Here is a 144,179-nt window from a genome sequence, read left to right as displayed (position 1 = left end):
AAACGATTCAAAGCCTTGCTTGCCACCACAAAACTCTCTTAACACTTTGTGTAATACTAGCTTGCAGAAGTTTTAATGGTGTGCTTCAAGACTATAACAATTTTTCCTTCATTTGGTTTTGCTTTTGCACTGGCAGAAAACTGCAGACCCAGAGGTTAATGGTAGCCAACATGCTTACAGCGGACCTGCACTTATCAAAGAAAAGCTTTCTTACCACCTTTTTAAACCTCAGAGCCATTTTGAAGACTGACACACCCTCCGGTCCATATTTCCTCCCTCTTGCAAGGCAAGTTCTTTATAAGACCCTGACATAGTGTATGGATTCTGTTTGTAAGCAATTAACTGTGAGTTGCATCTCAAGCAGAAGATTGTTGTGCATGGAGAGAGAGTGACAGGTTGCTGGAAAGGGGGTTTTAAATAAAAGGAAAGTGACAGAGGTGGTGATTAAAGAGTAAAAAATAAGAACAAGATGCTTCTCTGCATGAATAGAAAGATTTGCAACCTGTCATACTAACCGACGGACAGGTTATACGTTTACAAAGTAGCAAAAGGATTAAGTGGGACAGAGCATACACGGGAATGAAGACCAATCATAAATGGTCATTCATTAAGGGGACATGTCCTATTTCAGATGGTCTGTGTTTTGACAGCAAGTTGTCACCAGCATTTCCTGCCTCTGTACCCAAATAACACATTTTAATTGTGCATGGACTGACACGTGCAAACGCACAATATAACACATACTCTTCATAGCCTGCCAGAAACATCAATGTCAGGAAGCTCCCTTATCAAGTTAATAATGTAAAGAGAAAAACTTCAGAGTCCTACCACAGTGTTTAAAGCTGTTTGAGGATCATGTGCTGGACTAGATAAAAATGAACTGCATGGTCAAACACAAAAGAAAAACCTAACGGTGCTCTTTAAACATACAGTGAAAGTTAAGTAGGACACTAAGATTTTGCATAACTGTAAATTATTAAATAATGGTTTTACTTTTGGGGCACACTATCCCTTTAATACATGCAATTTTCACTTTAAAAATAAAGAAGGTTTTTCGTTTAACTACATAATGTAAGCAAGATATGTAAGTGTGTGCTATGCACGAGGATAAAGCAAGACAGAGGAAAGAATGGGTGGGTGGGTGTTGGTTTATTTAAAAAAAGACTTGCTGTGATGGTAAAGATCTAATACATATTTCATGCCTGTGTTTGGAAGCTTCCACTCGCTACTGTAAGTCTATTGCACCTCCACTACACACAACGCCACAGGTTTCTAATTATCTCCTTGCTCTCTATTAAAACAGTCACTGTTTTACCTCCCTGTTAATCCCCCCTCTGCTCCACTCCCTTTTAAAGAGACACTAATGACAATGTGAGCATAGGCCAATTAGAGAATAAGCATTAGGACAAGTGCCGGAAGACTCAACGCTCTGCGGCAGTAAACACACAGCCACTTTTGTCGATACCATGTTTGCTCTGGGATCCAGAAGAAACCAGAAGACAACTTCTCTCAGTCTCGGGGATGTAGCTGTAAGATTACACCGGCTAAAGAGATGCTAAGCAAAGATAATTAGTGTCTCTTGGTTTCGAGATGAACATTAGGAGGATTCACCATGACATATGGTTGCAAACTCCTGAATTCTGTGTGGGAAAACACATTAGCTCTTTTGTTTCCAAAGAAAAAGGTGTAAGCAGAGTTCTGTTTTCTGAGGTGCATGTATTTTCTGTTAAGCATATGTTGCCTTTAGAAATAGACATTATAAAATATGGAAATTAATCATGGGGCAGAAGTTGGGGGAGGATGCTCTTGCTTAATTCATTCTCTGTGTTACAAAGAATGTTGCCATTAAATATAAATGGACATCATTTGTTCCCTTTGATGAGCATATTGACCTCTGCATCTATTAAAGGGGAAATGTAATTTTCTTCTTAATAAACAGTACCAGTCAAAGTTTGGACATACCTAGCAGAATTTATGATCATATAGGGGCGGGGACAGTGATTAGACTAGTCCTAGACTAAAAGAAAGAGCTGTCCAAACTGAAAACCACTTCCAATGACAAATCTTAAAATAGGCATTTTTAAGGCATTTTGGTTAAAACTAGTTATATATCCTAATTAAACTAAGGCCTATTCCTGGTTTAAGCTAATCTCTGTCCGGGAAACCACTCCATAATGTTTGATCTAAAGGCTTGTGCTTATAGATATTTTTAGGGAAATGTAAAGTGCCTGAGGTTTTTACAAATGTAGGTAAAAATGTAAGTAGAACTGGCAAGACATGTCCAGTATTCAATACAGTTTTAAGAGCATTGCAAGTGTGTAGGGGGTGGAATCTATCCCAACATCTTGGACCAAAGGCAAAGTACAGCCTGGATAGATACATTTGAAAGTAAATCTATAATAAGCATGGGTGAAAATGAAAATAAGCATAACTTAAATAAATTGATACAATTGGCCCAAAATGTTTGGCCGCACCGCTCTCTGTCTCTATGGAACCGGGGATTTCCCCTGGAGTTCTTAGTCGAGCCTTATCAGCCAATCAAAAAAAAGAAAAGAAAAAAGAAAGCAACTACACAATAGCCAATCAGAAAAGAGTATTGTATCGGGATAAGATTTAACGCACAACCAATGAAAAAAGCATATCCTGGAATTGCTTACCATCATCCTCGTTTACTCTCACACAGAGGAAACCACTGGAGCTCCGAGCATCACTTTAAGCATAGAGTAAGTCATGATCTCCTGTTTTAATGTTACAACAAATTCACAACTTATTTTGATAAACACTTGACTACTGTTAGAGAATGTTTTCAAGATAATCAGCATCAGTTTTTCCATGAGTGTCTATAACTTAGCCAACAGTTTTACAGCCTGTTCACTGACACACCTGCTCAGAACAGTTATTTTTTAGTTATCACACGATGACTGACATTTTGTCACATTAAACATCTCTCTCAAAATAGCTTAATCATTTTATTAGCACTAAATAAATACATTAAAGTTTATTACATCGTCAATGTTATTGGTCACTTTTAAAATCATGTATTTTATATCCTGGCCATGGATGCATTAATCATTTCATTTTTATTGCCCTGTCATCATCAAATGTGCATCAAACACAATGCAAAACACCAGTCATAAGCTAAAATGTGGAGCCTACTATTTCTCTGTTACACAATTAACATACAAACCCAGAAGCTGTTCTGCAATGTATGTGTACAGTATTACCCAGGTAAAAATTACATTTCCATAATGTAGGTAGCCTACTTAAAGTGCTCTATTTTTATATACTAGTAATATACTAAACATTATTCTTAGTAATCTTAACATAATCTTAAAAACATCTATTTATCAGTGCATTTTAAAGGGTTCACCTTTTACTCACTCTCATGTTGTTACAAACCTTTATAAATTTGGTTTGTTCTGATAAACAAACAAACAAAAATTAAAAAACAAAAATAAACAAAAATTTTGGGTCCAGATTTTAATTTACTTTGATACATTTGAATTTTTATAAAACGATATAAAAAAAAAAAAAAAAAAAACATAAAACAATGTATTTTTATTTAGATATTATGTCTTTTACCAGATTTGGCAATTGTTATCATTTCTGTTTTTGCTGGTCAATTATAAACAGGTCAAATTAAACTGCTAGCAAAAGTTGAGAGAATTGGGTAGGTCAGAGGGGCAGCTGCTGAAAATACCCATTCCCAACATATGCAATCTCATTTCAAACTTTTGGAAAAACTTGAGAGCCCTGCATGAGTAGCAAAAGGCTATTAAATATGTCATTGTATGTTAGGATTAAAGTACATTTTGTCTTATTATATTCATTTTTAAGGAGATTCTTTTTCACTGAATAAAATGTCAATCCAAAATTGATATGAGTTCCTAAAGAACACAATAACAAAGTTACTTTATTCCTACAGAACCACTGAAAAAGTAGCGAGATCTGTAAACATACTTTAAATATTCTTATTTTAATTATTTGTATACTTTTATAATTTTTTTGTCAATGTGCCATGTGTAACATTTCACATCAAAGTATCGGTGTACTTTCGAGGCTCTCGCGATACTGTGATGTCATACATTGATTGCTCTGCGCAGCACTCCATGAACACTGTAGGACCAGTGCGCACACAGCCAATCGTCTATCACGACGTCAATGTTAGTCGTCTAGCTTTAACTGGTTTCGTCATACATGCGCGTCGAGGAAAATATTTGAACAAAAATAAAGCATTTGTATGTAGCGAAAAACAGTCGGTTTATAGAAGGTTCATAGCAACGAACGTATTCTTTTGTTTTACGTAACTCGACCGGCAGTTTGTTTAATAACAGCGAAAGTATAACGGCTGTTTGATGCATTTAGGCGAGGGATAACAGTTTGCTCCTGTGTATCTGCCGCTGTAGTCAGTGTGTAACAGTGTGTGTCTGCTGCTGTAACTTAGTCTGGTTGGCAGCATGAGTTATGGCCATGGGTATGGTAACAGACGCGGGCGAAGAGGAGGAGGCCGGCGTTTCGGAGATGGTTCCAGGTGGAATAGAGAATCTGGAGGAGGATGCCAGAGAAACTCTGAATGGGACTCAAACGAGGAGCAGGGGCATGGAGGAGGACGAAGAGTCGGCAAACACCCACCCCATCTGACGGGTCGCGAAATTGGATTGTGGTATTCCAAAAACGGAGGCATTAACAGAGCCGAGGCAGAGAGGAAATCGGTGAGTAGGTTTTGTCTTGCTAAGTATGTAAGTTAGGCAGTTGCACAAATTCCAGGTAGATTTTTTTATTAAATGTAAGTTACTTTTAATGATTAATGACAGCTTGGTGTGTAGTTGTTGCAGTTATAACAAGCAGAGTGAAAGTTTATTTATGAAATGCATAGTAATAATACAGTTGACAAAGTTAAAAATAAACACAATAGGGAATTGAATAAGACCAAATAATATAATATAGATTAATGCTCTGTATCACAGACAAGGTTTAGATTAAGCAAGAATAAATCCTTAGCTAATTTAGGACATTTAAGTAGCTTTTATAAATATGAAAAAAAAACATTACTGGTGTGTATTTTGAAGCAAAACAATGACACTGACGTCACTGTTATGAAGGCCCTATCCAGTAGTGTGTGTGTATATAAAAGTATCACAGTCTACAGCCAGTACAACAGTGTAATAAAATGTGACCATTAAATAGAAGCTGTAATATGCACAACAATACAGCATTATAAAGCAGAGATTGACTTTGTGTCATGTTTAGAGAGCTGTTGTTAAGATGGATGCATCGCGAGAGCAGCGCATCACTCAGTTGCTGAACTCAGTACAAAGAGATGCAGGCAGAGAGTCTCTACCCTCCATGTCTCAAAGCTGGAGGGTGAAAGAGGAGCCCAACAGCCGAAGAAGTAGAGACACAGAATCTCTTCCCTCCACGTCTCAAAGCTGGAGAGTAAAGGAAGAACCCAACAGCCCTAGAGATGCAGACAGAGAACCCCATCCCTCCACGTCTCACAACTGGAGGGTCAAAGAGGAGCCAGTCAGCCACAGGTGGGAAAACATTATTAAGTTCTTGGAAATCTTGAAAATGTACAGGAATTAAATTAATAAAAAAAATTATAATTTATATTTTATCTTAAAGGATTAGTCCACATAATTTTCTCACCACCATGTCAACCAAAATGTTGATATCTTTCTTTGTTCAGTCGAGAAGAAATTATGTTTTTTGAGGAAAACATTCCAGGATTTTTCTCATTTTAATGGACTTTAATAGACCCCAACACTTAACACTTAACTCAACACTTAACAGTTTTTTTCAATGGAGTTTCAAAGGACTCTAAACGATCCCAAACGAGGCATAAGGGTCTTATGTGGCGAAATTATTGTCATTTTAAATAAAAAATATTCACTTTCAAACCACAACTTCTCGTCTTTCTCCGGTCATGTGACGCGCCAGTGCGACCTCACGTAATTGCGTAGTAACGTAGAAAGGTCACGTGTTACGTAAGGAATAATTGACGACGGGCCATTGAATTATAAGAAAATAATGCACACCAAGGTGGTAATGCGCGGAGTGCCGTTACACCGCAGGTGTGCATTATTTTCAAATAATTCAAAGGACCGGAGTCAATTATTCCGCTTATACCACGGTTACCACAAACATTGCTCTGGTGCCTATTTTTAAGACATTTGAAAAATTAGGTGTGCGGTTTACAGAAAAATAATCAACACCCATAGAACATTTCTCAGCCAATCAGAATGCAGAATTCAACAGACCCGTGGTATAAATATATGAAACGCACATTTGCGGACCATTTTAAACAATAAATTTACACAAAGACATTAATTAGTATTATTTGACATACAACAACGTCGTAACCGTCCTCTTTCTCCACTATTGTAAACACTGGGGCGTAGTTTCGCCTACATCATCTGTGACTTCTTGATGTGATGACGTTTTGCGTGAAATCGCGCTGGCGCATCACAGGACCGGAGATAGACGAGAAGAAGTGGTTTAAAACTTAAGTGCATATTTTTTATTTTTCTTGTCAAAAATGAAAATCGTTTTGTTAGATAAGACCCTTATGCCTCGTTTGGGATTATTTAGAGTCCTTTGAAACTCCGTTGAAAAAAACAGTTAAGTGTTGAGTTAAGTGTTAAGTGTTGGGGTTAGGGATGCTCAAATCAGTTAATTTTCCTGACCGACAACCGTAGCTTCTAAACCGAACATTAACCATTAACTTATAAGATTTTAATATGAAATTGTCATTGAGTAAAAATACAGTTGACGGTTGTCTGTGAACTAGTAATAACAAAAGATTTAATTTGAATGTGCAAACAGCAGTGACAGATCAACAACAGAACCAGGATTCATACATTATTAGATATTCACGCAACATTACCTTATTAAAAAGCACGCAATCAGTCCAGAGGATTAATATCCAAAAAGGGCAGATTGTCTCCGTTTCATCTACCACAGTGGTCATTTCTAAAGCAGGATGCTTTTCAGAAAGTTTTGCTTTTGCGTCGTCTTTCTTTGTTTGTGCAAAAAGAGAGATGTTTATGGACAGGGTCAGAGGCCATCAGCGAACGTCTGTCCGGATGTGCGCGAGACGGACCGCGTCATCTTGCGCGGACACGCGCGCGTCTCCGTTCAGCTTCCAAACACGCATACAAAAAATGATTTCTCATACAAATGATTACTTTATCAGACCGTCAGGGCAGCAATAATTTGTGTCATTTACAGGACATTTACAAATTAAAGATAGAAAAAGTGGCGAAATGTCTGTCGGCTCATGACGACACGCACCATGTATTATCAAATATTTTTTTATTTTAACTGATAATGTTAATCGGTCATAAATTCTTATTTTCGGTTAACTGTTAAACGGTCAATGTGAGCATCCCTAGTTGGGGTCCATTAAAGTCCTTTAAAATTAGAAAAATTCTGGAATGTTTTCCCCAAAAACACAATTTCTTTTTGACTGAACAAAGAAAGACATCAACATTTTGGATGACAAGGTGGTGAGTAAATGATCTGGATTTTTTTAAGAAAATGGACTAATCCTTTAAATATTTAATCTTGCATTCAGTATCTTTACTAAACTATTTAAGTAATTTTACTATTATAAGACCTTATGCTCCTAATCGTCAATTTAAGATGCTTAACAGCAAGGTCTCTATTCTTCAGTTACTTTGATGGAGACGATCCTCCAGATGTTCCTGAAATCGTTCTGAAAGTTCCAAAAATTGAGCCCAAAGAGGAGAGGCGAGAGGATGAGTCTGGGGCGAGTGTAAGAGAAGACCTCACTGACACTGAACTGGACTACTTATTTCAGTATGTTGTTCAAAAACCCTCTCTGGATGAGGAGCTTAAGGAAGATCTGCAGAAGAAAAGAGATAACCATAGATACAAAGATATGCTGGTGAGATGTGCAGAGAAAACTTTTGCTAAAACTTTTTGTATGGAAAAGAAATAAATAACAAAAAACCTATGCTTTAATGTGGTGGTTTCCCGTTTCAGAAATTCAGAGAAAAGCTTCCATCATATGGAATGAGAGAGGTAAATGTCGATACTTTTCGATATAGACTATATGTACAGTATACATGTGTTTACTTGTCTTTTAGTTTTAACTTATGCAAATGTAAAAATACAATCAAGCGTGCAACCTTCTCTTTTGCTTTGTAGGAGCTGGTTAGGCTAATTGGTGCTAACCAGGTGCTAGTGATCAGTGGAGAGACAGGATGTGGGAAGACTACACAGGTTACTCAGTTCATCCTTGATGATTATATTCAGAAGGGCATGGGCTCTCTCTGCAGGGTGGTATGCACCCAGCCACGGCGCATCAGTGCCATATCAGTAAGTACAAATACATTTTCATGATTTGAAGGGAATCTGCGCTCCCTTTTAAGATAAAACATGTAATTTTGCCCCAAACAGGGTTTATAAAACTGCCTGCAAGCAGGTTTTCAAACTCCATGGTACATCATACATCAAAGGTGTACAGTATGTTATGTGCTTGTGTTTAGGTAGCTGAGAGAGTAGCTGCAGAGCGGGCAGAGGCGGTGGGAGATGGGAAGTCTTGTGGGTATCAGATTCGTTTGCAGAGGTGAGTGATTCAATGCTGCAATCACTATGCAGACACTGTAAGGAAAGTAAAAAAAAGGATTAAACCTCTCTCTGGACTTGCCAACTGTCCAAGAAACCGTAACTAATGAATATTCTTATGAGATCCATATTGAGGTTAGCTTTTAAAGTTTTGCCACTAATAATACAGTATTAAAGTAAGTTACACTTGGAGGTGGAATAAAGGTTGCTAGATTTATTTGATTTTAATTTAAATACTGTTATTGTCATATTCTGTTTTTTTAATAGGGACATATGGTAAACTTAATATATAACATACTTTATAAAAGATTTTTATCACCTCTTAAAATGCTTAAAGCACTTGCTGTTGGTTTACTGTGGGATCAACATTTTGTATATATATATATATATATACACACAGTGGCAAGACAAAGTATGTGAACCTCTAGGAATGAACTGGTTTTCTACAGTGATTTGCCATAAAATGTTATCTGATCCTCATCTAGGTCACAACAATAAACAAACACGATATGCATAAGCTCACAAGACATAAATAATTCCGGTTTCTTGTGTCTTTTTTGGAAAAACCCATTGAGCATTCGAAGTGCTGGAGGAAAATGTAAGTGAGCCCATGGACTAATTACTTTATTGAAAGCTTTTTTGTCAGAAGCTGGCAAACTGGAGTCCAATTAATAAAATGAGTTTAAATGTGTGGTTTAGTGCAACTTTGATTGATATTAAGACACTCACACATTTTAAGATTGCTGTCCTTAAGAAGCATCAGCTCTTCTGAACCATGCTGTTATAAAGATATCTGATCAAGAGATGATGCACTCCATAAGGCGTAAAAGGGATACAAAACAATCTCAAAATGTTTAGACCTCCATCAGTCTACACTTAGACATTTGTCTATAAATGGAGACAGTTAAATACTGTAACTACCCTTCCTAGAAGTGGGCGCACAGCCAAGATGACTCCTAAGGCACCATGCAGAATACTCAATGAGGTAAAGAAGAACCCACGAGTAACAGCTAAAGGCTTGAAGACATCATTGGAACGGGCACACAGCTCTGTTCCTGAGTCTACCATACGCAAGTCTTTGGACAGGCACGGTGTCTATGACAGTACACCACGGAGGAAGCCGCTGCTCTCCCGAAAAACATTGCTGTGAGCCTGAAGTTTGCAAAAGAGCACCTTGGCAAACCCCAGTGCTACTGGGAAAATATTTTATGGATTGATGAAACAAAAGTTGCATTTTTTTGGGAAAAATGTAATGGGCGCAAAATGGGCACAGCTTACCAACATCAAAACATCATCCCAACAGTGAAGTATGGTGGAGGGAACATCATGATTTTGGCTTGCTTTGCTGCTTCATGGCCTGGACCATATGCCATCATCGAGGGTAAAATGAATTATTAAGTAAAAAAAATCCTATAGGATAATGTCAGGGTGGCTGTCTACCAGTTGAAGCTCAGTAGAAGTTAGTTGATGCAACAGGACAATGACCTTAAGCATTGTAGTAAATCCACTACAGACTGGCTTAAGAAAAACAAAATGCGCCATTTGGAGTGGCCTAGTCAAAGCCCAGACCTTAACCTGTGGAATGACCTCAAGAGAGCGGTTCACAACAGACATCCTACATATGTGTCTGAGTTAAAGCCGTTTCGTAAAGGGGAATGAGCAAAAATTGCTTCTGAACGATGCGCAGGTCTGATTCAGAACTACTGAAAGCGCTTGCTTGAAGTATTTGCTGCCAAATGAGGCTCAACAAGCTGTTAAATCCATGGGTTCACTTACATTTTCCTCCAGCACTATGAATGTTTAATGGGGGTTCTCAAAAAAAACAAAAGAAACTAGAATTATTTGTGTGTTGTCACCTTGTGCGCATTGGGTTTGTCTATTGTTGTGACCTAGATGAGGATCAGATCACATTGTATGGCAAATCACAGTAGAAAACCAGTTTATTCCTAGGGGTTCACATACTTTTTCTTGCCACTGTGTATATTTATTTATTTATTTATTTATTTATTTATTTATTTATTTATTTATTTATTTATTTATTTATTTATTTATTTATTTATTTATTTATTTATTTATTTATTGCATACATTTGATTATTTTTTTACTGCTATGAAAGTGTTCTGAAATGTGTATGTTTACATAAAACGTAACACAATGTTTTATTATAATAATGTAACTGTTTAAGTTATTTTATTTTTGTGTGGAAAGCCGAGATGCTGGGAAGGTCTGTCTGTATATATTTAGTCTAGTGGTTTTATCTTAAGAGTGTTCGAGCGAGAGAAAAGTGGATTAAGGAGTGAGGTCACTGGAACATGTTGTGTCCGAGTGCAGATAATTGCCTCTCTTCTGTGATAGAAGAGAGAGAACTGATTAGAGCTGTACTGCCAAATATCTTACAACTCTTCCCCATCGCCCTTTGTTTCATCTTGTCTTATTATTAGTGGTGTTTGGTGAAGTCAACATCACCATTACTATTCCTTTCACACACTCTTGGTCAAACAGAAAGAATACTTCATTTTGTTGAGTAAAGTTGTGCTGCTACTTTTTAAAGCGGTCAGATACAACTTTTGCACCTGCTTAATAATGCACACAAATGTACATTATTTTAGGACCATTCATAATTTTAGCATTGTAACATGATTTTCGGTTAAGTGAAGTGAAAGTGATGTTAAAATGCATTTAACATATTTGGGTTTCTTGGACATGGTTTATATTAATCCAGGACTAAGCTATGCCTTTGTTTTGCTTTAAAATGCACACAAGTAATTTTTTAGTAAGGCATGTTTGTTAAAACTAGTTATATTACCTAATTAATAAGGGTGTCACGATTTCGATCGAAATAAAGTCATAACTTCGAATTAAAAAATTGAATTGTCGATGCTGCCACGCCCCCATGTCACTTCCGGTCGGCTTGCCGCTTTTAGGTATCGTCAGTGTTTAGTGTGACCTCTCTTGGCACTAAACACATATTGAGCGTTTTTAAGCAGAATGAAGTAAAATGACTAATTTCTTTAAAATAAGGACTTGAGATCCTGCAGTTTCCTGCTATTGTTCAAGTGGAAGGGGAGTTTACCCTTAAAACTTGACGCATCAGTTTACATTTTTATACATTTTTTAATACTATATACACATATCCTGTATTTTCTGGATGTATTCTATTAAAGAGACCATTGCAAAAACAACAAAACTAATTCTGGCATGGCGGCTTAAGACTTTTGCACAGTACTGTATATCTGGGATGAGGGTGGAATTTTACAGTTTTTAATCTCCTTCATTGTATTGTCAGATATAGGGTTCAAAACTACCAATCATTCAAAACCAAATGTGAAAAAAAATTAAATAACCAAATATTTCACCAAATACCTTAATACTTCACCAAAATAACTGGTAAGTGATTTATTAGTTTGATTGGCTGCCTCTTGCTGATATAAACTGATGCACACTGTCTACTACTAGTGACTCAAATATCTTGTGACTTTTACCAAAGTGGAAGCTTTAGCACCAGATATATATTTATTATGCCCGAAGACATTATATGGTGAAATAAATGTGGATATTTTTGCAAAACTATTAAGTCCCGAAAACAAATAGGAAATTTGGGAATGAAAAATCTGGAATAAATATATAGCTCTGCATCTTGTGAACGTTGCAGTTTCACAAACAGACAAAGACCTGCTTGCCTAAAACCCAAAACTAATGCAAAACCCAGTTTCTTGCTTCTAAAAAAGCCTTACGGTCAGACAGTTTTCACTGTTTGCCCGTCGAGTCATTTATTATACGACTATAAACCTGTTATGGAAGTAGTCGGACAGCACCTGCTGCAGATACTGCAGAGTTGGAGAGGGAACAGAAAGCTTCAACTCATCAGATGTTTAATTCTTCACACAGGTCACACACTTGACATCTCTCAAGAAGAGAGACGTCAGGGGGAAGTGGGGTATGGAGGGGTGAATCAGAGTCAAGAGAGATGGAGTGATAATGTGAAAAAGTGCAGAAGGGGTATGAGACGGGGTGAGGCGAAATGGGCTGTTAATCTTGTCTTGCTGTGATGGTGTGGAAGTGTAGAGTAGGAAATAATCAAGGAAAGGGAGGAAATGTAGGAGGAGGACAGAGGTGAAGAGACAGTAGGATGCAAATGATCTCTTTAGGCCAAAAGAGGTTAATATGTGCAGGACCTCTCACATTCTGCCCGTTAATCTTTTTTCCTCTGTTACACATCGGTTACACAAGCCTGTGGCAATCCCTACATTTTCCTATTGCTCTCATGTGATCGGCTATGTAAGTGTGGGGGAGTAGATGAAGATGTTAGCCTGGACACATTGTAAAATTGAATCGCAGATAAAATAGGAGGTTTATTTGAAATACTGACACAGTACTAAGTTATGGGAAACATCAAATTGTTGAAATTACACAGATTTAACATGCACAGTGTATCTTCTTTATGTGGTGGCCTCACGGGGTGATACAGTTTTGAATTTGACCAGTGACATGTACTATAATCTCCTTTTTTCCCTAACAGTTTTGTTTCTCTCCTTTACTTTATTAACTTTATAAGTCTAAACACTTGTATGTTTTATGTTAAATGTTTTAAATACATTTACATATAAAAATATTGTTACAATTTTAGCTTTCAAATTGAAATGAAATAAATTTTTACACTGACTTCTCTTTTATTTCTCCTCCCACTCTCTTGCTCTGCTTTTCAGCCGGTTACCACGGAAACAAGGCTCAGTGTTGTATTGTACGACAGGCATTATTCTTCAATGGCTCCGCTCGGATCCGTAAGTGCTCTGCATCTCTTTCCCTTCACACCCCTTCGCTCTTTTATTACGCCTTTCCATCCTCTATCTGTGCGCTGTGCCTTTTCTTTACCCAGTAAGAGGTGTCGTTGTTTAATCAGTCCGCAGCAGGTGTACGGCACACACTCACATACACTTATGCATACTCAAAGCACTGACAAACATATAATTGCAAATACATCCAATATCACTGACATTAAATCTGTTTCAGAGGCTGCTCTGGGGGGTTGCCTATTGCCTGCCATGCTTCTTAGTTTGACTCATCCACTCAGACAGCTTTCAGTCCAACCCACATAGAGAAAACATTATGCACTGTTGCTGTTGTTTTTTCTCTGATCTCTTCTGTTTTGCTGCTGAAATATTTAAACACACAGAATTTCTGACAGAAACCCTGTAAGGGACCTGAATAGTGTTATTTAGGATACATTCACACTGCATTTGGGACTAGGGTTGCAAAGTTGGGGAATTTTGGAAAATTCCAAGTTATAAACTTTAAAAGAAATTATTTGTAAATGTTGTTTATTTTATATACTGTAATACATACAATTTCTCAACATCCGACTCAAATTTATCCGTTGGCCACAATTCTCATATATTCCCATGTAATATTTAAAGAAAGTTTCAAAAATTCCTAGAATTTTGCAATCCTATTTGAGACTGACAACCATATTCACCAACATATGCGACTCTGGAATCATTCTGTTGTAGACAGTTTTAGCAGCAACAACATGCACCAATGGCTTTTGTGAACTAAAGCAATTCCCTGTAGACTTCCACATAAAATCAATAACAGTCATTTTACAGTAGTTTATGTTTCATAACAAGGCAAATAAATGAAAATTAACTTTGTTCAGATATCATATCTAATGCGTATCAACTATTACATTGAGCTAACGTTACTTTGTAAAATGAATGTATGTCAGTCCTTGAATTCTTGCCTGGCTGCCAAACCTACAGAGCAAAAAGTCTCACAGAGTTGATTTCAACACTTTTCAGAGTTTATATAGCTCCACACTTATCAGAGTTAAATGAACACTTTCAAGATAGTTAAATGTTTAACACTAGGCCAGAGTTTCTTTGACTCACAAAAGTGTTAAAGGGGTCATATTATGAAATTTTTTTAAGGTAAAAAATAAGTCTTTAGTGTCCCCAAAGCGCATATGTGAAGTTTTCGCTCAAAATACCCCACAGATAATTTATTATAGCATGTTAAAATTGTCACTTTGTAGGTGCAAGCAAAAATGTGTTGTTTTAGGTGTGTCCTTTATAATGCAAATAAGCTAATGAAATGCAAATACTGATCGCAGTGATGGTGACTTTAAATGAAACAGCCAACACACTTTACAAGTAAGATGGTAAAATGCAAATGTAGTAACGGAAGACTAAAAAGTGTGGGCGGAGTGCAATTATATCTCTTAAGCTGCGTTTACACCAGCCGCAAATTGAGCATTGCCGTGGCAAACGCACGAGTTGAAAAACGGGAACTTTGGCGGAAAAACGCGCCGCGTTAACCAATCAGGAGCTTGCTTTAGTAGTGACGTGATTACATAAAGCAATCAAATTTCCGCATGAATGTCTTGATGACTAGAATTTCATGCGTGAATGAAGCGAGTACACTCAAACTGTTCAAGTGGCAAACTAGGCACGGTAGATGCGATTTTGACGCCTCAAACACGGCTGGTGTAAACCCACGGTAAGGAGTTGGGTAAACACTGGCATGATTACCTCTGTTAATTAACTTCAACTCTTAACACCAATTTACTCTAAATATGTTAAATTTACTCTTTAGGTGTTGAATTTAACTGAGAAATGTTTAACACTGACATTTTAACTGTCCAATTTTTGCTGTGTATCTGCACAGTTGTAATCCATGCTCGTCGTCTTTCCTCGTCTAGCAAACCAAAACATTTTATTTTTTACCTGGTATTTGTTTCAGACATCTGTTTAGTCATTAGCTAGACTGAAAAATAAATACATAACGGAAGTTCACTTCGGTTCAGGCACGCAACTGCGACAACGTGTGTGTCCGGTGAAACCCTCTATATAACAGCTCATTTCCTGGGCTATTTGCTTGAACGGATATTTAGGTCAACCCTCTTATTACTCTTCTGATATCCATGAACAACACCTGAAATCATAGTGACAGTGACTTAAAGGCGGAGTCCATGATGTTTGAAAGCCAATGTTGATATTTAAAATCCCCTGAACAAACACGCCCCTACCCCAATAGAATCTGGACCTTCTGTTGATAGACCCGCCCCACACATACGCAACCCGGCATTTGATTTGATTTGATTGGCTATAAGTGTGTTTTGGTAGTCGGCCCGTCTCCTTTTCCAACGCGTTTTTCAAAGATCGTGGACTCCGCCTTTAAGGAAATATCAAAGATAGCAACTTTCATAACATTATAAAGTTTTATGACCATGGCCTTGTGAGCAGGGCTTTAGGAATCTTCTTCTTTCTTACCTTCTGCTTTAGGTCAATGTTTTGTGCTGTTGACAAGTTTTGAATTATACAAGTCTGTTCTTTGGTCAAGTGCTCTGTATGTTTGCTCAGGTATCTCTGCAGCATAAGTCATCTGGTCCTAGATGAGATTCACGAGAGGAGTCTTCAGTCGGATGTTCTACTCACCATCGTGAAGGACTTGTTGCGCACTCGAGATGACCTCAAAGTAGTGCTCATGAGTGCCACGCTTAACGCTGAAAAATTTAGCAGATATTTCAATAAGAGAATTCAATTAACTTTTACAGATAGTTAGTGTGCTTGTGCTTTTAATAAACTTGGTTTATACAGTCCTTAATTTAATTGGGGATGTATGTGTGTGAGATCTTTCGTGGACATGTAATATAAATAGTTTAATAAAGCTCTTTGTACTTCTCAAAAGAACAGAATACAACAGGGCTTAGTATAGCACTAACAACCGGAATAATAGCTTTAGCTTTCAAAAGCAAACGAGACGAATCATGAACAGTGGGAATCCATGCATGCAATAGGTTACAAGCTTGGCAGGAATCTTCAACTACTCTTCTTCGAGAGCCAGATTTTAAAAATCTAAATATGATACGGACCAAACTTTTACCCCTATTTTTACGTTTTATAAATTTTTTACTTATACCTATATTATATTATTATTGCTATTATTTTATAACTTATGTTGTTTTTGTTATAGGTCATAAATTAAACATGCATTTTCCAAAAAGATGCACACATCTTGTATCCATTATTTTGCCTTTGAATTACTAAAAACTTTTCCTTTTTAATATTTAAAAAAATTTGCAAGAGCTAAATAGTAATAGTTTAATTATAACTGTAATGCAGAGCTCTTAAAATTATTTTGTTTATAGCTGTTTAACTTTCATAAATTGCTACGTTTTAAAGATATATATATAGGGTAAACTGCCTTTCCATTGTACATTACAATAGTAATATAATTTCAGTTTAATCATAAACCTGTGACAACATGGGGGAGAAGCTCATTCCTTTAATCTACAAATATATTTATACTTAATAATTTACTTATCACTATTTAAATGTTTAAAAGGATTCCAGTGTAACTGATAAACATGTTAAACAAAAAAAGGATTTACAATTTTCACCTAGCACACAGTGTTTTGTTTGGAACACTGAAATAAATCACTTCCGGTCTGCTTGTCACATGCGGTGTAATTGCACAAGTTTATTTTTTTTTTAGTGCTTTCAAAGCTCAAATCAGATCCGAAAGTTACGCACCTGCAGATGGTTGGCACCCCACACAGCCCTTTTATGACTCTCCTTCCGGTTTATCAGCCATCACTTGTCATGTATAGTGGAAAGGCAGCTTTAAAGTAACCACGCTGATCTTACATCAAACAGAGTTGACCGGTGGGCCGAATAAAGATGTTTGGAGGGCCGCATTTGGCCTGCGGGCAGCCAGTTGACTAGCCTTGAACTATGGGAATCACTTGAGATTGCCAAGCCTCTTTCTTTCCTCTCAAACTGATCTTTTCTCTTACAGATAACTGCCCCATGGTCCATATTCCCGGATACACATTTCCTGTGAAAGAGTATTTACTGGAGGATGTAGTGGAAATGCTGAGGTGAACTCATTACAGAGTTTGGAAAATGTTTTTAAAGTTCCATCTGAAACTATCATAATGTGATAGCTCTTCGATGCTTCCTTCCTGGGTTATCCAGGTGGTCTTCCAGTTGATGGAGCTTACTTTGATCTTTAGATCTTGGTCAGTGCTGGAAACTTGGCTAAACTTGTGAGGGACTCAATGAGGCGTTCAGCTTGGGCAGCTTGACCACTTTAAGCTAGAGTTTCTTTTTAAACCTTGTTTTAACACAATGGCCAAAGCGGATCCATTGCAACAGATTGAGTCAATTCTGGGTGTCTTATTTTGACTTTGGTCTGTAGATTCAAGCCACAACACCAACCGAAGCAACAGCGATCTCGCTGCAGGAGAGGTTTTATGCGCGGCCAGAACATGTTGCCAGAGAAGGAGAAGAAAGAGGCTGAGTACAGGGAGAGTTGGCCAACCTACGCCCGCACGCTCAGAGATCGGTCAGTATTTATTAACCTTCAGACAGTGTTCTGTACAGTCTGTACTTTATCATTACCTGCACTAAGTCTTTCATTCCACAAACTCTACTCTTCGAAATGTATGCGGGAGTCATTAAAGGTAAATGGTCTATTTGATGAATTGCATTACTGTGATGCATTTTATTAAAACCTGTGTGTGTCTTAGCCACTATGTCAAAGATATATAGTGCAGTTGAAAATTAGTTTTTAGTGATAAGTTGTTAGACTGGGTTGACGTTTATCTTTCAGGTATCAGTCAGAGTGACTTTGCCCACAATAGTGAGATCTTCATGAGTAGCTGTGCTTGTATTGAGTCATCGTTGTAAGAAGTCATCACCTACTTTCTCTGCGTTTTGATTGGCAGGTACTCAGACAGCACCATTGACGCATTGGAGTTGATGGATGATGATGACAAGATTAATCTGGAGCTTATCGTGGCATTGATCCGTCACATCGTGATGAATGAGAATGTGAGTTCCTTCTCATTACGGCTGGGTGTTGCTGTGTGTGTGTGTGTGTGTGTGTGTGTGTGTGTGTGTGTGTGTGTGTGTGTGTGTGTGTAACTTTGGCCAAAGCAGGAACAGATGGTGGAGCTCCAGTAAAGCAAAAACGCGTTGGCATGAAATGTGTGCTAATGGTTCTGCTTATCAGACAATCTCCTTTTCTCTCCATTTCTGTCCTCTTCTCTATACTCCTTTTTCTTTCCTCTCTTTTCCTCACTTTCCTTTTTTCTCATTTATGTTTCTCTCCTCTCTTCTCCTGAACTGCTGTGAACTCCATTTCCCATGCTTCTCTTTATACCTCTGGGATTTTTTTTCTCCCTGCGGCTCTTTTATGTGGAAAAATGTTGCCATCTGTGTCACATGAGTGCAGGGATGTGTCAGAGAGGGTTAGATAAAACGCATCAATCATTCTGTCTGGTTATCTCTCCCTTTCACTGCAACATTCATTCCCTGTTCATACAGTACCACTACATGTTCAAGCTTAATCTGCATGTCTTGCTTATATCTCAAATGCCTAATCTATATTGCTTAAATGTGAGCAACTGGAAGTTTAAACCTTTTTTTTTATATTCTTCATAAATTCATCAAGTTTTTTGTCTTGATGTGAGTTTTTTGCACCACAACTGTCATTACATTTTTTTTATTCTTATAAATGAATGCACCATTTTTGTTGCTGTCCCTTTAAGGCTCCCTTTCAAATGCCGTCATCTGTCCTTGTGGTTTTTCCCTGAGCACACACTGTGATGACGTAAGCAACAAAGACCCGTGGGACTCTAGTCAGCAAGTCCTTGAGGGTGTATAGAGGGTATACTTGTATTAAAGCATACAGTTGGTACATGTAATTCTCTTATGCATTGGTAAATTGTTACTAGAAAACATCATTCACAGTTTGCTTATTTTCAATTATTAAATATTAATTGTGCTTCTGGAAAGCTCAGTGATAGAGTATTGCCTAAGCAGCATAAAAGGTCATGGGTTCGATCCAAGATAACACACATACTGATAAAAGTGTATACCTTATAATGCACCGTAAGTCGCTTTGGATAAGAGCATCTGCTAAATGCATAAATCTAAATGTAAATTGGATATTAAATTCAAAGTTGTCACTAAATATGTATTGATCTGGCTTGCATCAGGTTGAAAAAATCAGACTTTTGTTTATACTATAAACAACACTTGTTTCATTTTAGACAGGGTTTAGATCATTGCAGTCTTACATGCGAAATGAACAATAACTTTGGCATTGAGTGTTCGAGTTTTGCCAGCATTATTTCCTGCCCTTTGGTTACTGTCCTGTCTGTAAAAAGGGCACGATTACCTTAAAGTCGCAATGAAATTGAAATGAAAAACTATATATATTTTTTATATTGTGGTATGAGGGTTCCAGACTGCAACCAAATGGTGGCATTTTGCCACCAACATTTGAGAGTGTGCCACTGAATTTTACATCCAGTCGCACATGTGCGACCAGTAAATTTGACCACTTTTTTGTGATGTGACACTGAATTTGAAACAGCACACTACTTTCTGCATCTATCATTAAAGTATTTATTAGTAATGCAGTGAAAATTAGTAGAAATGTGAATATTTGGTTAGCATGTTGATTTACAGTGTGTGCCCCTAAATTTTCTGGATGCACCCCTAAATTTTCATTTGGGGGCCACTTTGCTCCTAGTTAAAAAAGTTAGTCTGGAGCCCTGGGTATTATTAACAAATTACTTATCTGTGAGCTTCATTATTTGTAAAAAATTAGTGTGTGCTCATAATCTTTAATCAAAAATGTAAATCTCCTCCCCTCCTCAAAACGATCTCTCTTCACTTCCGGTCATAAGTATGGCAGGTGGGTGGGGTCCGGGAGAAGATCATAGCGATTAGCAATTAGCAACACGACCCAACTTCAAACGATCCTATCAGTTCTCGATGGACAAATTCAAATCCAGCCCTGCCCTATTTCATCTCAAAAGCCGTTTCATTCAAATATACGTCACCACGGGGAAAATAAGGCAATCGCTACTTCCGTTTCATGGTGACTTTAAGAGAAAAGAGACCTCAAACGTTAATGGAGTTGAGAAGTCAAAACACTTGGCAAGATCAAATAACAGTTTGACATATGAAAGAAAGTCCACTGATCGTACATGTTCTAGAAATATGAAAGACGTTATAGAAGAGTTATTGCGCGTATCGATCTGTCAGATATAGCGGTATATGTTGTCTTTCAAAACTAAGGCAAGCATTGTGATTGGCTAATTAAGAAGCTAAGCCATGAAATTATACTTAGAGGATTAAAAGTAAATAATTTTAATGCATGTGTTCTCTATGTGCCCTCCATGACTTAACTTAGTCTTATGATTGGTCTTTGCTAACCTTGAAGTCCCACTTATAGACCATAAGGTCTTCTTTTAATGAAACGTAACTGTGCTAATGTGGCATGTAATATATATTTCTGTGTGGAAAAGTCTCAGCTCACCTGCTTCAATGTTTTCTTTGTTTGGGGAAGTTGAAGAGATTATCATAAGAATGAGTGCTTGCATCATCGGTGTTACAGTCTAGGACGTCACAGTGGAGTAGTGAGATTTATTTTAGTATTAATTAACCATAAAATTTAGGAATCCTGGGCGTTTGAATGTCAAGGTTTGTTGTGCATCACACAGAGGAATCTGGGTCACAGGATGCTCTGAAACTTCTTAACACATACACAGATGCCTGTCGGCAATGCTCGCGCGCATGCACACATCGCAGAAGTAAGTAGACTGTTTAATTTGTCATGTACCCTTGATGTGATGTTGCAGGGTTGTTAAATATAGAACTAGGGCTGTCTGGGGAGATTTCATATTTTATCTCCCTCCTCCTCTCCGTCTACGCACACTGCATTTTTATGAGGTTAAAATCCTCAGATTGCTTTTCCAAACGTAATAGATTTAATTCACTTTTATCTGGCTTTCGTGGGTGACTCATCTTTTAGGACATAAATTTGCCCCTGAGATCACAGCATGTCAATGCAGTTTGTGATTTCGAATCTGTCAAAAATATTCGAACAACTTGCCAGGTGGCACATAGAGAAAACATTTCATTTTGACTGCATCAGATCACGCTGGTTTATTCGTGTGCGAGTATATTTGCGTTGGAAGGTGCATCTTGGCAGTTACTACACTTGGTTCAGCACATCAAATCGTGGTGCTCGTGTGGGCGATTTATTTGTATTCTTTGTATGTTACCTCTGTGTTGAAAGGGTGATACCTATGGAAAAGTCATGTCACGAAACTGTCTTACTGTGCCAAATCCAAGCCATCCATTTCCAAAGTTTGTAATATTTACTTGAACGTAAATTTCTTTTCTCCTTCCACAAGACCTTTTTTCACCCGCCAGGTAAAATCATACATCTGATTTCTTAGGTTTTCCTTTCCTCAACAAGCTGCACAGTCGGTAGTAAGCGTACATCTACAAATCAAACATAAAGACAAGTTAACCAACAAGCATTTGTTTGTTCAGGTCTAAGCAGTAGTGATAGCAATTTTTACCCTAGCAAGCCCCAGTAATTTAAACGTGTGTGGGAATATGAATGTGCAATTGAAGACACCTTAATGCTGTTGTTTCTTTCAGGATGGAGCTATTCTAGTGTTTCTGCCTGGTTGGGACAACATCAGCAATCTGAATGATCTGCTTATGGCAGATAAGATGTTTAGATCAGGTAGATGTCTAAAAATACACTTGATGAGAGTAAACATTTTCTTGCAATTGTAACATAGACTGTTAATATTGAAATGATGGATGATTCTCTCACAGGTTATTTTATTTGTTGATTTTATTATTTTATTTAAATGTTATTTGTGCATGAAGCTGCAATATTCATGATATTATGCTGCAAAAAAAGATAAAAAAAAATTAGGAACAGAATCGTAATGGTTCTTGACTGTTTGTGAGAGGTGACATTTCACTTGCTGCATTTCCATTGCAGATTTGCGCAAAACGTTAGCGTTATTTCTAAATGTCGTCAAAAGGCGTTTCCATTAATCAATTATATGTAACTGAAACATAGTTTCTCATGTCGCGATAAGTAATTACAAACATCATATCATGTCGACTGATGTTGAGTAAGAGTATTATCAGGGTCCCATTGGTCCTTGAAATCCTTGAAAGTTTGTGAATCTGGATTCAAGGCTGTGGGAAGTTTTTGAAAATATACATACATAGAAACAGATGATTGAAAGTGCTTGAATCTATTTAATGCAAGAAGTTTTCTGGAAAAAATCCATATTGTTCCCTGTGTAAGATTATATCATAAAAATGTTAAACTTTAAGCACACGCGCATAACTGTTCGCTTTAAATGCTTATATCTTCTGTATGTGAATGTTGATTCATACCAAAATGCTTTTTGGCATAGTTGTGTTTGACACATAAAAACGTCTCGAGTTACGTATGTAACTGTTGTCCCCTGAGAAGGGAATGAGACGCTGCGTCTTCCTTGCCATACTTCCTGCGTTACTGTAACGCCGTCTTCGGCAATATTTCAGATATACTTCCTGGCTTCCGCGTCACCTGGTCTTTGTCGTTAAGCCTCACCATTGGTTGAATTTGATATACACATTCAGACGCACTTAACAATGGAGGCGTCCCCAAAGTGTCACCGCAGTGACGCAGCGCGACTTCCCTCGAAAGGGAACTGTAACAATTTATCTTAAAAGGTAATGTAACCTTGCTCTCATCTAAATTGTGTTCCCACATTTAGTCCTTTAATTTGAGGGTATTGTACCTGGAATGTCCTTTAAAGATCCTTGAATTTGAGGTAAACTAAGGTGTGGGAAACCCTGTATTATCCAAACATTAATGCCAAGGAAAGCCCCTTATGCTTGGGAGCGGCAACGTTTATGTGTTTCTTGAACGTAATAGTACATTATTTTAAATCAAAAGATATGTAGGAGTGTTAACCAAGCATTAACAGAATTTTATAAGTTACTTCCATTGGTTTACCTAAAGATGTGAACAAACTGTTTCCACTGCAGCTTTGTGAAATACACCTTTTTCGAATTGCCTGAAAAACCACTTCATGCTAGTAAAATTGCGATATATGGGGGAGTTTTTGCAAAATTGACGTGTTTCCATTGACCGTATTTTCAATTTGCAATGTCAATTTGCGCAATTTATAGGGTATTGGAAACGCAGCTATTGTTAGACAGCTAAATATACATGACAAATATGCAGAAAAAATGCCTAAAAGATCTTTGCAACAAAATCATACTAAATAATACTAAATTCACTTTCAAAGAAATGCATATGAGTAGCCATGTTTATGTGACAGAGTAATGTCTCAATTTACCTGCATTGACAGAAGTGTCAAATTCAATTTAAATGTATTTCAGTAGCACTTTTTTATGTTGCATTGTTTTAAAGGAAGCTTGAAAAAGCAAACACAGAAAACAGGAAAATTATGAAATGATGTGTACTTAAGCATTACATACTGAAAAGTGGAATATAAAAGTGGATAGTACATTTAGAAATCCAGAGTGTCAAAAGTTTAAATTGGTCTCTGTACACATCTAAATTAATCTTATTGCAGAATAACAGTAAATGCATGTAGACTAGTAGCAACGGCCTACGATCTGACTTTCTTGTTTCTCGTCTCTTTCAGACAGATTTATAATCATCCCCCTCCACTCTTTGATGCCCACGGTCTCTCAGACTCAGGTGAGTGTAGACAGCTGTGATGAGCTCTCTGCCTCCTACCGCAGCTTTCAAATGTGATATTGCCCTCCCATCTGCCTGCACTGAATTCAATCTCTAAGCTCTGTTTCTAACCATCAGTAGCACTGTTATGTTCATGAATGACACTTTGCGTCTCTCTCTTTTTTCTCTCTGACTTCAGGTGTTCAAAAAGCCACCGGCGGGAGTGCGCAAGATTGTGATTGCTACCAACATCGCTGAAACCAGGTGCGCTTGTGTGTACTTAAACGTGGTATGAATACTTATGATGTACAAGGCTTGTTTTGCAGTTTACTGTCCCTGTTACTTTATGATTTGATCTGAGTCAGGAAGCGTTTGTGTGAATATTAACAGTATTCACACTGCTAATGAAGCCAGTGTCATCAATATGCAAAAGTCAAACTCGTGGCTTGGCCAAGTGGCAACAGAGCCAGCTAATTAAAACTCAACGCGCTAACACGGGCACAGCTGTTATACAGACTTCCAGTCTCGTCTGTACAAACAAACTCAATAAAGACTCCAAAGCCGACAGAATTTGATGAGATGTACAGGCATACATTCATTTTTAGATCTCTTGTTGAATATGTTCAGTATGATTAGTAGTCAGGATACATAGTCTTGTGATGTTAAACTTGTATCTATTATTAAAGAATTTTAATATACAAACAGTTGTGTCCACAACGTCAGCAACTTTGCTGTGTCACATGTCTCTTTCAAGAAAGGTTGTGCGGAGGAAATGAGACTTTGTGCCATTACATGTATACCTTTTTTCATAAAAAAACATTGTTTACAGAAACTCTATAACCAGTAACATACTTCTTATTAACTCTTTCCCCGCCAGTGGCCATTTTTTATGATTTTCACAAAAGTTTAATGCCTTCCAGAAAATGTTCTTTAACTATTTAAACATACAATAAATCAAATAAAAGAACACACTCTCTACTTAAAAAAAAGTTTCATCCTTCCTTTATTTATTCTTTTTTATCACCTCTCAAATATGGGTAGGTTTCTTCAAAAATACCACATTTTGAGCAAATAGCTGAGATACTTTTGATAGAGAACAGATTCAGAGCGATCCTCAAAACATACACGGCGACTAAACTGTTTGCCCTAAGGGAATACTTCCTGGTTTTATAAGTTAGGTAAGACCGCCACCTGGTGGATAATAGCGGAAATACGAATTGCCGGAAAAACTCGTAATTGACAGGGAAGTGTTTTCTCTTAATTGATGAGATAACTTATTAATGGCGGTGAAAAAGTTACTATGGGGCCATTTTCAATTTTGTGGTTTCTGCAGCGTTGTCACCAGTACACTATATTTGTCTCATTTTCTTCCAATCATTCTTTGTCTTTCAGTATCACAATAGATGATGTGGTTTACGTGATTGACGGGGGGAAGATTAAAGAAACTCATTTTGACACACAAAACAACATCAGCACCATGACTCCGGAGTGGGTGAGCTTAGCCAACGCCAAACAGAGGAAGGGCCGTGCTGGCAGGTATAGATCACTCTCTGTCTCCTCGCTCTCTATCTATTCTCCTTTATCTCTTATGCCTTTATATCTGCAGCTCTTCCTCAATCCATTCACAAATATCAAATCCAATCTCAGTCAGAGGAACTGCAGCCCTCAGTATAATATCAAACCTCTCAGAGTATGCAGTATATGCTTTTCCCACGGGATCTAAGGAATGCAGTGGGATAAAACTATTCAATTTCATTCAATTTTTATTCCCTAGATGCCACTAGCTTTGCATTGCATTTCATTTTTGCAGTCAAATACAAGAGTTTTATTGTCACATACAGCCACTAAAAAAATTAAGAGACCACTTCCAGATTATTTTTAGTTTTTCTATGTGGCAGTTTCCTGGACAGGGCCTAGTATACTCCCAGACTAAAATGCTTATTTGAGATGTCTTAACTTTAAACAGCTTGCACTTACATACCCTAAAATATATCAGTGCCATTGTTTTGTCTCAAGATTCACACCAGTAATGTTTTTTTTAAGGTATGTTTGTAAAAACTCCTAAATTGTCTTTATATAACTAAGGGGCGGTTTCTCGGACAGGGATTAGACTAGTCCTAGACTAAAAAAATTTTAAGAGCTATCCAAACTGAAAACAACTTAACTGACATATCTTAAACAGAACCCTTGGTTTTGCCTTAAAATGCACACATGTAATGTTTTAGTAAGGCATGCTTGTTAGAACTGGTTATATTTCCTAATTAAACTAGGGCCTAGTCCTGTTTTAAACTAATCCCTGTCCGGGAAACCACCCCTAAGGCCTAGTCCTGAATTAATCTAAACCCTTTCTGGGAAATTGCCCACATATCTACTATTTATATATTTATATCTACAACTTATGTGTGAAATGACAATTTTTGTTTCATTCTGTCAAGTAATGACAAACATTTTTGCCATAAATTCCAGTTATGTTTTATTAAAATTGAAATCGGGAAAATTGGTCAAAAAGAACAAAAAAAGATTTGTTCAGATCAGTGTTTTCAGATCCTGATTTCTACAAAGATAACAAGTTAAAATTAATTTTCAACAATATTAATGTTTCTGCATGCATTTCATAAAAAAAAAACTAATTTTTAATAACGTCTATCATGTGTCTTGCCATGCTCTTTGTTTTTCACGTTGCGGTTGGGTGACATTATTTCACTTCTAATCGTTGCTTTTGTTGGAATTCAACAGACATTGGACTGAAATGGTCACAATACATTTAGAAATGATAATGAAAGGCAAATCCGGTGTGACCTCTTACCTTTTTTTTTTCCACAGCTTTATATGTTGAAGCAAATTCTGTAGATACTTTAGCAGCTAGAAAAAGAAAATAGCACAATATAAAACAATACATATTAATAAAAAGTAAACATAAAAACAGATATAAAGATCTGCAAATATGTGCAAGTGAAATTCAATTATAACAACATTGTAGCAGAATATACATATCTCTACTGTATAGTATTTGCATTTACAAGTACTATAAATAGCTACGGCTATAAATGGACACGTCTATTTTGTTTTCGTAGAAAAACCTAAACACAATTAACCCTTACCCTGACATGTTTTTAAATTATCTCTATCTGGGTGCTTTTCTCAATGAAGATCCTTTCATCTTTTATAAATAAATGGAACAGATTAACAGTGTGCAAAGTTCCCTTGTGTATCTTTAATCTTGTTTCACCCTTCATTCGCATATGCTAATTATTAATTTGATGAATCACTATATCGCTAATGAATTATAATACAGTTTTGAATGGAACTTACAGTATGAAATGATTGCCATATGTCCCTGAGCCTTCCTCAAATCTTCTCTCAGGCTTTCTTTCCATGCATTCATGACTAGTAGAAGAGTATACATGAAGGTCACCAGCCTTCCACCTGCAAGCTTCTTCAGTGCCTCGCTCACAGTTTCACTACCTTTAATCTAAAGTCCACAGAGAGAAAACGTGGCCTTCGGTTCATTGTTATCTCAGTCATTTAAAAAGGAAAAGTTCTCCCTGAGCGCTTCAGTTCTGTCATCGAAACTCGTCTCTCGTTTTCTTATTTAAACCAAATGTGTTTTCTGTAAACAGATGATACATTAGTGTCAGTAACATATGGTTATGATGATGTTTGATTGGTATTTGGATGGCAGACATACATATTCAGGTGTGTGTAAAGCAGCTCCAATTTGTGTCTGGTGTGTACGTGTTTGTGGTTGAGTTGGCATGTGACTCATGCTTTTAGACAGTGAGTGAATGAGATAAGAGGTGTGTGTGTGTCTGTGTGTGAGATATACACCTTTAAATGAATCTGCCCTTGCTCTGACACCATTTCAATTTCACACTTGTTCACATAAACATCAAAACGTACACCCTCTCTCTTATTGTGCCCGACACCGTCAAGCACATGCACCGCCCAGTTGCCATGGTAACGCCATAGCTCTGCATTATTCATGGGAAAGCAAATTGACTTTCACATCAGCAAGCTTTGTCTGTTCTTGCGTTGCTAGACTTTTGACCAGCAAAGTAAAGTGTGCACCTGTCACCTACTGTAGACAGGAAAAGAGGGTCAGGTTGAGTTTTTGTTTTTTGTGGCATTTAGGAGTGGTTTACTGTATAGAGGACGCAAAACATTTGGTTCATTCATAGATAAATGCTGCATACAGATTAACTATTACTGTAAAAGAAGCTGCATTGTATGCAAAACTAATCTTCAAATTAGATGTAATAAACACTTGGGTCATTCTACAGAAAAGGTGGAATTCGGGTGATGGAAATCTGCTTCAATGAACTTCTTTCAAAACACCCAAAACTTCTATAATAGCATTAATTAACTTGTCTTATGTATGAATCCGCAAAACGGGCAGCTTAATCTATGTTTAATTTTTAATACATTTTAATAAAGAACCCATGACGTTGTATCTTCAATACCTGACAAAATGAGAATATAATAATAGATAATGAATATGAATATGATAAAACTTTTTCCATCTTGTTTTGTTTGTATGCTTTTATGTTGGTCAGTTAAAGGAATAGTGCTTAGGAAGTACTCATTAGAGAAGACGTCTTATATCAAAATTCTTAGATATATCATGATATTTTAGACAAATAAGGTAAGACTCACAGATAATCTCACAGACCTTTTGCCTTCCTCCACTGCACTTCTTCCACTGACCTCTTGCCCCAAGAAAAACTTCATAGACCTTTATTAAAATGCATTGTTTCAAAATAAAGGTGCTTTGGGTAGGGTAACACCAATGACATAAAATTGGGGGACAAATATTTATTTGATATTATTCATATTAATAGTGTATTTTTTACCATTTCAGTGTTGTAGTAAATTCATACAGGGTTAAAGGTAAATGTAAATTAGATTTGTTTAATAAAAAACATGGTTTTAAATAATAAGTACACAGTTCAACTTCCATGTATGATCAAAGGGACAGGGCAATTTTCAGGACCAGACATTTAAAAAAAAAGTTTAAAAAGGAAACAAAAGAAAATTGCATAAATAAACTCTCTCATCATGTTAAGGACAGTCTATATTTATTAAATATATATCATATCATTATGGGATTATTGGGTCAAATTAAATGATTCAGGGGTCTGCAAAAGCAAGGGACAAGCATTTTCATCTTTTTTGTAGAATGACCCACATACTGTGTAATATTAATCTCTGATCATTTAAACATCATTTATTACCAGTTCGCCTTTCTGTGTGCATATAGCATCTTTGTTCCTCTTTCATTATTCCATGCGTGCCTAAGTCACTTCGGATACAAGTGTCCTGTAAATCAATGTTATTGTGTTTATGTGTGAATGATATATTGTTTCACACAGATGACTGAACTCACAATTGCTTTTTTAACAGCAGTAATTTACATTCATCACACGGAGTCTCCAACTGCAAGCAGAATGATATTGTATTTTCAGCATCTCATTTGCTTTGTGTGTAAATTTGCATGTGTGTGTGTGCACGTTTGCAGAGTGTCTCCGGGGAAATGCTACCACCTGTATAACGGATTAAGGGCCAGCCTCCTCGAAAGCTACCAGCTACCCGAGATCCAACGCACCCCACTGGAAGAGCTTTGCTTGCAAATTAAGGTATCTAATCAAATGCTCAATTGTGTGCCTTCTGTATTTCACCAAAATGCATACCTGAATTTCCCAGCAGTGATTGATGAAGCGTAGATCTAGCAATCTGTGAATCACACAGGGCTTCTGGACTGGTCTGTTTTGTTTGTATTGGCTGGTGCAGGTAGTGGGCGTGTATGCTGTTAAAATGCATAAGAATTAGGGGTTTTTGGCAACCCCTATAGAGAGAAAGCCTCTCACAGATGTGGTAGTGGGAGATTGGACTGAACATTTCTACCAGTGACTCATTCAGGTTATCAAGCACAGTCACACACACTGTATCTGTGTGGCTTTAATGGGGCCTAAAGGCAGAGGTTTCACAAATAGTCTCCGGTGACTGTAACAGCCGAGCACACAAACAAACTAATGGATTAAAAGGGACATTAATCACTGTCATTGTATCTGAGAGGCAGTGTAATCGTCTAACAAGGCATTTTAGCTGTGTCAATTACTGCTCATTTTCACCTCCACATGGATGCTCGCTCCCAGTTGTTTTAGCCCTGTGGCCAGGCCATGATCTACCAGGCTCTAACACGTAGTTGCGTGCAGGAAACAGAGCCTTGTATTACTTTATCACTGTGTCCTGCTTTTTTTAGTTAGGCCTATGTGCAGGGTCCAAAATTTCTTTTTTGCCAATGTTACTTTTGTGATCTGTATTTCTGTTTCTTTTAGATCCTGAAATTGGGCTCCATTGCGGCATTTCTGCATAAATGTCTGGACCCTCCATCAGACACAGCAATAGATCTTGCCATCACACACTTGATAGAGCTGGTAAGAGGAATCAGGGGTTAAAAGAAGTGGAAAACATAGTTGGAATAATCCAGTTGATTTGAATTCAAATTACCATGGAGTAATATGTGTGAAAGATTGAGAGAGCGAGAGATGCCGATTTTTAGGAAATGGGTTGCCTGCATGGGACATTAGTCGATTATATTATTTAACTCTTAATTGTATCTAAAGTAGTGTGCTGTGTTTGACCAATTAGAGTAAAGTAATGGAGAGAACAGTGTACTTAAAGGGATAGTTCACCCAAAATGGTCCAATAGTAACCAGAAAACCCAAAACAACATTTAAAAAAACCCTGCATTCCGGTTCTAAAGAACAGTTGGGAATTAAACGGCATGAAGGTGAGAAAATACTGATAAAGTTTTTATTTTTGGGTGAACTATCCCTTTAACAACAGCTTGTTCAATGCAATACAGGTAGAGGGCCGCAGGGATGATGTATTTTTTATGCCAATCCGGAAGTTAGTGGGACACTGATTCCCTCGCAAAAAAGCCTATATTCCCGCCATTGATTTGGATAAAAACATTTGGATAAAAAAGAGGTTTTATGCTAATCTCTAATACCGTAATTATCCACTAGATGGCACACTTACCCAGTTTATAAAAAACTGAAGCAAAAATATTACAAATTTTAAACTGTGTGTATGTTTTGATAATCGTTCTGAGTCTGATCTCTAACATAATTCCTTCATAAAAATGCAATTATTTCAGCTTTTTGCTAAAAAAATTATTTTTAAAGAAAAATACCCATATTTAAGAGTTTATAAGCAGAGAAAAAAATATAGATCGGATGAAACATTTTCCCCCCCGTTTTGTTTGTTTATTGTTTGTTTGAAAGCAGAGGATCTATTCTTTCATTTGATATATTTCTATGTTTATATATTTTTTGAAGAAAATGTTCATGGAAGGCATTTTGTGAAACTCTTGTGAAAATCACAAAAAAATGCTGGCAGGCAATTTTTCAAAAAATGGCTGGTGGGGAATGAGTTAATTTTTCCCATAGACTTTCGGATTATCACAAAAAATAAGATATGTGTTTAACAAAAGTTAAAGACACTTACACGTTTTGTACTACAAGATATTCTTCACAGATGAACACAATTGTCATACATTTTGAATACTAGATGCATAAAATAAAAATATAACTCTAGGCTACAAGTGCACTTCACCACAGTCTCTCAACATCAACGTCATTACCACCAACTTTGACTTCGGGAGTTTCAATGCCAAGTTCAATGCCAAGCGATATATTTTCTTTAACAGATTTCCCCTTTCAAAGCCTACAACGAATGGCTGGTTTGGACTACAGCCCTCTACTTCCCGGTTGAATGACTTCAAAATAAGAGTTTCTGACTAAACTCCGCCCAGATGAATAATTCAAACGGCTTTGCTAAGCTAAGCTGCTATCGAATCACAACGCACTAAACAAGCTACACAATCAGAACTCGTTACGTATTTCTGAAGGAGGGACTTCATAGAACAAAGAAGACATCAGCACGTTTTTAGAACAGTGAAAACAGCGGTATAGAGATAAGTAAATTGTGTGAAAAATAATGTGTTTTTTTACACACAAAACATGAATACATGTTATATTGCGCACTGTAAACACAATCATAGCTTCACACAGGAAAAACAGGACCTTTAAAAACGGAAGTGCTAAAATGCTAGCTCGCTTCCAGGTTTTGCCTACAAAAATACGTCATCCCTGCAGCACTCTTTAATCTATTTAAAACGAAAGAACGCCTGTCATTTGTCTCATATATTTGTATGTTGTATGTATCATAGAATGCTCTGGATCACAATGAAGAGTTGACCCCATTAGGATACCATCTCGCCCGTGTGCCGGTAGAGCCTCACATTGGAAAAATGATTATATTTGGGGCTCTTCTGAGCTGTCTGGACCCTGTGCTAACCATCGCAACCAGCCTTAGCTTCAAAGACCCCTTCATTATACCACTGGTACTTACAAACACAACCTAATTCACAAACACGTTCACACATACGTCAACAGATGTTCAATTCCCGAGACAGCAGGATCTCTAATACAGAGCTTTAAAAGCAATCCCAGTGTGTGTGCTTTAATGAGGAATTGTGGACTGATCGATCTGTTTATCTCAGGGGAAAGAGAAGATTGCAGACAACAGGAGAAAAATCCTCTCCAGAAACACCAGGAGTGATCATCTCACTGTTGTCAATGCTTTTTGGGTAGGTCCTTGATGAAATTACAAACAAATCTTTAGATGAACGCCCTAGGAATCTGATTGATTTTCCTCAGTGCAATAGTCCTTAAGTGCTGTAGTTTGTCTCTGAGCTCATATTTGAATGTCTAGTTTGTGTTGCTGATGATGCTGTGCGTGTGTTTGAATGTATTATCAGGGCTGGGAGGAGGCTAAGAGAGAGGGTGGTAGGTTTGAGCGAGAGTACTGCTGGGAAAACTTCCTATCTGCCAACACACTACAGGTTAGTCTGGACTCTAGATTTTGGCCATTAAAATGATCAGAAGCATTGAGAGTGTTCAAGATATACAATATATACTCCTATCAAAAATGTGACCTTTTTTTTTAAATCAGGTCTCAAAGTCTCATAATCTAATTTTGAGATTTGGAGATTTCAGTTATTGTTTTCACTATGATTTTAACCAGTCAATATTAAAGATATCAAGGTTATATATTACTTTATATAGGATGAATTTATGTAGAAAACAGTAAATCACAAAAACAATGTCTTTAGCTGGGTTTTCACCAATTCATTTTCTATTTTGTTATGGAAAGTATACATTGGTTTAGTTTCATTTTGTATCTAATGATATCTATTTTTTTAGTTAACATTATTTCATTTATCTGTGTTTATAGTACCGTATTTTCCGTATTTTCAAAAATGCGTCATAAAGAAGAAAAACATATATAAGTCGCAATGGACTATGCGTCACATTTATTTAGAAAATGATTTCACAAAATCCAAGCCGAAGAACGGACATTTAATCTGGAAAGGCAAGTTATTCAACTAAACAATAGCACACAGAACAGCAGAATCTGAATAGATGACTGTATGTTAACGTAACATTATCAGTTATTTACACGATACACATTAGCATATTAAACATACCTGGATGGCTGAATAGGCTTAATGAACAGAACAAGCCAACGCGCATCAAATCCGCAGACTCTTCATTCCGCATCACTGAATCTATTGAATTACATAAATACAGGAGCAGCATATAGCGGACTCTCGCGGCTGTAGACGGTAATGTTGTCTCTTGGTTCATATTATGTCAAAATTTATTCAGGCTGATTTACAAGTTGCGCCTAACTAGAAGTCGCAGGACCAGCCAAACTATGAAAAAAAGTGTGATTTATAGTCTGAAAAATATGGTTATGATAAAATCACATCTGTTGTCCCTCCACTTCAGTTGAACACTGCATTAGATGAAACTTTCTCTTTCCTAACAGATGCTTCAGAACATGAAAGGTCAGTTTGCAGAGCATCTTTTGGCAACTGGGTTTGTGAATAGCAAGGACCCGAAAGATCCCACCTCTAACATAAACTCAGATATCTCTCTTTCCATTCAGTACCCACCTGTAATATTTAACTTTGGCTTTTATTATTGTTGTTTGTGCCAAATTAACCTTTTAATCTAACTATCCCTTTTCTATGTGGCGTAGATAATGAGAAGCTGATAAAGGCGGTGATCGTAGCAGGCCTGTATCCTAAGGTTGCCAAGGTCCGCCCCAGTAAAATGTAAGTAACCTTTAACAAGAGACCAGTGTAAGTGGGATATTTCTCTCTAGTCCCGCCTCCGAGTAAAAAGAGCCAGTCGCCACCATGAATCCTCTAGTGCAGTGGTTTTCAAACTGGGGGCATTAATTTATCATGAATTCTGTGTAATTAAACCTAAAAAATAATTACAAACTAACCAACAGCACTACTAGGTATAATTTTATATGTTTAGTTTAATTAAAATATTACATTTTAAAACTGTTTTTGTCATAAATTTTCTTTCGGGGGGGCCGCGAAAAAATGCACTGTACACAATGGGGGCCGCACGCTGAAAAAGTTTGGGAACCACTGCTCTAGTGGTGCTTTTCCATTTCATAGTACCCCACGGTTTGGTTTGGGTCAGGTCAGCTCACCTCACTTTGGCTTGGTTAGCTTTTCCATTGAATTTAGTAACACTTCGAAGTGGGAGGGATTATAGGCGCGTCGTTATATTTGCGCTGCCTACTGCTGTGACATTATACAAGTGAGAGCATCGTTGGACATTCCCACACATTAATTTATTTCTCAGTCCACCACAAAATTAAAATTGACCACCACAAATAGATGTTTGCACATTGCGTTTACCACTACCTTTGTCTCACATGACACCCGTGGTGTCAGTCGAAGTGCTCCGCTGAACCTCATTTAAGTTGCATTTAAGCATATATGCGGACGTGGGCGTCGCAAATGTGCCGCCACAAAATGCAAGTCTGGAAAAAACTGTTATGGTGTTCATGATTCACAACCTGTGGATGGTTTTCATCGACAACAGATAACAACAGGTTTACTCGAGACAGCGCAAGCTAGCATCAAGGTAAAGCTAATCTTTTAAATTATAGCGATGATGCTGGTAGTGACGATTCTCTCAGACCAATCAGTGATCTACAGGGTTTTCACATCACGTTTTAGTATCAGCTCGGGTCGCTTGGAACCCCGACCGAGGTGGTACTTAAAAATTAATCGGGTGCTACGTACTGCACCCAGTGGAAAAGCTCCCAAAAGTAAGCTGACCCGACCCAAACCAAACTGTGGGGTACTACTTGTCTTGTTCTTACCAGACCTGAAGGCATTGCAAATATGGTGGCGGAGTGATACGTTTGCCTTAAAAGGGACAACAGTAGTTGTTTTATATTAAAATATAACTGTTAGGATCGTCCCAATTTAGAAATCTTTACAGACTTTGTTCCATTCTAATAGATAAAGGAAAGATAAAAGACAGAAAGTAATATTATACATGACTTGAAAGATTGGTGTCTAACGTCAAAAGAGTAGGATTGATGTCCTTAAAGAAATCAAACTGCAAAGCATAATTTTTTCTCTTAATTTTTAACTCGTGTCTATTGAACTTGGTTTTCGTCTGGCTCTATTATTAGCCATGTCACGCTGGCAGTTTAAAGATATCGTCGCCATGACGCTGAAGAGGCAGAGCTCAGCGGTGACGATTGATTTCAGCTTTTACGCACACAATGAGCATCATCTGCACACCTCATTCACGCCACTGTACATTCAATGACTCTGTTATTCACACTCCTTATATTCATTATGCACAAGGTTCTGCATTCAGTCCCGTTCTGCCTGTAATTCAAAACTTGCTTCATTTGTTGCTGCTTTACATTCAGGCAGTAATACATCACACAGCTTCATATGAATTACTAAAAACTGCAGAAGCAGAACACATCTTATTGAGTTTGTACAGAAAGGCTGCCGTTGTTTTTTTATGTGTGAGAAAAGTTTTAGAGAAGCTTTTGTCTGCTTTTTCTAGTGCTGGATTGAAATATTCATTTTGTATGAATGTCTTGTCAGCCAGACTTTCGGCAAATCTTTGTGAAGCCTGATGCATATTGTAGCTTGTTCTCGTCTAGCCTCATAGATTGGCACAGTCGGTTTATAGACTGTCAAAAATACAAATCCAGTCAAACTGACTGAACAAATTTGCATTTTTATCCAAAGTAATATAAGGTATACATTTTATCAGGCTGGGAATCAAACTGGTGATATTACTATCACCATCTGAGCGACAGGAACACAATATGCAACTCACTGGTTTATACACAAAGCAAACAACCAATCACATTGCTTTTAATATCATGTTTTGTGATGGGCAAATTCAAACAATTTAGCAGTACATGCTCAGTTTTTTTTTACATTGCGTTTTACAGACCGAAGGTGTACACTAAGACTGAGGGGAGAGTGTATATCCACCCTAAATCTGTTAATGCGGAGGAGGCTAACTTCAACTACTCATGGCTCATCTATCACCTGAAGATGAGAACCACAAGTGTACGTACCTTTAACACATGCTTACATCAGTGTTATAGATTTCGGATTCAATGTAAATTTAGATTAATTTACTTGCCAGACTAAATTAGACTAATTTTTGCATTTTAAAAATTCTAATAACTTAATTTACTGCATGCATACATTTTTGCTTTGAGGACACCACTCACCCCCAAGGGGATGCTTTGTCTGAATTTATTAACTAATTTTGTGTAACTAAGTGAACCTACACCCACATTAAAGGCCCAGGCTGTTTACCCACTCACTCATGTGGAAAGGAAAGGACTTCAGTAATTGTATGTCACTCTGCTGAAGAGCACGATTTAGTTGTGTGGTGAGAGGACATGTGTTTGTAGTTTAAAGCAGGCTCCATTTTAAGACGGTCCATCTTTTATTCAGTTTCTGTCTGCCTTTCTACTGATGTCCTCTCAAAAGAGATCAAAGCTTCTTACCATATCAAGGAGTACAAATTCAGGTCTCTCTCTCTCTTTCTCTCTCTCTCTCTCTCTCTCTCGCTCACATAGGCTTCAAGCTGTTTTTGTTAGATACAAACAATATTAACTTTTTTTTACTTTTAGTGACGTTAACAGAGAAAGAAACCCACCCAGATATATAAATAGCGTCCGTCTGTCTGTCTGTCCGTCTAATTGTCTATTTCTCAATACATCGATTTGTCTGTCCGTCCACCCACCTCTCCATCAGTTTATCTATCTCTCCTTTCATCTATTTGGCTGTCTGTCTATCTGTCAAGCGATCGCTCTATCTCTTCCATCTGATGTCTATCCGTCCATCCGACATTAAATTTTCTGCAGAAAGCAGCGGTCAGAATCAGAATATGTTTCCTGAGAAGCATGTTATGATATCTGCATGTGTCCATCCATCCATCTACCCTGTTCACTAGTGCCTGTATGCTTTTGAGATTCATATTTTCACATTAAGGACAATGAGGAGACTCATATGCAATAAATACAAACATTCAGTGATGCTCAAGAAGTCAATACCATAGATTTAAAAGTCAACTGTATGTAAACTTTTGGATGGGGCAACCAGTATAAATAGGCATTATTTTATTTTAATATCTTATTTTTTCATTTAGTGATGTTCTTCAGAAGCTATAAATACATACATGTTTCCCAGAAGACAAAATAATTTATTCCAATTATCATTTTTTGAGGTTTACACCCATCTGACTTTTCATGAATCGTGCTGACTTCTTATCTATGGAAGGTATTTTTGGTCTTTTTAAAATTAATTAATTGAATGATAAAATAAAAATTAGATTTGCAAAAAATGTCCCAAATTTGAAAGTTAAATGCTAAAATAAAAATAAAAACAATTAAATTAGCCTATCCGTACAGACGTGAAGCTAAGATTCATCCAAACAGTTGCTAGGTTTGTCTAAATAGGTCTAAAAGTCGCTAGATGTAGCAATAAAGTTTGGCAACATCATTTCAGCCAATCCCCTTTTTTTTGAGCAAGTAAACCCCACCCACTGATTAACATTGAATTTGCATACAAGTTGAAGTTGAAAATGAAAACGAAAAAGAAAACCGATAAATAAAAGAGAACATAAAATTAAAACTGAATTTACATTTTAATTTTTTCCCTATTATTGCTTGGACATGAATAAAAAGCCTTTTAAAAATGTATTTACAGATTCCTTTTCAAGTTTGCCTTTTTATTGTAATATTGGCAGTCTTGCCTTAAAATTATATCGAAAATTTACTGTCAAATCATCAAACTAATTTTATTTTTCAATTTGGCCAGAATGATGCTTCATCATTTTAATTTTTATTTTAGCATTTAATTTTCAAATTTGGGACATATTTTGCGATTTAATTTTTTTATTTGATCATTTAATTAATTAATTAAAAAAAGACCAAAAATACCTTCCATACTTATCCTTTACTCAGTGTTTTTATCTATTGTAACAGTTGCATATCAGTCTCAATGTGAAAAGATTAATTTTATCATCGTATAGTCACTGGTAAACAGGGTTCAAATATGCAGAAGAAGAATTCTGCAGGATCTGGAAGATTTTTCTGAAGATCATTGAACAGTTTAATGGTTCAGCACAAACAAGAAACCCATAAACAACTATCACAAAACATAAAAACTGTTATCGATTGTCCAGGTAACATTGTGCAGTATTAAGAATCAGGTGGATGTAAACCGCGCTTTTGCTGTCATCGGTCCGAAGTTATGGGTCTCCCGGCCCACATAAAAACTGCCCAAACTCTTATATTTTTAAATCTGCCCTGAAAGCTTACTTTTTCTCATTGGCCTTTAATGTCATTTGATTCTTACTCTGTTATTTTTATTTCATATTTTTATTTTAAATTGTTTTATCTATTTTGTTTCTCGTCTTTTACCATTGTAAAGCACTTTGGTCAATTTCTAATTGTTTTTAAATGTGCTATACAAATAAACTTGTGTTGCATTGTATTTAACACTGGGCTTTTTTATTTTTTGAAATTCTGTAAACATTTTTCATATGAAAAAAAGTTTAGGACGGGTCTAAATAAAAACAAAAACTTTATTTTTGCTTTTTTCCAAAATATTAAGCATTTTCCCAAATTTAGCAAGATGTATGCAAACTTTTGATGAAGGGATTTATGACTGCTGCACTGCAAAAAAAAAATGTAAGAATTTTTTTTTAGTATTTTTGTCTTGTTTTCATTTAAAACAAGCAAAAAATCTGCCAGTGGGGTAAGCTATTTTTTCTTGAATTTTTCTTGAATTTAGAAAATGATTTTTTTTTTTTTGCTTGTTTCAATCAAAATCACCTAAATTTGATATTTTTGGTCTAAAAACTAGACTTATTTTCTTGGGTCATTTTGCTCATCAAGAAAGAGCATCTTAATTTAAGAATTGTTAGATATTTTAACTGAAAACAAACAAAATCATTTTTTGCAGTGTGCTTTCTGCAGAAAAGTTATATGATTGATAAACTCTTATGATTGACCGTTGTTCCAGGTTACCAATACATCGCAAACCTAATAAAGTTCTCGTATCACTCAATGGTATCTTCTGGCATAGTAATTTCAACCGGGATCAATATTTCATGTTTATTTAATGAAGAAGCTCTGTAGTAAGTATTACCCTGGGCTTTGCATCAACCCTGTGGGATTGATTTAATGGCCAACTGATGGTATATTATTCCTGTGCCGGTCTTTGTTTCCTGCATGGCTATTCATGATCGCTGCTGTGAGACACTGACAGAATGTAGAGAAAATGTGATTTTTAAGAGACTGACAAGGTGGCTGCCTGCCTGGAGAAAAGTGCTGGATAGTGAGATTGAAAGGGAAAGTACCGTGAACAAAAGTTAAATAAACCAGTCAACGGAGAGATTAGAGAAAAGACAGTTGCGTTGAAGGAGAGATGGAGAAAACTGAATAAGACTTTCGAATGACAGACACAGACCGATGCAGGCAGACTGAACGCTCGAAAAAAGGGTATTTGTGAAGATTGAGAGAGATTGATTTGAGGGAGTGAATTGAGGTGGACTGAATTTTAATGTCCTTTCCTCTATTCGGAATGTATGTTATTTCCTCTTTCTTTCTGGCTCTCTAAGGACTCTATGTCTGGTCAGAACTAACACACAGCCCACAGCGCTGACCTGCTGGTTAAACCTTCACCTCCATTGGGCCCTTGGGAGCCTGATTAATACTCAATACTGTGTACCAGCAAGCCATATTGAACCAAGACAGCTACTTCCTTTTCTCTAGCTTAGTTTATTTCTCCTTTTTCTAGATTATTTTCACATTTCACACGTTGTGTGCATGTGTGTGTAGAAAAACACAGCTCTGCCACAGGGCAAAGTGACATTTTCACTCGTAGACAAACATTTTAGCTCCCAGCATCACACTATGTAATGAAACACATTACATTGAAGGTCAGAGGCAGTTGAAGGGAAGTGTGTCTTTGCATGAATATTGTATGTGTGCCTCGGCATGCATCGATGAAGTATGTCTGTGATGCTAAATTTGCTAACATAATAGAGCCATCAAGTCGTAATTGCAGCTTAATTGAGTTAGTTTTATAAAACTACAAACATGTGTTGTCACAGTTTGTGAAGTAAGGTTAATTATTACGTCTCTTCTCAGATCTTCCTGTATGACTGCACAGAGGTCTCCCCATTTTCTCTGCTATTTTTTGGAGGGGATATTACCATACAGAAGGACGAGTACCAAGAGACCATTGCTGTTGACGAATGGATCGTCTTCCAGTCCCCGGCACGGATTGCTCACCTTGTTAAGGTTAGTGTCGATTTTTATTAACTCGACATGTTTATTTATTGTGGTGCTTGCTTATATGCCACTGGGGATTTTAAGGGTGGGTTGTTATGCATTGGATTCTGGGTTGCAGTTGTGCCTCAAATTTGATGTATTAATTAGGACCTGAGGAAGGAGCTGGATGTGTTGCTGGAGGAAAAGATAAGGAGACCACGACCTGTGGACTGGAATAACCGCCAGTCTAAAGACTGTGCTGTCATCTCGGCCATCATTGACCTCATCACCACACAAGAAACCCCTGCTGGAGATGCCAGGAGAGACGCCAGGAGAGACAGCCAATGAGCATCAACCATTACCAGCTTATTTATTTAAGTGACATTGTTCAGAATCTGTTTTGTTATTAATGTTTTATTTTAGCATTGGCTGAGTCATTTTGTTTTTACACCTTTAAGTGGTAGATTTTCTTTACAGTAATTCATTGCATTGATTATAATACAATCCATATGTCAATGGAGGTCTCTGATGTATATTTACAAACACATACTTATATTGGTCATATGTTATATGTTGGTTGGTGAAACACACCATGAATGCCTTCAAGGAATGAAACTTTACAGTTTAAATGCACATTAAAGCATCTGGTATAGAGTTTGCTTGTGTGCTGTTTAGGTTGCAAGTTTACAGATTCAGGTTATCAGATACATATTTACATTTTGAGTTCACATAGTGTTAAGTTATAGATGTTTGCAACTTTTTTACAGTTTAAATGAAACTTATTTACAGTTTAAATGCACATTAAAGCATCTGGTATATAGTTTGCTTCTATGCTGTTTACGTTGCAAGTTTACAGATTCAGGTTATCAGACACATATTTACATTTGAAGTTCACACACGTTATAGATGCTTGAAGGGGTATTTGAAACAATAAAGTCTCAGGCAAAACAAAGAAACAGTGGTGCGGTGCAAAAATAAGACGTTTATTTATAGTACAGTGATTGGTGTACAAGGTGCATACTATTTAAATATTTACAATATGAAAAGTAACAAACAAACTCCAGGGAAGGCATAGAACCATAAAAATCGAACTTATTTAAATTTCTAAAATGCCCAAAACAAAGGATCTTTTGCATCCAAGACAAAAAAAATATGCTAGGGGGAAATTACAATTAAATATTAATGTACAGATTTTTAAAGGTTTTAGGTTTTTTAGCTTTAAAGAAAATCTTATTGAATCAATATAAAGTTTAAATTCTTTTTTAAATGAGATAAAATACGTTTTTTCCAGAAAATTTACATTTGTGATTATGAAATTAATAGAAGAATGTATTTATTATGAAGATGTATTACGTAAATACTAGTGGTAGTCTCTTTGAATCTATAAATCACCAAAAGTATATGTTTTCAAAATAAACCAAATCACTATTAATATTCTTAACAGTAAAATCACAAGCATTTTCCCAAAAGGGTTTTACAAGTGGGCAGTGCCAGTATAAATGAACCAGCTTCTAAAATGTTATTACAAAAAGTACAATTCGTCTCTATCACTTTTAAATTTCACAAGGAAATGTTTTGCTGGGTAGAACCTATAAATAAGTACTTCCTTAATTTTATTTGTGATTAAATATTGATTTGGAATTAGCAAAACCTTTTTCCAAACAATATCATCTTTAAACCTGTTCCCAAGTGAATGAACACAAGGCAAAGATGCAATATTTCTTTAAAATAAAGTTCTTATACATTTATTATGAAACTTAAAGGACAGACACATCCTACCTTAATAAGTATTTGCAATGTAGGGACCAAAGTATTAATTCTTGTTAGATATCTATATAAAGTACACATTTTAGGAGATACGGCATCAAAAACTTTGACATAATCCTTTTTATAAAAAGTCAAAAATTCACCAAAAGTGAAAACTATTTGAATTAAACAACTGATCTATCAGAATGATGCCATTCTTAAACCAATACTCAAGAAAATGAGATTTACACTTATACACAATATCCCTATTAGTCCACATACACTCTAAAAACAAACGGTGCTATATAGCACCAAAAGTGGTTCTTTGCTCGTAATCATAGAAGAACCGTTTTTAGTGCCATATAGCACCGGTGAAGCACCTGTGTAGAACCATATAGTGCTGTGTAGAACCAAATGTGGTGCTATAGTGGTGCTATATGGCCCCTATATGGTTCTACACAGGTGCTTCACCGGTCCTATATGGCACTAAAAACGGTTCTTCTATGGTTACGATTCAAATCAACAGTTTTGGTGCTATATAGCACAGTTTGTTTTTTTAGAGTGTATAATACTTATGCAGTGAGAAATTGTGCTTGTAAATTCAAGACCATGAGAGAAAGGCCTGGCATTGAAACTCAGCTAGTTTTACTAGTATTTTGCCAATATCGTAATTGCAATTAACTAAGAAAAAACTCAATACCACCCAAGCTAGAAAATATGGGAGGGAATGAAATATGTGCACAATGCGCTATTCTCATCGCAAATGAGGTCATATGTTCCTTTTCATTTGATTTAACAATAATTTTAACAACAATGTATTTTGTGTTTGAATAGCTAAATGACCAGCATCCTGATACACAGCCTCGGTTCGGAATCAACATAGTGGCATATGAGAAAACAAAAATTAAAAAAGAGAGAGAGACGGAGGTTTAAACACAAACAGATGGCAAACGGAGGTAACACATAGCATGCAGAGATGCTTTGAGTTAAAATATTAGTGTTTGAATAAGTAAAAAAATCACAATTTAGCAGAAAACCTGATCCCATTTGATCCTCTTGTTTAAAATGAGCTCAGTCGATAGTAATTTAGATTTACATAAAAGCTGTTTAAATATTATTCCACATGGTGTGATACAGTAATTGTGTTTGCATGCAATTGAAGCAGTTTTTTTGTTGTGTAGTGGGTTAGTCCACTCCACACAGTAAAAAAAAATCGTAGAAATTACAGTGCTACTTGCAGCTGGTTGCCGGTAACTTACCGTAGATTTAAATGTTATTTACTGCCAACACTTTGTTCAAAGTTAAATGAACATTAAACATTTACAAATCATTGTCTTTCCAGAGTAAAACTAAAATAACAGTCTTCAGATTTTCATTTTAAATAAGGGGACTGCTAAAACTTTTTGGGAAGGGGTCCTCGAGTCACCTTACAGCCCCGTTCCCCAAGCTGCAGACGCTGCCCTTCATACCAGCCTGAAACCACAGCCAAATTTCAATTCACACACACAAAAAACAACGGGCCTCATGTTGTTCCCAAAGAATATTGTGACTCTAATTTAGGTGAAAAATGGAAGGAGACTGGAGCAGTCAAGCTCTAGAATAACAAAAATAATAGCCTACTGTATATGACTCATATTTGTTGGTCATTCTAGCGTCTGACACCCATTTTACTTTCATTGCAACTGAAAAATGTAGCTTACTTTATGGTTCACAAAACTGTCATACAGGTTTGAAACAAAATGATTTATATAAGTAAACAGTTTCCTTAACATGCACACCAATTGCTCATAAAACTTTTCAAATAAACACATGGGTGTTACATTTAAAATTGTAAAATCGTTCTGCTCTAATTTTATAATTATTTTGAAAAGATTTTAAAAAAAAATCTCTCTTTACAGATGGATAAAATGTCCAAAAATAAAACAGGCTGCTTTCAACTGTCTGTTGTATATTTAATGCCCATTAAAAGATTAAAATGCCCTTTGAAGCCCTATCCCGTAAGCCCTGCCCTTTCATCATGAAAGCCAGTCATCGAGCTCCAGCTTGAGCGAGACCCCTGCTTGACCCGCTGACCATCGGCAGCAAAACTGAGACCAACATGAAAACACCTCCATGTGGTTGCAGGATGATTGAAAAAATCATGACAAATCCGATAACTATAAACTAACACATTCAGCGTTACTCAAAATTGCTTCTAAAAACTGAAAACAGAATCTGAGATTGAGAGAAGGAAACATGAGGTGGATGATCTCACCGTCCACTGTCTGAGACACCAGCACAACATCAGCCATCTGCAGAGAGAGCTCGTCTGGCTGTCTGGCCGTGTACGTCCTTGTCACCTCCACCTGCATGGCGTCTTACAGAGAATGACATCACACTTAACATCACAGTCCCACAGTGAAAGCATTACATCTTTTAATAATGTAATCCAAACTAATTATTTCTGTTTATGAAAACAATTGAAAATGCTTTTCTATAGCTCGGTGGTTCCCAATCTGGGGTTCGACGCCGGAGTTAATTGGTGGGGGGGTGGTTGATGTGATAATTATTTCAATCGAAAGGAAAAATTGATATAGAGGTATGGGTGTAATAAGATTGTTGTATCTGAAGCGAATGTTTTTGCTTCTAACCACCCCACTACCTGCCCGTTAGATCCCATACCCCTTTAGGCCATTTTTCCTTCGGTTAAGAGCAGCCTCCAAATCATCTGTACTGATGCTACTTGATCTTTCTGCCGCTTTTGACACTGTCAATCACCACATTCTCTTGTCGACCCTCAAGGCTATGGGTGACTCTGGAATGGCGCTACTATTGTTTAAGTCTTTCCTCTCAGAAATGTCATTTAGAGTATCCTGGACAGGTGACGTCTCTGAACCCCCAACGTCTCAATACCAGAGTACCTCAAGGCTCAGTGCTTGGACCACTGCTCTTTTCTATATACATGACATCCCTAGGTTCTGTAATTCGGAAACATGGCTTTTCCTACCACTGTTATGCAGATGACACAACTCCTTGTCATTCCAGCTTGATGAATACATGGTTTCTGCCCACATCGCAGCATACCTGAGTGACATCTCATTCTGGATGAAGGATCATCATCTTTGCAAATACAGTACCTTGCAAATACAGAACTGCTTGTCATATCATCTAACACTATGATTCATCACAGTCTTTCCATTCAACTAGGTTCTTCAACCATTATGGCTTTAAGGTCAGCCAGAAACCTGGAAGGAATTGATGATCAGCTTAGCTTCATGAAGCGTGTTGCCAGCCCCACCTACTCTTGTTGATTCATCCTCTAGTCTAAAACATTGGGAAAATTAGACCTTTCCTATCTGGGCATGCTACACAAGTCCTAATCCAGGCTCTTGTCCTATCCAGACTGGACTATTAAAATACGTTACTGGCCAGACTCTCAACCTGCACAACCAAACCCCTCCAGATGATCCAGAATGCAGCAGCAAGAGTGGTCTTCAATGAGCAAATTGGGCGCACGTCACTCCTCTCTTCGTCAAGTTACACTGGCTTTCTTTAGCAGCTCGCATTAAATTCAAAGCTCTGCTCCTGGCCTTTAAAACCACCACTGGGTCAGCACCCCCTTACCTTAACTTGCTTATACAGCCTTATGTACTCTCTAGATTCCTGCACTCTGCCACCGAGCAACGGCTTGTGGTGTCATCCCAAAAAAGGGAAAATATCACTATTGCGTACCTTCTCTGAATCCGTTCCATATCTGTGAAATGATCTGCCGGTTGCGATGAGATCTGCTGATTCTGTAGCCATCTATAAAAAGGGGCAAGGAAAATGGCAGGGAACCACTGAAAAGTGAACCGCTGAAAAGTGTAACTGTAATATACGGATTGACCAGAGGGTGGTGCTGTTGTCCAAGTGTGATTTTACTCACTTTATCTGTCTGCATTCTTTTCACTGGCTGCGTCCAAATACCCACTTGCGGCCTTGGCCACTTGAGAGCATGTGCATGCGACAGGAAGTAAGTGCACAAGACTGTCCCAGGGCTGCATTCCACTCCAGTTTTAGACACGCACTCGTGAACTTCCCTAAACACTTCCACTCGGGGGAATCCCTGTTGCCATTTTGAAGTGCATTCCACTTCATCAAGAGGACGAGGGAAGTTTATATGGACAGACCCTCGTTCCTTTGATTTTGACAGAGGAAGCGAGTCTACTTCATATGTACACTTCAGGAAGCTCCATATACCACAATGCAACACGATTTTGACGTCACTTCAGCAGCTCGTGCTTTGCACAATTCATATGATGGAGGGGGCGGTCTCCACTTTCCATGTGATCAAGGGCTTAGGGCGATCCATTTGAACCTTCAAGTGTTCCAGCAGTAGTGGACACTCGTACAACGTAAGCAATGACGTATCTAAGTGAACGAGACTGAGGGAAGTTAGCAAGGGAAGGTCATAAAAACGAACTGGAACGCAGGGCAGGTCTTCAAACTGGCAAAGTGCAGTGCCCTTAACGCACACTAAACCTACACTTTCACGAGTTCGCACTTACAAATAATTCAGAACAGAGTTATTGATAAGCGTATTTGTCGTGCTGTCCGAGGTGAGGGCTCCGAGCTCGTTAATGTCCTGAGCCCAGATCGCTTCCTGGCGGGGATAGGGTTCCGGGCTCAGCCTTAGGCCCGAACCCAGAACAATCTAGGGATGGCTGACGCGAAACAGTCGTTCCGAAGCTTTGCGAGATCCCGAAGCGCAGATGTGTCAAAACACTGATCCGAAGCGTGATTCAAAACACCCATGTCACGTGACTATGACCAAACGAAGCCTCGAAGTGTTTCACTAAGTGTTTCATCAGGTTTGGTCTGCCGAATCAGCGTTTGATTGGCACGGTCGGGAACAGACAACACAATCGCACATCTGAATAAAAGTGAAATAAACGCATACTGACCTTGTGGGTTTTGTGAGAGGAGTTTTTCAAAGGCTGGAGAAATTATCTGTAAAAAAAGAAGTAGGCTAAGTCCTTCCACACACAGCAGATATTTATATGTGACATGGTGGCTTGATATTGTCACCAGGGGACGATCTGTGAGAGCGGAACCAAAATTGTGGAAGATGGGTTCCGCCCGGCGATGGTTCCGCCCAGACAACTAACCCTGAACACCGGAATTCCCGGGGTTTCCCCGAACACAAAATCAAGCCGAATTACGTGCAGGTGAGGGCGATTGACACAGCGATTCCTGATAGGTCCATCAGGGGAATAAGCAGAGTACAAAAAGGCCTTTGAAGAGATCAGAAGGAGCTTGTTGGTGTACTTTGTACACGCTGCGTTTGCTGCTGTGTGAAGCTGCCGTATTGATCTACGTCGATCCCTTGGGGAGAAAAAGAGGCAAAAGGTGACTAGGTGAAGAGGTTTGGACACGGATGTATTTGTGAATGTGATGATTCAGAAACCAACGAGTGCAGTTGAACCCCAGATTGTGAGTACAAACAACGAGTGAATAACCACTGGTGTCTGTGCATGCAGTATTGACCAAAGGCTGCCATTGTGTATTCTGAGTGTGTTAAAGGTACTGGGCCCCACTGTGGAAGAAAGCGTGGGTGAGCCGCGTAACAACCGGAAGTATAAACAGGTTGAGAGATTCAACAACGAGTGAGTAACCGCTGGTGTATGTGTATGCTGTATTGACCAAAGGCTGCCATTGTGTATTCTGAGTGTGTTAAAGGTACTGGGCCCCACTGTGAAGGGAAGCGTGGGTGAGCCGCGTAACAACCGGAAGTACAAACAGGTTGTGAGATTCAACAACGAGTGAGTAACCGCTGGTGTATGTGTATGCTGTATTGATAGAAGGCTGCCATTGTGTATTTTGAGTGTGTTAAAGGTACCTGGCCCCACTGTGAAGGGAAGCGTGGGAGAGCCGTGGGATAACCGGAAGTGCGAACAGGAAGACGACGTGGGAGCTGTTGCTGTAGGTCATCTGGCCCTGCGGATACAAGAAGCGTGGGTGAGCCAAACGGGTAGCAAATAGCAAACAGGGCTAGTGCTGATTTCTTCCATTATATCACCATACTGTTTCTCCTGCGGTGGGAGCGAAGCTCAACGGGCCTCACTGACCGGTCAAGGCCAGGTGGTCCAGCCTAGAAATTCACGTGAGAGTGTGCGGAGTGCTGTGGGGTGAGTGAACTTATCATTTGGTGTTTACACAAAGCTTGCTGTGTGTGCAGTGTCTGTAGTGACTAGAACCGCCCCCGCCTCGGACGGCTCGTGAGGAAAGAACAACACGTTGTGGCTCGCGCCCCGTGTGAAGAGGAGCCTAGACCTATCGGCCCCCTGTGTGTTAGTATTAACTACTTTATTTTCGGAGCAGACAGTGGGGAAGCCCAGTGCTACGTGCGAGTAGCAAATTAAGTGTACTGTACGGAGTTCAGGTCACAGCATTCTCTTTGGGATTTATTCCACAGAAGCCTTTGGTGTGTGCGGAGCCTCATCGAGAGTTCGCCCCAATTCGTGGCCCCAAGTGTCCGAGCAAGGAGGGAGAGCCAGGGAAGCGTTCGGCTCCGCAACACTTGACCCATCAGTCCCCACGACACCCCGAAGGCATAAGCAGACGGGTGGAGGTATACGGTGCATGAACGCTGCCGCGATGGCCCACTGTCTGCAGTACACGAGACGCCCATACCTCGTGAGTAACCTATTTGTGTGATGTATTAACCTACCTGTACTTACAGCAACGCCCCAGTCGGAAACCGAACAGCGAAGAGAGAGAGAAATACCTACCTTTGTCCTAGTGCCCTGCCTCGAAGCGAATGGGACAGCCAAGCTCCGTGAGTAACCTACCTGTGTGACGCAATAATTCTGTCTGTGCTTAAAGCCACGTCCTGCGGAGGAAAAGGACTGAGAAGAAAGAGAGGAATACCTACCTTCGTCCTAGTGCACCGCCTCGAGGGGAACGAGACGGCCAAGCCCCGTGAGTAACCTACCTGTGTGACGCAATAATTCTGTCTGTGCTTAAAGCCACATCCTGCGGAGGAAGAGGACTGAGAAGAAAGAGAGGAATACCTACCTTCGTCCTAGTGCACCACCTCGAGGGGAACGAGACGGACAAGCCCCGTGAGTAATTTGCCTGTGTGACGTGTCTAACCGTCTGTGTTTACAGCAACACCTGGGGGAAGAAACGAACTGTGGAGAGAGAGTGAAATACTTACCTTTGCCCTTGTACACCGTCCCGAGGAGAGCGAGGGGCCCCAACTGGAAAAACCTAAGGGTGTAGGAGATACGGGTGAAAAAGCCGGCTAGTTGAAGTCCCGTGTGGAATACTTAGTGCACTAACAGTGTTTTACTTGTTTGCCTCCAGGAAGAAGCGGAGGGCGCCACGGATTGCAGGACCAAGCCAGAAAGGAGCCCCTGTCCCCATTCCCTGGTCCAAACCGCCCTGGAGACAAGAAGAGAGTTTTATTAGTTTTAACTGCCCTTTCCCCTTCCCCTTTTCTCTTTTTAATTATTTAAATAAAGTGATACTTTTAAACGTAGTATACTTGTCTGTCTGGTCATTGGAGTGGTCTTGGGAACCTCCTCGAGGTGGAAGTTAGAGAGGGGCGTGGCCTTTTCGTTACCTTGGGTCCGCCCCCGGCCGTGACAATATATTTTAATAATTTCTTATTGTTTATGTGGTATTTATCTCTATTCAATTTATTTATTAAATAGACCAGCTTATAGTTATTGACAATGATGAGCCTAAAAGCTCATGTTTGTCAAACAGATGTTAAAACAACAACAAAAAATATGTAACTTCATTGTGACGACGGTAATAGTAATGCGTTTCCCGGGGTTCGATCCAAAGGGTTGTTGTATGAGAGTCGACAACACTATCCACTCTCACACCCGATCACTTGTGCCAATCAATCAACATGTGGGATACAATTTGTCAGCGATCGTCTAAAACCTTGTCAAGGCTGCGCTATGGCTATATGTGCAAATGACCACTAGGTGTCACTGTGGAGGCGGTTTCGAACTATGTTTCGAAGCCTCGACACAATTGATTCAACTGTTTCAGTGTTTCACGAAGCCTCGCTCTGCCCATCACTAGAACAATCCCCCCCTGTTCTGGTTAGTAAGGTGACTAGGCAATCGTGCGGAGAAGGGGAGGTGGAGGGATGCTGAAACTATCAAGGAATGAGGTAGTGATGTTACATTTGAAGCGAGGCTTCGGAGCTTGTGTCGAGCAAAAGTGGGCGTGCCAGATGAAGCTTTGATTCGAAGCTTGTGTTGTTAACGTTGAAATCACGTGACCAATGACAAACGAAGCTTCACTTTCTAGGTGTGTTCGACATCGGCTGTGGCTGGATGTAACCGATCGGCGAGATTAGCCGCGTGCAGGCGGGGAGGAGCTGAAAACGGAGACGTGAAGTCGGACGCGCTGTGGTTCCCGTAGCTTGCTGCATTTACGTCAGGCATGGCTGATCACGTGGCGTTTGCTTGCTTAATCGCATTAAACATGATTTGTAAGATATAAACTACATAAAAAGTGAATTATACTCTTTTGAATGTCCGTGTATGAGCATGAGTGGAACTGAAGAGGCTTACAGCAGTGTTTTACAAGAATAAAGAGTTCAACATAAGCATATATTATTTAAATATCAATGTAGTGGGGTCTACGTTTTTTATCCATTTTATTTTGATGAAGATGACAAGATATAACATCGCGACTACATGAAAATAGCTTTAACTGTTATAAAAATAAAGATTTGTGAGCATTTGTGGAACTGAGGGCGTGAAAATAAACACGAAATACACGTGATTGTTGTCATGTGGTGAATCCGACCAATCGTGAAACAGCTGTGTCGTCATTACAGCCCGTGCAGCTCCTCTTCGGGAACTGCGCTGGCTTACTCAGGCGGCTGATCTCGAACCGCTCTCGCGGTACTTAAAAACCATATGACACAATCACGTGCCTGCAGCGCCAGCTGAAGTCGGACAAAAATACTAACCGGAATGCACTGCTTCAAGTCAGCCACCGATCGGTCTGCGCAGCGCCGCATGAAGTCGAACACACCTTCTGATTAGTCACGTGCGTGCTTCGCTTTGCGTGTCAGAAGGTTCGAACCCCAGAGGTTTTTTATGAGTTATTTGCCTTATTCACATTTTGGTCCCACATAATACTGTATATATAATATTGTATTTATTTATACTTGTGTGCGCGTCTGTTATTATATGCATGTGAACATAATTCTGTACAATACAGAATTGAATCATATGAATATTAACTCATACTGGAATTTATTGCCACCCTTTAATGAGTAAATACATTTATTATATTGACCATTCACACACATGTTGTCTAAGCTTTATTTGAACACATAATATTAATATTCATCTGAATTTCATCAGCTTGTTGCTTCATTGACGGAGCTTTTTCCAGAAGCAACTGCTATATGTTTTATTAACCAAAAGATGGCGCTGTTTTCGACACCCTCGTTGAGGCTTCGAATCATGGTTCGAAACAGTAAGAGAAGTATCGGTGCTTCATTCGAAGCTTCATTTCCCCATCACTAGAATGAGGGTGAGTTGATTTCCAGTCTATATAGGTTTCTGTTGATGCCGATCAGGTGGACACATGATTGCTGATTGTCGACAGCGGTGGTAGTTGAGATGATTAGGTTGATTATTTGAACGTGTTCCTCCCGAACTTTGTTAATAAAACATCATATCTCGAATACCGCTTCAGAGTGGTATTCAAGGCTAAAGGGGTTCGCACACCGGACACGCAGCTTCATTTTATTTTAAGAAAAACTTAAAATATATATATTTTAAGTAGCCTAAATAAAAAAATTAATACGTTTTGGTGCAAATTGATGGCACTATCTGGATTGACATTTTTACACTTGCTAAATGTGTCCTACCGGGTAATCCTATAAGCATCTAATGACCAAAAATATCTGATCATCTATGCTATTCCTGAAATTTTTAACTGAAATATTTAACAGCAGCTACAGCAAAGACAAGTGGTTTCTTTTTATATTGCTTTATTCATTTCACAGACCCACACCTCCAGACCCCAGGTAATGTTACAAGAAAAAATGAACCTTGCCGGTAGCACTCACAGTACAAGAAACTTTTACTTTGTCTTCTAAGCTCTTTCCTGTTTATTCAGTTTTACCGATAGCACACTGCAGCTTTCAAAAAAGAAAGAAAGAGAATGAAAAATAACTAGAAAATGCATTTCGGGACGAACTGCAAAAGTGTGCTTGCTCTGGTGCCGCCGATTTAGTTTGTGCATCCTCACATTGGAGTCCCAAGTTCATGTACAAAGTTTGGTTTCAATACGTGAAAGCGTTCCTGAGATAAACTACTTCCTGTTTTGGCGGCGTCGACGCACATTTAGTTTTTGCGGTTAACTTATTTACTCACTTAAGTACACATAACCAAAAGTTTATAATATGGAATATAACATTGTTTTATGCAGTTTTTTGTCAATGCTAATTATTTCACGACCTCTATTTAAACTATAACCGCCATTTTAATAGCTGGCAAACATTAGGCTAGCTTCTAATAAGAGAAATTATACTTTTAGATTTCGTCAGGGCAGTAAAATCAGGTGTATGTTTGTCAGCGCGATACGCATGCAGTGATGCAGGTGCTGGGCTGTGAGCGATGGGCGATTAACTTACTATCTGTCTGATTATTTAGGCTTCAACGTGGCAAACTCAGCCTAGATTCATGAAGATTTTAACAGAGGTGGAAAGAGTAGCCAAAAACTTTACTGAAGTTAAAGTAACTAAATAAATAATTACTCAAGTAGAAGTAAAAAGTATGCAATGAAAATAATACTCAAGTAGCGAGTTAGTAGTTACTCATGAAAAAATAAATCTAGATATATGCACACACACGCACACACACACACACACACACGCACACACACACACACACACACACACACACACACGCAGTGCCCTCCATAAGTATCAGAACAATAAAGACAAGATTTTTCTGTTTGATGTGGAGACCAGAAATTGGTAAGATAAATATCAGTATACCAGAAGTTTAGAATGTCACATTTTATTAACCTTTGTTTATGTTTCAACACATACATGCTTTAACAACAAAGAACAACAGCATTAAATGCTGACTTATGTGTATTGTACACAAATGCACATAAGTGAATCAAACTGATCCTACATATTTTATGCTTTTCATGTGTAAACAATCAGGACACAGCTCAGTGCCCATTAAAAAAAATAATGCGACAGATTCTGTACTTTTGTCTCATGTTCATCTTTTAATGTTTAGACATTTCTTGACTCCACAGCAAACAGAAGAATACTTATGAAGGGCATTTCTACAGTATGTGTAAAACTGCAACATACACCAACAGTATACAGAAAAATGTAGCTTGTAGCTGAAATATCAGACAAGTAAACTGACAACAGTTTTGTATATGTATAAAGTTGGAATCTCCTAAGATGGTCTGAGGACATTGACAGTTTACACTTAGACAAAACTCATGTTTTCTTACGTTGTCATGTCACGTGTGTTTTGTGAGAATCACTTACATCATACAGTACATTAAACAGCGAATCAGACGTCAATCATCGATGGATTTTCTTCAATCTGTGCTACAGTGTTTCTGGAGGTTGCACGCGTTTAACTGTGTCTGACGACGAACAGGTCGGCGGTCGCGCGTATGTAATGGCGGGTACATGTGTGAAGTTTTGCTTTTAGTTAAAAGATTGGTAAATTCATTTCCACGTCACCCAACACTGGTTATATTCTGCGTGTTTCTACATAGGTTACGAGTAAAACAGCTTCGGACGATTCCGTGTTTGAAGCGATCTGAACAATTCATTCAAACTGATTCGCGAACCACTTTAAAACATTTGGCCCATTCGCTTTGTAAAGAGTCGACTCAAAAGACTCATTTATTTGCAACACTTTGTAATGAAAACGACTCAAATGAGTCATTAATCCGCGAATGCGCCAGAAACACAAGATAGCAATTTAAAAATAAAACACAAATTTCGTAATTAATTAAAATACCGATGCCAAACGATCACTGCTACCCGAGGACGCGAAACTGACGTCTTTACAAACTAATACGTTTACAATGTATTACATTGATGAAAAAGGGAATTAAACTTGTTGTGCCATATATCACTGAAATAAAAGAAAGGGATTAAAATATGTCTGAATCATATAATTCCTACCTGTATGTGAAAATGCACGTTCTCCAGAGAGCTTGCGTTGATTCAAGCACTCAGAATATAAAATCCATTTGCAGTTTTGCGTCCGAAAACGCATACTGTATAGTGAATAAGATGAAGTTTACGATTCTAAAAATAAGTATACAGGAATCTGTCCATATACGATACGAAGCTTGAGTGGCAGCCGAGGTTACTGAGTCCTCCACGGGCTCGCAGCAGAGTCTGAGGCTGTCCCTCTTCTCCGGGCTTCTCTGCTTTCTCTTCCTCAGCTCTTCGCTGTATTGTGGCTCTTAAAGGAACACACGATTCTCTCAACAGCTCTTTTAAATTCCATTTTGCCATTTTAACATTAAAACTACATCCCGCCACTGTTATTCAAACTTTTCCACGGAGCAATAGCCTGTTAGCTTAGCTTCTAAAGATGGCTGCCGCTATCTTTACATTCTGTCTAAAAAACACGTTTGAACGTAAAGGCTGCCCTCTACTGGTAAAGGCTAATGACATTTTTTAATTTTACACAGGTTTTAATTGGACATTTTAAAGTGAAAATAACATAATATAGACATGTTTCTGCAATGTTTTTTTTATCTTGGGCATCTTCACATTGGAGTAAAGAGTTCATATAAACATTTTGGTTAATAAATGTTACAGACATATTGAGATTTGAACTACTTCCTGTTTTGGCGGCGTTGACGCACATTTAGTTTGGGCTGTGGCGCGCAAACGCTTCCGAAAATCAAAAATCCTTCTAGTAACTTTTGTGAGGCTCGGTCCAAGGATCGCGTACGTGGAATTTCATGAAGTTTGGACAAAATTTGTGACCTGTGAAACTTTTTTAAGGTTTTGTGTTCTATCCAATATGGTGGCCGAACGACATGGATCTGTGACTTCATCTTCTCAAGCAACTTACACCGGTACTGCCCGAACATTTTAAAGTTTGAACGGTGTCTCTGCGTCAAACGGTCTGGTCGCTAGAGCTGGCCAAAAAAATCTACCCGGGAAAAATAATAATAACTAGAAAATGCATTTCGGGACGAACTGCAAAAGTGTGCTTGCTCTGGTGCCGCCGATTTAGTTTGTGCATCCTCACATTGGAGTCCCAAGTTCATGTACAAAGTTTGGTTTCAATACGTGAAAGCGTTCCTGAGATAAACTACTTCCTGTTTTGGCGGCGTCGACGCACATTTAGTTTTTGCGGTTAACTTATTTACTCACTTAAGTACACATAACCAAAAGTTTATAATATGGAATATAACATTGTTTTATGCAGTTTTTTGTCAATGCTAATTATTTCACGACCTCTATTTAAACTACAACCGCCATTTTAATAGCTGGCAAACATTAGGCTAGCTTCTAATAAGAGAAATTATACTTTTAGATTTCGTCAGGGCAGTAAAATCAGGTGTATGTTTGTCAGCGCGATACGCATGCAGTGGTGCAGGTGCTGGGCTGTGAGCGATGGGCGATTAACTTACTATCTGTCTGATTATTTAGGCTTCAACGTGGCAAACTCAGCCTAGATTCATGAAGATTTTAACAGAGGTGGAAAGAGTAGCCAAAAACTTTACTGAAGTTAAAGTAAAAGTAACTAAATAAATAATTACTCAAGTAGAAGTAAAAAGTATGCAATGAAAATAATACTCAAGTAGCGAGTTACTAGTTACTCATGAAAAAATAAATCTAGATATATGCACACACACGCACACACACACGCACACACACACACACACACACACACACACACACGCGCACACACACACACGCAGTGCCCTCCATAAGTATCAGAACAATAAAGACAAGCTTTTTCTGTTTGATGTGGAGACCAGAAATTGGTAAGATAAATATCAGTATGCCAGAAGTTTAGAATGTCACATTTTATTAACCTTTGTTTATGTTTCAACACATACATGCTTTAACAACAAAGAACAACAGCATTAAATGCTGACTTATGTGTATTGTACACAAATGCACATAAGTGAACCAAACTGATCCTACATATTTTATGCTTTTCATGTGTAAACAGTCAGGACACAGCTCAGTGCCCATTAAAAAAAATAATGTGACAGATTCTGTACTTTTGTCTCATGTTCATCTTTTAATGTTTAGACATTTCTTGACTCCACAACAAACAGAACAATACTTATGAAAGGCACTTCTACTACAGTATGTGTAAAACTGCAACATACACCAACAGTACAGAAAAAGAATACAAGCACAGAATAGACAAGCATTTCAAATTAACAAATTAACTTTAGTCTCAATGTTGATGTAGCTTGTAGCTGAAATATCAGACAAGTAAACTGACAACAGTTTTGTATATGTATAAAGTTGGAATCTCCTAAGATGGTCTGAGGACATTGACAGTTTACACTATAACAAAACTCATGTTTTCTTACGTTGTCATGTCACGTGTGTTTTGTGAGAATCACTTACATCATACAGTACATTAAACAGCGAATCAGACGTCAATCATCGAATTCATGGATCATGGATTTTCTTCAATCTGTGCTACAGTGTTTCTGGAGGTTGCACGCGTTTAACTGTGTCTGACGACGAACAGGTCGGCGGTCGCGCGTATGTAATGGCGGGTACATGTGTGAAGTTTTGCTTTTAGTTAAAAGATTGGTAAATTCATTTCCACGTCACCCAACACTGGTTATATTCTGCGTGTTTCTACATAGGTTACGAGTAAAACAGCTTCGGACGATTCCGTGTTTGAAGCGATCTGAACAATTCATTCAAACTGATTCGCGAACCACTTTAAAACATTTGGCCCATTCGCTTTGTAAAGAGTCGACTCAAAAGACTCATTTATTTGCAACACTTTGTAATGAAAACGACTCAAATGAGTCATTAATCCGCGAATGCGCCAGAAACACAAGATAGCAATTTAAAAATAAAATACAAATTTCGTAATTAATTAAAATACCGATGCCAAACGATCACTGCTACGCGAGGACGCGAAACTGACGTCTTTACAAACTAATACGTTTACAATGTATTACATTGATGAAAAAGGGAATTAAACTTGTCGTGCCATATATCACTGAAATAAAACAAAGGGATTAAAATATGTCTGAATCATATCATTCCTCCCTGTATGTGAAACTGCACGTTCTCCAGAGAGCTCGCGTTGATTCAAGCGTTCAGAATATAAAATCCATTTGCAGTTTTGCGTCCGAAACCGCATATTGTATAGTGAATAAGATGAAGTTTACGATTCTAAAAATATGTATCCAGGAATCTGTCCATATACGATACGAAGATTGGGTGGCAGCCGAGGTTACTGATTCCTCCACGGGCTCGCAGCAGAGTCTGAGGGTGTCGCCTCTTCTCCGGGCTTCTCTGCTTTCTCTTCCTCAGCTCTTCGCTGTATTGTGGCTCTTAAAGGAACACCGATTCTCTGAAAAGCTCTTTTAAATTCCATTTTGCCATTTTAACATTAAAACTACATCCCGCCATTGTTATTCAAACTTTTCCACGGAGCAATAGCCTGTTAGCTTAGCTTCTAAAGATGGCTGCCGCTATCTTTACATTCTGTCTAAAAAACACGTTTGAACGTAAAGGCTGCCCTCTACTGGTAAAGGCTAATGACATTTTTTATTTTTTACACAGGTTTTAATTGGACATTTTAAAGTGAAAATAACATAATATAGACATGTTACTGCAATGTTTTTTTATCTTGGGCATCTTCACATTGGAGTAAAGAGTTCATATAAAATTTTTGGTTAATAAATGTTACAGACATATTGAGATTTGAACTACTTCCTGTTTTGGCGGCGTTGACGCACATTTAGTTTGGGCTGTGGCGCGCAAACGCTTCCGAAAATCAAAAATCCTTCTAGTAACTTTTGTGAGGCTCGGTCCAAGGATCGCGTACGTGGAATTTCATAAAGTTTGGACAAAATTTGTGACCTGTGAAACTTTTTTAAGGTTTTGTGTTCTCTCCAATATGGCGGCCGAACGACATGGATCTGTGACTTCATCTTCTCAAGCAACTTACACCGGTACTGCCCGAACATTTTAAAGTTTGAACGGTGTCTCTGCGTCAAACGGTCTGGTCGCTAGAGCTGACACAAAAAATCTACCCGGGAATAATAATAATAAGAATAATAAAACTTAAGAAGAACAATAAGTGTGCTTTTGCAAGCACACTTAATAAAGAAATAATGCAGAAAAAAGAGCAGGCAGGTGACGACACTGGAGCTGTGACTTACACAAGTTAAAGTTAACACTCATATCTCTCAGCTCAAATAATAAAATATGGGGTAAAAAGAAATTAGTTACTTTTGTTAAAAAAGCAAACACCACAAATCAGGTGTTTTAAACCTGCATGTTACAGCAGACATAGGGGTCTTTATCAGCATCTCCTGCCATGCAGCATCTCAGCATGTCAAGTTAAAATTAGTTGTAGGCCTACTTAGAAAAACACGTCTGGAGACCCCTGTGTTGTGTTGCAATGTAGATAGCTTTAATTAAATGCAAGTCACAAGTCTGAGGTGCAGACCCTGTACACATTTTAACAACTGGACAAACACATGCATGGTGTTTTCAAAGCAAAGCTGCACTGTACTTGCACTGAATGAGCCGCTAATATGAGGCAGTCAACCTGCGGGACACCCGGCCGGCCTGATCGCAGCACACACAGACGCCGGCTTGATTTCTCTTTGTTGAATTTGGAAACCTCTTTAGTTCATTAATAGTCAATCATGCTAGTGGAGGGAGAAACAAAGCTTTTTGAAGCTTTGAATCAATTGAATTGCTTCGAAAAACAAATCACTGTGCGCTCGAAACACACTAATCTAGTAAACGCATTTAAAATTCATCACATTTTTATTCATAATGTTCAGATTACCTTGCTGGACAAAACATGTAAGTGTCTTTAACTTTTGTCAAACACAAAGCTTATTTTTTGAGATAATCCAAGTCTATGGAAAAAACTTCCGGGTTGGCCTACAAAATACGTCATCCCTGCGGCACTCTATTGATTTCCAAAGCACAAGTGTTTTCTTTATATATCCTACATTATCCATTTATGTAGACTCTAAAATGTGTTCTGCAATTAACAAAATATTTTTTTTAATTTCATGCGAAGAGGCATGATGGAGTAGGCTATGTCAAAAGAGGTGTTTTAATTAAAAGTTTTCCAGAAGGTCCCTGCTGAAAAAAACAGCATACCAGCAAGACCAGCATATGTTGTGTTTTGGTGCTGGTTTGCTAGTGAACACCAGCTAAACCAGCATAAGCACCAGCATTAGCACCAGCTATACCAGCACCAAACCAGCATTAGCACCAGCATCCCATGCTGGTCATACCAGCAAGACCAGAATATGTTGCGTTTTGGTGCTGGTATGCTGGTGACCACCAGCTAAACCAGCATAGACCAGCATAATTCCCATGCTGGTTCATGCTGTTTTGATGCTGTTTTCAGCAGGGGTGAATTGAATGCCCTTGTGTACGGTGCATTCCTTCGCGGCCCCCCAAAGAAAATTTGTGAAAAAAAACCTCAACGTTTTAATAAAAAAAACATTAAATAATACAAAAAAGTGGTGCTTTTGGTTAGTAGCCTTTTTTAGGTTTAATTACAAAGAATTCATAATAATGAATTATCATACCGGCCCCCAGTTTGAAAACCACTGCTCTAGATTTTAAAAATACAAGCAGGCCATATTGAACCAAGACACACTTACTCTTCTTTATCTTTGTTTATCTCTCCTTTTTCTCGATTTTTGTCACATTTCACACATTGTGTTTGTGTGTGTGTAAAAGAACACAGCTCTGTCACAGGGAAAAGTGAGATTTTCACGCGCAAACAAACATTTTAGCTCTCAGCATCACACTATAAATGAATCACATTACATTAAAGGTCAGAGGCAGTTTAAGGAAGTGTGTTTGTGTGCCTCTGCATGCATCATTGAAATATATGTCTGTGATGCTAAATATGAGTAAAATTTCTGATTCAGTCACGTAAAGGAGACATCAAGTATTGCAGCTTAATTGAGTTTGTTTTATAAAACTACAAACATGATGTGTTGTCACAGTTTGTGGAGTAAGGTTAATTATTTCTCTTCTCAGATCTTCCTGTACAGAGGTTTTCTCCTTGTCGAACACCCAGACTTTTACATTTCAACAATAAAAAAACAGTTAAAAAATATGACTTATCTGGTAACTAATAATGTACCTGAATTTACCACTAGTAAAATAAATAAAATTCATTATAATATTAATTTAAAGCTAATCAGTGAATTTATCTTCGATTTTTTCACAAAAAATTACAGAAATGTCATTACCACCACCGTCATTTCCACCACACTGCCCTCTCTGGTGGAAAAACAGCATGTGGTGGTAATGACAGTGAGTGCTTTTACATGCACAGAATAAGTGGATAACTATCAAAAATCTGCTTATTATAGAAAACTGTTTTTATGCGTTTACATGGGATTTGGAGATTTATCAGGTTTCTCACATGTAGTGACATCACCGCCTATAGTACATATAGTTAATTCAAAATAGCAGACATAATATCTGTCTTAAGCTGTACTGTTGTACCTCTTCTCGTGTCTGCAGAACCTGTAAATTTAACATGATCTTTAATTTTTACAGTTTCTTTGTCAACTGCTTTAGTCGAGCGGAGACTTTTATGCATTATTTGCGCTTACTTCGGTGTGTGACATTTATCTTTCACACGCCAAGACATGCACACATGAAGAAAATTACGAGAAAGCAGGTTAAGTTTGGTGTTTACATAATAATAATTATGTAATAATACAATAATACATTATAATACAAGAAGTGCTTATACCAAATTAAAAGTTTTCACTATTCCAAAACAGTACCTGTTAAAGAGAGTACCTGTTATTTATAAAGATAGAAGAGGTGAAAATATGAATATATATTTGTCAAGTATTTTTGGAAGAGTTTTTTAGTTGTTTTTGAATGTTGCGATGTGGCTGACTGGACTGCTATAGGAAGATCATTCCACCATCAGGAAGTAGGGAAGGAAAATGAGCGGGAAAGTGATTTAGTTCCCTTTTGTGAAGGTATGATGCACATTTGCTGAACATAATGTTCTGGATGAGGCATAGGAATGTAAAGTATGTTGGTGCAGTAAATGTTCTGTAAGCAAGCAGTAGTGACTTGAAGAGCAACATTACATGAGCCCTTTTTGGGCTTTTGGAAGATAAGCCGAGCTGCTGCAACGTTAATCCGACGTCAGGATCCAACGTTGATCCGATGTCAAAATCAGGGGTTCAGTGTGGCTTTTTTAAGCAATGGAGTGACCAGGGCCTGCTTAGTCTCAGCCTCAGACGTCACACTCACAGATTGTTGGCTAAACGTCTGATGTTTATTGTACACTTTTCTGGAAACCCTGTGGGAATGTCGAAGTCGTCTTTGATTGGTTGAAATAAACCGGATTTCCATAAGATGAGAGTGTTGCATTTAGTATCGGTCCCTGGAAAACAAAGCTCTGACGAGGAAGACAATCAGTTGTGTTCATGTGGATAATAATGACCAGTTATCATCAGCTAAACATTGGATTCTCAAAAATATGCAAAGTTCACGACATAGACTCTCTAAAAGTATTGAAGGTCTGGCTATGCGAGACTAGAGCCTGCTTTAAAGTGGATGGAAATGTGCTGGTCAGCAGGGAGGTGTTGATGATACACGTGAGTCAAACAAACCAGACTTTGAGGGTCAAACGCAGATCAAGTGCACCCTTTGTAACTTCAGTGTCAGTCAGTGGAGAAAAAGAGAAAAAATGGATGTTGGCTATGACTGTAGTGTGTCCTGAGGTTTGTGATATAGATAATTGGTGGCTGATGGATTATGTTTTGTTGGTAAAAAAGTTTGCAAAAGCCATCAGCTGACAATGAGGAAGTGGGTGGAGCGGTACTTGGGAGACTCAAACTCAGCACTACACTAAAGAAATGTGTTGTTATGTTTAATGACTTTGTAAATTGAGTTTAATGAGTGTGATGAGTTTAGGAATTTTTCTAAGAAATATCTCTACTGTTTCTCTACGTTCACATTAATTCATTGTCATTTCCACCACCACCCTATCATTACCATCACCACACACGTTTTTTTTAAATATTAAAAAAGTTCTCATCAAACATCAAAATGTACCCACAATTTATGAGATCATTCTTTACTTAATATAACAATTCAAGTTATTTATTTTTTAATATGCTCTTACCCAAACCAATATTAAATTGAAGAGTGTGACAGGTGTACAGTTCAGCATTTGGTCCTTAGGGCAGTTAACTTATCTTGTTGACAAAATAATTATTGAGGGGAAAAATGGTAAAACTACTTACAAAAATGATTCTGAAGTGACATAAGTTATTCTATTTTTAAATAACAGCTGTATATTGAGATGCGGTGGAAATGACATTTGTTCATTGCAGGTCTGAAAAAATTTCAAATATTAACAATTTCTCTTATAATCTAAGTTTGTCCTCTTACAATTATTTAAACTTATCAGACTGTGTTACATGACTTTTGAGCAAGTTTTTTCACAAGGCTAAAAGTGCCCCTAGTTGAAGAAATGCCCATTTGCCACTGGGGATCTTAAGGGTGGGTTGTTATGCATTGGAATCTGGGTTGCAGTTGTGCCTCACATTTGATGTATAAATTAGGACCCAAGGAAGGACCTGGATGTGTTAAAAGATAAGGAGACCACGACCTGTGGACTGGAATGACCCCCACTCTGAAGATAATCTCAGCCATCATTGACCTTATCACCACACAGGAAACCCCTGCTGGAGACGCCAGGAGAGACAGCCAATGACCATCAACCATCATCAGCTTATTTATTTGAGTGACACTGTTCAGAAGAAGCCATTGCACATCTGTTTTGTTATTAATGTTTTATTTTAGCATTGTCTGGAGTCATTTAGTTTTTACACCTTTAAGTGGTAGATTTTCTTTACAGTATATTGATACTGTATATTGATTATAATACAATCCATATGTCAATGGAGGTCTCTGCTGTATATTTACAAACACATACTTATATTGGTCATATGATATATGTTGGTTGGTGAAACACACCATAATTGCCTTCAAGCAGTGAAACTTATTTACAGTTTAAATGCACATTAAAGCATCTAGTATATATACTGTTCAGTATTATCAGGTTATCAGATACATATTTACATTGGTATGATTTACAGTGGTTAGATTCATGTTTACATTCCCTGAGATTCAATACGAGTGTCAGTGAATATTTTTGTGTGGCTATAACAACTTCACTTTGAATAGGGATTCCATAACGCTATTAATTCAACATTTTAAGTTCACACGGCATGCAGGAGTGCTTTGAATTAAAATATTAGCGTGAACCGTTGTCACTTTGAATAAGTAAAAAAAGGCACATTTTAGCAGAAAAACCTGATCCCATTTTTATCTCATGTTTAAAATGAGCTTTGAGCTCAGACGATAATAATTAGATTTACATAAAAGCTGTTTAAACATTATTTCATATGGTGTGATACAGTAATTGTGTTTGGATGCAACTGAAGCAGTTCTCGTTGTGTAGTGGGTTAGTCCATCCACATTTATCTTCATGTGCTGCATTTGTAAAGGGAAGAAAGTCAAACGGGCTCAGACGTTGGTCTCAAGGCTTTGCAGACGATCCATCCTTTGCATGTTCTTCTCAATAGTCGCCTGGCAGGTGATGAGCTCGCCGCACTCGGCAAGGAACCAACCTCTTTCCCCATCCCGCAGACGCTGCCCTTCATACCAGCCTGAAACCACAGCCAAATGTCAATTCACAAAAAATAAAAAAATGACATCATGTCCAAACTTTAAAGTATTGTATGGTGAGTTTGAAGAATATTGTGACTCTAATCTAGGTGAAAAATGAAAGTAGACCGGGGCAGTCAAGCTCTAGAATAACAAAAATAATAGCCTACTGTATATGACTTATATTTATTGGTCAATCTAGCGTCTGACACCAATTTTACTTTCACTGAAACTGAAAAATGTAGCTTACTTTATAGTTCACAAAACTGTCAATCAGGTTTGGAACAACATTTAAATAAAAATGTAAAATCTTTGTAATTTTTTTTCAATCTCAATCTGCTCTCTGATGACTCTTGTGAAAAGTGAAAAAATCTCTCTTTACTGGTGGATAAAATGTTGAAAAATGAAAAGCTTTTCAACTGTCTATTGTAGCATATATTTAATGTCCATTAAAAGATTGAAGTGCCCTTTGAAGCCCTATCCCGTAAGCCCTGCCCTTTCATCATGAAAGCCAGTCATCGAGCACCAGATTAAGCGAGACCTATGCTTGACCCGCTGACCATCGGCATTAAAACCAAGACCTTAAGCCTTACACGACTTGTTGAAATGCATGATTCTGATTGGCCAGTCGTTTCCAGATAACAACCTCTCAAGACTAATAAAACATGGTAATCCAAAATCTGCAAATCATTTTGAGAGGTACAGTTTATTATTACAAAAAATTAAATATGATTATATCTTTTACTAACATATATCATATTATATTCACAAATAATTAAACCAAATAGCGTGTTTGTGACATCTGAACGTCAAGGAACGTCTGCATTTGTTAAAAATGAAATCAATATTTAACGTTCCTTACCTCACTTAGGAGGTAAATAGCTGTCTAATAAGCAGAATAATGTACAGCCAGCCGGTTATTATTGCAAAATTATTAGCTCACTTTTAAACGAAATGCTAATTTTTGCTATAAAACAATCGTCTGCCTATATATTATCCCTTACATGAAAACACAGCCCTGTGGTTGCAGGATGTTTTAAAAACAATCACTACAAATCCAATTACTACATAACAAAATCAAAATGAATGCATTCAGTGTAGGGATGCATAGCGATTAAGTAAGGAATAATTGACGACAGGCCATTGAATTATAAGAAAATAATGCACACTAAGGTGGTAATGCGGCACGACGCGGGTGTGCATTATTTTCAAATAATTCAAAGGACCGGAGTCAATTATTCCGCTTATACCACGGTTACCACACATTGCTCTGGTGCCTATTTTTAAGACATTTGACAAGTTAGGTGTGCGGTTTACAGAAAAATAATCAACACCAATAGAACATTTCTCAGCCAATCAGAATGCAGCATTCAACAGACCCGTGATATAATTGCGATTAATCTATAGTAGAATAACAGTTTTGTTTACCTCATATATGTGTCTGAACTGTGTATAGTTATGTATACATAAATATGCACACGTGCATAATTTTAAGAGAAATATATATTGATATATACTATAAATGATACATAAATACAAAAATGTATAAACATGTGTAAACATACACGTGTGTGCATTTATCTACAAAGTTATTATACACAGTTTACACATATATGATGTAAACAAAACCTTTATTGTGCTATAGATTATTCGTGATTAATCGTTATGCATCCCTAATTCAGTGTTGTTCGGTGTAACTTTTTTTTTTACTGAGATTGAGAGAAGGAAACATGAGGTGGATGATCTCACCGTCCACTGTCTGAGACACCAGCACAACATCAGCCACCTGCAGAGAGAGCTCGTCTGGCTGTCTGGCCGTGTACGTCCTTGTCACCTCCACCTGCATGGCGTCTAACAGAGAATGACATCACACTTAATATCACAGTCCAACATTGAAAGCATTACATCTTTTAATAATGTAATCAAAACTATCATTTTTTGTTTATGGAAACAATTAAAAATGCATTTATTAACACCAGATTTTATTCCTTAAAAAGTATTAATTGAATACCTCTATTGTCATAAATGTTGGTTCAGGGCAAATTTAAATGTAGAGGTTACTATTACTTAGAGTTAGGGGTTTGTTCAAATCCTTGGCCCCTGGTATGATGAGTAGTAATGAAATAGCTAATAAGTGTAACTGTAATACACTGCTTGGCCATGGGGTGGTGCTGTTGTCTAAGTTTTACTCACTTGATCTGTCTGCATTCTTTTCACTGTTTTTGTGTCCGAGAGCACTGATCCAGCGGGCCCTTTCATTACTGCCAGAAAACAACAACAGATAATACATAGTCAACCAATGACCATAAAATAAATTTTTACATTATTTTGTCTATAATGTCTTTGTTGAAATTGTAAACTAAAACATTTAATAGCAGCTTCATCCATTAAACACAAGTGCTTTCTTTATCATTCATAGACCCACACCGCCAGACTCCAGGTAATGTTACAAGGAGAAACTGGACCTTGCCGGTAGCACTCACAGTACAAGAAGCTTCTGTTCTTTCTTCAAAGCTTTTTTTGTTTATTCAGTTTCACTGAGAGCACTCGGCAGCTCTCAAGAAAAGAAATAAAATGAAGAAAAAAAAGACAGAGAGGAAAGATCAGGCAGGTGACGACACTGGAGATGTGACATACACAAGCTAAAGTTAAAGGAATATTCAATTTTCTTAAAAGAAAAATCCAGACAATCTACTCACCACCATGCCATCCAAAATGTTGGTGTCTTTCTTTGTTCGGTCGAGAGGAAATTTATGTTTTTTTAGGAAAACATTGCAGGATTTTTCTCATTTTAATGGACTTTAATAGACACCAACAATTAATACTTAACTTAACACGTAACAGTTTTTTTCAACGGAGCTTCAAAGGACCACAAACAATCCCAAACGAGGCATAAGGGTCCCATCCAGCAAAACGATTGTCACTTTTGACAAGAAAAATAACAAATATACACTTTTAAAGCACAACTTCTTGTCTAGATCTGGTCGTGATGCGCCAGGTGACCCCACGCAGTACGTCATGATGTCAAGAGGTCACAGAAGACGAATGCGAAACTCCGCCCCAGTGTTTACAAGTGTGTTGAAAGAGGACCGTTCCTACGTTCTTGTATGTCAACTGATACTAATTAATGTCTTTGTGTCAGTGTAATTGTTTACAATGGTCCGCAAATGTGCGTTTTATATATGTAACACGTGACCTTCCTACGTCACTACGCATTTACGTTAGGTCGCGCTGGACCGGACCTAGACGAAAAGTTGTGGTTCAAAAGAGCATATTTTTTATTTTTCTTGTCAAAAATGACAATCGCCCCGCTAGACAAGACCCCCACGCCCCGCCTGGGATCGCCCACAGTCCCCCGAAACTCCGTCGAAAAAAAAAGTTACGTGTTGAGTTAAGTGTTAAGTGTCCACTAAAGTCCATAAAATGAGAAAAATCCTGCAATGTTTTCCTCAAAAAACATAATTTCTTCTCGACTGAACAAAGAAAGACATCAACATTTTGGATGACATGGTGGTGAGTAAATTATCTGGATTTTTCTTTTAAGAAAATGGAATATTCCTTTAACACTGATATCTCTCAGCTCAAAGTATTTAACTTGAGTATTGTAAGAAATGGAAATTAGTTACTTTTGTTAAAGAGACAATCACCTGCAATGTTAATGGACGAAAGTCTATCTAAAAGTAAGGTGTTTTTTTAACCTGCATGTTACAAGCAGACATAGGGGTCTTTATCAGCATCTCGTGCCATGCAGCATCTCCGCGTGTCATGTTAAAATTAGTTGAAAAACATGTCTGGAGACCCGTGTTGTGTTGCAATGTGTAGATCCTGTCTAGGTTTAATTAAATGCAAGACACAAGTCTGAAGTGCATGACCCTGTAAACATTTAAGCAACTGGACAAACACATGCATGGTGTTTTCAAAGCAAAGCTGCACTGTACTTGCACCGAATGAGCCGCTAATATGAGGCAGTCAACCTGCGGGACGCCCGGCCTGACCGCAGCACACACAGACGCCGGTCCAACATCTCATTCGCTTTCACAACCTAAAGTGACCAGCTGTGTGAGTCACGCAGCACGCTTGGCTCATTCTGGTCCGGTTTACAGCAGAAAGGGTCAGGAAGGCCCCTCGTCTGTTCCATTACTAGGACCGTTAATGTTCACGAGTCCAAAATGCCTCATTCACTGACCAATTACTGTTTATGGATGAATTAGTGTTTAAGAGCCATTAAAGAAGAGGGGATAAACTACCGAGTACTCACACAAATCTAAATGTAAATTATTGTGCCATCTAAATGATTTTAACAAATTTTGCACATGTGAAACATTTCTTGAAATGCTTCAATGCAAAACTCTCTGCCACAATGCCAGGTTTTTAGGTCAAAATATTTACTCTATATGATATTCAGACTTTCATGTAAATCTAGACAAAAAGATAAAGCTGATTAGAAAACTGTAAATGTTTGAAATATTGAAGCACGACATTATTCAATAAACCACGCAAATGGTATGTGATGGCTTTAATACAGTCAAATACCTCGAGGGTTTGTTCAAATAAGCAGTACTAACTGACAGTCAACCACCATTTATTCTTGACGCATCTAATATTTGGACAGGCACAAAGAGCGTGAAGAGACAATTACGAACACAAATATGCTCGAATGAACCCCAGCCGCTCCTCTCCAGGGTGTTTAGTGAGCGTGGGAAGGGCAGCTGTCTTTTTACATGCCTGGAATCTGAGCGCACATGATAACAACAGGTAGCGAACGCCTTCCCACTGCTCTACGCTACACCACACCAGCAGATGACTTGCATATCTGACCCATCTGCACCTTGCTTGAGTGCATGAGTACAATTATACAATCATTTACATGTGACACTGAGTTAGGTGGAAATGACAGTGTTGGAGAGAGTAAGTGCACAAATATGACAAAGAAAAAACAGGTAAATAAGGAATGCCAATTTCTTGTTGATTAAAAACTAAATAGGGAGCAAACTGATTTACATAAGATCAGCACATTGGTTCCCCTCTGTTTGGCAAAAAAAAAGGTCTGTTCTAAGGTTATAGAAAACCATGTATAAAAACAAAAGTACAACCCAGGCTGCTTGCAATTGTGTGTTGAATTTTTTACTACAGAGAACATGAAACCATGCATAAAAATTTGAAAGACATGTAAAAAACATTCAAACTAAACTCCAACTTAATTTTCCTATTCAGCACTAGTTGGTAAATTTTAATAATTTTGCTTATTAGTGGGACTATGCAGTTTATGATCATTTTAACACAATTTATTACACAGCACTATACAATTTTGATCGGCCAGTTGCGATATTCCAAGGTATGTTATTCCGAGATAACAAACACTTAAAACGAACAACACAAGGTAAAAAGGATTCTGCAAATCACATTGACAGGTACAGTTTAATATTACACAAATAGTAAATATAAACATGTCTTTTATTTACATATGAGTTTATTTACAAATGATTTTTAATATTACTCCTTTATTTAAAGGTACAATATGTAGATTTAAGCGGCATCTAGTGGTGAGATTGAAAATTGCACCCCTCCCTTTCAAAACACATAGAGAAGTTACAGTAGCCATCACAGGACAAATATTTCAATGTCTGAGACAACATATTGACAAATGCGCTCTGTAGAGCAGTTTGTCCATTTAGGGCTACTGTTGAAACATGATGGCACAAAATGGCGGCTTCCATGTAAGGGGACCTGGGGTGTATGTTAATAAACATGGCTCATTCTAAGGTAATAAAAACAATACCGTTAATTTTGTAAGGTATTTATACACCACTGATAATATAGTTATCAAAATTATATTGCATTGCTGTCAAAAGATCCATCTAAAAATTACACACTGCACCTTTAACCAGAAGTTCACACTTAGATATTACTACTGTATTGTTCGGTCTATAAGCCGTGTTTTTTTCATAACTTGGCTGGTGCTGCGTCTTATAGTCAGGTGCGCCTTGTAAGTCAGTATGAATTCATTTGGACATTTATGAGACAAGAGACAACATTACCGTCTACAGCCATGAGAGTCCGCCATATGCTGCTCCTGTAATAATGTAATTCAATAATGTGGAATGACGAGTATGCAAACTTCATGCTAGTTGGCTTGTTCGGTTAATTTAGCCTATTCAACCTTCCAGGTAAGTTCTGTTTGCTATGGTTTGTCGTTTAAATAACTTATAATATTACTTCAACGTACAGACATCTATTCAGCCTGCTGTTCTGTCTGTTATTGTTTATTGAATAACTTGCCTTTCCAGATTAAATGTCTGTTATTCGGCTTGGATTTTGTGAAATCATTTTCTAAATAAACGTGACGTATAGTCCACTGTGACTTATATATGTTATTTCGTCTTAATGACGCATTTTTGAATGATGCGGCTTATACTCCGGTAAGTACGGTATCTCTTCTTCCAGTGAGACCTGGACAGACAGCGGCACAAAAAGTTGCATACAAAAAAAAAAACAGAAAATAGTGTGTTTAAAAATAGAAAATAGTGATTAAACCAAAATCGTGTGTGACCTTTTGAATGTCTTATCTTAAACCGAAAGTAAACTTAGAACTTAAAATTAGCAAAAAAATTAAAATCCATATTAAATGCTCCTTACCTTATGTATGAGGTAAATAGCCGTGTAATAAGCGGAATAAAGTACATGCACCAGATTTTTATATTGCAAAATAAGTCAGGGCTTATTTGTGACCCTGGACCACAAAACCAGTCGTAAGGGTCGATTTTTTATTGAGATTTATACACCATCTGAAAGGTAAATAAATAAGCTTTCCATTGATGTATGGTTTGTTAGGATAGGACAATATTTGGTAGAGAATTTAAAATCTGGAAACTGAGATTGCAAAAAATTAGAATACTGAGAAAATCGCATTTAAAGCTCAAGTCCAAAAGATAGCCTTTTAACACATATTATTAGTAAAGAAAAATTTGTGTTTTAGCATTCACTACTGTCTTACCGTTGTAATGATGTAATGTCGTTGCCAGGATTGGAGAAGTTGTAAGCTTTACATAAAAAAACAAACTTGAATTAAAAATCCCCTAGGAACGGGTAGCAACACAAAGTTTGTAGGCGAGTTTCTGGCCACGCTTTTGCTGCATCCACTTACAAAAATAAAGTTTTGATATATTTACAGTAGGAAATTTACAAAAACCTTCATCTAACATAACCTTTACATAACATACTAATGATTTTTGGCATACTAATATTATCTGTATTTTTGCATTTTTCTACAAATATACATGTGCCACTTACGACTGGTTTTGAGGTCCAGGGTCACATTTGTGTGATAACAACCTGCTGCCTACACATTATCCCTTACTTAATGTTTTATCTGAAGGGAATGTGTTTTTTTGTCTGATAAACAATTTTGGTTCAGTGTCCGTTCATCAATTGAACTCATAGGATCATTCAAACGCAGAGACATATTTTTTTTTTTTAAAACACCAGAGAAACCAGCATCGCCTGAAAGGCCTTACTGTACGTTTTCATACATAACTGGTTAAGTCTCCTGCATGCTGCTCTGCTTCAACACGCTACCACAAGCTTTCAGACAGCTGAGGGCCAAAATACCAGACCTATTGCGCCCTGTAAAGATTATTTTACATGAAATGTCAGTGAAAGCATCTTGAGTACCAGGAGAAGCTATGAAGTCACTATTCAAAATCTACCTGAAGGCAAAACAGAGAGAAAGCAATGAGGAACATCCATAAAATATGATCTTGAAGTAGTCATCTTTAAACATAACGTCTACACTTGGCCTTTTTTAATTAATTTCAAACCAGTACATTATCTTAATCATTCATAAAGCCATTTAAGGGGCAGTGAGTGTCTTTGCCTTTCATATTTAGGACGCATTTTACAGTAGAGATGAATATCTAAAGCAGGCCAGTCTGCCAGGAGGCGGAGAATAAGCTCAAATCCCTTACAACATTTGATCTCTTGGCAACAGCTTGAACAATGTCCCGTCTCACAGGTAGTACAGTTGAATGAACAGCATACAAAAAAATTGCTAATGACATCACAATGAGGGTCGAGAATCGAAAGCATTTTCAAAAGAAGGAGAATTGGGGGCTTTCCATACTAGTGGTGAAGTTTGGCACAAATACGCACACTGTTATAAAGGACTTAGTCAACAATGAACGCCGCTGTTACAGCAGCAGGAGGTACGTAATTAGACACTACTCAGGGTGGAGCCACACAGAGGTCCAGAAATGTTGGGGAACTTGTCCTGTGCTGCCGAACGTTCCTCGAAAGAACTACAGTCATTTTGACTCTTCACCAGAAGCCGAAGTAAACAATCATCTCTGGTAGATGTCACGTCATACGTGGAACACCAACAATGCTACAACGTGGTTTAGCAGAAAAACGTTCTGATCCTTTAAACGAAACCAATGAAAGGAAGAGATAAAAAGAGAAAAGGAGAATTTATACAGTACCATTCAGCTATAGATGATAATACATCACTACCACTTCAAGATGTCTCTTAATCAAACTGTCAATTCCACAAAAATCTTTTTGGTACCTTTCAGTTTAATAAAAAAAATTAAAAACAGCTATTTTCCAAAGTACATGATGTACCCAGAATGTCATCAAGTATTGCTTCACAACAGCAGTTCATAAACTCTTCAAAATAAGCCATGCACCTGCCAAAAACAAAAATTCAGCACACGCATATCAAAACAAACACAAAAAACTAACTCATATCTCACTTTCCATTAGATGCCAAAAGTCTTTTAGTAGCAGTAAAGAACCGTGTCACTCTTCAGGGTTTTAAAGTAAATAGGTTTATAGGTGCTGTCTGAGCCAGACAGACTGTGCTACAAAACAGAAAATGACCATTTGATTCATGGTGCACAGTACTGTATAAATTTAAGAAAGTTTTCAACAGAAGAAACTTTGGAAAGAAAACCAAAGCTATTTAAGAGAGGAAATTGAAACGATGAATGTTTATTTAAGTCAAATATTTGCTCGCACTATCTGATGTTGGGCAGGGAATGAGGGAGGATGTGTTTTTATACATGCACTGCGATCATAGCAAGTTATATAAGACTGTTGCAGCATGACATGAACGTATGGAGAATTTATTTATACCAGTCATGCACATGAGAGCACGCTATATGACCACCACCTAGGATTATATATCAGTACCTATTTAGTATTTAGTGACTAGACCAACCATGTATACACAGAAAGAAGCACAAGTAGTCTGTAAATGGTAACTAAAACATACTAACATTATAAGCCGGTTTTAGCTAAATAAAATGCTTTAACCCTTTAACTGGTGAGTGTGGGGGATGCACCTTCAAATAAATATAACTCTGGCATTTTTTGGTCTAGAAGCCTAATTTTGGTCTTGTTTTAAAGAAGACACTTTAACGTTTTTTTACGGAAGTGTCTGGAGGTGAAAATATAATTTTTTTATAGAAGTTTACATTTATTTGTAATAGATAAAAAATGCATTATTGTATTATTTTTAATACATAAAATGATCAAAAAACTGAGGTTTGTGTTGGTTTGCTGCATACTCTTGTCACAAATGAATAAATTACAGTTACTGCATTATTAGTACTAGGGGTGTGACGAGACACTTAATCTACGAGACGAGACAAGACACGAGTACGAGATGAGATTTTTTTCATTTTTTTAAGAAATCCTCAATGATAAAATAAATGATTGGGAAACTGAAATCACATTATTTTGAAATGTTTTAACTAATCTAGGACTGTCCCTTACAATTATTTTGCTAACTGATAATGAAGTATTTTGATATTTTTTATAATAAAAATAGACCCAAGTTAGCAATAAACCTTTAAAATTACATAATAATGACGATGCAATAATAATTTGTTCAAATAAAGTATCAAAACGTAGCCTTTGTAATAAAAAGCAGCATGTATATGTACTATAACAAATGCCTGCCAGGGGCGCTAACGGACCCAGTTCTGTTACTTTCACTTCAGAATCTAAACTTTAAAAGCTTAATTTTAAACAAACAACGTCAAAATCCATTTAAATATTTTACGTTTTGTCCAATTCTTTATAATAGAAATTATTCTTGAGCTATTCTTGAAGTTATTCTTGAGCAAGAACATGCAAAGATAAACTCCGAGTGAGGGTTTAAACTGCTGAGACACTTCTGAAACTGATCAACAGACAATCGCAACGCGTCTTAGATGAACATTATTGGAAGCCCAAACAAAAAAGCACATGCAGTAAAAGACTGAATATAATGCATGCACACTGCACTGGAAAAGGTTTAGCCAGAAACTTTATGCTGACAGTGGCCCTTTCGCAAACAGAAAGCTGCATCCTCCGGAGGTCGCATATGCAGGCCGCATACGTCATCAAGCCTGGTTTATTTCAGTTAACTGAGCAGTACATTCGCAAGTCATAAGCATATTACAACAATTTACGATTAACGTAATATAATAGTAAACTTTATAATTGTTAATATTCTGTAATAAGACAGTTTTTATGAAGTATGCAATCTACAAATGCGACCTCCAAATGATGCAGCCTTTTGTTTGAGAAACGACCAGCATTTCACCTCCACAAGAAATCTCGAGTCGTGACATAATTAATTTCGCGATACAATTTTAAGCTTGCGAGATCTCGTCGCACGAGATCTCGTCACACTCCTTATTATTAGTACTGCTAAAAGGTTTTGAAATATGAAAACTACATTCTTAGACCTTTCCAACAATATATAGTTTGTCATGATAGATTAACATTTACATGAAATTAATGTATTTAGGGTTTTCTGGTTTTTAAATGGTAGAGGAGGATTATTTTGGAGGGATGAAAGTAAAGGAATGATACAAATGTGCAGCGTTTCAGTCATGACAAAAATTCAAACTTCTGTTCACATCTCCATGTTCCTGACCCAAGTTCCTCAAAACAAGTGCAAAACACTGCTAAATATCTCTGTCAAAACCCATTCGACAGTCATACACTGACTTGCATGTTCAAATTTACTGATATTTACTTACAATCTGTGTCATTTATGAGCAGCATTTGGCACTATAAAATGTACTTTACCTACAGTTACAAACAATCTGTTGAAAACCCGATTTAAAAGAACAGGGTGTGGTAGATCAAGCAATCGATAATGTTTGTTTAGCAGACTGCCTGAAATATGAATAATTTCCAGTAAATGTGTGTCTGATTGATGGGGTGATGGTAATGGGGTGGTAAAACGCATGGAAAGTCCCAGTCAATTAAACGCTAAGTCAGCATGTGTACTTTATTGTAAAATCTAATCTCAGCGTGAAATCCAGAAGAATGAATGAGTCACAGCATAATGACATTGACAACCAATAAATATATAAACATCTTCACCTGAGTGCAAGCAAACGAAATGCACCCTATAGTGAAAGTGAAATTAAGGAATTATTTCACTGTAGAAAATCTTGCTTAAAATAATAAAATGGCTTCATAAAAAATATATTAAACAACAAAATGAAAAGAAATGAAGATATGCACAATGAATATCAACATTTAAGTACTTACAGTAGCTCTGCCCCCAAGACCATCGTGACGTTGTCTCTGGAGTGGTTACTGAGGAATGTGATTTGGAAGAGGTGACTGGCTGCGCTCTGTTTTGACGTTAACATTCCCGCAGTGGCACGTACAGGAGAGAGGTTCAAGTCTTCTGCCTGACACGACCCCACCCTGATCTGATCTCTTAGTGCGTAGTCAATAACTGTATAACTCTCTTCACTGAGGAAAAACAGAGAGAAAGACACATATGAAACAAATATTCATGTTCAGAAAAACAACAGTTGTACTACTGAGTTTGTAACCAAAATTACAAAGCTTTAAACTGATACTTTCTCTTTATTCCAGAGTCACCTTGTAGTAATTGTGTAAAATTTAGTTAAATGCACTGTAAAACAAATGCAGCAATACATATATTTTATGTTACTTTAACTTAACAAGTTAAGTTATGTCAACTTATCACAGGTCAAAATTTAAAATAGTAGGTTGAATTGACTTGCAAAACCAAGTTGTTTTAACTTCATGCTGCATTATCCCTTAGTATACTATAAATTGTCCGTCTCTCTTTCACTCTCTCTCTCTCTCTCTCTCTATCTACTCATCTATCTGTCCGTCCGTCCATCCATCCATCCATCCATCCATCCATCCATCCATCCATCCATCCATCCATCCATCCATCCATAGTGATCTATCGATTGATCTACAGTATATACTCATCCATTGATCCATTTATCTTCTTATCTATCTGTCTGTCTGTCTGTCCGTATATCCATCTGTCCGTCCATTTATCAATCTATCTATCCATCCATCCATCTATCTATCCATCCATCTATTTAGTGCACCTATCTATCTATTGATCTATCTACTCATTTATCTACCTATCTATCCATCCATTTATTAATCCATCCATCCATCCATCCATCCATCCATCCATCCATCCATCCATTTATCTACCTATCTACCTACCTATCCATCCATCCATCCATTTAGTGCACCTATCTATCTATTGATCTATCGATTGACCTATCTTCTTATCCATCGATCCATCTATTTACTCATCTATATACTCATCTATCTATCTATCTTTCTATCTATCTGTCTGTCTGTCTGTCTGTCTGTCTGTCTATCTATCTATCTATCTATCTATCTATCTATCTATCTACCTACCTATCCATCCATACATCCATTTAGTGCACCTATCTATCTATTGATCTATCGATTGATCTATCTACTCTTCCATCGATCCATCTATCTACTCATCTATCTATCTGTCTGTTTGTCTGTCTATATATCTACTCATTTACCTACCTTTCCATCCATCCATTTATCAAGCTATCCATCCATCCATCCATCCATCCAATTAGTGCACCTATCTATCTATTGATCTATCAATTGATCTATCTACTCATCCATCTACCCATCCATCCATCCATCTCATCATTTATCTACTCATTTATCTACCTACCTACCTATCCATCCATCCATCCATCCATCCATCCATCCCACCCACCCATCTATTTTGGTCTTAGTTTTTATTAACATATGAATGAATGTTGTGCTTTTTATTACTATTATATAATATAATAATAAATATTCCATTACAATAAAAGTACACATAATATTACAGTTTTTCTCAGTCGCTTTAATTCAATTCTCTGATCAGAATTTAAATTCTCAAAACTACATGTTCAATTCTCACATCATTGTGTCGCTTGTGCACATCAAAAAATCTGTTTCTCATTTCTTTGAACAAGTTGCAAATTCTTTGGTACATCAATGCAAATGATTATGTACAATTCTTTGCTTTTTCCTACATTATCAGTTGCTTATGTCATGTTGATCAAAATGTATTATAATGGGTCTTTGTTGAATAGTCTCACCCCCCATAACATTTAGGCATCAGTTCATAGTATAAGTCTTTACATGCAAATGGTTGAACAAGTTGTCATAATACAGGGTATGGTCAAACATATTTTTATAAATTTTCATTAGACGTTTTTTCTAAATCTGTCCTGAATTGGTAAAATGCTCCATCTTGACTTTCTCTAACAGACAGGAACGTCCCCAGCAAGCAAAAACCGAGACGTTGAAATGATGGCTAACTATAGACCCAATATAGTCCGGCTATGAGTAACCAACTTCTACTCTAAATAACCTTGAATTTGGTTGCATGTCATTTTTGCCAAAATAACTTGAAGATGTATGATATTTATCAATCCATATGCATCCATCCATCCATCCATCCATCCATCCATCCATCCATCCATTTATCAATCCATCCATCCATCCATCTATCTATCATCCATCCATCTTGGTTTAAACCCCTGAATTGCTTTGAGGGCTATAAACAAATCTTTGTGTTGGGTGGAGTCACTAAAGGTTTGTTGTTGCTGTGAAAAGTTGAACTGTCAGTTTTCAATTCTTTCATGTCTCAACCTCCCGAAGACAACAAACCAGGTTTCAGCCCATATGCTTACACATCCAATGACCATCTGTGGCCAATTACGTTTTTATTCAGTTGCTGGTCTAGTGCTTTCCTGAGCCAGACGACTTCTGCCATCTGGAAATGATTGTGAGTTCTGGTTTAGCCGGGTCTAATGGCCCCTCACCAGCGAGACATGGGGCTCCTGGACCCTGCCGAGACCCATCAACGGCCGCTAACTGTACAACAATAATATCACGCACATGTGCTCTGCCTACAGCAGCCTCAAACTGCTGACTGGGGACTACTGGCCTAGCGTGACATGTACAAACACACATGCACATTTCAGCATACCTTAGGGGTGACCTCAGGAAAAAGCTATAGGTTTCAAGTTTAGGTCATCAGGTCCCATCAAACCATTTTACACACATCAATCAAGATTTTCTCAGAGTAGAATGAGCGGTGTGATAAGGCCCCCCCCCCAACTACAATAGGGATGCACTTATACAATATTCTGTGCTGATACTGATATTTGATTACTATTCAATGACATCTACCAATACTGATAGGTACGTATAGGTTTGCCTTTTACTCATTGTTTCACATTATTATACTCCTACATGTGCAGAGGATGCAAACCGCAATTCTGTTGTCATTGTCACCCAATTTAAAATAATCACACTGTATAAGTGCTGATCCGTTGTTCCGCCCCTTTTGATTGCCAGGATATAATCTGCCCTGATCATCAGCTGTTCTTAAACAATCATTCGATGTCCGATAGTGAGAAAAATTGCTTTTGTCTGTTGAAACTGATTACAGGCTGATTTATCAGTGCACCCCTAATTATTTGTGATATTCAATATATTTATATTTAAAATAAACATTGTGTTGTTAAACAGGACAATTTTCATGGCTGTACTCTAGTACAACTTAATTGAATTACAGTAATAAGAATTGGGAGGGGGTTATGCTTAATTCTCAAAAAGTTATCATCACAATGCAAAAAAAAAAAAAACTTCACACAAAAATCGATATTTAGATATTCATTTAGATGAATAAGATATTTTGAGGAATGTTTGTAACCAAACCGATCAGAAACACCACACTGACTTCCATTGTGGGAAAAAATATTATGGAAGTCAATGGTGCTTCTGATTGGTCTGGTTAAAATATTTTCCTTCGTGTTCATCAGAACAAAGGAATTTATACAGGTTTGTTAAAACAGGCGTCAGTTTATGATATTTCATATAATTTCTATTTTCTTTTAACTTTTAGGTGAAAAATGGCACTTTTTAGATGCACCCAGGCAGGGACTTTAATTTAATGTAATATATAAATGTAAAACAGAGGTAAAGTCCATCCAAACTTTGTGCACTTGGCTGTCAATTCTTGACAGTATAGCTCAGAGATGGGACCAAGTCACACATGTGCAAGTCTCAAGTAAGTCTCAAGTCTGAACCTTCAAGTCTCAAGTAAGTCCCAAGTATTTTTTTTCTTGGGCAAGACAAGTCAAGTCGAAACACAGGCTATGTCAAGTCAAGTCAAGTCAAGTCAAGTCCTGTAGTAGGTCAAGTCAAGTCCAAGTCAAGTCAAGTCACCTTATTATTGTAATTTTACCTGCAGAATCTGATCTTAATAAAGATATATAGAATATAAAGATATAAAGAAATACTCATGTTCAGTAAAATACATCATGGAATCAAACAAAATTGTAATCTCTTCCGTTCGCGTGCCTACATTTGAAATAACGAACTTGAGCGCGCAAAAGAGGTGATATGTGAACCGGCCCTAACAATGTAAAATCCAGTCATTTTTCTCTGTGTGTGTTCAGGGGGCAAACTTAGACACAGTAGCCAAGTCTCGTACCGCTCAGATCAAGGGAAGTATTTAAAAAAAAAATCAAAATTAATTTGCCCACATTTGTCCCCAACACGGTATGATGAGGGTTAATGGCTACTTTAGCTATTATTACATTAGCGAACTACCAACTAACCTTTAAATGACGGACGAAATTGGAGGTTGTCGTCTGGCTGTCCGTGATTTTAATGTTGCATGTCTTGCAACACACTGTTCGTCTTTTGCCATCTTGTTGAAGCTGAAAGCGATGACCCCCGCTACCCCTCCGGCTGACATGTTGATATCTGATCTAAGTGGGCGTGGTGTGCGTAAGGTATGAGAGGACATGACTGATGATAGTGTTGTGATTCAGTCATGACAACGCCATTCTCAGCCTGCGCTCCAGCTGGGTCAACTTTATTTTTTAAAATAGTTTATATATTTTATATTCAAACTGAAAACATTATGTGATTAACACTCAAGTCATTCAAGTCATCGTGTCTCAAGTCAAGTCCCGAGTCTTTAACTTCCAAGTCCGAGTCAAGTCTCAAGTATTTTATTTTTTGTCAAGTCAAGTCACAAAAATAGCGACTCAAGTCGACTCGACTCCAAGTCACCAAGTCCCCATGTCTGGTATAGCTTAACAGCCCCAAGACTGCAAAACTGCCACTTTTTGTTTATTAGTAAAGTTGCAAGATGTTCTTTTGCTGTAAAATGCCATTTGGTGGACAAGCCTTTTTTATGACAACTGACTGTGGACTGTATTCCTTTTATAATACAGTATATTAACATTTAAAATATGTGTAACATGTCGTAAGTGCAAAATTCTTGTTGTGTGGCATCAGTCTTTTTTCAGCCAGATAATAAACTGTGTTTGTGTTGATATAATTGAATAATTGAATTCAGCTCCTCCTGTTCAGTTACTAAATATCCTCTGGGCTCTTCCCTACTCAAGAGTATCATTTACATTCCACTGGCTGAGAATGACAGATCCCATTAGAGCATAACACATTATCTTAAGTCTGAAAGCAACATACGTTGGGGTTTCCATCACCCCGATTTTATGCGCATTTTGAAGTACTGCATAAAAAATCTCTCAATTCGCAAAAAAGTTTTTTATACTCACTTGAGGTGGTTTTTGAAAAAGAGTATGGGAGATGGAAATGCATTTGCTGAATAAATTCTCACGTAGTGAACATTAAACCCACGTGACGTGACTGATCATCTATAGCTGTAACAGCTGATGTTGTATTTACAACATATGGGGCTTGATGTCATCGCTATGCCCTTGCTGCTAGTGCCTGCATCAACAATTCTGCATTTCTTCTTCTGTGCACAGCAATTTGGCAATTACAAGCTGCACTGCTAGTAAATGTACAACTTTGCAATTGCAACTAAATGCAGTCCTGTTGCCTTTTTCTAGCATTCCTTGTTTTTTATACTGTTGCTTACTAAGTTCCAATCCGACCAATCATTCGTTCAAACAACTAGATGGAAATGCACCTAATTAGCATTTGTTTGTTTTTGCTTCACGTTTGGATGGAAACCCTACTATAGTGAGTCAGGAGATTGAGATTGCGTTTCCCGAACAACGACCGAACATAGAACGATGCATAGTTGCAGAAACGAACTACCTTGTCACGACGGTTTCCCGAAAGCATAATAACTTTGTTGCACATTTGTCGTTTGAACCATGTTGGTTCAACAACATAGTTGATGATGTCACGTGGGAGGTGTAGTACTAATTAATCTGTTCAAATCGATTTAATGTCAGATTACTGCTGTAAATAACATATATTGCACCGGACGACTGTTTTTTTTATCGTGATATAGCTATCTGTTTTTATATTTAATTCAGGCGCAAGTTCCCTCTTACGTCCGAGGGAATACTCAAGGTCTTAAAGCTCGTAGGACTGTGCACATGCGCAGTTTTCAGATGCAACACTTTAATTCTGTTTAAAAACTTAAAGACGTAAAATAATATTTTAATATATTTACTAGAATGATGAATGTAGAATGTACTACATGTTTTTTGCTTATTTTGTTCAAAAGCATGATCAACGTAAGTCTACATACAAGGAATTATGCTTCTAATGACAGGGAAGAGCTGTCGTCCAAACCACACAAGTTTGCGATGCAGCTTTCGAATGTTCGTTTGAACTATAGTTTCGGGAAACAGCAAATTGTTGAACTTTGTCAGTAACGAAGAAACTTACAACAGTAGTTGGCTAACAATGCTTTTGGGAAACGCAACCCAGATAGAGACTTATTAACTTAAATGAACAACCCAAACTTGAGCTTCAACTACCAAATTGGTTGACAATGTTTCATAACAAACTTTAAGTGCCGCTGACAGACAGACACACAGGTAAAAGTAATTGAAAATGTACCCTGAAGCCAGTGTCTGTGTGTGTATCCACACTCCACATGTTTCTCAGTATGTGCAGATGTGTACATTTTAATATCACACTGCAATCCTGCTGTCTAAAAATCTCTTATATTTTGTCCCCCCCCACATCTAGGCCCAGGCCATCTGTCAGGGATGGTGACCACATTTACATGGCTCCAGTCTGGGACTGAGATTTCTGGCCCCAGCGGGCACCTGGAGTGGCGCCAATTAAATTTAAGACAGCTCTCCCATCAGTCAATAGGGCGCTATGGACAATAACACCGCCGTCTGCTTCAGACATATAATATAGCTGATACACATGCTCATATCAGCACCCACCCAGCAGATAGTTTTGTATCAGGACAGCAATCTGATGTTCCCGGTGCTGTAATGACATCCTCTCCAGAGTTGTTCAAATTCCATGGAAGCTACATTCACACACGTACACACATCGCATTCATGTAAACATACACACACAGGCCTCTGTTCTGGTATGAAAGGCATGCTGTATAATGACACTGCAACGTTCATGTCCCAGAAAGCAGGATGAGATCATGACTGTGAAGTTTAACACTGTGTCCTAACCAGACACGACATGACAAGATTCTGCCAGAGCAAGTTTGAAAAAGAAATTGCTGGGTTTCACACCAAAATCACAGCCAGTCAGAACAGATGATGATTCTGGTTGATATTTTAATATACAAGAAGAGCGTGAATTTAATCCAGTGACTTTCAGTCTGTAAGGGGCTACTTTGGGCCAAGCCTCAGAATGAGAAACAAGACAAATGTTGCAACGCTCAACAACAATGTTCTGAACAGTGTGTCTCTTTCTATTGTCTAAAATATTCAGTAGTTCGCCTGCGCATTCAGTCTATTGAATGATGGTAAAATAAAACTTGGCTTGCTGTCCTCAGAGGAAGCCGAACCATAGGCTCGGCTCGAGACCCAAGTTCCATGGTAAGACTGTGCAGAGAGATTTGGGAAGGAGGAGGGATGCCGGATGAATCATCACTGGTAATGTGATTATTATGTAATTTTGGCAATATTGCAATTATACTTTGCCTCATGTAAACACAATACTTTGATAAAAATAATGCAATTAAGTAGCATGTATTAAAACAGTTGTCGGATGCTGTTTTTAATCCAACCTGATTTCAAGAATTTCCGTGGGATAGTCACGGAATTTTTTGGTCATTTTTCCATGGCATTCTCACGGATTGGTTACTCAACTGTTTTGTCCTACTTTCTTACCATTGTCGCTGTGGTTAAGGGTTAGATTTACATAAAATGACATCCTTACCCAAACCCAACTCTAACCCCAACGCCAGGCGACAATTGTTTAAAGTTTAGAAAATATAAAAGAATAAATCAGAAAAAAACAGTATAAATCAATACTTAATGTGACATACTAACGCAAACACCAAATCTAATAATCACAAAATAAAAAATGCATGTAATCAGGATTAAAGAGGTTAGCTCCAGTCTCCAAACATCTTACTGCGATTAAGTCCTTACTCTGTTTATTGGAAATAATTGCATTATTAATGTACATGTAAACGTAGTCAATGCCAATTGAAAAGGATCCGCAAAATAAAGCTGACTTTTGGAACGAGGTAGTGAGAGCCACAAAGAAAGAGAGAAGGAGAAACAGCCAGTTGCTTTCAAGACAGTGTTACATAAGCATACTGCAGAAAATGAGTGGAGGGAGTGGAGTGGCATGCTCGGGTTTGTTTTGCTCCAGTATTGTTCTAGTAGCGTGACTCGGGCTCTCTCTGCACAGACTGTACAGACCACATATCAGAATAAACATCAGACAAACGTATGCAGCAAGAAAAAGGGTTTTCTTTTTCCTTTCCAATTATTATATTAAATCCCAGAAACAGAGCTTGTGGAAATGAAAACCGTATTTTTTTCCAGGAGGTTGACCCGCTGCGTGCAGAATGTCCAGAAATGATGAGAACAATAACAGAGTGAGCTTTACTAACTACATGACTCACTGAAAGACAGACAGACAGACGGTCAAATGTGCAGCAGCAAGTAGCAGACAGCATACAAACATGCCAACACAACATGTGACACACCAACAAAAACACAATGTACTCTATAATGAAGCACAACACTGCAACAATAATATTTTGATAACCTTTTCGAATCTTTCTATACTCCGTCCAAAATGTGTAGTCACAAACCACAAAAACGCAAGCAGATGTGTCCTAGCACAGGGGTTTTCAAACCTTCTGATGGTAGGAACTGGGGTGCACCAATATATCGGCCGATGATGCTTCTCAATAAATTACGGTGAGATGCCGCTACATCCAAAGACAGATGACGCTCCCGTGCAGAAACTCAATATGGGCCGCAGAAGAAGAACCATTACACAAAGGTATGACACGCAGCTCCGGGAAATGTATATTTATATATTTATATTTCTGTTCTTCAAACATTTCAGGTATTTTCATGATAATAAAGAATATGTATAATGATTATGTTTGACGTGTGTTATACATGGCTCAAACTAACAGTAATTTCAGGTCGATAAGGACTTATTGATCAAAAGCAGTAGTACATGAAATAGCTGTGCATAATATTGGCTGTACGATTCCAAATAGTTATCGGCCACGTATTATTAGTGTATATTGGCATTTATCGTCGCATCCCAAAGAGGAACCCCACATAAAATCAAACTTTTAAGCAGGACTTCTTTCTCTGAAATATGTGTCTATATTTTTTAACAAGAAACATTTCAACTGTGCTAGATAAATAGTAACTGTGATGCAAAAAATAATTAAGGAATAATTGACGACGGGCCATTGAATTATTAGTAAAATAATGCACACCCGAGGTGTTCAACCATTATTTTTCAATAATTCAACTTGCCGGAGTCAATTATTCCGCTTATACTACGGTTACCACACCTCAAGACATCAATCACATGATATATTTAAAGGGATTGGTCTGGTTCTTGTTCTTAAATCGCTATTGTGAGTTGGACTATTTCTTCCGCGTCTCATCCAACGGCTCTTTTGCTTGTTCCAAAACATCATTTTAAAGCTGGCAATGGAGCCTTGAGCCATTGATAGCATTCTAATACAGTTATTAAAGGGGTGGTTTAATGGTATTTCAAGCATTCTGACTTATTAACACAGTTATAGAGTTGTTTCCTCATGCTAAACGTAGGCAAAGTGTCAAAACCACAGTTGGGCGTGTTTCAGAGTATTTCTGTGCCGAATGCACTTCGCCAGGGTTCGTACAAGTTTCGGCTAGTTTTTTTCGATTACAGTTCTAACTGACGTTTCAGGGGTTTTCGATACGTATCACTTCTTTATATGGGCTTCCGCCGGAAAACTTCCCCCGGAAAACCACGCCCAGCCGTCAGTCAGCGGGAGACGCTAGAGCTTGCTAACAGCTTATCACACCACTCAGCTTTGTTTAATTTCAAAAGTCAACAATGGCACGAAAGAAGAAGTGTGTTTTTGGATGTAAGGAGAAGACATCCAGCCTTATGAAAACAATGGATATAGTTTATTATCCGGGGTAGCAGCGGAGTTTTGCGTGTGTGTTTGATGCAGTGGATTTTCAGAACCGGGTCATGACGAGTTACACGTGGTAAGTAAGACTTCTGTCTTATGTTGGAAATAGGCGCGTGGATATTATATAAATGACACGAACATGTAGTGAATCATAAGTTAAAACAGTGTTGTATAGTGTTGCATAACTCGTACTCGCTCCTCCTGCGGTAGTAACTCCTCCTTCTTCATTTTTTCGTACGTTATCGGAAAGATTCGGTAAAGCTAATCTTTCTTTTATAAATCTGATTAAACTAAAGACTCTTCAGAGATATAAAGGATGTCATACTACTCTATAGGTACTCCAGATTAACATCAGAAATGCAGAAACAGCGTGGGTTACGTGAGCTTTAATGAAGTTATTAGAAAGAAAGCGAGAGCAACAAAGACACAGAGAGAGAAAGAGAGCTAGAGAGGGCGAGCAAGCGAGCGAGAGAGAGGGAGAGGGGGGCGAGAGAGAGATTGTGTGAACGAGGCTACCTATATGCGTCTCTAAACAGCGCTGTTATTGCCTCAGAAAATCATGTGTCATGTTGTTTTTGTTAGTCCGTTATGACAGTTAACTATGCGAAGTGATATGGAACTGTAATGCAGTCAAGACAGCTGCCTGGAAGTACATTCACTGTGCGTTTTCTAGAAAATAATACAGCTCACATGATCAAATAACCTGCACACGCATTTAGGCAACAGAAGTGGTGTTATTCCCCATTGGTTCCAACGTGTTAGCATCTCAAAGTTTATTAAAACATTTTCCCAGCATCAAAATGTCTGGTTGTTGCATTTGGTTGCACGAATATAATATATTAATATACGCATATATGTATCTGGCAACTTTATTTTTGGTCATCTGCTAACGTCTTCTATCCACTCCATTATAGTACACGGATCTGGTAGCTGATGAAGTCAACTTTTTAAAATAACTTTCTCTTTCTATGTTGCTTCACTGCTGATTCTTTGCCATACTTCCGTTGCGGTTTCAATGTATACCGAGGTTTTAAACAGTCAAGGTTTCAAAACCACTAACATTTTCTGTAATACCGTTTGCAAGGTATGAACTAGGTTTACACCAAATTAATTAAATCATTAAGTCATGTAATTTACATGTAATATATATATAAAATTTATATTTAAAGGCTTTATTTTCACCCAGCATACATGTTGTATGTTGCTTAAAAATAAAATGTATTGTGTCCAGTTAAAAAGTCATACCAGCCCATGCCCAATTCAGACTGCAGTCGTACAACCAAACCATTTTCTTTTCCAAAAAGATATATCACACTTCAAGCTTCTAAAAACTACCTGACGTTGCACTGTAGTTAGGACAAGAAAAGAAGGTCATAGATCAGACAAAAACAAACCCGTGGTCTTGACTCTAGAGGCCTTTATCATCACCTGCTAGTTTATTTTGACACAGAAGCCAAAAATCTGTCTACTGGGTTATTTTCATTCCATTCTTTTAACAAACTGTATTACTTTCATCCACCTTTCAGTATTAGCAATGTAGTAAACATTGTCCTACCTCTAAACACACATCTTACACCGACCCCACACACACATAACAGGCTGTAACTCCATATCTACACACACTTTATCCCAACAATTTCCTGCACTACGTAGTGTCCTCTAGGGCACAATAACAGTAGGGGAAAAACAGAAACACAACTTTGACTCATTTCTGGTCTCCAGCTCACCTTTTCTTTCTTGTGACAATGAGGACATCGTTGAAGAGGAAAAAATAAACATGCTGGCGAGACGTCCTCTTGGAAAAGATCCCATTTTCCTCTACGTAAGCTGTCAATTCCCCACGCTTCACCATCCAGCGAGATGACGACACCAGTGGGAATGGCTGCAAGAGACAAAGTGTGAAAGACGACAATGTTAGCCAGACAGAATCACTGTTTCAATGTAACACTAATGAAATGGTATAGACATCATGATCAGATATTAACAGTGGTATAAATAAGTGTTTGCGAAGCAAAATGCAAATTAAACATTTCAGAGAGAGAGAGAGAGATGTGTTTTTTGTTCATTTTGATTGCGTAAACCGAGATTGCTTGAGGTCATGACACATAGACATGATTTACATTTCTCTACAAAACAAATGTCAAATATTTTCAGAAGGTTTTAAAGGTTCAAAACCATAAAACACATAAATTCAGTCAAATTTTTGACTGGTGTACATATATGTCAGTTTGTGGCTGCTGTACTTACACCTTTACGCAGTAACTGCAGCATAAGGTATACATTTCCTTACATTCCTCAATTTTCATTTTTGCTGTTGTAAATGTATATATTTAATTTATCAATTATATTTGGTTTTATCTCATCTCATACTTTATATCATATTCATATATATATGAGGTGGCCAGATACTGTATAATTTCAATGCAAGTTGTATAACAGTGTGGGTGTGTGTGACAAAAAATAAATCATGATTCTTGAAATCTTAAAATAACTTTTTCCCAATTCTGGACATTGGCTCTTATTTGTTTTATAATTATTATACGCATTTATATTGAATATTTAAAATTACTTGGCACATATTGTATTGCCAGAATGCACGCCCCTGTATTCCATTATGACATTTGAGTTCAGCTGTATATGTATGCGTGGTGACTGGTGTGAGACCAGCTGACCTTCTAACAGCTGGAAAGAGCAGTCTTTTGATTATGCAGAAGCCTCCAGACATCTGCTAGCACCAAACGTGCCAGCAGGACTTTCCCACACTCCTCACTCACACAAGCCCATGAATTATGAGTACATTTGTGCAAGTGTCCAGTACATTACAGTGCGCTTACAAAGTGAGTCAAACACGTGTGCACACATGCACAAATACCCACTTGCTTCTGATGCACTATAAAGCTAAACGCTTGCAAAGAATGTAAAGGGTAAATCGCATGATTCAAGAGCTAACAATGTAAATTCATTTTAATCCCTGTGAGAAAAAAATTGCAGATAGCTGTGTCCGCACAACATCTAACCAGATCCCTTCCCTCTGCACGTCTTTGAGGAGAGCATGCTGGATTAACTTCTAAAGTGACTGGGATTTGTACAACTCAGTCAATCTGAGAAGGATCTCTGCTGTGATTTGGACGCTAGTGCAAACACAATAAAGTGCTTTGTGGTAAAGTTCAAAGACTGCTCAACAGAACAAAGTGTTTAGCAGGATATTACTTAAGAGTAGAGGAAATATGTATAATAGTGGGAAACTATATGCGTAATGCTTGCACAGTAAGATGCATCTCTCTGCAGATGTGTTTAAAAGCTCGTCATCAGCTGGTGTTAGAGATTCATTGTTAGCCAGATACCATGCAAAGTCTTTAAACCTGTCTTACAGCTTTATGGGAGTTGTCAAAAAATAGCACACATTTTTTCTTTAGATTTAGGGATTAAGAGCCAGTTTTATTTGTGTTCTAAATTTTCTTTTTATAAAGTCATTGTTTCAACAATGCGGACTGAATGCCAGACTAAAATACCCTGTCAACATTCACTACATTGCTATTAAGAGGTAGCCCTAAACCGCAAATGAATGTACCATAATATGAAGATAGAAATCGTTTTAGAAATTGAGGTGTGAGATTCCAATCTAAATTTAATGACAGACTGGGGGGTAGTGTAATAAAAATAGACAACACTTCTTATTGTTATACTCACTGGTTGCACGTAACAACAAACATACAATGCAACTGGTGTAGTCCAGCATACAAACAAAACACTATTGTAATTTATTGACTTAACTGCATAACATTACTTGCGTGCAACTTGAATAGGCCAAGAACAGGCTGTTATTGTGTTATATATCAGAGGCCAATTACTGAGAGGCTGCTTTTTTGACAACATGTAATTGTATTTGTTATCAGAACAATATTGAGCTTAGTGTGACATAACATCTATCTATCTATCTATCTATCTATCTATCTATCTATCTATCTATCTATCTATCTATCTATCTATCTATCTATCTATCTATCTATCTATCTATCTATCTATCTATCTATCTATCTATCTATCTATCTATCTATCTATTGTCAGGACTCTGCCTTGAAGTCTTGTTATATTTGTATTTTGTCTTGCTCTTTTAACCCCCTCGTGGGTCTTTGTTTTGTCATTTTTGTTATAAATAAAGTATTGTGTTCATCCGATCCTGCATCTGGGTTCTATCTCTCTCTCCAACGTGGAGATCCCTGACAGACGAATCAGCCATAACAGAACCCAGCAGATCGATGAGTGCTTCACCCTCAGCCCAAAGGAGCCGCCAGGCTCATCTTCTCTTCGGCCTCAGACAGGGGGAAGCCGATGTGCGGTCCTTTGCTGCTGTCTTCCACGCTGCTGCTAGGGACTCGGGGTTCAATGAGGCAGAACTAAAGTGTATCTACAACCGCTGCCTCAACGAACCCCTCAAACCCTCAGAGATGAGGATGTTGGAGCCCCTGGGCTTTGTGGATCAGGTTCGCTACACAATGAATCGTGAGGAGCTCAGGGGCCCAACTGTGGTGAGACCACCTACCCAACTGCCATCTGTCCCTGAGGGCTGTGTCCTGGCTGTCGCTTCCCTGGAAGACCCAGGTCTGCCCACTGTGACTTCTGAGAACCCTGCTCTGTCAGTCAGTCTGCGTGGTAAGCGAGGAAGGAGGATTTCGTGGGAGTCAGTGTCTGATGGATCCTCCACAGAGCCCACCATGCCCACGGCGGAACCCACCTTCTCTGCTCCGCGTCCCAAGAAGAAGAAGAGGAGGAAGGGTTCCTCGGCTCTGCAGCCTGCTGCCTCCTCTCAGGCCCCTGATCCGCTGCAGCCTCTGCCGTCAGCGCAGCCTCCGCTGCAGCCTCTGCCGTCAGCGCAGCCTCCGCTGCAGCCTCTGCCGTCAGCGCAGCCTCCGCTGCAGCCTCTGCCGTCAGCGCAGCCTCCGCTGCAGCCTCTGCCGTCAGCGCAGCCTCCGCTGCAGCCTCTGCCGTCAGCGCAGCCTCCGCTGCAGCCTCTGCCGTCAGCGCAGCCTCCGCTGCAGCCTCTGCCGTCAGCGCAGCCTCCGCTGCAGCCTCTGCCGTCAGCGCAGCCTCCGCTGCAGCCTCTGCCGTCAGCGCAGCCTCGTACCCAACCCTCAGCTACTCCCCGGGGTCAGAAGGCTCGCCCTGCACCCAGTCCCATCCCTCCCCCTGTGAACTTTGTTGTTCCCCCGCCCCCCCCCTCCCTTGTTTATTGTTGTTGTCTCACCCTAACCCTCTTGTTGTTCTCTCTTGTCTTCCTTTGTTGGTGTTTGTCATGTTTTCGTGGATGTTGTCCAGTGTCCAGTCTTTCTTGTCCTGTGTCTCTCCTTGAGGGCCGCCAGGGGGCGTCCCTTGAGGGGAGGGTCCTGTTGGGACTCTGCCATAATCTTGTTGGTAATTATATCTAGTTTTGTATGGCAGGGTCCTAACAGTACATGTTTTGTGTGGGAGATCGTGGTTTTGTTATATTTAACCACGTTTTTCCCGTGTCTTGTGACCTTTTCCCCGCTCCCTTGTATTCTCTAGTCTTTGTTTTAATGTCTTGTTTAGTCTAGTGTTTTGTTGTCATGTGTGTGTGTATATATATATATTTATATATTTATATATTTATATAATTATATAATTATATATATTTATATAATTATATATATTTATGGTTTTGTCTTGTTTGTACTGTGGTTGTCTTGTGTTTGTATGTCTCGTCCCCTGACTCCGCCCCCTCGTTTCCCTGTTAATTATCCCATTATTGTTTGATTCATGTCACCTGTTCACCTCTTGATTTGCTCCCCTATTTAATGCCCTTGTGTTTGCTGTCCTGTGCTGATTCGTTTGTAACCTTCTGTTGTGATACACTTCGTGCTGTCTTGCTCCATGCCTGTATCTGTATTGACCTGTTTATCTGTAAGTTAGTGTATAGTCAATATATTGTTTAAGTTTATTGTTTTTGTAGTCTTATCCAGTTCATGTCTTAGTTTAGTGTAAGTCTAGTTATCAGTCTTTTGTCTTGCTCTTTTAACCCCCTCGTGGGTCTTTGTTTTGTCATTTTTGTTATAAATAAAGTATTGTGTTCATCCGATCCTGCATCTGGGTTCTATCTCTGTCTCCAACGTGGAGATCCCTGACAGCTATCTATCTATCTATCTATCTATCTATCTATCTATCTATCTATCTATCTATGCATGTTCGTCTTGAACTTGTTTGAACACGTATTGATTTGAATCCACTCTGAAAAAAGGTCCTTTTGCTCCTTGCAAAAGGTCTGTATTTGTTATAAATAAGCTTATAACATAACAATGCTTTGGTACATACAAGTGGCAGGTAGCTGTGTAATAAACAGGATAACGTACAGCCAGCTGGTTATCGTCGAAAATAAATCCCTTCAGGGTGATACAAGACCCCTTCACTTCATGTCAGGGCTCGATTACTCTGACAGGGATTTATTATGCAACAACAACAAGTAGGCCGCACGTCATTCCTTACTTACCACATGGCTTATTACATGGCTCACATTTGCAGGTTTGTTATTCTCAGATAACAACCACTCAAAACTAATAACACACAGTAACCCATATGCTGCAAATCATTTTGACAGATACAGTTTATTATTACACAAAAATGATATATAACTATATCTTTTAACTCTTTCCCCGCCATTGACGAGTTAACTCGCCAATAACTCGTCAATTGACAAGTTAACTCATCAATTAAGAGAAAACGCTTCCCTGCCAATGACGAGCTTTTCCGACAATCCGTATTTCTGCTATTATCCACCAGGATATAATCCCTCTTTCCCTCAACGTATAAACCCCAGGAGTATTCCCTTAGGGCAAACAGTTCAAACGCCGTGTATGTTGTGATTATCGCTCTGAATCTGATCTCTATAAAAAGTCTTTCACAAAAATGCAATTATATCAGCTTTTTGCTCAAAATTTTGTATTTTTGACCTACCCATATTTGAGAGGTGATAAAAAGAAAACAAATAAAGCAGAGTGTCTGTTCTTTCATTGTATATATAGTATGTTTATATATTTAAAGAAGAACATTTTCTGGAAGTAATTAACTTTTGTGAAAATCATAAAAAATGATATGGCTGGAACCCTTTATAAAAACGCTGGCAAGGAAAGAATTAATAACATATATGACATTATATTTACAAATGATTAAAACACGTAGTTTAATCAACACTTCGCGTTGGGTCCTGATTACACTGCCTGGGCTTATTTCTGTGATAACAACCGACTGCCTATAAATTATCCCCTACTTATTAAATTCTGTACACAGCTTTTATTTTTAAATTATTCATAGGTGTTATACGACAGAATTATTACAGAACTGGAATTGGATTCAGGATAAACACAACCCTTCTTACCTTAATTTTAAACTCCAGCTGGGAATTGATGGTGTACATCATTTCTGTTCTCTCCATGGTACGAGCACCCTCATTACATTTCCTCACAAGCTGAACACACATACACACACATAAAAGAAGGTGATTAGATACCTAAATCCCTTTCAGATAACACTTTAACTGCAGCGGTTATTTCACCTGTTTCCCCTGTAATGTCTCACCTTGCTGACAACATGCAGAGCTTTCTTACAGGCTTCATAATAGGGAGAGTCTTTAGGCGTCTTCTGGCATATGGTCTACAAAAGAAATCCGCAAAAAATGGTTTCATTATAAATGATACTTGAAGTCTTGGTGCTATAGTATGTACACTGCCACTGCTCTGTGTCCAGATCAGACATGTTGTTTATCTAATGACTTTTCGAAACACTTTCTCTCTAATCGTGTTTGAAAAAAAACTGAGTTTGAGTTTAACTTGTTCCTGAGTCATGTGAAGGGAGAGAGAGAGTAAATTTTCTCATGCTCAGAGCCAGTCAGCTCTGCTGTCCTAAACTAAGAAACCCACAGCCGGGCTCAGGGGATCCACAAAAAAAGTGACAGAAGGGTGGGAGGATGATAAAGTGAGAAGCGATTTACAGGAAAGACTGAAAATGAAATCCTGAGCTTTAAGTAAAGGGAATAGAGATGTTTCTAGGTCATCTTTGGAGCGGCTTCCCTCACATTATATTGCATACAGAAACCTCTAGAGACATAGCAAGAAAATGAACTGTGAAATTTAATAAAAGATCTCAAAACCAACCCAAACCCTATACAATTCGCTACAAATTTACAAATAGTAGAAATACAATAAATGATGGGATAATGGGAAATAGGACCAGGTCTCAGGACCAGATGGGCGTGACTATACAAAAGGAAAGTATAAATGTAAGAGAAAGAAAAACAAGGAGTAGCCGGACACTTTAATTGGATTAATCTGCTGTGTTGCATAACAGTGAAAGTCATCCAGGTCAGAACTCAGGGACACAGAGATGCCGCTAATGTTGATAAAGTTAAGCTATAAGTATGATCCTGTTTTTATGCATACGCGAGGGTCAGCGTACAGTGTGCGTGACGCAAATCTCGTCACCAGAATAGTATGTGCACCGCTTGATTTTTGTAACTGCACATACTATGTATTTATAGGGAGTGTATGCGTGTCAAGGACAATTTAGCCCAGGAGATGCGTTGCATTTTACTACAAGTCAAATAAACTATGCAATGCTGTTCGTTCGACCGTATATTCACGTACATGTAAAAAAAAACTAACTATACTCCAGGTTTAAGAGTTCATAGGGTGTAAGCAAGCTGGGTCTAAGGGTTCAAGGGTTAAGATAAATGGTTATCGGGACTCACATCCATCAGCAGAGGCAGCCGCGTGACTCTCTGCATGGGAAGGATGAGGAAGGAGATCATGGGAAGGTTCCGGCAGTCCGGGTGGGCTTCAATTCGCGTCAGCACCTCCTTAAAGGACACGCTTTTGTTTCTAAAGAGATACATAGAGTGTTATACTAACAGATGGTTGTAGAATGTCATGTGATCACAAAGATGCAGCACTGTTTTGGTGCACAAAGCCAAAAAATCAAAGACTAGGGAGAAGTTAAGAGAGGAAATATGATCTCTGCTCAGGAAAACTCTGTCCTGTGCGAAGCTAAAAGGTAGAACGCAGAGATCAATATCAGGCAAGGGAATGATAAAGTGCATATGTATTATTAATCAAAGCAATAAAATAATAACATATGCACACATAGTCAATATCACTATTACAGTAGGCCTACTTGTGTGGCTGAATTGCATCTGTTCAAATTGTTTGAGTATGATAAGATTTTCAAAAATATGTTCAGCCCATGTGACTCCTGCTTCAAGGGGGGGGGGGGGAGTTGTAATGCACTAACAATGTTTATTTTGAAAAGGGCAATACAATGAAACATAATTGGAATATATCGAAAAAAAGCAAAATTAACTGATTGTGTGTGCTGTACTCACAAAAGTTTCTGTAGAGTTCTTTGCTGGTACACTTCATTGGAGCAGTACGTCACGTAGGGGTCAAAGTTTGTTTGGGCATGTCTTATTACAATATCACTTATGTCATCGATTGCAATGTTCTGCTGGTGCCGATCCTCAAGTTCCTTAAAGAACCTTAAAGAAGAAGGAATGAAAGATGGGAGGAGAAAAGGAGGGACAGGGAGAGAAAACAATTGCGTGAGACATTAACATTTGTAAGATACCTGTCATAACAGCGACACGAGTCAGGGACTGTAATATGCAGGGAGCACCCTGTTTAGTCATTACCCATGTATGCATGCGCAAGCATGCAGATATGCAACACAAAGCCAGGAAGCTGTTCGAACACCTCTTTCCATAGCTCGCAATCACATCAGAGCACAGGACGTCCCGCAGTCCCACAAATGACCAACGAGGGGATGGCAACACACATTGCTTTCCACGTGATCACACATATGCACGCTCTTCCTGCCAGGACACACACGCATTACACGTTATGACCCATATGTAGGGTATTCCCAATACAATGGTCTAGAGGATGCAGCTCAGAGCCATCTGTGGTGAAACCTAGCGTGACCTTTGGTTCCAGTACCTTACAATACAACACGAAGTCACAACCTAAAGGCTAAATCTAGAAGTAATGTCAGTCAGGCTGTTAACACAGGGCGATGACCCCAGATCCTTTCTACAGGTGTTTGTAGCCCTGCAAGTTTCCCAGAGTTCATTGATGGATTCGAATGAAGAACTAAAAATACATTTACATGAATGGTATTCATCAAGCACAGGGGCAAAATAGTCAGCAAAAGTGGTGTTTTTGCAAGAAACAGTCTAGTTCTGGGTTAAAAAGGTTAGTGTAAGCATATGGTAATATTGCTTTGTCAAGGTGTGTATTTTTGTCTAAAAAATCTACAGACTGAACAGGCTGATAAATGATTTACAGTGTGGCAGGCACACTGAAACTTAAACAGGACAAACTCTGAAACTTAACTCCTTCCTTTAACAACCCTCTTTCTAAACACAGCAATACAGCGAACACAACAGAAGCATCTGAGCTATTTTATACAAGCAAGCTGTCATACTATATAACCCACACATGCACATAGACAAATGCAGTGGGACATTTTAGGAATGTTTTGCACTCTTGCACTGTTGGCAGATCTAACAAAAAACAATTTTGGAACAGAATCAAGGCTACTGTATTTGTAATAAAGTATATCGGCATGTGTGTGGTTTATCTGTATCGTAAGCCGCAGTGTCCGTTTAATAAAAACGATCATGTCATTTTTCAGATCAGGGCTCATGAGGCTTCTGAGAGGAAAGTCCCATTATGTGGACTACATCCAGATGGTTTCAAAGAAAAGATATCCTCATCTTTTCAAGGAAACCATCCGGATTAGACACTGCCAGACAACAACATCACTGTAGTCTTGACTATGACATGTCATCAACCAAGAGATTGATAGGTAGATAAAAATAATCTCATTTGAACGCCCTTGTCTTTTCCTGGAAGTCACACCAATGAAATAATTTCTGCGTGTAATTATTTTGAATATATTGGAAGGTTGTAAACTGACAGACTGATGACACTTATCGTGCCAGTAACAGACGAAAACAATTACCAGCATGTCACAATGTCTTCCTGTGGTTTGCGAGGAATAATTCCACATTCAACCTAAACAAGGTCATACCTTGGAAATTTCCTTTTTCGACCATAAGCGATATATTTACTGGAGTGAGTGGCTAAACCAGTAATTCAAAAGTACATACATCCATTCATTGTTTACAAGAAAACACGGAGGAAGGGAGGACATTGTTATGAAAATGATGTTGGAAAATACTGATACATGCGAGTATCATAATATTTAGTTTGGCAGTACTAAAGCGATTCTCAAAAATGCAATATTGATAAATATTTTTTTTATCATACAAGATTCACGGCAGTTGTTTCATTTGGAGTTTACATCCAGACCAAAAGATAGCATTCTCCTTATCTCTGAACTTAAACATTGACAGGAAGTACTAACATAAGGGCATGTAACACAAATTGTTTTACTTTGCATATGGTGGTGTGTTGTTAATGACAGCTTTCCTAAAATTATATCCTATTATATTCCTAAATGAGGAAATATACCACTATACAATCTCACAATGTATCGCAAGATACTGCATCACAACCTTTTTATTGTGATATGTACAGGGTTCCCACACCTTAGTTAACTTCAAATTCAAGGAACTTTCAAGGACTTTCCAGGTCCAATACCCTCAAATTCAAGGACTAAATGTGGGGACACATTTCAAATGAGAGCAAGGTTACACCTTGTTACCCTTTAAGATACATTGTTACAGTTCCCTTCGAGGAAACTCGCGCTGCGTCACTGCGGTGGCACTTTGGGGATGCCTCCAAGTGCGTCTGAATGTGTATATCAAATTCAACCAATGGTGAGGTTTAATAACAAAGACAGAGTGACGCGGGAGCCAGGAAGTATCAGGTCATTCAAAAATACCGTTTGTTAGCAGAATCCATTCTGATAAAAAAATTTAGTTTACAAGAAAACATGTCAGATGCACTTGTGCACTGAGCTCTTCATATATAAAACATTGTAGATAAAGTGAACTGTTCATTCTATCCAAGAAAGTTGCTGAGGAAAATCTGCCTGGAGTTTGAGTGCCTTCTTGACCTCAAGTTGCTCCAGTGGGACCGCCCCTGTTACTAATGAACTGTGAGTCTGTTTGGATTAAAGTTTGTATTGTATCTAACGCTACTAATGCTTACTACATGCAGGTGTGTTCATGATGTGAGATGAAATATAATCACCCAGTCCTTATTATGACAGTTAACATATGCATACACATACCCATATGTGTTTGGTTATATGTGTCTTGACTCCATAATCCTGTGGTACAATAGTTAGAATACTGATGGTTTTTGCAGCTGGCATTAATGACTGAATAGTGTTTCCATTCCTTAGAAGGCACACCCAGAATCAGGTTAAAGGAGTTATGCCATGAAAAATGATAAGAATTTTGCATGAACTTTTGAATAAAAGAGTCTGATGTACTGAAATATATATAACAGATATCAAGATTTCTTCCTCAGTTCACAAATATGACCTATTGAAATTAAAATGAAAAGTTGTTGTGTTCTGAAATTGTTGCATTAATGCATTTAGTTTAATACATTTAAACATAACATTGTAACCATGTAAACATCACAACATATAGACCTACTTTTTTTACATGTAGTACCGGTGAATTTACAGGGTTTCCCGCAGCACTTTGCAGTTCGGGCGGCCCGCCTAAGCTGGAAAACCTTACCGCCTTAACTAGGTCGTCCAAAGAAAAAAAAATTGCTGCACAAAAGGCCGTCAAGTGCATTTTGGAGAATAGCGCGGATGTGCTTCACAACGAGAGTGGGCATGTGCACCACCCGGCCAAAATGAGAGAAAGACGTGGTCTGTCAATGTCTGGAGGATAACTAGCCAGTTGATAAAACATCTCGGAGAATAGCGCGAGTGTGCACGCGTGCCACACGGCCGAAATGAGATTAAGACAGTCGGTCAAGTCTGGAGGATAGCCAGTTGATAAAACGCATGTGAACTGTAAGTGGACTTAGGTTTTGGGTTTATTTAAGTTGTTATTGTATAAGTCTATAGTTCTTGCAAATTTAAAGTAAGTTACCTGGTGATTTTTGTTGTTTGAGCAACCTGCTAGCTAGGTTTCACGTGCCTGATATAATTGTTGAGCGCTCTGCTCACGTTATTTATGTGCATTACATGCTACAGTAGTTACACTTCTTTAAGATAATGTAATTAAAATCTTCACGCTATCTATCATCGTTCGCCAGAGGTTCTACAACATCTGCTTCATGTTTTGTTTATTAACCCTTTAGTTTCACTTCAAGTTTTATTAGAGTGTTTTTATTAAAAATATTTTCATTTTACATCATGATGCTTACGCCCCACCCCTTTGATTGCCACGCCCCCATACCCGGCCAACCCTACCACCTTAACTAACAAATTTTTTTGCGGGAAACCCTGATGTATGCTACAATATAGGCCTACTGTAGTCTTTCCATAATTGGCTGTGAAATGGGACCTACAGAGTAACGTTCACACAGCCCCCTTTTCAGACACAACACAGGTTTAATAAGAGAGCCAAGGTTTAATAACCAGACAGTGTGTTGAATGCAGTTATCCAAGGAGTTCATTATGTTTTACTAGAGCGGTGCTCGCTGCCAGACGTCTGTAAATGTATGAGAATGCAGGAAAGTCCATACAAATGAGCCTGACCCCCTTACCATCCTTCTCTTCAATTCTGCCTAAAGCTCCAGTTTATGACACCACTCCCATGTCTATACCTAGTGAATAATATATAATTAATCAGTGGAAAATGTGAGTGCTTTATCTATCATTCTAGACTACTAGACTTTGATCATTAGGTATTGGTCACAGAAGTGAACAGCTCTGATAGACATTCATGAAGACAAGCAGACCTGGCCTCATCAGAGCTCTGCATGTTTACAGGAGGGAGATGTTACAATGCAGAGGAAGTACAGAAGACATCTCTCTAACCCATATACATACAGCTGGATGATTAAAGCTAACCCATGAACACCAATGCTTGTGCATATGGGCAAGCTTTATCTGTTCAAAAAATTTGCTTCTTAAAAAGCCCAGACTCATAATGAGACACACACACACACACACATAACATAACATGACATCACTTGCACTTTGAAAGACAGCAGCACTTGGCCCACATGAACGGTAACAAAAATCCTGTTTATCAAATTCAATCTTTATTCATTGACAGCCCAGTGTTTTTCTACAGATATGCTGGAAAACACTAAACACAGCTTACAAAGCTATCAGGTTCACTGGCTTACAAGATATATCTGCATGCGATTCGAAATATCCCAGTGTTAGCATGGATTTCTCATAAATTTGGCTGACAGTCTCCAACTGGACTGTGCTGTTTCTCAAAGTATCTGAGAAAGTAAAATCATTTGTTGTATTCCTAAACTACAGCCCTGCGCTTCTCTCGGGGGTCAGCAGGGGCAATTCCTGTCTGCAGGGCATTACAGCTCCATGCACAACAGAAGATGTGTTCACGAGGATGGGCAGATGTGGGTGTCGGGATGTAGCATAGACAGCAAAGACGGGAAGCACATAAAGTATGCATGCATACACAATATAACTTAGATGAACATACACTGTTGAAATTCTGGTTGTGTAAAAATGCGTTGTCCTGTACCAGAGCCATAGCAAATAATGCCTACTGGAAATAGCTATCTGGCTATTTGTAAAGAATGTTTAATATATATTAGGGCCTGTATGATGTAAGTGGGAAGGCAACGTCATTTCAGAGGTGGTGGAGAAGGTTACATTTTCATGAATGATTACAAAGACATTTTTTTGAAAGACTGTGCACTAATGAATCACACACACACAAAACAATCCACAATAAGATTTTGTATTAGGAAAACAAATAGGTGTGTTGATTTGTTGATGTTAAACCTCCACCAATCATAGTCACAGTTAAGACAGAAATCTTATATAATCTTGTATTACATTTTTCCAGCAGTGATAAATGTGTTTACTGGCAGTGAATCACATCTGTGTATTTCCAAAGCAGCTAGGTGGCAATGTGAAGCACTGACACAAAACAACACCAAGCCCACGTGCCTGCGTACAACCTTCTTCTTTGTTCTCCTAGGTCTCGTCCAAAGCCGTCTGGTTTGCCTCCGACGAATTGGCGCATCAACAATTTCATAGTGCTAATCAATGCACGTTTCTGATCAGACATAGGCTACTAGCGGTGAATATTTCGTACAACTGCTGGAAAGACTCATGTATATTTATAAGAGCTGCTTTGGCAACCTGAAGGTCCTACGTAGGGAAATAATTCAACATGTTTGTTGTTATTTTCCTGAACTGGCACATGCTTGTGACGTAAACGCGATGAGAGCAGCCGTGAGCAGACTTTTGCGTTTTAACTAGGGATGGGCATTTTCCAGTAATTTACTATTCGAATAAATACGGCGCTGCATGGACAAACCCGGAGATAAAAGGAAAAACTTAAATTCGTCTGCAATCTGTATTGCCAAACAATCAGACATACGAATTAATGTTCATGTATATCTTACATTTAAGTCTGTAAAAGACAGTATAGATGAAGTGAAAAAGCAATTAAATAAGTCGTAACCCTTTAGTGGCACATTAAAAACAAACAAACATTCGAATAGCATTTTTTAAATTCAAATTATTATTGCAGATCGAATATTCGAATATCCGTGCCCATCACTAGTTTTAACCCTTTAGACGGGAACGCGACGGTAGAGCGTTTTTATGATTTCCACTCTGGAGGGTGGTTTCACTTTTTTGCGTTTTTAAGCCCCAAAAACGCAGTCCCTGTGTAACCGAAAGGCACATCCGATAAAATATTTTTACGCTTTCACCCTCAAGCGTTCTCTTGTAAACAGGGCCTAAAGCAGCTGCTTCTCCGTATATCAACAATCTATAAATTGTGACAAAGTCATATGATCAAATGACACCCAAGCAATGATGACATTAGACAGTAACCAGTCGTCTTGCCCTGGCCTGAAACTAAACAATCTACATGCCATCCAACAGAAAAGACACCTGGAAGATAAAGTACCAAGAACTGCATACAAACATGCACTACTGGAACAACAGATAAAATCTCTGTCTGTCAAATGCAAGGTTTCAAGTTGCAGTTTCTGTATTACCTGAAGCATTCAGGTGCATACAGTCTATTTTCTCTTGGAAATGACTAAATCCAAGGAAATAAGTATAACAAAGTTCTCAAATTTAACACAAAAACTTTTCAAAATCTGTCCAAATTGCTGTAGGCAACTGTTTGAGAATTAGGTGTGCTGATATCATGCTACTCCATATTTTTTATTAAACACAGTAATCAATATTAGGAAAACATACAGTTAATAAATTACCTCACATATACAACAAGCACTGACAATCTCCAATTTTTGTCCAAAAAAAAAAAAAAAACTCCCATGAAAGATCAAGTAACCTTGCATGCCCGAACAAGACAGCTCGACCTGGTTCTCTGATTTCAAACTGAGAAACCAATTTAGTCTAAACTTTATCAAGGTATTAAACAGCGTCTTCTTAAGACAACCCGTCAATCTAGCAGTGATTTCAACAGGCAAACAGGGAGTGGCATACTGTAGTTAATCAGTTCCCGTACAGTAGATTGCATCAGATGAGCCGCCAGCTTGCTGTACAAATGTAAAAGCTACTCATTTATATGCTACTTGCACAATGTATCTCAGGTGCAAGGTTTAATTCAGCATAGAGCTCTTACTTTTTGCTTGACTCACAGACGTCTGCTATGTTGGAGAAGAGATGGTGATGGTCCGTTTTGTTAATGGTATCTCTTAGCTCATTTGAGTTTTTGAAGAGACGGACGAGGATCTCCAGACTGTGTAAGTAACTGTGCTCCGATGAGATGACCTCAAATATGGCCTGCAGAAGAGAAACCATGAATTTCACCTTAAGAAATGGTGACTACACTTAAATCAATCCAGATATTTATGCCCATTTCTAAGAGATCTGTATTCTGACAAAAAGCAGGATAATGTGAGGTGGCCGTCGATTTAGAGTTAAAAGGAACTGATTAACATGCCAAACATATCTAACTAATCTAAAAGACACTGAGAATTTGAGCAGCTGTACTTGCTTAAGGATCCAAATGGTTACTAAAATTCCTCAGATCAAACTCATTCATTTATGCAAGAAAGTTTTACCCATCCATAATGTCTAAAGAATTGGTTTTGAAAAATGCTTTGCACATCCAACTATAACAAGTTCCTCTAACTAGATATTTAGACACACAGGCAAATATACAGTATATTAAATGATGAAGCATAAGAACAAGAAAAACACTGGAAAAAAATGTGAAGGCTGACGTTACCTCTTGTTTCTTTCTTTCCTCTTGACTTAACTTCTCACATATTCCACTTTTTTTAACCTGGGACAAATTGAGGATAAGCATCTCATTATTTTGAAAAGAAACTGAGTATTTATAAGACAGCAAGACACACTTTGAACAGATCTGTCTGTGTACACATGATGCGGTCCTGCCGTGTGTGAAGCAAACACTGCATTACACAAATTAAATAAATGAATAATAAACAGAACTGATTCACGTTTGCACCACCAGTCTACCACTCTTTCAATGATGAACTCCCCCAAACAGACCCATTCAGAAAGAAGAATGTTAAGTTGTATATACAAGTGCGTGTGCACAGCTCTTTGAATCAAGATGTATGGTTTGTGGTTTCTGAAAATATCATCGGTATGATTGGAACTACCAAATAAATATACGCATGGTCTTGTGCGTGTGTGTGAGTTTGTGCAGCATAAGGGCGTGATGCTAACCAAACAAATCTTAGCAACTGTACTTGTAACTTGCGTGTGCTGAATTCAGCAAATCCAATTAACCTTATCGTGTTTCCTCCGGGGAGACTGCAGACACCTGAGGCACATTCTAACAATTCTTACCCAGGTCACAAAAACAAGAAAGTGAAGGCACAGTAGCGTACGGGCCAAAGAAAAGTAAATCTACACTCAAGCAAAACTTTCTTGGGTCCTTTTATATCAAACACACCCATCACATACTGTATACACAGATGAAATCAGGCTGGGTCCTAAAAACCTGTTTCGATGACCAGACCAAAAGTTTGCAGGGTAAAGAAAAGGTTCTTCATTTAATTTCATTTAATAAGGGTGTCAGGATTTAGATTTTAAATCGAAATCGATCGAAATTAAGTCACAACCTCGAACTTCGAATAAGAAAATGGAATTGTCAATGCTGCCACGCCCCCATGTCAACTTATTTCAGTTATGAAAACAGCATTTAAACATGACTTATTGAGGTATAGTCTCACAATCTCGTCTGACGGTAATAAAAGCACGTTTTTAAGGAAGTTTCGTCTGACAGGAAGTTTCGTTTTATCAGGTATGTGCGTGTACCATATTTTTCCACTGGCAGCATGACTAACATGGCAGGGCATCTCCGGGTTCAAGGTCAGATATTATATTTCATAAGAGTCTATTTTAAAATGGCATAGCATTTTTTTGTGCTTTAAAAAAAAAAAAAAATCGAGAATCGAGTTGTGACCTTAGAATCGAAAATGTAATCGAATCGAGGATTTGGAAAAACGTGACACCCCTAATCCATAACCTTCTGATGTAGGGTGACCATACGTGCCATTCTTCCCGGACACGTCCTGGCCAGGATTTCGGTGCGTATTCCAGAAGTCGTATTTGTTTATCGCATACGCCATTCAGTTAAAAACATAAGACATACAACCCTAGTTTCATTCTTCCTTTAAAATGTAACGGTTGCTTTTCTGTAATAATAACAATAATCCTCTATGACGTATGCGGTCGACAAATACGACTTTCGGAAGACGCACCCGAAATCCGCGTCCGGGAAGAATGGCACGTATGGTCACCCTATTCTGATGCAGATACAGAAACTATACAGAAAGTTTTCTTAAAACGTTTTTAAAGTGCAGAGTTTAAAGTGCAACTGTGAAGGACACAAAATAAGTGAGAGACAAACCAGTAACTCCACCCAGAAATGTTCAGATCTGACTTGGGTTCTGTGCAAAAGCTGCCAGAAATGCCGAATAAGAACTGACTGGAAAGAGATAATGTGACATAACATGCAAATATTGTCTCTAAACACCTCTCCCTGTTATGAGAGAATCAAAACGCTTTTGAGAAACCACATACCGTACAACTCAAATACAAAGTCAGCACCTAACCTGAGTTGTGATGAAAGCGTTTAATGAAACATGTTTGGCTAAGGGGGTAGAGAAATTGAATGTTACATTATTTATGATGAAAAGATAGTTATCATTATTCGTACTTAACAAAGGAATCCAGCCAAACCACCCTGTGCTTTTCCAGTAACACCTGTAATTTTATAAATCCAAGTCATAGATAATAACTTTTCAAAGGCTGAAACATTATATACTGTATGATTATTAGCTCTGGTATGTCAGAATATGAAATGTTTATATTTATTATACATTAGTAGTGTTTTAAATTTTTAAGTGGTTATGTCTAATAGTGTCATAATGATTTCTTCACTTGACTGTATTCACCTCTGACTTCTCATTACTTTTCACAGATGAACGTGCCTGTACTGCCCTGCTAAAAAAGTCAACATCCTTCTGCAAAATCACAAAGTAAACCACCTTACCCGAAATCATCTACTAAATAAAAACTCATACACGTACTGTATATGGGAAAATGCATTATAGCCTTCCATTACGCAATTCCATGACAGGAGTCAGCACACTGCTTCATCCATCTACATTTTCCTAATTTTTCCATGAAGAAGAATTCTCTGGTATTGGCGCCTTGCCTGACCGTGTCCCAGCAGGCTAGCTTCTCCCAGCCCACTCTTTTTCTCCTTCCCTCCCACGTTCGGATAAAGCCCACCTGCTTTCTCTCTCTGCATGTGAGACAGGCTGGGACACCCAGCACAACAGGGCTGGACAACATTCTTGTACTAGCATTCCCAAACACTGCCACAGCAGAGTATTTGTGTTGGAGCTCATAAACAAACAACCAGTTGTGTCAAACGTAGATGTCCATCAAAACTCAACAATGCTAAAGCCCCGCCCTTGTGTGTGTATAAGTCTCCATGGTTCCTCACCACACTGAGTTGACTCCAGGAGGTCCGTATGGGTCTGAACTGGACCACAATGCCCTTATCTGGCTGGGGCTCTTTGGGCTCGGCATCCTCATCTGAATCATTGTGCAGGGCTTTCTCTTGGTAGTTCTGGTATAGAACTTCATCCTCTGAAAGTTAAGAAACATTGTGACATTATTACCTACAGTGAGTGGCCAGTCTAAACCAGACACTAAGCATATTTAACATACCTGTGTCATCTGTGTCTCATTTCGTAAATTAATGTAGCTCTCAATCTTATGTAATGTAGCGAAAATTTATTTTGTTTGTTTCAGTTTGCTCATTATTAGAAATAACTAACTGATTCATGACTAATTTCTTACACATTTTCTTTTGTAAACAAAATAATTTGCAGATCATCACTGCTTTCCAATTTGCTCACCCAAGAGCACATTCATGCTTGTCCATTAAGTAGTTTGTATCATTTTAAAGTTTTTTAACAACACCACAACTGAACAAATTGTCATTGTTAAGAATTAACATTCTTCAAAGCAAAGTAAGTGCAGAGCACACAGAAATGGAGGATGTTTACCTATAGTCTCAGCTATATGTAAACAGCAAGTCTGCTGGCTGACCGATGCTTACCCCCACTGTCAAATGTCCGCTGGCTCGGCAGGCCTTTCTTCCTCTCTGCACTCTGCCGGAAGCACAGGTGACTGATTAGTTGGATTTTACAAATAGGATTTTTAGGAATCACGAGTCCTCATTAAAAAAAGAAAGAAAGAAACTGCTGTATTAGTTCATTAGTGTGATAATTTTGATCCTAAAAGGATAATGCATAGTAATAGTCATACCCAAAATGACTAGGGCTGGGCAAATTTCGATTCAAAATTAATTCTCAAAGGCCACGAATCGTTTTTTTTTTTCATATGTATTTCCGCAAACATTGAATGTAAGATTAACGTTAACCTAATTACTAGTCTTCTCCACTCGACTGTTGTGACTTTTTTCAGCATACATTTTTCATCTTGCATCAAAATTGTATCGTATTTAACATAATTGTATGCATTTGAAAATTAGAGATGGTTCCTTTTTTAATGTACCCAAGTGTACCTAAAATACAAGAGTTTAATATACAGGTTTGTGGCTCTTAATTTCTTTAAAAAGTATTTGTATTAAATCTATATTCATTGAGTTGAATCGAGTATAAAAATCTATCCGAGAATCGGAATCGAACCGAGAATCGAAATCGAATTGATAGCTTGGGAATTGAAATCGAATCGATCTGAAACATCTGAATCGATACCCAGCCCTAAAAATGACACAGAATGTATTTATCTTTTTAACACCGACTGTAAGGAGAAATCTGAGTAATTATGTGATATGGATTTAAATATGGTAAAATGTGTTAAACCAGGCTGAGAGTACTAAACTCTTATTGGTAGATAGATGCATTAAACTGTTTCCAAATCTAATTACAAAACAAAACAAACACACACAAGAAAGGTGACATCGATTTCACACGGGAACTTTGTGGGCCAAGTACGTCACACATCAGTGTCTAAAGGGTTAGGCTATTTTCCTCTCTTTATAATAAGAATGAATTGGTGCTTTTATTGGGCTGTTAGGTCCACTAACTCTCTGTGCTGTGATTGTTAACACTGACCTGTCAGATTCTGAAGGATAGACTAAAGTAATGGGAGTCTATTGTTATTTGCATGCAACCTTTGACCCTAAAGATGACCTTTGTGCCTGACACGGTTAATTTGAGGGCAGTGATATTTGTGAATGGTTACAGACCTACATACCACTGTTTGAGGACAAAGTCCCCTAATTTTCAATGTCATGGATCCCACAAGCAATAAACAAACTGTGCTATCATTGTGTTACATTTTCCTAGATAGTAAAATTACTTTTGGCAAAGCGGCACAACTGTTTTGAAAAACAAGATAATTATCTAAGATAGACGCAATCTTCACTTCCCTTTCCTTCAAACAGCAGTGAAATACCATACCTCTATAATTACATAATAATACCCACTATAGCATTTTAATAATACCATAAATAATTTATTGGAGAACTCACCTTGCTTTTAGTTGGACTCGGGCTAGCCGACATCTCCTTGTCCTCAGCAACACCTTTAAGTGCAGGCTGGGACATCCGTTTGGCTTTTGGGTCTGAAGATGGCACGTCCACATCCACCCCACTGACCACTGCCCGGCGGTATGATTTCGAGCGCAAGCCTCTCGAAAGTAGCCCTGGGTTCTCCTCTCCGTCCAGCTCGTCACTTTTGCTGGTGGAAAAAGAAGACCCAGTCTCGAACATACTTCGGGGTCGAAAAGCATTTTTACCAGTGTCCAAAAACCCTCCCAAGCCTGCGCGCTGGGGCTGGTTCTGAGGTGGCTGGTTCTGAGGTGGCTTGCACAAGCGCGTGTCACAGGCCAGACCCCTGGGTATGATCTGCTGGGTGCCCATCTTGTGTGCTGCGGAACTGTGGGTGCTCAGTATGATTGGAGAGGGGGGGCGCTTGCCCTCAGAGCCCTGAGATGACCCTGAACCCTGCCGGTGCAACAGGACTCCCCCCAACCTCTCGGTGGGCGATGGTGTCCGGGGCGTAGGGGGGTCTGAGGGGATGCTAAGGCTGGAAGTAAGGGAGGGGATGCTGGAGGTGGAACTGTGGGATGAGGAGCTGCGGGGTGACCTACGGACATCCTGAGATTGGGGTGAAAGATGGCGAACGGGGCTCTGAGGAGATAAACTTGTTGGGGAGACCATGTCTGTCGTCGGAGATGAATCCCCGAAAATAATCTGATCTTTTTGAGAAGTTAAGGTCAACTGATTTGAAAGACGCCTGAGAGGATCTCTTATATTCTTATTGTGCCAAACGCTAAGACCATTTCCATTCTTGGTTGGAGTCGGTGATTTTGCAGGGTTAGGGACTTCTAAATTTTTGTTATCCTCCGACTTAGCAAACTTTGTGAGCGAGAAGCGTCCATTAGACAAATATCCAATACTGATACTCCTAACAACCCTAGTCTTCTTTGTAGGTTTGTTCAGAGTGTGCTTCAGCACAGCAGGGTTTGATGGAGTGCTGCTGATCTTCTCAGCAGGTTGGGTGAGGGTGATGGTGCACCTATCATCCACAGGAAAGCCCGACATGACAACTCTGTCCATTTGGTAACTGAGAGGTCTGGACTTGGGCTTAATGTCATTTTCGCTTCGCCTTTTCCACAGCGGAGTGATGTTGTTATTGGAAAGATCCACTTCGTTGCCGAAATCCATGCCGAGTCCACTCATATCACTCAGAAATCATGCTGAACCGTGACTAAACTGAAACAGAGAGAGGTAAAAACTCAGTGGAAGGTGAACTGTATAGTTTCGATCAGTCACTTATTAACAAAGTTCAAACTGCATTGCAACTTTCTGACAGACTTCAAAAGTGTGTGAAGACGAAACATACTTCAACTACATTCTAGTAAAATATCTACTTAAAATCTTAAAAGAAGGAAAAAATGTCAATATTTATGAGAGTACTTTTGTAAAAAAAAAAGAAAAGGCTATCATAATCTCTGTAAGTTACGCGCGTTGTAAAAGTCACAAACAAACACTTTTAACGAAAAAATGTTGCGTACCTTTATGTAAGGAATTACTGTAACTAATCCTTCGTGTCGCTGAAAATTCCAGTGTAGTCGTCGTTTGCTTTTTCCTCTTGAGTAGCGAACAACAAAAAAGTGCTTTAAACTCCAGATCCCTTACATCTCGTGGTGAAGTTCGCTCGCTGTCTCAGTCTCGAGTGCGTGTGTTTGTGTGTATGAGAGATTTCAGATTGACACTGACTGTAGTAGTGCAGTGTGAGTGAGTTTTTTTTTCAACTTCATGCCGAACTACGCAGACCTATAGCTGCGTGATAGCAAAGTTCCGCGGGAGTAGGTCGAAAGCTGTGCTTTCAACTCGGTCTCGCGATACTGTGATGTCATTTGTCACTCGGTTTGCGCAGTGACGCATGAAGTCAAACACGAGTTGCCAAGTTCATGTGACGTCATGTGTACTCATTCGCACAAGCAGCGGTTTCAACTGCGACACTGTCATTCCACGATTAGAGAGATGTTTTGTTTAGAGACGCAGAAAGAAATTCGTATTTAACTTTTTATCATTTTTGTTTATCTTTTTTTAATCTTTTTAAACGACATTTGATGTATATTTAATTCAAAGCATTCTGCGAAGTGCTAAATGAGCCTATGTCAACGTAGGTTTATTCCTGGTACTGCGATTTGTTCCCACAGCCCAAAGACAGTAGGTGAATTGGCCCAAATCATGAACTGGTTCTCGCCATGAATATAACCATAGATGCTGGAAATAAATCAAATACGAGAGCAGTGGATATTTAGCCCCATCTTGTGGTCTTTAACTGCACTTACAACGTAACTTTTATTCAGAAACCTGTTGGAAATTGATTTTCATAAAAAAAAAAAATAATAATATAATAATAATAATAATTATTATTATTATTAGCATTTTATTATTATTATTATTATTATTATGCGATATATAATTTTTTACATATTTTATTTACACTTACTGGGACAACGGTGCGGGGTACGTGCACAGTTCTACCACTAGATGGCAATGTATTAGTCTTTATTATAGTGATTTAATATGGTGTTCAGATTTTAGACAATCAATTAGACAATTAAGCAATTGATTAGACAATTAGATTTTAGCAATAAAATGTGGATTGCCATGTTTTTATATGGCAAAAAATGCTTTAAAAGACAAATTACTTTTCGGATTTTGGAATTTAAAATTTAGGAGTCTATGCTGAACAGAGAAAATAATAAAGCATATGTACAAACATTTCTCTACTTAGTTTTACAGGTAGAGATAAGCCAGCAGTGGCTGTTTTAAATTTGTCAGTTCATTACTTTTTAACCAAGAAAAAACTAATCTTCTACCTGAAAGTTTCAATTCAACCACAAGAGGGCAGCAGAGCACAAGTTGCCCTGCTCACCAGATAAACAAATTATTTACTGTATATAAAATATCTATATTTTTTAGGACTAGTATTTTAAAACTATTTTTTTATGTATTTTTAAGACTATAATTTTTTTTTAGTTTATTTGTTTAACAGGACAATGCACATTAATGAACATAATTGTAAATGTACCAGAATAAGCACAAAGGGCTATTTTTTCATCTGTAGCCCCCTGACAGAATATTAAAAAGTCACCCTAAAACAAAAAACATAGCATCATTACACATATACACAAGATTATAAAAACAATTACCAAAAAAATAATGAAAAAAATAATAAGAGAGAGGGAGGGAGAAAGAGAGAAAAATGGCAACAGGAGAAGGCACACAAGACCAAGAAAAATTGATACCAAGAAGTCAATTTTGTCAAGAGTACAAGACTAATGTTGACAATGCTGAGTTGCCAATAACCAGTTTTAACCAAATATTCTTCTTACATTTTGGCCCAACACTTTAGTATAATGTTCAAATATTTAACTGGTTCAAGTATGTTTGCGTAGTAAATAATGAAAAATACAATACAGCAATAATATTGGCTAAACAATTTTAATTTATATAATCTCTGCACACACATGTCTGAGATCATCTTGCTGTGCAAACAGAATTGTCAAAACAGTATATAGCAGGTTCTACTACCTCTGCTCAGACATTTCCTAATTGGCATTAAATATTAAATCACCCTCCTAGTGCTGCAAAAAAACCTGTTTACATGAATTTCTAATTTGACACAAAGCCAAAGAGGTCAGAACACAACCTTAGAAAGTCATAAATATTAATGGTTAAAAGGTGATGCTTTGATTTAAGGTTCACTGATTGTGAAAAGTATGTCTAAAAAGTTTAAAAGATAACCAATCTCTCTTTGGTTTTTGTTAAAACAAAATAAACTAAACAGACAAAAGCAGAGAAAAGTATTTTGGATAATTTAAAGACCAATAATAAAGTTATATGTTTATGTTGATATTTAAGTATTTAGTATTCAGATGACTTTCACTCTCCCTTATTTTACTTAACTGCAAATGTCATATTCCATATTTGATCTGAGATATGTTATTCCCCCCCAACATTTATCCTTGTGCCAGAATGTAATTGGCAACAGCACCTTGCACCAATGATGGTGATATTCATACCTATGCCATACACTACACTACACCATACTATATTATGCAGTATATCTGTCATATATATCATGGCTATTGCTTTTCCTCTCATTTTCACCATCTATAGATTTCACTCAGACTTAAATAGCCATCTTGCTTTTGGTTTCATAGTAGCTATCTTGCATTTTCTTCCTATACTATACACCCTCTCCACTTTATTCCAAAATTAGTCCACAGTGTCCAGGCTTGTAAATATCAAGTACCCACTCAGTCTTTTCATGCGTGGGCTATATGTGTTTGTAGTGTTTGGAGAGCGGGTACATATGCCTGGAGGACAGACAAACTCTGCACACCCACACAATCACCCCCTACCTGTCTTTTCTCTGTTCATTCTCGTCATCTTTAACTTCACTTCAGACGTGGGTCTTTTCTTGGCCTTACTTAAGTGCAGCTGCAGAGTCCTTTAAATGTAACTTTGCCATTTTGGATCTAACAGATGTAGTTTGTATTGTAGTAGCACTGAAAAAGATACGGTTGGTCTTGGAGCGACGTTGATGAGTCACTGCAGTGTGCAGAAGGGACTGACACTGCGTTTCTCCTGAGAGTGTTTATTATGAACCTCATGGTGAAATTGAGCGTGGATGCAAACAAGTTTAAGGATCAAGCATTTCGACAGGCTTTTTGCCTGCCTTAAAACCCCATCAGAATTGAGAGATTACAGCAGATAATTAAGCCTACAGTACTGCAAAGTCAGTCAAGTCCTGTGACTCATTTTGACCAATTATCATGCTTGGATGCTAACTGTTCGATACTTTCCCTGCAATTCATACTGAAGATCATAAAAGGAAAGTCAAAGTTTGTAGACAACAATAAAAAAGGAAGAATATTTCTTAAATCTGATTTTGTTCCCTATTTTAACGATATAACTTTTGCATTATGTATTATACCTTATGTATTATAGGCCTATTATTTAAAAAAATCTTGGTGTCTATTTTGATCCTCACTTCGAATTTGACAAGCACATAAATGCATAAAGAGTAGCTTTTTCACTTAGATCCATAACAAATGTGAAACACTTTCTTTCTAGTAAAGACCTTGAAATTCTGATTCATGCACTAAATTCTTGTCGACTGGACTACTGCAATTCTCTTGTTTGTTATTTTGTTTCAATCTACATCTGTCTCGGTTACAGATGGTTGAAAACTTGGCAGCTAGATTGCTTGAAAAAGAGATCATATCTCCTGTCCTTGCCTCATTGTATTGTCTCCTCATAAAATTTAGAGTCGACTTTAAGATCCTTCTTTTCACATACAAAGCATTGCACAACTTGGCCCCAGATTATATTTTTGATCTTATTAAGCCAAACACAGCTGTTAGGTCATGAAGATCTTGTGATCAGTTACTTTTATCTGTCCCTCATTTTCGTTGCAAATCATAAGGTGATCAAGCTCTCTGTGTAGCCGCCCCACAGCTCTGGAACAGTCTACCTTTGTGCATCAGGGCCTCTCCATCACTGGATGTTTTTAAAAACAGTTTAAAGACTTATTTTTACTCACTTTACAAACATATATATGTATATATGTGTGTGTGTGTGTGTGTGTGTGTGTGCGCACATGCGTGTATGTGTATACGTGTACAGTATATATTATTTTTTTATAGTTGCTGTTTCACAAGTTAACACTTACAAATAAGTTGGATAGATTACATTTGTAAACGTATTTGGCGTGCTGTCCGGTGAGAGGGCTCTGAGCTCAGAAATGGGCCCGAATGCAGAGTACCCCCCCCCCCCCAGGTTTAGGGAGTAACCTGGTAAATAAGAGGAGACAGGGTGGTGGAGGGATTCTGAAGACTGTAGAGAATCCTTAGGTGAGTTTGACTGTGATTATATATGGGCTTGCCTTCATGCTTATTGGGTAGATATGTTAATTACTGCTTGTAGACGGCTGGAGGCACTTGAGTAGTTTATTTGACGTGTTTCTCCCAAACTACGTTAATAAAACATCATTTCATGTTATGTATGTATATACAATTTGCTTAATTGACTTCGATATTTGATTTTTCACTAAATTTTCCCCCTCCTTGTCTATTTTAATTTCTGATTTACTGTAAAGCACTTTGAATCAACTGCAGTTGTGTTAAATTTGTGCTTTATAAATAAATGTTGACTTGACTTACCCTCATGTCATTTGAACCCCCAATGTCCCAAGTGTCTTTCTATATTCTTCAGAACCCAAATGCACTAAAAAACAATTATTGCATATGTAAGATTACTTGAACATCATCTGCCTTTTACTGTCTTCTGCAAGGTCTGATGAACCTGTTTAAATGACACTAAAGTTTCATTTCAGTGTGGGTTTAAATTTATGTTATTTACTGGTAACAGTTTGTACAAAGTGAAATGAACATTAAACATTAACAAGTCTTTGTCTTTACAGAATAAAATTATAAAATAACAGAAAATCCCAGACAGCACATTGCAAAAATTACATTTAGAAGATCTAAGAAAATATTTGGGGTTCAAATGACATGAGCGTGAGTAAATAATGCTAAAGTATTAATTTGGGAGTGAATTATCCATTTAAAGCATTTGATAAAAAAGATATATAAGAACTTCTCAGGGCAATGTTTATTTTCCTTCTGGGTAGCTTCCACTTGGCAATCATCTCAATAGATTGGCAGTATATTCAATCTTACTGTCCACTCCCAAAAGTAGCCAGACCTTCACCTCACACTCCTGTGGCTGTTACATAAACACTTCTTAAAATGAATACAAGTGCCAAAGTAGTTTAGTTTTTTTGGGCAGGAGAGTCTCTGTGGCTTAAAACAGGTAGAGATTTTCGAAACCTCCAATTACTTGAACATCATCTGCCTGTTACTGTCTTCTGCAAGGTGTGATTGACCTGATTAAAAGACACTATAGTTTAATTTCAGTGTGGGTATACAGGTCTGAGGGTGAGCCGAGGTCAGTGTTGTTTATGCAGTCTGTTCCCTTCAGGTTGTGCAGTGGCACAGCGGTGGTCTATGGAGGCTCTCAGTAAAGCTGGACCCCCACTGTTTCCAGATACTGTTCATTTACTTTCAAACTCCTTTGACGTGTCAGATAATTCTCACCTTCACTCCTGTTCTGCCTTCTTACACGCACCTATTGACAAACTGCATCTATTAAGAGAAACTTTGTGATGGAGAGCACAGATCATTAAACACTGAAGGCTGAAGGTTCGCAGCTCTTAAAAGAGGCTTAAAAAGGACCAAAAATCATTTATTTCCCGCAGGGTGTGAGAAAAGGAGTTGAAGAGGGAAATGTTGTGTAAAATGAAACAAGAAAAAAATCTGTCGTATGAAGTTCACAGCACAACATGTGACCGGGACCACAAAACCATAAGTCATAAGTAGTACAGGGATATTTGTAACAATAGCCAACAATACATTGTATGATTTGTTATGGCAAAAATCATTAGGATATTAGTAAAGATCATGTACCATGAAGATATTTTGTAAATTCCCTACCGCAGGGGTCTTCAACGTTTTTTGGGCCGGGGACCCCTTAGATGAGAGAGGCATGGAGCAGGGACCCCCTAATACTAAATGTGTAAAACAGAGATATTTAAGTAAGCAGTAAGGTACGAGAGGCTGCCTTTTCGTATTAGGCACAACGCAAAGTGGAGTAAGGTACAACTGATGACCAATCAGAATCAAGGACTGGAACTGTTTTATAAATAGAAACAAACCATATTGTCACACAGCCATACTATATTAACATGCATCATTTTTTTTTTAGATTTAGTTATTATATTAATATAATAATAATAATAATATATTATTTTAAGGTATTTGCAGTGTAATATATTTTCATTTTATTGTGAATTGGACAAGGGCTTTCAGTTTATAAATATGACTGATCATGGTGAATGGGACAAAGACTCTCTATTCTGGTGGAGATAGAGGTTGTGCTACTTTATAATTTTGAAGTCTGTTGCCTTGCTCGTGTATCATCATTGTCACGAGTTTGAGTAACGCAGGTTTATTTTCTGCATAGCTCAGGGTCGGCGCTGTGGTGGGGCATTCGAGGGCCGTGCCCCCCCTAGTGGTCATTGATGCCCCTCCTAGTACAGGCCCCACAAAAAATCCCTTTTAGTTCATATTTTAATATTAAATGTACACACTATAATTTTAATAAAATAAAATGATGGGAAAAATATTTGGCATCATTTCGGTTGTTTGTGACATGTTACTAAGCTTCGTCATTATTGGACAATTCTTATTGGTCGCTGAGTAAACTTGTTACATTTGACTTTTAGCGCGCAAAATCCATTTCAAGTTGTTGTTTCGAGAATCGAAAGAACAGTTTGTCCGTCTATATTATAGACAGTTAGCGGCTAATTGTTGACCTAAATATAGACAAAAAATGGATTTACGAAAATGGTTAAGTTCTGCGCAGCCTCTTCAATTAGCAGCGTCTGATACTCCGGCCACCACCACCAGTACGACGGTCTATAAGAGCCGAGCTGGCCCATCTGCTATTGCTACCTCCGGACAACTTCCAAAAGTAACTAGCGCAGCTAAGCAACAATCTTCAAGCCCTCCAAGTCAGCGGACAGCGGTTGATGGTATCGGGACTGACAGGCCTGTTCAAATTGTGTTAAAACAGTATCCGGTAACAGTTTACAGTGGTAAGGGGCGATCACAAGCGAATGGAAGGACACATTAGACGGTTTAGTAGCCACACTCGTCGCCTACAACTCTTTTGAGTAAGTCGTTGGTTCAATTCACTTTTTGAAGCCAGCCCTGGCTTTCATGATAAGGCATAGCATGTAAATTGTTGATGAATGTTTGCTGGGTCTATCTGCATTTGTGTTTTATACTTGGCTACCTGTACTAAAGATATATGAGACGGCATATCTTTACCCCCACCCCTTTCTGCCTTTTATTATCGTATTTCTGTGTGTGACTGAATAAACTGTGTGCATAGGGCTAACGTTGCCACATAGCCTCTAAATTACATGATATAAAAATTAACAAGAATAAACGAAATTCGCAAATAATACATTTCTGCTGTGTTGTACTATGATGTTTTAATTTGCTCAGCGAGTATAGCTCTGGTGTCAGTAGTAATGCTCTTTAAATATACAGCTGTATTATGTTGCTCTGTTTGTTACATTTTCTACTAAAAATAAAGTAATGCTCATTAAATATGCCCCTCTATCTGAGCTGCATCAATCACATTGGGATTTATGATGTTGCCACTGTGTCAAAATATTTCTCAAATGGCAGTGCCCCCCCGCCGATGATCCAATGCCCCTCCAGCGTCATACTGCGGTCAAGCCAGCCGCCACTCCGAAAAAGACGGTCAAACTAGCCCCCCGTTTTTTTTCTGTGTGCACATAAATTAGACATTACGGTAAATGCACGAGAGGAATGATTTCAAAATAAAAGTTTCTCACTTAATCTGTTGATATTTCTGTTGCATTATGTGTCTGTTTTAAGTCATTGCTAGGGTATTATGGGTGGTTGCTAGGCTGTTTCTCTTGCATTCTGTGTGGTTGCTAGGGTTCTATAAGTGGTTGCTAGGCTGTTTCTGTTGCATTCTGTTTGGTTGCTAGGCTGTTTCTGTTGCATTATGTGTCTGTTTTGGGTTGTTGCTGGGGTGTTGTGGGTGGTTGCTGGGCGGTTTCTCTTGCATTCTGTGTGGTTGCTAGGCTGTTGCTAGGGTTCTTCAAGCTGTTGCTAGGGTATTATGGGTGGCCGCCAGGCGGCCTCTCCCGCATTCCGTGTTGTTGCTAGGCCGTTGCTAGGGTTCTTTAAGTCATTGCTAAGGTATTATGGGTGGTTGCTAGGCGGTTTATGATGCATTCTGTGTGGTTGCTAGGCTGTTTCTTTTGCATACTGTTGCTAGGCTGTTTCTGTTGCACACTGCAAGTCGTTGCAAGGGTATTATGGGTGGTTTCTAGGCTGTTTTCTTTGCTTCCTGTGTGTGTTTTAAGTCGTTGCTAGGGTATTATGGGTGGTTGCTAGGTTGTTTCATTTGCATTCTGTGTGGTTGCTAGGCTGTTACTAGGGTTTTATGCGTGGTTGCTATGTTGTTTTTGTTGCATTCTGGTTGCTTCCTAGGCTATTGCTAGGGCTTTTTAAGTGGTTGCTAGGGTATAGATTTGGTTTTCTATGTAATTGCTAGACTGTTGCTAGGGTATATGGGTGGTTGCTAGTCTGTTTCTGTTGCATTCTGTGTCTGTTTAAGTCGTTGCTAGGGTATTATTGGTGGCTGCTAGGCTGTTTCTTTTGCATTCTATGTCTGTTAAAAATCATTGCTAGGGTATTATGGGTGGTTGCTAGGCTACTTCGGTTGCATTATGTGTCTGTTTAAGTCTTTGCTAGGGTATTATGGGTGGTTGCTATGATGTTTCTGTTGCATTCTGTGTCTGTTACAAATCATTGCTAGGGTATTATGGGTGGTTGCTAGGCTATTTCTATTGCATTTTAAGTCGTTGCTAGGGTATTGTGGGTGGTTGCTAGGCTGTTTCTATTGCATTCTGTGTCTGTTTAAAGTCATTGCTAGGGTATTATGGGTGGTTGCTAGGCTGTTCCTGTAGCATTCAGTGTGGTTGCTAGGCTGTTTCTATTGCATTCTGTGTCTGTTTAAGTCGTGGCTAGGGTATTGTGGGTGCTTGCTAGGCTGTTTCTATTACATTCTGTGTCAGTTTAAAGTCATTGCTAGGGTATTATGGGTGGTTGCTAGGGTATTATGGGTGGTTGCTAGGCTGTTTCTATTGCATTCTGTGTCTGTTTTAAATCGTAGCTAGGGATTTATTGGTGGTTGCTAGGGTATTATGGGTGGTTGCTAGGCTGTTTCTGTTGCATTCTGTGTCTGTTTTAAATCATTGCTAATGTATTGTCGTTGTTTGCTAGGCTATTTCTATTGCATTCTGTGTCTGTTTTAAATCATTGTTAAGGTATTGTCGTTGTTTGCTAGGCTATTTCTATTGCATTATGTGTGGTTGCTAGGCTGTTACTAAGTTTTTTTTAAATGGTAGCTAGGTTATAGCTTTGGTTTTCTCTGTGATTGCTAGACTGTTGCTAGGCTATATGGGTGGTTGCTAGGCTGTTGTTCTGGCGTTCTTTGTGGTTGCTAGGGAATTATGGCGGTTGCTAGGCTGTTGCCTGAGGTTCTGTGTGGTTGCTAGGTTGTTGTTGTGGAATTCTGGTTGGTTGCTATGCTATTGCTCTTGTTTTCTGGGTGATTGCTAGACTGTTGATGGGGTTTTATTGGTTATTGCTAGGCTGTTGTTGAGATATTATGGTGGATTACTATGAAGTTGCTAGCATATTAAGGTGGTTGTTAGTAGGGGTGGACGATAAACCGGTAGACATAATTAACCGTTAGAAATTAGTCAACCGGTAGAGATTTTGGACTATCGTTTCTATCGAGGTTACGCGCCCACGTCACGCTCCTATGCACGTGGTAGTTAAAACGTAACGTTTGTACACGTATTTAAGCACTGCAGTTTTAAAACAAGTTATTTTAAGCCATTGAAACACAGACAAAAGATCTGTATGCGTGCGTTCTTTCTGTGTCTCAGGAGCGCACAAGTCGCGCAACCGCTGCTCTTTCTGTCTGTGAGGAGCGCGCAAGTCGCGCGACCGCTGCTCATTAAGCTTGTGAGCATTTTTCCGCTTTATTGGCCTTAAATAGACATATGCGTCAAAATTCCCGTCTTTGCAAGCATCCTCATAAACACGACCAGTTAGGTCTTAAGAGAAATAAACAGCTAAAAGAGAAAGCGCATGTGTAACAGCGTATTGGATCCGGACTTTGGTCTTAAAGGGGAAGTTACCTAATTTTGCTCCTGTCTGTCACTCGTGTTAATCAAACAGCATTGATAGAAAATCTCTCACTGCTCCTGATTAAATCACTTTTCTACCTTAAATAAAAAAAAATATATAAGCCTACACATATATGCATAATTATTTATTATCATTCTTATTTCATTGACTGTTTATCTTCAGAGAGTTAAGTTTTGTTTGTTTTTATCTTCTTTTTATGCTTGTATATGTTTTTGTGAGAATTATGAACATTTCTATGGTATTAAAGATTTAACCTTATTAAAACATAAAAAAACTCTACCGTGATACATATCGTTATCATGATATAAAATTAATCCTATCGTGATAGAAGATTTTGGTCATATCGCCCACCCCTAGTTGTTAGGCTGTTGTAAAATACAGCTTTCCAAAATAACCTAAATACATATTTATAAGATCAAATACATGTTTATTTCTATAAGATCAAATACATGTGCAAAGGAAACTACCTGTTTGCGCAGAATAATTTCACCTCAGAATGACACTATACCACCTCAATGTGTCACTCACACTGTATCAGCCCAATCTGATATGGAGTTTGTAAAATGCAGCTATCCAAAATAACCTAAATACATGCTTATTTCTACAAGATCAAATAGGTGCCCAAAGGAAACTACCTGTTTGCACAGAATGATTTTACCTCAGAGTTACAGTATACCACCTCAAGGTGTCACTCACACAATATCAAGTCAATCTGATATGGAGATTGGAAAATACAGCTCTCCAAAATATCATAAATACTTGATTGTTTCTATAAGATAAAATAGTTTTTTTAAGATCAAATAGATGTTTAAAGAAAACTACCTGTTTGCACTAGGGATGCATATCAATTAATCGCGATTAATCTATAGCAGAATAAAGGTTTTTGTTTACATCATATATGTGTGTGAACTGTGTATAATAATTATGTATATATAAATATGCACACATGCATGTATAATTTTAAGAAAAAAATATATTTATATACTAAGTATTTATATTTATATATAATATAAATTATACATATATATACAAATGTATATACATATGTAAACATTGCTTAAATATATACATGCATGTGTGTGCATTTAACTATACAAAGTTATTATACACAGTACACACACATATATGATGTAAACAAAAACTTTTATTCTGCTATAGATTAATCGCGATTAATTGATATGCATCCCTAGTTTGCACAGAATGATTTTACCTCAGAGTGACAGTATACCACCTCAATGTGTCACTCAAACCATATCAGGCCAATCTGATATGGAGTTTGGAAAATACAGCTCTCCAAAATATCATAAATACTCGATTGTTTCCATAAGATCAAATAGGTGCTCAAAGGAAACTACCTGCCTGCACAGAATGATTTTACCTCAGATTGACAGCACACCACCTCAATGTGTCACTCAAATCACATCAGGCCAATCTGATATGGAGTTTGTAAAATACAGCTCTCCAAAATATCATAAATACTTGATTGTTTCTATAAGATCAAATAGGTGCTCAAAGTAAACTACGTGCATGCACAGAATTATTTTACCCCAGAGTGACAGTATACCATCCCTGGGTGCCACCCACAACTTATCAGGCAAATCTGATTTGGTTTTTTTAAAATACAGCTCTCAAAAATAACCTAAATACATGTTATTTCTATAAGATCAAATACATGTTTAAAGGAAACTGCCTGTTTGCACAAAGTAATTTCACTTCAGAGTGACAGTATACCATCTGAGGGTGTCACTTACATCATATCAGGCCAATCTGATATGGAATTTGTAACATATAGCTCTCCAAAATAACCTAAATACACGTTTATTTCTATAAAATCAAATAGATGTTTAAAGGAAACTACCTGTTTGCACAGAATGATTTTAGCTCAGAGTGACCGTATACCATCTGAGAGTGTCACTTACATCATATCAGGCCAATCTGATATGGAATTTGTAAAATATAGCTCTCCAAATTAACCTAAATACACGTTTATTTCTATAAAATCAAATAGATGTTTAAAGGAAACTACCTGTTTGCACAGAGTATTTTCACCTCAGATTGACAATGTACCACCTCAAGGTGTCACTCACACAGTATCAAGTCAATATGATATGGAGTTTGTAAAATACAGCTCTCCAAAATAGCATGAATACTCAATTATTTCTATAAAATCAAATAGATGTTTAAAGGAAACTACCTGTTTGCACAGAATGATTTTACCTCAAAGTGACAATATACCACCTCAATGTGTCACTCACACAACATCAAGCCAATCCGATACGGAGTCTGCAAAACACAGCCCTCCAAAATATCATAAATACTTGATTGTTTCTATAAGATCAAATAGGTGCTTAAAGGAAACTACCTGTTTGCACAGAATGATTTTACCTCAGAGTGACAGTATACCATCTCAGGGTGTCACTCACACCGTATCAGGCCAATCTGATATAGAGTTTGTAAAATACAGCTCTCCAAAATAACCTAAATACATGTTATTTTATAAGATCAAATACATGTTTAAAGGAAACTACCTGTTTGCACAGAATGATTTTACCTCAAAGTGACAATATACCACCTCAATGTGTCACTCACACAACATCAAGTCAATCTGATACGGAGTTTGCAAAACACAGCCCTCCAAAATATCATAAATACTTAATTGTTTCTATAAGATCAAATAGGTGCTTAAAGGAAACTACCTGTTTGCACAGAATGATTTTACCTCAGAGTGTTAGTATACCATCTCAGGGTGTCACCCACACCGCACCAGGCCAATCCGACACAGAGTCTGCAAAACACAGCTCTCCAAAATAACCTAATTACATGTTACTTTATAAAATCAAATACATGTTTAAAGGAAACCACCTGTCTGCACAGAATAATTTCACAGCAGATTGACAGTATACCACCTCAATGTGTCACTCAAACCATATCAGGCCAATCTGATATGGAGTTTGTAAAATACAGCTCTCCAAAATATCATAAATACTTGATTGTTTCTATAAGATCAAATAGGTGCTTAAAGGAAACTACCTGTTTGCACAGAATGATTTTACCCCAGAGTGACAGTATATCATCTCAGGGTGTCACTCACACCGTATCAGGCCAATCTGATATGGAGTTTGTAAAATACAGCTCTCCAAAATAACCTAAATACATGTTATTTCTATAAGATCAAATACATGTTTAAAGGAAACTGCCTGTTTGCACAAAATAATTTCACTTCAGAGTGACAGTATACCACCTCAAGGTGTCACTCACACAATATCAAGTCAATCTGATGTGGAGTTTGTGGAGTGCAGCTCTTCAGAATAGCATGAAGGCTCAATTGTTTCTCTAGGATCAAATGGATGTTTAAAGGAAACTACCTGTTTGCACAGAATGATTTTACCACAGAGTGACAGTATACCACCTCAATGTGTCACTCAAACCATATCAGGCCAATCTGATATGGAGTTTGTAAAATACAGCTCTCCAAAATATCATAAATACATGATTGTTTCTATATGATCAAATAGGTGCTTAAAGGAAACTACCTGTTTGCACAGAATGATTTTACCTCAGAGTGACAGTATACCATCTCAGGGTGTCACTCACACCGTATCAGGCCAATCTGATATGGAGTTTGTAAAATACAGCTCTCCAAAATAACCTAAATACATGTTATTTTATAAGATCAAATACATGTTTAAAGGAAACTACCTGTTTGCACAGAATAATTTCACCTCAGATTGACAGTATACCACCTCAACGTGTCACTCAAACCATATAAGGCCAATCAGATATGGAGTTTGTTAAATACAGCTCTCCAAAATATCATAAATACATGATTGTTTCTATGAGATCAAATAGGTGCTTAAAGGAAACTACCTGTTTGCACAGAATGATTTTACCTCAGAGTGACAGTATACCATCTCAGGGTGTCACTCACACCGTATCAGGCCAATCTGATATGGAGTTTGTAAAATACAGCTCTCCAAAATAACCTAAATACATGTTATTTCCATAAGATCAAATACATGTTTAAAGGAAACTGCCTGTTTGCACAAAATAATTTCACTTCAGAGTGGCAGTATACCACCTCAAGGTGTCACTCACACAATATCAAGTCAATCTGATATGGAGTTTGTAAAATACAGCTCTCCAGAATAGCATGAAAACTCAATTGTTTCTCTAAAATCAAATTTAAATACACATTTTATTTTACAAACTCTGTATCAGATTGACTTTATATTGTGTGAGTGACACCTTGAGGTAGTATACTGTCAATCTGAGTTGAAATTATTCTGTGCAAACAGGTAGTTTCCTTAAAAAAATCTATTTAATCTTATAGAAATAAACATGTATTTAGGTTATTTTGGAGAGCTGTATTTTACAAACTCCATATCAGATTGACTTGATATTGTGTGAGTGACACCTTGAGGTGGTATACTGTCACTCTTAGGTAAAATCATTCTGTGCAAACAGGTAGTTTCCTATAAGCACCTATTTGATCTTATAAAAATAAACATGTATTTAGGTTATTTTGGAGAGCTGTAATTTACAAACTCCATATCAGATTGGCCTGATATGTTGTGAGTGACACCTTCTGTTGGGATACTGTCCCTGTGAGGTAAAATCATTCTTTGCAAATAGGTAGTTTCCTTTTAACATCTATTTTATCTTATAAAAATAAACATGTATTTAGGTTATTTTGGAGAGCTGTAATTTACAACCTCCATATCAGATTGACCTGATATGTTGCGAGTGACACCCCGAGGTGGGACACTGTCACCGTGAGGCAAAACCACTCCGTGCAAACAGGTAGCTTCCTCCAAACATCCATTCTATCTTAAAAAACTATTTGATTCTATAGAAACAATCAAGTATCCATGATATCCTGGAGAGCTGTATTTCACAAACTTCATATAAGATTGACTTGATATTGTGTGAGTGACAAATTGAGGTGGTATACTGTCACTCTGAGGTAAAATCATTCTGTGCAAACAGGTAGTTTCCTTTAAGCACCTATTTGATCTTATAGAAATAAACATCTATTTAGGTTATTTTGAAGAGCTGTATTTTACAAACTCCATATCAGATTGGCCTGATACAGTGTGAGTGACACATTGAGGTGGTATACTGTCACTCTGATGTAAAATCATTCTGTGCAAACAGGTAGTTTCCTTTAAGCACATATTTGATCTTATAGAAATAAACATGTATTTAGGTTATTTTGGAAAGCTGTATTTTACAAACTCCATATCAGATTGGCCTGATATGTTGTGAGTGACACATTGAGGTGGCATACTGTCACTCTTAGGTAAAATCATTCTGTGCAAACAGGTAGTTTCCTTTAAACATCTATTTTATCTTTAAAAAACTATTTGATTTTATAGAAACAATCAAGTATTTATGATATTTTGGAGAGCTGTATTTTACCAACTTGATATCAGATTGACTTGACACTGTGTGAGCGACACCCTGAGGTGGCACACTGCCACTCCTAGGTAAAATCATTCTGTGCAAACAGGTAGTTTCCTTTTAACATCTGTTTGATCTTATAAAAATAAACATGTATTTGGGTTATTTTGGAGAGCTGTGGTTTGCAGACTCCATGTCAGATTGACCTGGTGTTTTGTGGGTGACACCTTGAGGTGGGATACTGTCACTCTGAGGTAAAATCATTCTGTGCAAACAGGTAGTTTCCTTTAAGCACCTATTTGATCTAATAGAAATAAACATGTATTTAGGTTATTTTGGAGAGCTGTAATTTACAAACTCCATATCAGATTGGCCTGATATGTTGTGTGTGACACCTTCAGGTGGTATACTGTCACTCTGAGGTAAAACCATTCTGTGCAAACAGGTAGTTTTCTTTAAGCACCTATGTGATCTTATAGAAACAATCAATTATTTATGATATTTTGGAGTGCTGTAATTTACAAACTCCATATCAGATTGGCCCGACATGTTGTGAGTGACACCCCGAGGCGGGACACTGCCACTCCGAGGCAAAATCATTCTGTGCAAACAGGTAGTTTCCTTTAAACATCTATTTAATCTTAAAAAAAACTATTTGATCTTATAGAAACAACCAAGTATTCATGATATTTTGGAGAGCTGTATTTTACAAACTCCATATCAGATTGGCCTGATATGTTGTGAGTGACACCTTGAGGTGGGATACTGTCACTCTGAGGTGAAATTATTCTGTGCAAACAGATAGTTTCCTTTAAACATCTATTTGATCTTAAAAAAACTATTTGATCTTATAGAAACAATCAAGTATTTATGATATTTTGGAGGGCTGTATTTTACAAACTTCATATCAGATTGACTTGATATTGTGTGAGTGACAAATTGAGGTGGTATACTGTCACTCTGAGGTAAAATCATTCTGTGCAAACAGGTAGTTTCCTTTAAGCACCTATTTGATCTTATAGAAATAAACATGTATTTAGGTTATTGTGAAGAGCTGTATTTTACAAACTCCTTATCAGATTGGCCTGATACAGTGTGAGTGACACATTGAGGTGGTATACTGTCACTCTGAGGTAAAATTATTCTGTGCAAACAGGTAGTTTCCTTTAAGCACCTATTTGATCTAATAGAAATAAACATGTATTTATGTTATTTTGGAGAGCTATATTTTACAAACTCCATATCAGATTGGCCTGATATGTTGTGAGTGACACCTTGAGGTGGGATACTGTCACTCTGAGGTAAAATCAATCTGTGCAAACAGGTAGTTTCCTTTAAACATCTATTTGATCTTAAAAAAACCATTTGATCTTATAGAAACAATCAAGTATTTATGATATTTTGGAGAGCTGTATTTTACAAACTCCATATCAGATTGACTTGATATTGTGTGAGTGACACCTTGAGGTGGTATACTGTCACTCTTAGGTAAAATCATTATGTGCAAACAGGTAGTTTCCTTTTAACATCTATTTGATCTTATAAAAATAAACATGTATTTAGGTTATTTTGGAGAGCTGTAATTTACAAACTCCATATCAGATTGACCTGATATGTTGTGAGTGACACCTTGAGGTGGGATACTGTCACTCTGAGGTAAAATCATTCTGTGCAAACAGGTAGTTTCCTTTAAACATCTATTTGATCTTAAAAAAAACTATTTGATCTTATAGAAACAATCAAGTATTTATGATATTTCGGAGGGCTGTATTTTACAAACTTCATATCAAATTGACTTGATATTGTGTGAGTGACAAATTGAGGTGGTATACTGTCACTCTGAGGTAAAATCATTCTGTGCAAACAGGTAGTTTCCTTTAAGCACCTATTTGATCTTATAGAAATAAACATCTATTTAGGTTATTTTGGAGAGCTTTATTTTACAAACTCCATATCAGATTGGCCTGATACAGTGTGAGTGACACATTGAGGTGGTATACTGTCACTCTGAGGTAAAATCATTCTGTGCAAACAGGTAGTTTCCTTTAAGCACCTATTTGATCTTATAGAAATAAACATGTATTTAGGTTATTTTGGAGAGCTGTATTTTACAAACTCCATATCAGATTGGCCTGATATGTTGTGAGTGACACCTTGAGGTGGTATACTGTCACTCTTAGGTAAAAGCATTCTGTGCAAACAGGTAGTTTCCTTTTAACGTCTATTTGATCTTATAAAAATAAACATGTATTTAGGTTATTTTGGAGAGCTGTAATTTACAAACTCCATATCAGATTGACCTGATATTTTGTGAGTGACACCTTGAGGTGGGATACTGTCACTCTGAGGTAAAATCATTCTGTGCAAACAGGTAGTTTCCTTTAAACATCTATTTGATCTTAAAAAAAACTATTTGATCTTATAGAAACAATCAAGTATTTATGATATTTTGGAGAGTTGTAATTTACAAACTCTATATCAGATTGACTTGATATTGTGTGAGTGACACCTTGAGGTGGTATACTGTCACTCTTAGGTAAAATCATTCTGTGCAAACAGGTAGTTTCCTTTTAACATCTATTTTATCTTATAAAAATAAACATGTATTTAGGTTATTTTGGAGAGCTGTAATTTATGAACTCCATATCAGATTGACCTGATATGTTGTGAGTGACACCTTGAGGTGGGATACTGTCACTCTGAGGTAAAATCATTCTGTGCAAACAGGTAGTTTCCTTTAAACATCTATTTGATCTTAAAAAAAACTATTTGATCTTATAGAAACAATCAAGTATTTATGATATTTTGGAGGGCTGTATTTTACAAACTTCATATCAGATTGACTTGATATTGTGTGAGTGACAAATTGAGGTGGTATACTGTCACTCTGAGGTAAAATCATTCTGTGCAAACAGGTAGTTTCCTTTAAGCACCTATTTGATCTTATAGAAATAAACATGTATTTAGGTTATTTTGGAGAGCTGTATTTTACAAACTCCATATCAGATTGGCCTGATATGTTGTGAGTGACACCTTGAGGTGGTATACTGTCACTCTTAGGTAAAATCATTCTGTGCAAACAGGTAGTTTCCTTTTAACATCTATTTGATCTTATAAAAATAAACATGTATTTAGGTTATTTTGGAGAGCTGTAATTTATTAACTCCATATCAGATTGACCTGATATGTTGTGAGTGACACCTTGAGGTGGTATACTGTCACTCTGAGGTAAAATCATTCTGTGCAAACAAGTAGTTTCCTTTAAGCACCTATTTGATCTAATAGAAATAAACATGTATTTAGGTTATTTTGGAAAGCTGTATTTTACAAACTCCATATCAGATTGACCTGATATGTTGTGAGTGACACCTTGAGGTGGGATACTGTCACTCTGAGGTAAAATCATTCTGTGCAAACAGGTAGTTTCCTTTAAACATCTATTTGATCTTAAAAAAACTATTTGATCTTATAGAAACAACCAAGTATTCATGATATTTTGGAGAGCTGTATTTTACAAACTCCATATCAGATTGACTTGATATTGTGTGAGTGACACCTTGAGGTGGTATACTGTCACTCTTAGGTAAAATCATTTTGTGCAAACAGGTAGTTTCCTTTTAACATCTATTTGATTTTATAGAAATAGACGTGTATTTAGGTTTTTTTGGAGAGCTATATTTTACAAATTCCATATCAGATTGGCCTAATACGGTGTAAGTGACACCCTCAGATGGTATACTGTCAATCTGAGGTAAAATCATTCTCTGCAAACAGGTAGTTTCCTTTAAGCACCTATTTGATTTTATAGAAACAATCAAGTATTACTTATATTTTGGAGAGCTGTATTTTACAAAATCCATATCAGATTGGCCTGGTATGGTGTGAGTGACACCTTGAGGTGGGATACTGTCACTCTCAGATGAAATTATTCTGTGCAAACAGGTCGTTTCCTTTAAGCACCTCTTTGATCTTATAGAAATAAACATGTATTTGATCTCATAGAAATAGCAAACCTGCACTGGGCTTTAGGCTATGCCTATACAGGGCCTTCGTAGGCTTACTTGCAGGAAATATCCTAGCAACCAATTTAAATACCGTAGCCTAGCAACAGCCCAGCAATCACATAGAATGTCACAGCAACAGCCTAACAACCACCCTTAATATGCTAGCAACTTCATAGTAATCCACCGTAATATCTCAACAAAAGCCTAGCAATAACCAATAAAACCCTATCAACAGTCTAGCAATCACCCAGAAAACAAGAGCAATAGCATAGCAACCAACCAGAATTCCACAACAACAACCTAGCAACCACACAGAACCCCAGAGCAACAGCCTAGCAACCGCCATAATTCCCTAGCAACCACAAAGAACGCCAGATCAACAGCCTAGCAACCACCCATATAGCCTAGCAACAGTTTAGCAATCACAGAGAAAACCAAAGCTATACCCTAGCTACCATTTAAAAAAAAATTTGTAACAGCCTAGCAACCACACATAATGCAATAGAAATAGCCTAGCAAACAACGACAATACCTTAACAATGATTTAAAACAGACACAGAATGCAATAGAAACAGCCTAGCAACCACCCATAATACCCTAGCAATGACTTTAAACTGACACAGAATGCAATAGAAATAGCCTAGCAACCACCTACAATACCCTAGCAACGACTTAGAATGCAATAGAAATAGCCTAGCAACCACCCACAATACCCTAGCAATGATTTAAAACAGACACAGAATGCAACAGAAACATCATAGCAACCCCCCATAATACCCTAGCAACGACTTAAACAGACACATACTGCAACAGAAATAGCCTAGCAATCACCCATAATACCCTAGCAATGAATTAAAACAGACATAGAATGCAATAGAAACAGCCTAGCAACCATGCAGAATGCAACAGAAACAGCCTAGCAACCACTTATAGAACCCTAGCAACCACACTGAATGCAAGAGAAAAAGCCTAGCAACCACCCATAATACCCTAGCAATGACTTTTAACAGACAGAATGCAATAGAAACAGCCTATCAGCCACCAATAATACCCTAGCAACGACTTAAACAGACACAGAATGCAACAGTAACAGACTAGCAACCACCCATAAACCCTAGCAACAGTCTAGCAATCACAGAAAACAAAAGCTATACCCTAGCAACCACTTAAAAAGCCCTAGCAATAGCATAGCAAGCAACCAGAATGCAACACAAACAACCTAGCAACCACGCATAAAACCCTAGTAACAGCCTAGCAACCACACAGAATGCAAGAGAAACAACCTAGCAACCACCCATAATACCCTAGTAACAACTTAAAGAACCCTAGCAACAGCCTAGCAACCACACAGAATGCAAGAGAGACCGCCTAGCAACCACCCACAACACCACAGCAACGACCCAAAACAGACACAAAACGCAACAGAAACAGCCCAGCAACCAAACAGAACGCAACAGAAACAGCCCAGCAACCACCCATACAACCATAGCAACCACACAGAATGCAAGAGAAACAGCCCAGCAACCACCCACAACACCCCAGCAACGACAACAGACACAGAATGCAAGAGAAACAACCTAGCAACCACCCATAATACCCTAGCAACAACTTAAAGAACCCTAGCAACAGCCTAGCAACCACACAGAATGCAAGAGAGACCGCCTAGCAACCACCCATAATACCATAGCAATGCCAAAAAACAGAAAAAAAATGCAACAGAACCAGCCAAGCAAACAAAAAGAAAGCAACACAAACACCCTACCAAACACTTATATAACCCTAGCAACCACACAGAATGCAAGAGAAACAGCCTAGCAACCACCCATAATACCCTAGCAATGACAACAGACACATAATGCAACAGAAACAGCCTAGCAACCAAACAGAATGCAACAGAAACAGCCTAGCAACCACTTATAGAACCCTAGCAACCACACTGAATGCAAGAGAAACAGCCTAGCAACCACCCATAATACCCTAGCAATGACTTAAAACAGACACATAATGCAACAGAAATATCAACAGATTAAGTGAGAAACTTTTATTTTGAAATCATTCCTCTCGTGCATTTACCGTAATGTCTAATTTATGTGCACACAGAAAAAAAACGGGGTGCTAGTTTGACCGTCTTTTTCGGAGTGGCGGCTGGCTTGACCGCAGTAGCGTACTTGCTCTGACGCCGACTCTGGCATAGCTTCATATCAGACTCAGGAGAACAACATGCAACGAGTCCGAGCGCATCTCTTTGGGGAAACTTTTTGAGAGGCGGATTTCAACCTGACTATGAATCTTGCACAAAGCACCATCACGGCGCGCGTTTCATTCATTTTTAAATGCGAGCGATAGTTTTGTCACAGTTTAAAATGCAGACGCGGTGTGATGTAAGTTCCCTGTTGAATTAGCGCTTTAAAACTGAACCGCGTGAAACAGCCGTGCAAGTTCAGAAATATAGATGAGACAACATGTCGCACTGATTCTAAAATGACATTCTGAAAGAAAGAAAGAAAGAAAGACACACATACGATTTACCTGTTTTATGATGACTTTTCTGTCACTACTGCTGCTTCCGAATCCTGAGTGGACATTTATAATCTTTAGATATTTTATTTTGGTCCGCTGGCTAAATTGAACGCGCGCCTTCAAACCTATGCGGCCACGCACGTGCACAACTTAAAGGGGACGTAATGTTTTGCATTTTACGTTTTAACCAAAAAATAGCTTGTTGTTAAAAATCATTTGGCGGACCCCCTGCAGTTCCGTCACGGACCCCCTGGGGGCCGCGGACCCCCGGTTGAAGACCCATGCCCTACCGTAAAAATGTATCTATCATAACGTGTTGCTAAGGACTTCATTTGAATAGGTTTAAAGGGTGATTTTCTTAATATTTAGATGTTTTCACCCTCAGCTTACATATGTTCAAATTGTTGTATCTTGGCCAAATATTGTCCTATTGCCCTACAAACCATAAATGAATGGAAAGCTTATTCAGCTTTCAGATAACGTCTCAATTTCACAAAAATGTACCCTTACCATGGTTTTATGGGTTATGAGTTACATATCTGTACAGTTTAACACTGTGATTGTCCAACTGTGTTTTCTGGATTGCTTAATAAGTTTAATTTATTTGTTGAACTATATACATGTAATAATTTTTTGTTTTATTTAGTATTGTATATAAAAAATAATCATTGTCTGTTAAATAGAAATAGAAAGATGTTACTTAGGATAATTGTTTTCCTGCACAATAATCAGCTTTAAAGATACATTCAGTATTGTTTTGCTTATATTTATTTGGCCAATGTGTCTATCTACTTTTACTGACACCTAGTGGCGTTAAGTTACTATGACACAAATTTGCAGAAGTGAAAATTATTTCTTAGCACAGTGGTTCTCAAATTGGGGGCCCCAGTTTTATGACATTTTATAAAATACACGAATTTATAAATGTAATATGAATTTATATTTAATATGTTTTGTTTAATCCAAATTTTAATTTTTAGAATGTTTTATGTTACATTTTAAAATAAATAAAACAAATAGTCTCAGGTTGATCATCTTCATCTTGCTTATATATAATATAAGCTTTCATGCTGTATTCGATCGTAATCATATTTATTAAAAACAACCACTTTATCTATGAAACACCCCATTGCGCTACTAGCTCAGTTGGTAGAGGATTGAATTAATAGTTATAACATTTTAAAATGTATATTTTGAATGGTTTTTCGATAAAAGTATCAAAGGCATAAAATGTTATTGTTAGACAAAGCATCAATATATAAATATATAAATCTAGTCCATAGGGGGCGATGAAGGAGATTAAGCCTTGAAGTTCAATGTAAAAGGACATGACTACACAAAGCTCTATAAACAGACTGTAAACTGCACATTATCACAGAAATGCCTCTTCAATAAATCCTCTTCCACCATATCATTAAAAGAAAAATAGAGTAATAAAATCTGCCATCCTGTTTAAAAGTATTGTTTTAATTCAATACATCTCTGTTCCTTCCCAATGAAGCCAAGAGATTTGAGTCACATCCTCTATAAAACAGAGCCCCTTGCAATAGCTATAATAGCTACAGTATATTGGAAGATTAAATAATGTGTAATGAGGCAAATGCACAAGACAAACACAAATACAAATGCATATTTGCCAGTGCGTATAGATCTGCTTTTTCACAACAGTGTACATTAAATTGATGCAGTTTTCAAGTATGGATGATGCACACAAAAACACTCACATACCAAGCTGTTTACTTAATTTACTTAGTGTTTATATAGTAACAATAGTCAATGTGCTCTGACTCTTTGCTTTAGCCTATTTATTTTAAACCATCAAATTTGTGGTAGTATGCAGCTAAAGATACAGGCTTGTTTCCGTATGGTTGCTAGACTTATATCTGTATCTGTGTATCTGTTTTATCAAGGTAAACATTATTACTGTAACTTCACAACCTTGAAAATGACTGAATACTGCTTACTTAATTTCCAAATGAGTCCTATATTAATATTACCAGAGCAGAGAACAGAGGAATAAGAGGAATATGAATTAGAGTTATATTACATTCTCAATGAAACTCTGAACACTATTTACTCCCCAGAGGCAGAAAGTGTGGTGCATTGCTTTTATTGTCTGTCTCTGTCTCTCTCTATCTCTCAGTGTGTATTAACTTTGCAAAGTCAAGCTCTCCTGAGAGTGCAAAATAGAGACATTCATTAACAGCCAACTTTGGTAATCTTATTCTATCTGTAATGATGTATTAGTCTAATTCCATTGCAACTCACTGGGGAGTCGTTTTTATAATTTCAAAATGAAGGGTGTTCTGAAATCATCATTTTTCTCTGCTAGCGAATGCTTGAACAAATTACTTGAAAAATATTACTGAAAGAGAGGGAGCATACATGTGTGTGTGAATGCAGGTTTTTGCTGATGCATGCAATGCTGAACCCAAGAACATCTTTTTATGATGTTTGAATGCTTTTACACTGCAAAGTCTAGAATGTAGCTCATTTTCACATTAAATATTTTCACATTATAACAGCTCATTATACTGAGCATCAATTCTTTAATAATGCTGTAATGACTGATATTTAGCAGACTGAATGTATTTTGTTTTAAAGGTCCCATTCTTTCTGTGTTTTTGAAGCTTTGATTTGTGTTTACAGTGCGCAATATAACATGTGTTCATGTTTCACGCGTAAAAAAACACATTATTTACACAATTTACTACAATCTCTATATTGCGCTGTTTTCACTGTCCTAAAACGTGCTGATGTCTTCCTTGTTCTATGAAGTCCCTCCTTCAGAAATACATAACGAGTTTTGATTGTGTAGTTTGTTTAGTGTGTTGTAATTCACTAGCAGCTTAGCTTGCGTTAGCTTAGCTGGCGACTGACATATTCCTGTGGGCGGAGTTTATCAGAAAACTGTTCTGCTGACGTCATTAAAGCAGGAAGTAGAGGGCTGTAGTCCAAACCAGCCTTTCGCTGTATAGGCTTTCAAAAGCGAATTCTGTTAAAGAAAATATATCGCCTGGCAGTGAACTTTGAGCTTTATCATTTTTCAGGTATTATTTATGCTATTATAGCAACATTACACACTAACTAGGTTTTAAAAATGGGATCAGGATAAAACGTGACCTTTAAATATTGTTTAATAAACAAAAAATGACCCTATAATTTGTTTGAATGTTAAACGGAATGTTAAATATAATTTTGTATGCATATGTATGCAGAAAAGTTTGTTTATTTTAAATATAGTAATAAATAATAAAGTAATAAATATCTTTATCGACCTATGTGCACATAGCATAATGTCTACATTAGAGACTTGAGAGCTGGATGCAGCTCAAGACTCTAAGAGAGTGAAAAAATAACCAAATAAGTCAGATTCAAACAGCTGCATTTAAACATGTGCTCCCACCAGGCCACATCTGTGACTGTTTCAGTGTTCTTGATTTTAGAGCATTTCTACACCGAGCAAAAGACAGATGCAGGGGACTGGACATTTTGAAAACAGGCTGCAGTTAAAGTCAGGCAGGGAAAATAAGTATGGACTGTTGCTAAAGTCTGTCATGTCACACAGCAGATAATGTAAAGTTCCACAGCAGCTAACAGGGACAAACTTGAGTTGGTATCTCTGTGTAAGCAGCAGTACAGTCAGATATTTAGTGAGCCACAGTGTGCTGTAAAGTGGCTATTTAATTTAAATCAATGTTGTATAGTAAAGTAAAATTAGAAGAGAGGGTCCAACACTTTGTGTTCACTAATGTTGTGAAGATAAATAAAAATATGCATTAAAAAAACCCAGTGTTAAGTTTATTATGAAACGAACCTAAAGAAGCTATACACTCAGCTAAATATTTTATTGTAACACCCACATTAAAATGTAATGATAAAGTATATGACTCTGCAGAAATAAAGATTATTTTAATGTCTTACATATACATACATTAACATGGTACTATGATATTATAGCCCATGTCAGGGTTAAATAAAATGTAACTGGGATCTCTTCATCTATATATATATATATATATAATTTATTTATTTATTTATATTTTATACATTATTGTTGTCATGTTTTACTTTATTTTAGTATTTTTTCTTTTATTGCGCAAGTGATTTGTTTCTCTGGTGTATGTAAAGCACATTGGTAAACCTGTGTTGTAGAAATGATGCTATATAAATAAAATTGACATTGACATCTATCTATGAGGGTAATCACAGTATAAGTATCAAGGTTGTCATTAACAAAGCCATGAAAGACACTACGATTTCTTTAAAATCCCACCATGAAAAAGTTAAATCCCACTGTCCTCCTAACATTACAACCCCTGTCATCATCTCTATGCCTCTCCGACTCTCTACATTTCCATTTCTATCAAAGGTGGATAATATGTTTTCTCTGGTGTTACTTTTTAACTTCACAAGGCTCCCTCCGTCTACATTTGACAGTGACTGACATCATATTATATTAGATATATTATACATTAAGATGTGAAGCATCAAAGCATTCAGAAGATAAGATGACTCAACTGTGAAGGAATAAGACATGTGTGGCCCCCATCTTATTCAGTCAATGTTAAAGATACCAAGGTTATATTTTCACGTTTTATGTATAATGACTTTATGTAGAAAGGAGTCGATCATAAAAATAACTTTAGATGGGTTTTGGTCAGATATAATAACGATGATCATAAGGATGGAAAAGTTTGTGTTTTTATGTGCCCATAAAAGCAAATAAAATTTCAGTCAGATTCGCTAGAGATTCACTCTAATGTTGATGAATGCAAATAATTGTGTAATAGTCTGCATAATACACGTGGGAGTGTAGCATACATTCAAACCTTCTCCATATCAAGATTTTATGCACACAATTTATTTTATTAAATAAAAAATAACTTTTTGTGAGTTCTTATATTCAAGTCAACAGCCATTGAGTTGTTTCTAAACTTTCAAAAACATTTGACTGTGAATTAATGAAGCACGATTCCTGAGTAAAAACATTTGCATGTGGTTTTATGGAAAAATATGCGCACATTCAGTGAATGAGATCCACAGAGAGAACAAGTGAGAGAAAAAGATTGGTACAATGAGGCAGCAGAGAGATCTGATTCAGTGACAGTAAGTCACACTTTATATAAGGACAGCCGTGCATGTCAAACCACTCCCATTGGAGCTCACAGCATAAATGTGGGGCAGCCTCTCAGCAAACCCATCACCAGCTCACTGACTTCCCTTTAACTCTGCCATGGGCGCCTATTTTTGCATTCCAATCTTCTCATCTGTCTGTCAAATAAAGTGATAAGTGTTGAGAGTGCGACTGTCCTCCCATTGGGATCTCCTGTCTGGATCTGTGATTGCAATTAGTCTATCCAGACACCATCTTTTTCTGGACTAATTACATGCCAGCTCCATTGTTAATTGACAAATGAAACTGCCTTGGAGCATGACCCGCCATCCCATAATTTCCTCCGTGGTGAGATGCTTTCCTCTAATGATGGTGGCAGGTGTTCTGGGGAAAATTCTACTGGGGAACTTTCACATCATAAACCTTTTCTGTCTGCTATAACACGCCGACCACATAAACCTCTTCAAATGGCATCCTCGGACAGGTGCGAACCAGGTAGCAGGTTTCAAGTTTCCCAGGATGATATTTTTCGTCCTCAGCAATGTATCGCGTCAAAACAAAAGATGTATTGAGTTACAAAGACGGGATCGACCAGGTTGTGACCTTTTTACCTCTTTGCTGCACTCTACTAGAAAGACCTTGTGGAAGTAGAGGAGCAGAAATGGTTTCTATGGAAACTGTTGCAAGGATCCATGAGTTTGGTATTAGGCTGTGTGCACAGTATAGACAAAACTATACTCACTGTCTGCCCATAGGTCTGTTTGAGTTGCTTTACTCATGAACATTATGCTTTCACCTTTGACATCTAGGTGGTGGGTGGCATTGTGCTGACTGGCAGAAGAAATAGAGGGGTTTAATTGTTAAACATGTGCTGAATAGCAACGAGACAACAATCCACTGGGATACATCAGTAAAGAAGTCATTGCCAATTCATGGATTAAAAAAGTGTCCGATGTTTAAAACAAGTTAGAATAATGCAAACATCTCCCAGCTATACTTTCAAATGCATTTAATATCACAATAAAGTTTTAGAAGATATTAAGCAGACAGTCTACTACTACTCTAATAAAAGTTCGTTTAAATGTACGTGCTGTTCTGTTAATGTTTATAACATTACAAAACAATCCATCAAGCCCATGGTCCATCTGTCACAGAGTGGCAAAACTCAGTTGTTGCTTGGCAACCACTGCGCACCTCTAAAGTAAAACAACTTCCAAAAAACTTAAAATAAGAGGGATGCAAACACAGAGAGAGAAAAAGTGCCCAGCGATATGCACATAAAACAACGGCACAGCCCGAAGCGATTGCTGTTCAGCAAAAGTCGAGCATCACTGAGGAATCTGATGTTATTGCTAGCTCATATTTAGGCGAGTATACAGATGACAGAAACAGCAAGAGTGAACAGATGAAATTGACACAAAGGTGGTGATTTGGGAAAGTTGGTGAGTAATGGAAGTGTTTGTTAGGGTCCTCGGACAGACGTAAAGTCTTGCATGGGGTCAGCCCCCCACATTCCTCTTTTTATAACCCCATCACTATGGCAAACACAGTTAGGGGCTTCTTGCAATGGGGGGAGTATTTAAAGAGGTCTGTAATACCTGGATGTTTGCATTCAATTCAACTTGCACTCTGCTTCCTAGACCCCTTGGAAATATGTTATTTAATACCTGCTTTCTCATGGGCGCTTATTTCTGCAAGCTAATGTTTTTAAAGCCAATCACCTAAGCCATAAATGCCATGTGTTACTGGAGCAGCGGGGAAAGTCATGCTAAGTCAACAATAATGATACATTTTGATGGCAGCGATGTTCAGGCAGTCGTGTTGTTTCCACAAGCATTTTCTCCGTCTCCACTGTCTACCAGACCTGTACAGCAGCTTGTTTCGCGGTTGCTATTTTAAAAGGTCTGCCATTCACATTCTTCTCTCATTGGCCATTGTGAAAATAATCATTTGATCATCTCGATTAAAAATCCTTAATATCAAACTTGTTTGATATGATTGGAGCAGCAACGATTTGATTGTGAGCACATCAGGAGGTGTAAGGTTTGTTCTGTAAACATCACACAATAAGGAATATTGACGACAGGTCGTTTAATTATTAAAAAATAATGTTTACACAGTCCGTGTGCATTATTTTTAAATACTGGAGGACCGGAGTCAAAGGACTGGAGTCAATTATATTGATTATACCACTGTTACCACAAACATTGCATTTCATGCTTTAAAATCCTCTCTAAAAACTGCACAAAAGTTTTAGATTTATGTTGCATGCAAATAAATAAATATAATCATATTCCTTCGCAATGCAAGCAAGCATTGTATAAGACAGAAAGTGTAGTTACAGAATTACAGAATATATCTATTCAGCCAAACTTTGACCTCTTGGTAGTATTAGCAATCAATACGGTACGAGAGGTCGTGCCTTACGCACTTCAGCCGTTACTTATTCACGATACAGCACTTGCCTCAAGTACCTTATTGCTTTTATAAAATGGTTACCACACAATATTAAAGTAAAAAAAATATTAGTGTAACTTTTATGAAAGTTAAATCAATAAAAACCATTCCTTCCGCTAGAAAAAATAGTCCCTGACCATGAACAAAAATGTGTTCCAATGTGTAATATGCATGAAAGCTCAAATAAAAACAACAAACCCATACTTGTGGTTGCTAAGGGTGTTGCTAAGGGCGCAGTGATCAACAGCCATCATTATCATGAATAAAGCACACCTATTGACCAATCAGAATCAAGGATTGGAACTAACCGTTTTATAATAGACATTATTATATACATAACTCTGCATAAGTTTTCTTTTCAAAGAAACTGGAGCAAAATATACAAATTAATCTGTTTAATTCAAAAGAGTAAACTTGAATTGCTTTCATCTGTTACAGTATCTCTCATTCATGTTGTCAGAGAATAGCTTGAGTAACAGCATTATGTTAAAGGATAATTCCGGTATTTAACACTTTGAGTCTCATTTCTGGTTTGTTTTGGATGAACTACAGTGATGGACACAGAAATGTTGACAATGGGTCGTGTCTTGACTTTTCGACTCATTTAGAAGCGTCTCTTGACTGCTTCAGAATGGAAGTCAATGACCATGCACAAAATGTCATTAAAACAACACTTAACGTTAATTTTGAAAACTGTACTACTCATCGAGTGGTTCGTGGTGTTCGTTGATGATTAAAAACAAATATATTGGTGCAATGTATGATTTCAATTCGTGTTATTTGCTATAGTGGAACTATTTTCGAAACTAGGCGTTTTGTGGTTGTTGGCTATGAATGTTGGTCTCTCTGCGCCACCTATAGAGCGGGAGCGTGAAGCGCACTTCCTGCTTGGCAAAAGCTCTGCATTAACGCTGTAAAATATTTATATATATATTCGAATCTCAAAACTGAAAATCAAATGTCAACCCACGGAACGAATATTCGAATATTCTGGTCCAGCCCTACAAATATGGGAAAAAATTATTCTGAGAGAAACCGAGCGTAAAAACAACAACCACATGTAAACAGTCCCTTTTCTGTTTCCCGGCGGCGGAGTGATATATCAGCGAGCAATGAGTCTTCCAGAGAAGTCAATGGAATTTTACAAAATGCCAAATACGCTTCTAAACGAGTCAAAAACTCAAGACACGACCCATTGTCATAATTTCTGTGTCCATCACTGTAGTTCATCCAAAACAAACCAGAAATGAGACTCAAAGTGTTAAATACCGGAATTATCCTTTAAATGATATACCTGTACAAAAGAAGCTAAGTAATCAAACATGCACAAACTCACGCACAGACGCCACCCAATAACATATGCATCTTCACCTTTGAAAAGCTTTTATTAAAGCCAAAGAGTTGATCAGGTCAGACTAACATTAGCCTTTATACACTCTTTCTGTCTCTAAATCTCTGATTCTGCTTTAAGTTTTTAAAGAACACTATGGTCTGATTCACATTTTAAAATTTCCTTTGGTGTGTAAGTGTGTATTGTTAACAACATGCAAAAGGTAAAATTTCCAAAGTAAACGATGATGCGAGTTATCATCTCCAACGTAAATCTCTTTACTTGGACTACAACAAACACACGGATTGTAGGCATCAGTTTACTTCCTGGGATTGGTAATGTAGACAAGACCGATATTATCATAATTCCTCCCGCTTTGGATTCAGTCTGTAAGTTAACTCCTGTTAGCACTGCATTGTGAGCGAATCTTTCAAACATAGTAAGGAGCGTCACTTCTTGCTGATGTCAGAGGTATTCAGGCCAATCACAATGTACAGATTAGCTGGCCAATCAGGGACACAGCGCTTTTCAAATCTGTGCATTTCAGGAAGAGAGGGAAATCTGGAGCTACAAAAATGTACAATATGTGGAAAATAATGTGTTTTTTTAACCATAAACTATTAGGTGCCCTTTAAGTACAATTAGATTTGTTATAAGCAAATTGGCTTCATTGCTAAGCTGTTTTACATTTTGACGAGTTGCTGCTTAAAAAAAAAATGTTGAAAAAACGTGCATTTGAGTGATGCCGTGTATGGTACTTTTGATGTTTTTTATGTGTCTATATGTTTTTTCTCCTCTTTTTAATTTTTAATTTTTGTTGCTTCTTAAGTATCTTTTTATTGTAAAGCTCTTTTGATTAACGATGGTTGTGTTTAAGTTGTGCTATATAAATAAACTGACTTGACTTAACTTACTTTGATGAGTTGAATTTATGTAAATAAATGAATTTATGTAAAAATATAAAATAGTACATTGAAACGACTTAAAATGTAACTGATTGCCCTTGAAATTTAAGGCAGCATTAGTACAGTGTGCACTCTAATGGCTGGGTTATTTTTAACCCATAATGGGTAAATTTTGGACAGAACACATGCTGGGTTAAAAATGCTCCAATGTTGGGTTGTTGTTATGCAACCATGGGTTATAATAACCCAGCAGTTGGGTTAAATCAATCCATCATTGGGTTCATTTAAACCCAGTGGTGTGTTCTGTCCAATACCCAACATGGCTTAAAAATAACTCAAACATTTTAAGATTGTGTATATAAACTGGGTAGTAGCAGCTTTGTAAGTAAGATTCTGTGTGTTACCATTGGGAATAAGTGTTTTCTTTTTAAAATAAGGAAGTATGATTCTAACATCATCCTCACCTACAAACAGACAAGCAGGAAGCAGGGTAAATAAGAGTCTCCGGTCCTCTGAGGAAATGAAACTGGAAGTTTCTCAGACACATCCTTACAATAGTACTTTGTCCCTCTTCATTTTTCTTTTTCCCAGGATGCCCAACGCTCAAAACAGCCAGGAAATGTCTTTCATCTTTATATGATGACTTCACCTTGCGGTCAGCAGCAGTGTGACCTAATTCCATTGACATAGCTATATACATAACTGGCAGATGATTCAGGGTAAAAATGTAACATAGTAATGTCTCTTTTTATTCATGATTAAAACAGATGCCTAATAGTTCACTCAACTGTTTCTAAGCCTTTGTTGTCTTATAAATTTATTACAAATAAATGTTATTCTGCACTGAAACATGCAAAGCCAACATCCGCTTATCAGAATACATCAAGGAAGTGACAGAACAACAGGCAGCTAATGGACAGAAACAGGAAATCTACAGTGCTACAAAAATGCAGTAACCCTAAATGCATACGGGGCATTTGATGTAAAACAGGCTTCCTCAAAAAGGAGATAGAATCCAGAACAAAGGTCAAAGGTCAGATCAACAGTTCATCACACAACAATGGCCACAGTAAAATGTGGTGCAGGCCTTATTTTAAATACGCTAATAGACATAGAGTAGAAGCAACAACATTAAAATTTTGTTTTATTTTTTCCCAGCCTAATGTGCAAAAACAATAACACAGTGGGCCCTATCATACACCCAGTGCAAAGCGTGATGCAAATGTTTTTGCTAGTTTTAGCCTGGTGAAGTTATCATTTTTACGTTCAGGGTAACGTTTTTTAAATAGAAAATGCATTTGCGCCCGTTCTGGTCTGAAAACGAGATGTGTTTAGGCGAATTGTTGGCACGTTGCTATTTTGACTAAATATTGTTATTTAAAGAGTGTGTTATGTGGATCAGGGATATGTGGTTTGTTGGTGACATTTGTTAAGCAACAATATATAAGCTTATTTTATGATATGTGCTGTACAAAGATTGCATATCTTTTTTTGGTTGATTTAAAGGTAAACACCACCGTCTTTTAATATTTTACTATGTTCTTACCTCAACTTAGACAAATTAATACAAAGCTATCTTTTCTCAATGCGTGTACTTTTAAACTTTGTACAGTGCCTCGTGAATGTGTTAGCATTTAGCCTAGCCCCATTCATTCCTATGGCTCCAAACAGGGATGAAGCCACCAAACACTTCCATGTTTTCTTTATTTAAAGACTGTTACATGAGTAGTTACACTAGTAAGTATGGTGGCACAAAATAAAACTTTTGTTTGGAGCCATAGGAATGAATGGGGCTAGGCTAAATGCTAACACATTCAAGAAGCGCTGCTGAGGTAAGAACATAGTAAAATATTGAAAAACGGTGGTGTTTTCCTTTAAAGGACAACTTTCTAATCACATCTATATCCATGACACCACAGTAAAAAGCACATTCTTTCTTCACAGCACATTGGTGCTAAGTGAGTCATGTTGTAGTCCTTCATCTATCCTCTCTCTATCTTTATAGTGAGTCACCTGTCTGTGATTTAGTTGAACCCATCATTAAGGTCCATTAAAAAACACGTCTGTGAGAGCTGCATCTGGACCCACGTCTTTTTCTCCCCAACCCTCGCTGTCTCACATTGTTTCCCTCCTGTAGCCTGTCGTTTTCAGCCCACGCTTCCTACGCATCCCTCCATCTTCACCTCA

General features: G+C 37.8%; 3 protein-coding genes across 3 annotated transcripts; 2 read left to right on the top strand and 1 right to left on the bottom strand.

Moving 5' to 3' along the window:
- Positions 1-4,132: 4,132 nt before the first annotated feature.
- On the top strand, positions 4,133-41,479 carry dhx36 (DEAH (Asp-Glu-Ala-His) box polypeptide 36). The gene is made up of 25 exons (XM_073853459.1): positions 4,133-4,712; positions 5,251-5,534; positions 7,675-7,909; positions 8,008-8,046; positions 8,173-8,343; positions 8,514-8,593; positions 13,299-13,373; positions 15,948-16,118; positions 17,390-17,467; positions 17,788-17,934; positions 18,317-18,422; positions 22,056-22,143; positions 24,083-24,138; positions 24,317-24,381; positions 25,510-25,653; positions 29,633-29,750; positions 30,453-30,551; positions 32,351-32,524; positions 32,684-32,770; positions 32,942-33,025; positions 34,015-34,117; positions 34,231-34,303; positions 36,481-36,601; positions 40,705-40,857; positions 40,996-41,479. The coding sequence occupies exons 1-25, from the start codon at positions 4,458-4,460 to the stop codon at positions 41,173-41,175; spliced, it is 3,186 nt and encodes a 1,061-aa protein (XP_073709560.1). The 5' UTR covers positions 4,133-4,457; the 3' UTR covers positions 41,176-41,479.
- Positions 41,480-63,597: 22,118 nt separating this feature from the next.
- On the bottom strand, positions 63,598-110,139 carry LOC129418897 (rho guanine nucleotide exchange factor 26). The gene is made up of 15 exons (XM_055173844.2): positions 109,926-110,139; positions 108,379-109,623; positions 106,939-106,990; positions 106,318-106,463; positions 103,558-103,614; positions 102,949-103,109; positions 95,587-95,739; positions 94,957-95,086; positions 93,789-93,863; positions 93,589-93,678; positions 87,929-88,083; positions 76,037-76,246; positions 66,683-66,750; positions 66,239-66,340; positions 63,598-64,491 (listed from the first exon to the last, which is right to left on the bottom strand). Exons 2-15 carry the CDS (start codon positions 109,588-109,590, stop codon positions 64,349-64,351), a joined length of 2,754 nt encoding a protein of 917 aa, XP_055029819.2. The 5' UTR covers positions 109,591-109,623; positions 109,926-110,139; the 3' UTR covers positions 63,598-64,348.
- Positions 90,328-93,572, top strand: LOC141349800 (uncharacterized). Its single transcript, XM_073853966.1, has 2 exons — positions 90,328-91,390; positions 93,525-93,572. Exons 1-2 carry the CDS (start codon positions 90,461-90,463, stop codon positions 93,570-93,572), a joined length of 978 nt encoding a protein of 325 aa, XP_073710067.1. The 5' UTR covers positions 90,328-90,460.
- Positions 110,140-144,179: the final 34,040 nt, after the last annotated feature.

This window comes from Misgurnus anguillicaudatus, chromosome 15, assembly GCF_027580225.2.
Source record: "Misgurnus anguillicaudatus chromosome 15, ASM2758022v2, whole genome shotgun sequence".
Lineage (NCBI taxonomy): Eukaryota > Metazoa > Chordata > Actinopteri > Cypriniformes > Cobitidae > Misgurnus > Misgurnus anguillicaudatus.
Note: the sequence above shows the minus strand (reverse complement) of the source record. Positions and strands in the feature narration are given on the sequence as shown.

What these genes read in the sequence shown, in the direction of transcription:
- dhx36 (XM_073853459.1), top strand. Translation starts at nt 4,458, where the DNA reads ATGAGTTATGGCCATGGGTATGGTAACAGACGCGGGCGAAGAGGAGGA. An exon ending in AGATAAGATGTTTAGATCAG is followed by an intron (nt 22,144 to 24,082) that starts GTAGATGTCTAA and finishes CGTCTCTTTCAG; the next exon opens with ACAGATTTATAATCATCCCC. An exon ending in TCACACACTTGATAGAGCTG is followed by an intron (nt 30,552 to 32,350) that starts GTAAGAGGAATC and finishes TATGTATCATAG; the next exon opens with AATGCTCTGGATCACAATGA.
- LOC129418897 (XM_055173844.2), bottom strand. Translation starts at nt 109,590, where the DNA reads ATGAGTGGACTCGGCATGGATTTCGGCAACGAAGTGGATCTTTCCAAT. An exon ending in CGAGTCCAACTAAAAGCAAG is followed by an intron (nt 106,991 to 108,378) that starts GTGAGTTCTCCA and finishes TGCTTCCGGCAG; the next exon opens with AGTGCAGAGAGGAAGAAAGG. An exon ending in GTCTTGGGGGCAGAGCTACT is followed by an intron (nt 66,751 to 76,036) that starts GTAAGTACTTAA and finishes GTTTTCTGGCAG; the next exon opens with TAATGAAAGGGCCCGCTGGA.
- LOC141349800 (XM_073853966.1), top strand. Translation starts at nt 90,461, where the DNA reads ATGAGTGCTTCACCCTCAGCCCAAAGGAGCCGCCAGGCTCATCTTCTC. An exon ending in CCAGTCCCATCCCTCCCCCT is followed by an intron (nt 91,391 to 93,524) that starts GTGAACTTTGTT and finishes AATTATTCATAG; the next exon opens with GTGTTATACGACAGAATTAT.